A 113,521-nucleotide genomic window follows, 5' to 3' on the forward strand; every position below is an offset into this window, starting at 1 on the left:
ATTCCTGGGTTGCAAAGCTCCTCTGGAGGAGGGAATGGCAACCCACTCCAATATTCTTGCCTGGAGAATCCCATGGACAGAGGAGCCTGGTGGGCTACAGTCCATGGGGTCGCAAAGAGTCAGCCATGACTAAGCACAGTACAGCACGTGTTTTAGTATCCCGATCTCTGGGGATTTTATTGAGGTAAACATAGGCTATGTATTATACACCAGTGTATGTGAATTCCATACCTTCCCCAGCCAGTTCTGGGGCAGCCCCTCAGAATCAAGCACGTTAATATTTCCTCTGGGGACTTCCCTGGTGGTCCAGGGGCTAAGACTTCTCTCTCTCAATGCAGGGGGCCCAGGTTTGATCCCTTCAGGGAACTAGATCCCACATGCGGCAACTAAGAGTTTCTATGCCTCAACTGAAAAAAAAAAAAAAATAGATCCCACATGCCAAAACTAAAGATCACATTTGCCACAACTAAGACCTGGCACAGTCAAATTAATTCAGTTCAGTTCAGCTGCTCAGCTGTGTCCTCTTTGCGACTCCATGGACTGCAGCACGCCAGGCCTCCCTGTCCTTCACCGTCTCCCAGAGTTTGCTCAAACTCATGTCCATCGAGTCGGTGATGCCATCCAACCATCTCATCCTCTGTCATCCCCTTCTCCTCGTGGCTTCAATCTTTCTCAACATCAGGGTCTTTTTCCAATGAGTCAGTTCTTTGCATCAGGTGGCCAAGTATTGGAGTTTCAGCTTCAGTATCAGTCCTTTCAATAAATACCCAGGACTGATCTCCTTTAGTATGGACTGGTTGGATCTCCTTGCAGTCCAAGGGACTCTCAAAAGTCTTCTCCAACACCACAGCTCAAAAGCATCAAATTAATTAATTAATTAAAATACTTCTTCGGAAAAATATGAATATTTACTTCGAAACGAAGTCTATAAATAGTTTCACCTGTTCAGGGCAGGATGAATTTTGGCATTAGACTACCTAAAAACACTTTTGGTTTTCAAAATTTTGTGGATTTCAGGATTGCAAGTGAGAGACTCTGTGGCTATGCAGCCAAATCCCATAGTAAAATAAAGGTTTAGAAGTAACTAGAGAAAATGAATAATGGGGGAAATATTGGTTTCAGGATCAGGCTATGCCAGTGACAATGAAATTAAACTTTGTTGAAGGGATTCTCCAATCAGGAGGCTGATGTGATATCAAGCCCACACTCCATTGGCTCAGCCTTTTGGCCACCTTAGTAGCAGAGGAGGCTGGGAAATATAATTTAGCTGAATGACTCAGCGGGCTGGACTAAGGTTTGGTGAGAAGCTGAGATCTCTACAACAGTCCACCCTTCTGGTTACCATTGTGAGGTTGTACCAGAGATGATGAAATTAAACTCCATTGAAAGGATTTTCCAACCAAGAGATTGGTAGGGCTGTTTCAATCATCTAGTTTTCAGTTGTTCCCTTGTGAACTGTACTGCAGATCCGAGGGACCCACTCCTGGAGGGGGAAGATCCCCTGGAGAAGGGTATGGCAACCCACTCCAGTATTCTTGCCTGGAGAGTGCCATGGATAGAGGAGCCTGGTAGGCTACAGTCCATAAAGTTGCAGAGTCAGACACGAGTAAAGCGACTTAGCACAGCACAGCACTCAGTTGTGTCCTGGATGGGAGCGTCCTTCTGGCACACCCTGTCTTGTCTGGGCCATGCCTTCTCCATCTCAGATTTCTTTGGGTCCATCAGTTTCTGACCCAATCACTGATACCAGCTCCACAAATACCCTATCATTGTGAATATTCGTGATGTCTGATGTGCATAGAAAAGTCTATTACCAGTTACCTGGGGTTTAAATTAATGTTTAATTTATTAAAATTGTGAGTATAAAACACAGTTTTGCTCAAACCTTGAAATTCAACTTACAAATCTTGAAATTCTATTTCTAAATGTACTAATTTTTTTTAATTGCTTCCACTTGTTCTTTGATTGATGTTTAAATCAACTTGAACAGATTTACATTTCTTTAGCAATTAGTCTCATCCACAAAGTTAGTAAAATTTCCATAACTGTTTTACACCATATTCATATGCTTGATATATCTGATTTTTCCCCCTTGTGCACTTCAATTGCCTGACAAGGTAGACTTAAAAATACTCACAAAATCGTTCTTATAACATACGCAGCTCTTGTAAATCTAATTACTTACTTCACTATGTTCTGCTGTCTGATTTCTCTTAAATGTTCTAATACTTTGTTGATCTTTTTGTTTGTTTAAATTTATTTATTCATTTATTTGTTTGTAAACTTGAGCAGTGTCTTACACCTTTCAACTAAAACTCATAATTCTGAAATTAGTAGATATTTCAAGTTGGAAACACAAAGCTTACCTTAACATCAAAATATTACGATTACTTCACCGTCTCTATACTAAATTCTAGACCTCCTCAGGAGACCAGTTTGACCTTGTTGGCAAGGCTGAGGTTAGCAGGTCAAAAAATTAGTGCCGTAAACAGTTGGCTGTCAGATTGAAGAGCAGAGCCGGAGAGCTCGGGGGCTACAGGCAGTCACAGTAACCCCCTACCTCCACCACCGTGAACTTACTGAGACTTCTCCAGGTGGAGTTACCTCCACCGACCGCAGGGCGAGCTTTCAGCTGGACTAGCTCACAGTTCACAGCAGCAGGGCATCTTTATCCCACCTTGGGTAGATGCACGGCTACCACGCTCCCACCTAGAGGTCAGCGAATTTCCTTCACTTATTAAGTCCGCTGTATTTTTCTTTTGGGGGCTTTCCCGGTCACTCAGCGATAAAGAATCTGCCTGCAATGCAGGAGACATGGGTTCAATCTCCGGGTGGGGAAGATTCTTGCCTGGAAAATTCCATAGAAAGAGGAGCCTGGAAGGCTGAGGTCCATGGAGTTGCAAAGTCAGATGCAACTGAGCACCCTTTTTTTTTAACCTGATCCTGTCAATGGCCTCTTTTCTAAGCCTCTAATTAAGGGTCATCAGACCCACCCAAGTAAGCCTCCTATTCCTTTTCAAACCTGCCTGACCTCTAAGACCTCACACTCCTCCCATATGTGCCTAGCTTGTCTTTAAAAACCACAGACCTTTCTTCCAAAGAAATCGACATCTTCCTCCAGTTCAATCAGCCTTGCAATGCATTGGCCAAAGAGTTCATTCGAATTTTTTCTGTAACATCATACAAAAACTCTGAATGAACTTTTTGGCCAACCCAATATTTTCCCTTCAAAAGTTTCACCTTTCTTATTCCAGGAGAAAGGTCAAATCCTATATTGTTATTTTGTTGTTGTTGTTGTTTTTAAGCAGTTCTTTTTTGACTCCTTGAGCAAGCATGCTTCTTAGACTCAGAATATTCCAGACACTGCCCTCTTGAATTGCCTTCACAAGCCCTTGTATATAAGGGTAATAAGTTCAATTATTGTTCTGTCTTCACATGAAAATGGCATATCCTCTATTAAATAAGCAATCTTCACTCCTTTTGATATCTTCATTGGAAAAAAATATACCACCCTTGGTAGCTAAAACCACAGTCCAAAATTCAAATTCTTGGCCAAGGACTATATACCTGACCAAAGGATGATAAAGGTTACAATTCCAGAGCTACCTGGAGATAGTTGTGGGTATCTCTTGAGAGCTTGTGGATAAGCCTAATGACCTGAGATATTGAACTCTCCACATTTCATTCCCTTGTCCCTGACTGACACAGTTCACAGGGACAGGTATGGCCTACCTGGGCCTGCACAGGCTCACGGACACACAGTCAGGAGTGAAACATGAAACTCAGCTCCTTTTGCGGTCTGAGCTCAACCTAAAACTGACTGAAAACCACTACAGAAGAAAAAGCTATTCCATACCGGAATCTTACCTGGAAAGCATTTATAGCTAAGATCCTGCCTATTTTGAGGAAAGACCATCTATTGGTGAACTAACCTCTATTTTTGCCTTATCTATAGTACCATGTCACCTCTGACCATGAAGTCAGCACCTGAAAGCCAGTGAGCTCTTGCTTATAGAGACCTTAGCCACTCCTGTGGCCAAGATTCCCCCACCTATTAAAAAAAACAACCCTGTGCTTATTTAAATCAGCCTGAAAACTATGAAAATAGCCCCTCTCCTATGGGCATTGGCCACAGTAATCTTCTGTAAGCTGCCAAGTGAAGAAAAACCCAGGCATGTCTAGCTCCAAAGCATGTGTTCAAAACCACAAGCCCGGGGACTTCTCTGGCAGTCCAGTGATTAGGACTCTGTGCTTCGAATGCAGGGGTTGTGAGTTCCATCCATTGTCAGGGGAACTAAGATCTCACATGCCGCATAGCACAGTCAAAATAAATAAATACATACACATTAGAAATAAATGCAATCACCGTTTGTTTTTTTTTCTACAAGCCATACTGTCGGAGTCTGGGGTCGGTGGTGGAGGGGCAAGGAACTTCAGTGATCCTGCCATCCCCTAGAGGCCATGTTTTAAAGACCCCTTCATCACCTGCCCATCTCCCAATAATTAATGATAACGATAGCTCACGTATATTATGCCGATTCTGAGTTGCGTCAGAAAAAGTGATTTTTTTTAAACTAAATATTACAATTTATTCCATTTTCATGATTGCAGGCATTACAGGGCAGGGTGAATAAACAAGGCAAATTAAGCAACCTCTTTTCCATCCCACCCCACCCCCATTTAATCATAGGCAGCATTTTGGCATTTTTACGATATACAGGTTGACTTAATTCATTGAGCTAGGTTGGAAGCTGGCAGCAGCAAATCTTTGTAATTTAGGATCTTTCTCCATAGCCACTTCAAGAATTTTAATTCCTGAACTACACCATGAACTCTGAAATGCAGCATTCATGAAGCTTTTACATCTTAATATGAGCTCTGACACCTCTTATTAAGATAGGGAACTGTCTTAACAGGAAGACTGAAATTCATCTTCCTCTTGGCTAACCCAGTCTACCAGCAACCTTAACAGTTAAATTACTATATAAAAATAAAACTGTGCTCCCAAGCATTGACTGCAACTATTGTGCTGGGAACCCTTTCTAGAGCACTAGTTCTCTCAGAGAAAAGAGATCTTAACCAGTTACTTCCAAGAACAAATAACCCCAGCAGAGTGTCTGTAAAGTTCTTCAAAGAATGACTCAAGGTCAGGCAATCTTAGACATCCTGACAAGGTTACGAGTGTTTTCATACAAGACATATTTAAAACTGACCCCAGACCAAGTATTACAACCATAATCCCCCCAAATCCCATTATTTAGAACACCGATATTCCTGCTGAGATGCCAAAGCTGGAAATCTCAAAGCAAAGAGTGACAGTTCACCATCTTTTACAAGTGAGAGAAAAATATCAAGGAGGAAAGGAAACTCCTCCCTCCTAAATTAATCAAATCAATGCTATCTTCAGTTCTAACTGACAAGAACCAGAGTCCTCAATTTCCTGATTTGAGACATCCATTTTCAAGGTGACTGTCAAGGTCAAGAAGAGCTTTCAGGCTTTTCTTTGCCATGACCCATGAACTCCAGTCCTTCACCAGGAATCTCCTTCTCCTTTATTGCTTTCTGATCTGAACACACTGATGATAGTGCTTGAAAAGGTCGATGCATGGGACCCTGGAGCAGTGCCCCCTGAGGAATTTCTTGGCAAACCAGTGACTGAAGTACTCTGAAGCACTGGTGGATGCACGGGCTTCATGTCGGTGCAAGCCTCCCCTAGGCTGTTCATGGCGTGGGCCAGAAAAAGTGATCGTATTGAAGCCTCACTGAACCCTTGGAGTAAGCAGTTCTTCTGACAGCCAGTGAGCCATCACTTAGAGAAGCTGAAGACCAAGGCTGAACACTAAGTTGCTGAGATGTGAACATAGGGGTGGGGGGTGGGGGTCGGGGCTCCCCAGTCCCTCCTCCCTCCTCCTTTACCCCGCCTCCCCATACCATCCCTGGCAGGAGGTGCCCCCTGTGCTTTGAAATTTCCTCAAAACAGCAAGATGATGCAGGAAGAGCGGGCCCGAGGTGGAGGGTCATTGGCTGGGTGGTCTGTGGGGGGCTGCCGAACTTCCAGGGGGACTAGGCAGCTGAGTCGCCTGGGCCTGGTGCCCTGGGTCTTTGCCCTGCTGCCATCCGCAAGTGACATCACCGTCTCTCCACAGCTCCTGTGCCTTTTGGACTTCTCCCTGTCCGTGGCGCCCTGAGCCCAGGAAGACTCCTCTCCCTTCATTAGGCCGACTGAAACTCGGGGGTTTTCTCAACTTCTGCTTTTGCCCTTTAACAGCCTCTCCCCAAAGACCCAGCCACGCAGAAGCCCGTGGAGAAATGGCAGCATAACCCCAACTCAGCTGTTTAAGGGAAAAGATCACGTCTGGTGAGGAGGTGGGCGGGACTGCAGACTTGGGGTGAGAACTTCGGATATTTAGGGCAGGTCTTCGAGACTGGACATTACTTTCGGGCTCGACGTTCCCTTATCCTGTGGGTGAGAATCCTCAGGCAGGCATCACGGGCTTCCAATTCCTTCAATGACAAAGCCAGCCCCACCACATCCCAGAGTCTGCATTCTCCCACCCCCTCCCACCCACCGTTGCTAAATTTAAACCTCATCTGTCCTTTTCCTGTAGAACGAGGTTATTTTAGGGAGCGACAGCAGCGTGGTGCCGCGGAAGACGCAGCGATACCAGCGCGATGAAAATAAGCGTGCCAGTTCCTCCGTCTCTCAGATGCGCCTGCCTGCCGGCCGGGACTCACCCATCTCCCTCCGCACCGGCTCCCTTCCTGCCGCTCCTCGTCTTTCCAGGAGGGGGCGCCCCGGAGCGGGAGACCTCAGCAGGTCGCTGGGTGAAAAGAGGGCTTCCCGGGAGGCAGAGTGCAGGACGCCCAGAGCCCACAGTGCACCAAGGAGCACTGAGGATGCAAGCTCAGCTCATGCTACAGGCACCCTGGGAACGTCCTAGGGTGTAGGTGTGTGTGTGTTGGTCGTTCAGTCGTCTCCAACTCTTTGGAACCCCATGGACTGTAGCCCACCCGGCTCCTCTGTTCATGGGATTCTCCAAACAAGAATACCGGAGTGGGTTGCCATTCCCTCCTCCAGGGGGTCTTCCCAACCCAGATATCCAAACCAGGTCTCCTGCATTGCAGGCAGATTCTTTACCATCTGAGCCACCAGGAAAGGCCAGGATCTAGGTGACTGGTCCAGAGGAACCCTGAGGGGAACCAGAGGACATATTTTGGGGGCACAACATGGAGATTAAAATGTGAAGGTAATATGAACTCTTCCACGGATGCTAGGAGACTGGGAGCAGACATGTCATGCCTGACCTGTCCCAGCAAAGCCCCCAAGGCAGGGGCTGGCCGCTGCCGAAATGCAGGTTTTAGGATCGTGGAAAGGTTGCAGTGTGGTGGAATCCTGACGTGGTCAGAGCCCTGGAGTGTGTGTGTGCGTGCGTGTCCACTTCCCAGAAGACACAAAGGTGAGCGTTCAGGTCTCTGGTCTAGTAATAGGATGGAGACACTTGATTCTTGATCACTTGGTTACCGTCTCTGCCACTACAGCTTCTCTCAAAGATCTGGCTCTCCATCACGCACTTTCCAGGAAGCTCATCAATTTTCACTGCAGAGAATGGACTTAACAGGAAAACAGGCTTTCAGTGCGAAAGAGAAGATCTGAATGAGGCCAAAGGAGATGTTTGCTGTATCAAATTACATGAGGAGAGAAATGGGAAGCCCTGCCCAAATCCTGGTGTCCTGAGGCTTTGAGAGGTTCTGTGAGGGAGGTTGGGGAACTTTCCAGGAGATCTTGAGCAACAAAATAGAAACCCATTTGGACTCCTGCCTGCCGCCCCTTCTCTGCACAATGGGAGTCGGCATCTTGCCTCACTCCTGATTCCCATTTCCAGTGTGTGTGTGTGAGAGAGAGAGAAAGACTGACTGAGAGAGGAGAATGAGTCCACAAGCAAGAGTGGTCACTTGGGGCAATGTGGGGGCACATGGGCTTCAAAGTCTTCTCCAGGCACCCACCCAACCCATGGTGACATGACCAACTGCCCCGCTGTCATGTCAGGAGGTTCTGGCAGCCATGGGCTGGCATCTGGGGTGTCAGCACTAGGGATGAACAGGAGGGACAGGAAAGGCTGTACCTGTAAGACACAGTCAGTGGTCCATGACCCTGGAGAGTCCCCAAGAAACGAATGCAGAAAGGGTGCGTTTCAGAAGAAACCTCAGTTGGTCCCAGAGATGGATGATCCATGGAGGCCAGAACTGGGCAGACGCTAAGAGATGGACTCTGTGCTGCCGATGTGTGTACTTGCCCCACCTGCTCCCAAGAGCTGGGGCTTGAATTTGAATGAAGACCCCGGGTCCTGAGTCTTGGCCACACTGTGGGGGCTCCAGGGGCAAATGGGCTTCCCATTTGGTGGCGCTAATGGTAAAGAATCCACCTGCCAGTGCAGATAACCTAGAGATGTGGGTTTGATCCCTGGGTCGGGAAGACCCCCTGGAGTAGGAAATGGCAACCCACTCCAGTATTCTTGCCTGGAGAATTCCATGCACAGAGGATCCTGGCAGGCTACAGTCCATGGAGTCGCAGAGTCAGAAACAACTGAGTGACTGAGCAGGAGGGCAAACACTCGACTTCACTGCTCTGTGTAGGAAGCTGTGGACCCTGAGGCCAGGGATGCATGAGGACTAGGAGGGACAGTAAGAGGAGAGGGGGTGAGCTCTCTGAAGTTTAAGACCAACGACTAAAATCTCACTCTCACACCTTGTTAGCACTGAGGCTTCGATATCTGAAGGCTCTGCCCATTGAGCCATTGCTCTGAGCAGCTCCAGGGAGAACGGGCAGGCTGCCTCCCACGTGTTATTGCCACAGACCTGGAAACATTACCTTGGCATCCACAAGGGCCCCTCCAGGAGAGGGTTCTGCAGGCACTTGCTGGGTCACATCTGTCCTCTGTGCACTGACACCCCCAGGCCAGAGGGCCATCAGAGCAGGTCCCCCTCCCCTCCTATCAATTCATCTTTTCTCAAAGAATCAATCTGAGAGCCACAAGCATCTCATTCATCCTTCAGCGCCCCTACTGCGCGCCAGACCCTGTGTGAGTTCTGAGGACACAGAGAGTCTGGTGGTGGACACAGATGTGAACCACCATGTAGCGAAGAGGGCTGTGATAGAGGTGTGATCAAGAGGTGCCAGAGCACAGAAGACTTCCTGGAAGAGGCAACGCTATGTCTTGAATGATAAGGACAAGATGGCTAGGCACACAAAGGGGAAAGGGCACACTAGACAGAGTGAATGGTATGTGCTACAAGAAGCAGCAGGGCAGGTTTGGGGAAAGACTGGTGGTTTGTGTGATTGGTACTTAGATGTGCAGGGGTGGTGGCAGGGAGGGCCAGGGAGATGGGGGGTGGTGGGTTGAGGGGCCTCTCAAGGTGTCCAGACTTGACCCTGACAGTGATTTGGAAGTAGGGAAGGTTCCAGGAGGAGAACCTGCACATTAGAAAAGTCACTCCGACCCAGAGGCAGGTGGAGTGGAGCAAAACACTGGAGGCAAGAAGAGGTAGGAGGCAGGTAGGTGACATGTAAGAGGCTCTTGCAACAGACCAGGCATGTGCTGAAGACGATATAAACCAAGGCAGCACCAGCAATGGGGTGCCAGGGAGAAAAAGACACTGGAGAGATTTTAAGGGGTAAAAAGTAAAAACAAGAGAGTTAGTCACCATGTGGACATGAGGTTAAGGGAGAGGGAGAAACCCCAACCCACTCCCAGGTCTCTGGCTCAGGTAACTGGGAGAAAGGCGAAACGGACAGAGCAGAATCTGGGCCAAGGTTGCATCTGAAGTACAGGACGCCCTAGTGGAGATGCCACTAGGTAGCTGGGCAGGAGGTCTGGGTGGACATCAACACATGGCCGGTAGCTGAAGCCAGGGGCCAGGAATGGGTGCCTGGCAGAGGGAAGACCAGGCATGGGTGGCAGAGCGGTGGGCCAGTAAGCTCCACCCCAACCCCTTGAGTCCACGAGGACCACAGAGAAGTAGGGATAATGTGTGTGTGTGTGCGCAAACACGTGTGTGCTCAGTCATGTCCAACTCTTTGTGACTCCACAGACTATAGCCTGTCAGGTTCCTCTGTCCATGAGATTTCCCAGGCAAGAATACTGGAGTAGGTTGCCATTTCCTTCTCCAAGGGATCTTCCCAACCCAGGGATCAAACCCGAGAGCATTGGCAGGCGGATTCCTTACCAACTGTGCCACCTGGGGTAACATGACTGATACTCTAAGCCCCTCATCTCACACACAGTAATTAAGACCTGGGTCCCTGGTCTTCCCTGGGGCCAGGACACCATAGGAAGGATGCTCCATCTACAGTGTACTCTTCTGAAATAACCCCATCTGGTTCCTGCCCCTTCTACCTGGGGGACACCTCTCAGAGCCCGTTCTCTCTTACAAACAGCAGGACTGGGACTTCTCTGCTGGTCCCATGGTGAAGACTCTGTGCTTCCGCTGCAGGAGGCACAGGTTCAATCCCTGGTGGGGGAACTAAGAGCCCACAGGCCGCAAGGTGTGGCTGATAATTAATCAATTAATTAATTTTTAAAAGGGAAACCCCTTTTTAAAAAACAAATAGCAGGGTTGCCTGCCCTCTCCCCCTCGACTCCCCTGGGGCTGGGCACACAGGCACCCCAGGTGAAAATTTTCAAGAGATGGGGGTGATGACAATGTCCTCCACAAAGCCCTGGCGTATGCAGCATCCCCTCAACTGTTTGTACTCTTCCCGGGGTGCAGTGGGAGCCATCCGATCCTGGCCACAGCACCCAGAAAACCAGCCCTGCCCCTCACTTCAGCTCAGAGACCCCAGAGCGGCCACCCACAGAGCGCCCACCAGGCATCAAGCAGGCCAGAGGCAGCTGACCAGGCTTTTCTCCAGTTGTTTTATTTGAAAACCCTAGGGTGTGTCCCCTCCCTCACACACCCACCACCCAACCCCCACTCCCACCCCAGGACGTGACAATGCCACACGCACACAAGGTTGTGAGCTGCACACGGAACACAGGGGCTGCGCTCACGACAACATGAAAAAATATACATTATATATAATCCAGCCGGGGCCCCCACCGCACTCCCACCCCTACAACCCGGCCACAGCCAGGCCTCAGAGAGGCGGGGACAGGAGAGGAAGAGGAGGGAAGAGGGCCAGGAGAGGAGGGGATTCCCAGAGTGAAATGGAAAGGGGGGGGGCTCATTAAGAGAAGCAGAGAATGCCCGGCCAGGGGGCCCCATGGACAGGAGAGAAGGTAAGGGCAGGGGACAAGGTTTCCTTCAGTCCCTCCCCCCCCATATAGCACATGGCCGGTGGGGGAAGAGACAGACGTGGATCAGCAAAGGGGGTGGCTGCCTGGGGACAGAGAAGGCAGCCAGAATCTCCCACACCCGGGAGTAGGAGCCCAGAGGTACCGAGCGGGGGTGGGCTGGGAGCTGAGGGGGAGGGGGCGGGCTCTGGTGGGCCCCCGGATTCTGAGATTAGGAGAGGACTCCTAAGAGCTCTCTCCTCCACCCAACCTGGTCTCTCTCCTCTAAGAAGGTCCTTCTGTCTCTTGGGTGTGTGTCTCACCGGGACAGAATTCTCTGTCTGGGGAGGGGCAGAGTCCTCAGTAGCGGTGAGGGGGGGTCTCAATGATGCGTCTCTCATCGCTGCTGGGCGAGTCGGCTGCCTCCGAGTCGCTGCTGTCCTCGTCGTCCGGCTGGCCACCCGCAGCGCCCGCCACGCAGACCTGCCGGCTCTGATAGGACTGGGGAAGGGTGGAAGCGGGGTGCTCATTGGGAGTCTTCCTGCTGGGAGTGCACCCCAGCTGCACCCTGACTCTGCCAGGCCCCCCACTCACCTCCATGGGGTTCACGATAATGGTGAGAGCTGAGTCATCCCAGAACAGATCAGGGTCCTTGGGGTCGCTGGAGGCCCCGGGAGGCCCGCTGGCCCCCGAGACGCGGCGGTGCAATGAGTGGATGCGCACGAGACCCAGGACGACCATGAGCACCAGGAAGCCCACGCACACCACAATGATGAGGGTCGCTGCACTGGGGACCACTGCAGAGAGAGCCAGGCACACCTGAGCCAACTCTGCCGGCGGGGGAGGAGGGAGGGGATGGCAGGAGGGCGTCAGGGACCTGGGGAGAGGGCATCTCTGAGCAAAAGAGAGGGTCCATGATGGCCCAAAAGAGAGGTCTCCACTGTAGAAGCTGGAAGAGAAGCAGAATCCCACGGGTAGAGAATCTGCCTTCAATGCAGGAGACCAGGGTTCAGTCCCTGGGTCGGGAATATCCCCTGGAGGAGGAACTGGTAACCCACTCCAGTATTCTTACCTGGGAAATCCCATGGACAGAGGAGCCTGGCGGGCTACAGTCCAAGGGGTCACAAAGAATCAGACTCGACTAAGCAACTATCACTTTCTCTTTTCACTTTCACCCAGGGAAGGGCAGAGACGGGGAGGGAAGGGGGCGGCTGGAGGGACTGAGAGCCTGAGGGAGGGAGGAGGTCTGCACAGGAGGAAGGGCAAGGGGAGGAGAAGGGCCCTCAGCCCAATGTTGCCCTGAGTGGTTCTGGGCTCGGGAGACAGGGCAAGGCCTGGACCCTGCGCAGGTCTTCTGCCTGCGCCTTCCCTGGGGACCACTCAGTCCAGGAAGGAGGTCCCAGGAGCCCAGAGGGGAAAGGAGAGAGGTGGCCACACAGGATTGATGATACAAGAGGAGAGAATGTTCTCCTTCATTTGAAGAGGAGAAGTGGGCTCCAAGCGTGGCCTGACACCCAAGGCTGGGGACAGGACCAAGAGATAGAAAGCAGCCCCTTCAAGTACCCACCTGGACAGAGCTCACCCCTGCTCCGTGATGCCTCCCGTCTCCTTGTGGGCTCGAGCCTCCTGGACACCAGAGGCGTCCTGGACACTGGGGGCGTCCTGGACACTGGGGGCGTACTGGACACCAGGGGGCTCTGCTCCCCTCGGGATGCACCCCCCATCCCCTGGGCCCTGTCGTGCCTCTGGGCCTGCAGCCTCACTCTGAAGCCCAGGCTCAGCGGGGCGTGGACCCTAAAGGGCAGGGAGACCCAAAGCGGGGCGTGCACCCTCACTCGGACCTTGGAGCTGATGGCGGCAAAGTACACGTGCAGACACAGGTACACGCCCAGGAAGAGCGTGTGGGTGCACACCTGGACCAGGGTCGCCACGCCCCGCACCCGCGCCAGGCCTCTGCCGGCCAGCACGCCTGCCCGCACCAGCCACCTGACGGCCTGCTCACATGGCAGGCCAGAAAGGACATGCCTGAGAGTCTCCATCAAGGCACAGCAGAGCCACACGTGCAGCGCCACCCAGCTCCCCACCAGCTGGGCAGTCCAGGCGAGCCCCTGCAGGACAATGTACCCTCCACAGACCTGGATCCAGACAGCCACAGAGGCAGCAGCCATGAGCACAGTCTTGCCCAGCTCCTGCACACACATGGACAGCACACGGAGAAGCAGGAGGAGGCAAAACAGAGGAGCCCACAGCCCCACGGACAGCAGGTGGAGGTAGAGACCCCACAGGCGTGCCCCCAGGCCCAGTGCCCTCACGGGCAGCTGGGTGACTACACCCCACATGGGTGCCCACTCCTGCCAGCCACGTAGGAGCAGCGCCTCACTGACCAGAGAGGCTGTGTAGGACCCACACCTTGGGTGATCCCGTTGCTGAGGGGCTGTTAGTATATGCGTCTCACTCACACGCACGCGCACACACACACACGAGTTTACCCACAGCCTCCGAGACTCACGTGGCCAGAGACGGAGCAGAGCACAGGGAAGCACACAGCATGGGGCACACCCTGGTGCACACGCGTCCTCCAGCAGAGAGTGCACGCACACGCCGCCACATGCTCCAGAGCCAGCCCGGTGTGGAAACACAAGCAGGTGTGGGAGCAGCCGCACTGGCCTCACGCCTCCCCGAGGCCGCCCTGATGGTGCTCTGCCAAGTCGGTCCCCACTCTGACCCGACCCATAGCCCATTTGGGGCCGATGACAACTGACTCTGCAGAGCAAGGGAGGTAGGTTCCCTGGGCGCCGGCTCTGGGGAGAGATGAGCCTGGCTGAATGAGTGTTTCTCAACTGCCTGGGGGTGGAGGAGGAGGAGAGGGGAGGCCGAGCTGGCCTGTCGGCTCCTCTGCAGGAAAAAGCCCCTCTCGGGTCTCCAGGTCGGTGGGGCAGGATCCCAGAACAGTGACCCCCACCAGCAGAATGCCCCCGTAGCCAAGCCCAGGCTGTAGAAGTAGAAACGCCTCCTCGGGGTGGAGGCCACTGCGGGTGAACTGGCTCCACAGCCACAGTGACGAAGAGCCAGAGCTTCTGCTCTGGGCCCTAATCAAACGCATCTGTCCCTCCAAGCCCCTGGCCTGGTAAAGGAGGTGACAAGCTGACTGCCGGCCATCAGAAAGGACCACAGGAAAGACCAAGTGCAGACACTGCATGTGCAGGCAAACAAGCACAGTTAATTAGTTTAAACTGAGCCAGGAGGCCAGGGACATGGGAGGATTTTTAAGTTAGCTACGGATAGAAACCAAGAGTTCAAGAAACATCATCAACCTTTCTTACTGCATTAGCTCCAAGTAGTTGACTCTGGCCTCGAGTGACCTCCAAGGCCAACAGGAAGGAGTGTTTGAGTTCTAGCCAGTAGCCCATGTGAAACCCCTGGCTCTGTGTGAGTGTAAGGCACCGTGGATGCCCTGTCCACAGCCCTGCGTGGAGCCCCCTTTCTGCAGAGCCTGGGGAGAAACCTCCAACCGGAAACATTGGTGGGTCCCATCATATGACGTTCCTATCTGCTCAGATTTTCTCCTGTTTCAGCTCCAAGGAAGCTCAGGTCCAAATTCTGGCCACTCAAGCAATTGTTCAGTATCTCACAGCATGTGTTTTATGAACTGACTTATCCCCTGGCTTCATCTTCTTCCATCATTGTCCTTTCTGCCTCACGTCCAACTTCATTTTCTATTCTCATCCTAGTGCACTGTGGGTCTCTCCACAAAGTCTCAAATACTTGTAGGTAACAAAGCAAGGAAATAATTCCTAACTTGACTGCACATTGGAATCACCTGAGGACCTTTAAAAACCCACTGAAGCCTGGCTCCCCACCCCAGACCTTCTGATTGAACTGGTATGGGATGTGGCCGAGGCACTAAGTGTTTTTACTGCTCCCAGGTGATTCTGATGTGCATCAAAATTTGGCAGGACTGGATAAATCTTGTCCTCATCGCTCATCTTACCCTTCTCAGGCAGCATCGTTCTCTCCAAACACAACCCCCCAAGCCACCTCCCCCACCCCGCCCCCAGTTCTCACACTCTTGTTCTCTCTAATGTCCATCCAGACTCCCTTCTACCCTCCAGGTTCAAGGTCAAGCTCTGAATGTGCCAGCAGGCCTTCCTTGGCTGACTGTGCCAGTCCACACTGAGCTCTTTCCTGGTGCGCTTAGGCGCTTCAGAGAAATGAGCCTCCCATCCCATTGGAGAGAATTCTCTCTCTTCCTCTTTTGCATGGTCAGAGTAGTTTGAAATCGCTCAACCACAATTCTGTAACTCCACTCTCAGGGCTGGAGGGAAGGGAGAGAAAGGGGACACTTTGAAGAGTCAGGAAAGGTACATGGACAAAATGGATCTCCTGATAAGTTCAGGAGCTGTCAATCACCAAGGCCCTCGAGTGAACTATGAACTCTGTACCCTACTTAGGCCAAAGTCAGGGGAAAGGAAAAGCAGGCTGCCGCTCTCAAGTGGGATCTCAGAACACACAGCGAAAACAAGGATGAGAGTTACTGAGCCCAACAGCAATGCCAACCAGGACCCACTTTGAGCCTAATCTGAGTGGTAGACCCAGTATCCAACCCCAACAAGGTTGAGTGGGATGATTGCCAAGGAAAGAACTGGAAGAAGAGCTAGGGAGTCATGGCCCCAAAAGCCCATTTAACAAAAGCAGGTCGAGTTCCCTCACATGTCTCTCAAGATTGTGTGAAGCTTCCTAGAACCTTGCAGCTTGCTTATGCCTTACACTCCCTCCTCACCCCTACTTCCATCTGCTTTGCTGTAGGCATCACAGGAAAACAATTAAAAGGTGTCTGCCGTTGTTTTCAGGAAGAGCAAGGGTGAGGGGAGCCAGTCCCAGGGAGAAGCAAACACAAGAGACAGCACAGTGGGGGCCGCTGCCCGAGGAGAGGAAACCAGACTGAATTCTGAGGGGTGCCCAGGAGCCAGCCTCAGTCAGAGACATCCTGGGAAGCCCTCAAAGGCTCCCCCAAATTAGGTGCAACTATAAAGTGATGGGACTTTTTTTTTTAAACATCTAAGATGGAGAGGATATGAAGCGTGATGGCTAGGGCACAGGTTCTGGAATTCTGCTGGCTGGACTCGAATCCTGGCTCCACTATACTTTTGCTGTGTGATCTTGGATAAGGTACTTAACCTCTCTGGTCTCTGTTTCCTTGCCTTTAGTGGGGATCATTCTAGTGCCTATTTCATCTGTTGTCTGTAATGACTCACTGGGTTAATAGGTGTAAAATTCAAAGGCAAAGTGCTTGGCACACCAATGTGCTCACTAGTCTTAATAATTACACGGTTGACAAGAGAGCTGTCCTTTCAGGGTAGGGCTCAGTGAGTGACCATGACCTTGTTCCAAGAAAGTGTGTTTGGAACTCCTCAGGGAATTGCCTTCAGAGCCTGCAACTCGCCTTTTGACTTTTTGTTAATCTCTTTTATTTTGGCTATGCCTCTTAGTTCCCCGACCAGGGATCAAACCTGTGCCCCTTGCAGTGGAAGCACAGAGTCTTAACCACTGGACCGCCAGGGAAGTCCCTGACTTTTCCTAATACGTGACACATCTCTGCCTTTCCGGAGTGAGTTTTACATGTACAAACGCAAAATGCTATCCAGAGCCAACTCTGACAAAAGTGGATTCTGATGTTGGGTAACACTGAACTAGGCCAAAGGCAAGGTATGTCCTGAAAGTAACAAAAATAAATGCATCTCATGAACTGAGTTTGAAAGCAATGCTAAAAAAGGGATTCCAAAAATCACTTCCAGCAACATCAGAATCATTGCAGTTTTTAACAATGTGAAGACTCAATTTATAATATTAGGTGTAAATATTAGGTTACAAAATAGTTTGATCTCATGTTTGTTAAGAAAAGAAAACAGTCATATAGGCAAAAACTGGGTTGAGACCCTATTAACAATGGGTCAACTGTGGTGGAATTATGGATGACTTTTCTTCTTTACACTTATAGTTTCTAATTTTTCTATAATTAAGCATTTCAAATCATGAATTAAAAATTGCATCACTAGTAAGCAACCCTGGCCAAGGAACAAGATGGCTCTGAAGGGCATCAGTCCATTTGGATGTAACACTTCACATGTTTGCATATTTTGTTTCAGAAGTAGCCTTATGACTTTATGCTGCTGCTACTGCTGCTAAGTCACTTCAGTCATGTCCGACTGTGCGACCCCATAGACAGCAGCCCATCAGGCTCTGCCATCCCTGGGATTCTCCAGGCAAGAACACTGGAGTGGGTTGCCATTTCCTTCTCCAATGCATGAAAGTGAAAAGTGAAAGGGAAGTCGCTCAGTCGTGCCCGACTCTTAGCGACCCCATAGACTGCAGCCTACCAGGCTCCTTCGTCCATGGGATTTTCCAGGCAAGAGTACTGGAGTGGGTTGCCATATAGCACATAATTTGACAAGCAATAGCACCAACCTTATTTAGAATAGAAACTGTATCTACCTTATAATTGTATTCTTAATGGTATTGTCGACAGCATTAGTATACAGTAGGTGCTTAATACGTGATAGTGTCACTACTAAAGATCCCGAAGTCCGGGGCCGACTTGATATTGGCAGCACCAACAACAAAGACTACACCCGCACTGACCATCAGCCGGGATATGAGTGACCCTGTGATGACCCGGGGCTCGCGCTCTCCACTAGGGAAAGTGAATGAGCCAGGGGTGAAGGGATTGGATCGGAACCATCAACCACGCCAGGTTTCACAGAATCCATGGCTCCATCCCTTCCTCCTCACCCACCACCCCCAGAGGTGGGGGGAGGATGCTTGTGCCCACCTGCCCCCTGGCCCCACCCAGCCTTACGTACTGGAGTTGCGGTGGGAGCTGGCCAGGCTGTGTCCAGCCATCTCAGGCGGTGGCTGGTGACCGCGGTGCAGAAACTGCTGGGAGCTGAGCATGTGGCTGGGGTGGGCCACCCGGTTCACGCTGTGCAGGACGCTGACCTGGGGCGAGCACGGGCTCAGTGGGCACGCTTCCTTCTCCCCAGCCCTCGGAGGCCTGTCTCTTCACCCCTGTCCCCCCCACCCCCGCCCCGCTCCACCCCCACCCCCGCCCCAGCTTCCCCTCCTCTACCCACAGCCTGGGTCCAGGAGTCCCCTGCCCGAGCTGCAGTTTCCATTCCCAACCACCAGGGGGCTCAGTCCGCACCCCCATCCCGGCTCCTCGCCCGGGGAGGGAGCGGAGGGGGAGGGTTGGAAGGGAGGGGGCTCGGGTTACCTCCACGATGAATTCATTGCTGGAGTAACGCCCATTCATTTCTGAGCAGGAGAGCCGGAACTTCCTGGCGTAGAGGGCTGCTCCGTGTCGCAGGCGATAACGTGCCTGCCTCAGGATCTCTTCGTACACGGTGATGCTCTCCACCCCTGGGAACCGGAGGCAGCTCAGAGCAGGAGCCAGTGAGGAGGCCCGGGGTCTCTCTCCCAGGCTCCCACCTGTTGACACCCCTCAACTCAACAGGAGTCCTCAGAGGGAGAGAGGCTCCCCAGCACCCCGCCAGCTCTGCCTGACTGGGACAGAGAAACCGAGGCTCCATTTGCCCTCCTTTGCAAGCTGGAAGGAGGGATGGAGAGAAGAAAACAGGGACGCATGCAGGACAGAGGGAGGAGGCAGCAGCGGGGAGACGGTGAGGGGCAAACACAGAAGCCCTCCATGAGGCTCTGGAAGGGAATGGAAACAGGAAGGGACCAGCCACCCCATCTTCTATTCTCCCCAACAGAGGGTCCTTTGGAGAGGAGCAGGCTTCCCTGGAAAGCTGCCAAGTCATTACCACCAAACTTTAAGAGATGAGCACTTAGGAACTTCCCTGGGGGTCCAGTGGCTAAGGCTCCATGCTCCCAATGAAGGGGACCAGGTTCCATCCCTGGTCAGGGAACTAGGTCCCACATGCTGCAACTAAGAGTTCCCAGGCTGCAGCTAAAGAGTCTGCATGCCACAGCTAAAGACCCCGCATGCCACAACTAAAAAAGACCCGGCGTGCCACTAACCAAGACCCAGCACAGCCACATAAATAAATATTAGAAGAAAAGAAAAGCTATGCTGAATCCAAGAGATGAGTGAGATGGAAGACAAAGAAGATGGTGAGTAGCAAATGGCCAGAGAATAAGACAGCTCAGGCAGAGCCTGAGCCAGAGAAGAGTGGAGCCCAGAGCGGAGGTGAGCCGGGCTGGACAGAGACGCTGGGAAAAAACCATCAGGATTCCTAACCCCGGCCCCCACCTCTAGGGACAGTCTGGAAGCCAGAGGACCTCCAGGTGGGGAAGGTGCAAGGGGACACTTGGTCACATTCCTGGGCCTGGAAGGAGGACCCTCTGGGCTCCCCAGAGACTCGGTCATGGACGGGGGTGTCCCAAGAAAAGAGGACCGCCTCTCGGGCCCCACTGACCGGCAATGGTGAGGTAGGCGGATGTGTTGGTGAGCTCCAGGCCTCGCTGCTGCAAGGATGCCATGTCCAGGAGCAGACTTTCCCGCTCGGGATCCAGGTCATCCCCCACCAGGGAGATCTCACAGCCATCCAGGTTGTGCACGATCTCGTCTGACATGCGAGTGTCTGTCACTGGACGGGAAGGAGTCAGGGTCAGGTCAGAGCTGAAGGGCTCACCTCCTGGCCGCTCCTCCTCCCCTTCCCAGGTCATTCCCTGAGAGCTGCCAGCATCGCTGTCAAGAAGGTCACTACCTGACAACCTCCTTATACCTGGGGGCCTCCCACCAGCCCTCCTTCCCAGTAGCCAGGTGTTCTCGAAAAGCGAATGTGGGGCGACACTGTTCTCATGTCCAGCTCCAGATTTTCTCCTTCACGTTGGTTCCAGACACCGACCCCTCCCTGGGAGGCATGCTTACCTGTGCCTTGCCAACTCTCGTCCTTTTTGGCCTCCACCTGGTGTGAAATGGAGCAAGTGATCTGAAGGTCAGGGAACAAAGGAACCCCCTCCGGTCCCTCGAAGTCCACAGCTGGGCGGGCAAAGTGAGCAGTGCCGCTCAGCAGGATCTGGGGGGCATCCGGCTGTAGCACCACCACGTAGCCCTCCACTTCAGGGATGGAGACACAGGACTCCTCACTGAAGCACCTGCATCAGGAGAGGGGAGGGAGGCAGCCTGTGAGCCCAGCACCCACTCCCTGATAATCTGTAATCTGGCCATCACTTGGGACCCCCACCTCTGCAGAGAGCACCCCATGTCAGGGAGGGAAAGGGGAGGAAAGGGGGACAGTGTCTCTGCAGACCACCTACACACACATACAGCAAAGCTGGAGGGGGCAATTCCCTTTCCCAGGAGGAGGCCACTGCAGAGAAGGGGCAGGGGCAAAGGTCAGGCAACCCTGACCTATGACATCACCAATGCCCAATCCCAAGACCATAGAACTGTATTTTACAAACTGAACTTACAGAAATATAAATACATACACAGCTCTTCATCTAAGAGCTTTTTTGTTGCTTTGATTTTTAAAAAACGTATTCAGTACAATTCCCTTCCTGGGTACCTATCTAAAGAAAATGAAATCACTGTCTCACGGAGAAGGAAACAGCAACCCACTTCAATAGTCTTGCCTGGACAATCCCATGGACAGAGGATCCTGGTGGGCTATCAACCATGGGGTCACAAAGAGTCAGACGCGACGGAGTGATTGAGCACACATTCAGCGCAGTTCCCTTCCTGGGTGTGTGAGGGCTTCCCTCATAGCTCAGTTGGTAAAAAATCCTCCCGCCTCCCGCAATGCAAGACACCCCGGTTTGATTCCTAGTCAGGAAGATCCACTGGAGAAAGGATAGGTTACCCACTCCAGTATTCTTGGGCTTCCCTTGTGACTCAGCTGGTAAAGAATCCGCCTGCAATGCAGGAGACCTGGGTTCGATCACTGGGTTGGGAAGATCCCCTGGAGAAGAGAAAGGCTACCCACTTTAGTATTCTGACCTGGAGAATTCCATGGACTGTATAGTCCATGGGGTCACAAAGAGTCAGTTATATATCTAAAGAAAACAAGTATGAGTATATATGGGTATATATCTAAAGATGAAATCACTATCTCAGAGCACTAGCTCCACCCTCATGTTCACCCCAGCATTACTCACAGTTGCCAAGACACAGAGACCACCAGAGGGTCCGTCCATAGGTGAATGGACCAAGAAGATGTGACATGTAAACAGTGGAATACTATTCAGTCTGCCTTTCGTGATGATATGGAAGGGCCTTGAGGGTGTTATGCTAAGTGAAACAAACAAGATAAAGACAAATACCATACATATCACTTATATGGAGAACCTATCACCTTCTTTTTTATATTTTTGGCCACACCAAGTCATGCAGGGATCCTGGTTCCTCAATATCCACGACCCCTGCAGTGGAAGCTCGGAGTCTTAACTACTGGACTGGTAGATATGTGTCAGAAAATATTCAACAACAAAGGTGGGCTGGGAGTGGGAAGTGTGTCAAAGGATGTCCACAAAACTATAATTCAAAAGATACATACACCCCTGTGTTATGGCAGCACTATTCACAATAGCCAAGATGTGGAAACAATCTGAATGTCCACTGACAGATGAATGCATAAATTAGACGTGGTACATATATACAACGGAGTACTACTCAGTCATCAAAAACCAAAACGATGCCATTTGCAGCAACACAGATGCAGCTAGAGAGTATCACACTAAGTGAAGTCAGTCAGAAAGAAAGGCAAATACCATATGATGTCACTTATAAGTACGGGCTTCCCAGGTGGCACTAGTGGTAAAGAACCTGCCTGCCAATGCAGGAGAGCTAAGAGACCTGGGTTTGACTCCTGGGTCGGGAAGATCCCCTGGAGAAGGGAGTGGGAACCCACTCCAGTATTTTTGCCTGGAGAATCCCATGGACAGGGGAGCCTGGAGGCCTATAGGCCATAGGGTCGCGCAGAGTTGGACACAACTGAAGCGACTGAGCATGCACACAGGCACATCACTTATATGTGGAGTCTGAAATATGACCCAAATGAACCTATCTGTCAAACAGAAGCAGAATCACAGACATAGAGAATAGACCAATGGTTGCCAAGGGAGAGGGGGTTGGGGCAGGGATGGAGTGGGAGGCTGGGATTAGCAGATGTAAGCTTTTATATATACAATGGATAAACAACAAGGGCCTGCTGTATAGCACAGAGAACTAGGTTCAATATCCTATGATAAAGCATAATGGAAAGGAATATTAAAAAGGTATGTATATATACGTATAAATGAATTACACTGCTATACAGCAGAAACTAACACAACACTGTAAATCAACTACAATTAAAAAAAAAAAAAAAGGACATCCTCCTCCCAGGTGTATCTTCCACTCATTTGGTCCAGCACCAGAGAAACACTCTTCAGTAGGCAAGCTAATCTGACCATCTCAGACCGCATCCACCGTCCCATGAAGCGTCTCTGGCCTTGGTGCCAGACAAAGCCTCCCAAGAGCACTAAGTCCTGAGCAACCAACATCACAGCCGCTCCAGAACACACTCCCAGGATCTCCTCCAGCCAATCTGAGGGTTATCCCCAGAGCACTTGCTGCACTGTGAAGCATTTTGCCCATATGTTTTCACTTAACCTTCTTTCACTGCTCTTGGACGGAGCAGAAGCCAAAGCTCCTGGGTCAAGCATCTTGGCCACATAAGAAATATGCATCCCAGTCCAGGCTTGAACCCATTCTTCTCATTCCAAGTACACGCCTTTCCACTAACCCACAGCCACCATGTGGAACCTGGGTTTGCACAAATCAAATTTATTTATAAAGAAGTGTCTCCTTGGAATTCCCAGGCGATCCAGTGGTTAGGACTTGGCACTTTCACTGCCGTGGACCTGGGTTCAATCCCTGGTTGAGGAACTAAGATCCCACAAGCTGCATGGTGCAGCAAAAAAAAAAGGGGGGGGCACAGAGCAGGGCTTGCGGTCCACCTGCCTCAGCTAAGGGAAATTATTTTTCTAAAAGGATTGTCATTTGTGTTACTGAGTGAGTCCAGCTTGACTACTGGAGCCAAATGGGAGAAGGCATAACCTCAGCAGATATAATGAATGCAGAGCCCCTGAAGGGACCAAACCCACAACCTGCTGAGTTCCTAAGGAGCAGGGCCTAAGACAGTCCACACAGTCCCAGAGAGACCCGATCAAAGCCTCCTGGGAAATAAGTCCAGCTGACTCCGGAAGCACAGCCTCCAGCAGATATTCCCACTGTGATGGGTGATCCAAAAGGGGGCCAAAGGGGACCAGGGGGCTGGCCTCCAGCAGACTTTCCCACTGGGATGGGTGTTCCAAAGGAGACCCAAAGGGGACCAGGGGGCTGGCCCTGGCACTGATGATCTGGTCGAGAAATTAGAATTTCTACACAAACCTTCAAACAAGAGCCAACATGGTCACCATCACATAAATGGAGCACATGCAAAACCCAGAGCGTTCAAAGTGGGAGAGGTTATTCTGGCTGAGATGGGAGTGGGGTATTTGGTCAGGGAGCGTAAGAATACTGGGAAAACGTAGCAAGCGACCCAGCCTTTGAAGGAAGTAGAAAGTTGACCCTCGAGTGGATGGTGCAGAGCACACGGAGGGGAGTAAAGGAACACGAAGCAGGAAAGGCTGGGACAGATGGTTCAGGGCTCCGAGCGCAATTTTGTGAGCGGCAGGAGGGAACCACAGATGTCCTCTTCAGCAGGGAAGTGTGAGGATGGACATTTGGATTTCGGATCACTAACCTAGCCTTTGGGTGGAGGTGGAACTGAAGTTAGAATACTAGACAGTCACCAGTTTGGAGGCTATCTCAAGAGGCCAGAGGAGTGGGCATGACAGCCTGCTGGAGCCATAACACAGACATGGGGAAAGAGGAAGCAGATACCAGACACGGGTGCAGAGGGGTCTGGGTGACCAGATGACTGACGGGGGTGGCGCATAAACATAGGGAGGCTCCAAGGCAGGTCAGAGGCCGCAAGCCAGGGTGACCGCAAGGACAGAGACACCGCCACTGAGGCAGAGAATTCGGGGGCAGGGCTGGTTCAGGCACTGAAGTTCATTATTAAGCTTTAGCTCGTTTGTTTGAGGTGTGGGCAGAACTTCCCAGACAGAGATTACAGCAAGCACGTAGAAATTCAAGAGCTAGGGAGAGCGAACAGAGCTAGAAAAAAAGATGCGGTGGCCATCTGTTCAGTGGTCAATGCCGTGAGGAGACGGGCTTTCCAAGAATTCCAGAAAGATTAAAAAAAAAAAAAAAACTTAGGGAAAACCTACATTGACTGAACAGTTGCATGTGAAAGTGCTCAGTCGTGTCTGACTCTGTGGACCCATGGACTGTAGCCCACCAGGCTCCTCTGTCCATGGGATTCTCCAGGCAAGAATACTGGAGTGGGTTGCCATGTCCTCTTCCAGGGAATCTTCCCGACCCAGGGATCGAACCCAGGTCTCCCACATTGCAGGCAGAGTCTTTACCATCTGAGCCACAAGGGAAGCCCAAGAATACTGGATTGGGTAGCCTATCCCTTCTCCAGGGAATCTTCCCCACCCAGGATGGAGCTAGGGTCTCTTGCATTGCAAGAGGATTCTTTACCAGCTGAGCAACCAGGGAAGCCCCTCAATGAGCTGTTAGTGTAGCAATAACCACATGGAAACCCTGAAATGGAAAAATGAGACCTCCCTCCCTCTTAACCTCACAAAGGAAGAAGGCCCCACCCCTCTACTAAAGGAAGAGCTCAGGTTCCCAACCCTCAGATAAGCCTCTTCCCTGGTAATAGGTCAGAGTAATCCAGATTACCTGCCAGGGTAATGAATGAGTGAAGTCGCTCAGTCGTGTCCAACTCTTTGCGACCACATGGACTGTAGCTTACCAGGCTTCTCTGTCCATGGGATTCTCCAGGCAAGAATACTGGAGTGGGTTACCATTTCCTTCTCCAGGGGATCTTCCCGACCCAGGGATCGAACCTGGGTCTCCCACATTTGAGGCAGACGCTTTAAACCTCTGAGCCACCAGGGAAGCCCAATAGGTCAGAGTAATCCAGATGAGCCAGTCAACAGAGAGGGCATCAACTCCCGCCTTGTGGGGCTGCCCCTTGCAAAGCTCCATCCTAAGCCAGAAGACAGAGCCCTCCCTCTGACATGGCCCCTAAGCCTGTGAAAGAGATGAGATCAATTCTTCGTCCCTGAGGGATGAAGACCTTGGCACCTTCAGAGCTGGGTGAGAGCCCTTTAACAGTTAGAGTTCTCACTGGAACCTGGCGGGGCCCATCCTGAGCACTGATCGTTGTCCACGAGAACTCATCTGCCCATAGCCTTCAGCTCCACACCAGGACCGTACCCTATTCCCCAAACCCGGCCCCGTCTTCCACAGCTTCAACTGGGAGGCTTGACAACCATGCCCATCACTCTCCGGGGCTCAGAGCCTTCTCTCCAAACCCGTTCCTGCCAGGATAAGGGCAAGTCAGAGATGCTTCTCTTCAGACAGCTTTTGGACAAACTGAGGCAGAGCAGGGGAGAAGGGAACCCAGAAACCCTGAACTCTCCATTGTGTGATGCTCCCACTAGAGGGCAGTAGCTCTTAAAACTTCCCTACAAGCATAAAGGGTGAAAATGCCTTCAGGTAACACGTGTATACCCGTGGCGGATTCATGTTGATGTATGGCAAAACCAATACAATATTGTAAAGTAATTAGCCTCCAGTTAAAATAAATAAGTTTATATTAAAAAAATAAGTGGTGAAAATGCCTTCAGGTAATAATCTTCCCTGGTAGCTCAGACCGTAAAGCGTCTGCCTACAATGTGGGAGACCCGGGTTCAGTCCCTGGGTCGGGAAGATCTCCTGGAGAAGGAAATGGCAACCCACTCCAGTATTCTTGCCTGGAAAATCCCATGGACGGAGGAACTTGGTAGGCTACAGTCCATGGGGTCACAAAGAGTCAGACGTGACTGAGCAATTTCACTTTCACTTTCACTAAGTGTGCAGAACAGGCACTCTGCTGGCATTTGATCTGAACTCAGTATTGTTTGCTCTCACAACAATTCCATGAGTTAGATTCTATTGTATCTCTGTCTGATGGCACCTTCTCAGTACTAAAAAAGCTAGTAAGTAAAAACTCTGTATCCATAACTCTTGTGTTTTCATGACCCCTCAATCAATCTGTATTCTTAAATAACTAATATACTTAAGGGCTTCCAGGGTGGATCAGCGGTAAAGAATTGCCTGCCAGTGCAGGAGACATGGGTTCAATCCTTGGGTCGGGAAGATCCCTGGAGAAGGAAATGCAAGCCACTCCAGTATTCTTGCCTGGAAAATCCGATGGACAGAGGAGCCTGGCGGTTGAGTCCATGGTGTTGCAAAGGAGTCAGACACAACTGAGCAATCAAACCACCACTCCTGGCGCCCAGTCCAGGACCCTCCTCTGTCCCCTTTCACATGTCAGCACAGAGATACAGAGATTAAAACTCCTAAATGCTGGAAGTGTGCTTTGGTGGGAAGAGTATGTGTTAGCTGCTCAGTCATGTATGACTCTTTGTGACCCCATAGACTGTAGCCCGCCAGGATCCTCCGTCCATGGCATTTTCCAGGCAAGAATCCTGGAGTGAGTTGCCATTTCCTACTCCAGGTGATTTTCCCAACCCAGGGATTGAATCCAAGTCTCCTGCATTGCAGGCGGATTCTTCACCATCTGAGCTAACAAGTGGAAAGAGTAATGAACTCATAGTTGAAAAATCTGAGTCTAGTCCAGACTCGTCTTGCTGCATTGCTGTGGCAACTGGACAGGTCAGTTTTCCATCACTAAAACCAGAGGGGAGGGGATGCATTACGTGCCTAGCCGTCGATGGCATCTAAGGCCAAAGAGTTCTGACACTGTCTGGCTCTGTGACTTGCCCACCCACCAGACACTCACTTGACGGCAGTGGTGAGGCGCAGGGGCCTGACGCCAGGCGTGGCAAAGCGCAGAGTGTTCATGTAAGCCACATGCTGCAGGGCATGGTTGAAGGTCTCCACATCATCCCCCTCCAGGGTGAGCAGGGACTGCGAGGGGTTCACGTGGACCTGGGCCCCAGACACAGACAGGGCTGAGAGCAGGACGGAGAGGAAGGGAGCCAAGGGGGTGGGGTGGGGCGGGGTGGGGACAGGGAGCATGCCCAGAGGGAGGGGGCCAGAGGAAGGGGCGATACCTTCATGCCTTTGCCCAGGCTCTCGAAATCCCTATAGTCCAGCCCCTCCCGACATGCATAGAGGCACTCGATGACCTCACGGCTCTCCAGGCGGCCTGAGCGCACGCTGAAACCAGCCAGGTAGCCGTGGAAGTAGTGGTGGATCGGCAAGGGGTCTCCTAGGGCAGGAACACAGGGGTGGACGGGAGGTAAGAGGTGACAGAGGGGAGGGTGGAGGAGGCCCCAGGTAGAGAAGGCTGAGAACAAGACAGAGAAAGAGCAGCAAGCTGGAGAAAGAAGACAGAAAGGAGCCAGGTAGGGCTAAAAGAAGGATGGATGAGAGGCAAGGGAGGCTAAGGGGAGATGGGAGAGGGAGAAGACAGAATAAAAACCCGGGCAGAGGGGGACGGAAGGCGAAAAATAGAAGCCACAGAATGAGAAAGGCCTCTAGGATAAAGAGAAGAAGGAAAGCAGGACCAAAGGGAGGAAAGAGACCCAAGGAGGAAGAGGAGAGTAAGCGAAGGAGTCTCCGCGGTGCATGCGGGGGGGCGCCGGCAGGGATGCGTGGGAGCTTCAGGGATGCCCAGCTCTCCCGGCCGCATGGCCGTCTCCTGCCCCCTGTGCTCTGCCACGCGGAAAGCCAGCGCGGGAACCCTGGATGTCACTCTGTGGACAGAAGAGGACACCGGCTCCCAGCCAGCTCCATCCGGCTGCACTCTCTCCGCCTGGCCACGCTGCTCGGAGGCTGTAACCCCGGCGGCGCGCGAGGCGGCAAAGCGCAAGGCCGGGTTGGACCGCGCGGATGCGGAGCCCAGAGCGCCAGGCTGAGATGCGAGCTCTGCAGGCCTCCAGGTCTCACACAAGTACCTGCTGTGGCGTCCGTACTGTTGTCAGCTCCCTTTGCCTTCTCTTTGTTCTTCTCCTCTGGGGGAGAAAGAGCGCCAGTGAGCTCAGGGATGCGGGGCCAGACCGACAGAGAGGTTGGGGAGGTCTTCCGGGGGCTGCCCCCGGCCATGTGGACTTGAACCTCTAACTGAGTCCCAACCCTTCTTTCGTCTTGTCTGAGGTTATCTCAGGCCTCTGTTGTAGACAAAACCCAGATATGCTGCTGAGGAAACAGAAGGACCCTGGTACCCCCCCAACACACACACACCATACAAACCACATGCATTACTTACATACATACACCACACACACACAAACACACCACATACACACATACTAGATACATACACACTACATACACAAACATACGACAGACTATGCAGAGATACACCACACACACACAAACCACATGCACTACACACATACACACACCACGTGTACATATACACCACACACACAAGCATACCACATACACACAGTACATACACACCACTTAGACACATCACATACACAAACGTGCCACATACTACATACAGACACACCACACACACACACTACACACACAAACCACATGCACCTCACACATACACATACCACGTGTACACATACACCACACACACACAAGCACACCACATACACACATACGACATACACACACTATATACACCCCACTTAGACACACCACACATGCAAACGTACCACATACTACATACAGACACACCACACACACACTATACACACAAACCACACGCACTACACACATACACATACCACATGTACACATACACCACACGCACAAACACACCACATACACACACACCACATACACACCACTTAGACATACTACAAACATACAACATACGACACACACATCACATACATGTGCACATACACACACACACACACACACACCATCCCAGAAGGAAAAAATGAAAGAAACAGCTTAAAAGTTGGAAGGTTGCTGACTCTCTGCAGGGTTACTGTCCTCCAGCAGAGGAAAAGGCTGTGAAATCATGATGGGGACAGATCAAAGTATGAAGCGGCTGCAGGTACAGAAAGTGAGATGCTGGTGATGGCCGAGTCAGAGGGGATGACTAGTCCAGCCGGCAGGAGACCAGGGGGCGGTGGTCTCCTCCAGCGGACAGCTTTCCCAGCCTCCCTGCCCAACTTCAGGGAGACGAGGTCATAAGGTCAAGCTGCCCTTGCTCCTTCACCAACCACTCAGCACCTCTACCATGAGCGCCTCCGTGGAGAAGCTCAGTGTTGAGGCGGGGGTACTTACCAGCCCAGCAGGCCCCAATCATCAGCGAGGGCTCCCTTCGAGGCGGGTGGATGAGACCATTGTCGTGGATGAGGGCGGGGTCGAAGGAGATGCCGTCTGCATAGAGTGTGACCGTGGGGAACTCGAGATTCAAAGCATAGTGGTGCCACTCGTCATCACAGACCTGGGAACAGGGAACGGAAGGAAGCCCTCGAGTACTGCATCCCCAGGAAGGAGCCCCTGGCACTGCCCCACCCCCTGGGGGGCAGGAGACAGCCCTTCATGTTCCCTGGTCTATCAACAGGGCTTGCTAGTAAATTGCTGCCAACCCAGCTCAAGGAATCCTTGCCCAGAATGGATCAGGCTCAACCTCATACGTAAACTACCTAAAATTCCACTCTTTCCATAAACCTTTAACTCCATCAACATTCCTAAGAGGAGCACCATTGTGTCCTTTGGCAGGTGCTGTGCATCCTGAGTCCAGACAGAACTAACAGCTATAGGTTTCCATGCAGTCTTCTTCCGTCTCCATTTCCACACATCATTCCCATCCTCAGTCTTTCTTTTTTTTCCTTTTTAGACTATTTTTTATGTAGATCATTTTTAAACTCTTTATTGAATTTTACAGCATTGTTTCTGTTTTATGTTTTGGTTTTTTGGCCCCAAGGCATGCGGGATCTTAGCTTCTCCACCAGGGATGGAACTTGCACCCTCTGTGCTGGAAGGCAAAGTCTTAACTACTCGACCACCAGGGAAGTCCTCCCAACCTTTTTCGTGTGTACTGTTGCAACACCCTCGTCTGAGCACTTGCACTCAGTTCTCTCTGATATCCTCCTCCCATAGTTCCTAAAGGGATTGCCTTCCTTTTTCCAGTGTTTAAATCACTACCAAATTTAATGTTGTCAAACAGTATTCACTAACAAGTCATTATTCTTGAAAAGATTGGATTCTCCTCACTTCACAAATGTTCCCACATATAAATGACAATTATTGAAAAATCATAGCTAATTGCAAATTAAATACATTACTTGTAACTAATCTTTTCAGACGCATAATTAGAAAAATTATTAATATTTTTGCAACAGAAATTTATCTTTAATTGAGAAATACATCCTAAATTTGTGGAGCAACGCCTTCAAAATTTAGAACTCTTTTTTTCAATGTGGAGAATAGTTGGTTTACAATGTTGCATTAGTTTCAGGTGGTGATGTTGTTATTTAGTCCCTAAGTCCTGTCCAACTCTTTTGCAGACCCATGGACTGCAAAACTTCTCTGTCCATGGATTTTCCAGGCAATACTGGAGAGGGTTGCCATTTCCTTCTCCAGGGGTTCTTCCCTACCCAGGGATTGTACCCACGTCTCCTACACTGGCAGGCAGGTTCCTTATCACTGAGCCACCAGGGAAGCCCCAGTTTCAGGTGTACAGCAAAATAAAGTAATTATACATATACAAAAGGATCTTCTTAACATGTGAGTCTGATCAGGACACATCCCAGCTATAAACCTTTCAAAAGACTTCCCATCTCTCATAGCACAAAATCCAAATGACTTTAGCTAACAAAGTCCACTGTACACCTGATCACTGCCCAACTCGCCAGCCTCAAATCAAGTGTCTGCCCTTTTCACTGTGCCCTAACTGCCTGGCCCTCTTTCCATGCTTGGAACATACTGGACACTTTTCTGCCTCAGGACCTTTGCATCTGCTCTTCCGTCTGCCTGGATTCTTCAGGATGAGCTTACATTTCGCTTCCATCAGGCCTTCCCTGAACACCCAGTCTGAGATGACTTCCCCTCTCCTTGCCTCCTATTCTCTACCTCAGTTCCTTGCTTCTTCTTTCAGAGCGTTAGCACAACTTATCTTTTTTATTATGTCTGAAAAGTAGAAGCGTTAGTTGCTCAGTCATGTCTGACTCTTTACGACCCCATGGACTGTAGCCCACCAGGCTTCCCTGTCCATAGAGTTTTCCAGGCCAGAATACTGGAGTGGGTAGCCATTCCCTTCTCCAAGGGGTCTTCCCAACCTAGGGATCGAACCTGGGTCTCCTGCATTGCAGATAGATTCTTAACTGTCTAAGCCACCAGGGAAGCTCTTACTACATGTCTTCTTACTTTTAAAAATCTATCTCCCCAACTAAAATGTATACTCAATGAAGGCAGAGATTTCGTTCCATCTTAGATTGCACTGTATCCCCATAACCTAGCAGAAAGGCAGGGTACTTGTATTTACTAAATCTTTGTTGAATAAACAAGGATAAACAAAAATCGGAAGAGGAATGTTACCAATATTAGCAATGCGGGGGAAAGATCAAGAAGCAGATGGCAGACTATCTCTTTAAAAGAGTGCCTCAGAAAACAGAAACTTTTGTAGGTAGCCCTCAGTTATTGAGTTTGTGGGTTTTCATTCCCCTTTCTCTCTCTTCCATTTCCTGCCTTTTTTCAGCCATTTGCTTACTCAGCCAGTCCACCAGGGCTTACAAGAAAAACAGAAGGAGATGGAAACTCAATTAGTCCCTATGGTCCCTGTGGTCAGCTTGGAGATGAATAAAGAAGAGGCTGCAACTGTTAGCTCAGGAGATTTTTCTTTTTTCTTTTTTTGCTCATTTTATTTATCCTTCATAATCATGAATAATAGTGAGGATTTATATACATATAGGTGTTCAGCTGCTCAGTTGTGTCTGACTCTTTGTGGTCCCATGGACTGTAGCCTGCCAGGCTCCTCTGCCCATGGAATTTTCCAGGCAAGAATATTGGAATGGGTAGCTGTTCCCTTCTCCAGGGGATCTTCCCAAACCAGGGATCAAACCCAAGTATCCTGCATTGCAGGCAGATTCTTTACCATCTGAGCCACCAGGGAAGTCAAAACCCAATCTGTGTACCCTAGGTTACTTATTTCCTTGATTACAACACGCTAACTGCTTGAGAGTTCAGAATCCACACTGCTAAGTTTCCAGATAAGAAAGAGATGAAATAAAACAAGAGGAGATGGATGGTTGGTTGGTTGGGGGCTAGTAGTAATTTGTTCCCTACTTGCTTTTAACCCAGGAGTGCTTTCTGCAGGAGACAAGCCTTCGGAAAAGAGAACCAGAGAATGGAGCTGGGGCGGAAGGCAGGGGGATGTAAGAATAGTCAGGAACTGAAAGTGGAGATTGAAAAAAGGGACACAGGGCAACCCAGAAAATGCCCAGCCCTGCCCTAGGACCTCCTCCCCTGAAAGCAAGTTACACCCACCCAGCTTTCCCATGAGCCTGGCTCCAGCCTCACCTGCTCCAGCTTCCAGAGGAATTTGACTGGCCGGGCACTCTCAAGTAGAGGCCAGTAGAGGAAGGCAATTCTGCAGCCGTGGACAGTCAGTGAGTAGTGAGAGAAGCCGTCCTCTGGGGGCAGAGGATGGGTACAGGAGTCAAACACAGCACTGGAGGCAAGAACAGATTCAAAGCGCCAGAAGGGAGGGCTCCCTGGATTCTCTTTATTCCTTTATTCCTTCAGGAGTCTCTCTCTAATTCTTCAGGATCTGTCACTCTCTCTCCAGCTCTCTCTGAGACTCACACACATACACAGAGTCCAGAGTTGGGGTTTTCTCAGGCATTCTGATTGGCTGAGGGGAGACAGCGACCAGCCTGCTCCTACCCAGATCTTTACTGCTCCTTTGGTTAATACAAACTTCATGGGTAGTGATCCTTTTCAGATCAAGAGAAATGAGCTCCAAGAAGAGGCAGAAATGAAAGAGTAAGTCAAGGCTGAGCCCCTCGGAGAGGGACACCCTCCTGCCATAGAGGGAAGGGGGTCCTGGAGGCTGGAGCTCACGAGCCCTTACAGGAGGAGGCCAGGGTGGTGGTGGAAGGGAAAGAACGGGGCACAGCATTACTCAGCCTCTTCCATTCTGATCGGGGGCTTTACAGGGAGCAGACTGGGGGGGTAGTCTACTACACAGGGGATGCAAGGCGATCGGGCAGCTACAAATAAGAAGGGCAGTGAGCAGTCCCATCACGCAGAGAGCAGTAGGATCTCAGCTCGTCCTGCTTGGACTGTGAAACCCAGCACTGCTATCTTACATACGAAGGGAGAGAGAAATGACCCCCCCACGGCCACCGACTGGACAGTGACAGAGGCCGGACACGAAGCCAGTCCTCTCCACACTTAGACAGGTGCCCCGAGGAAGGCTCACCGTTCTGGACGGTGTTACACACGATGGTTTCCTCTTCCTTCTTGCCCTTGTTGGGAGTGACACCGTGCTTCATCCAGAAGGACAGGGTAAAGTGGTCACTGAGGCTGTCCGGGGGCCCGGAGCCCAGCCCCGCAGCGCCCCCCAGGGGCACCTGCACCGCCTGGGTGCCGTTGAACCAGTAGATGAGGCTGCTGTCCTGGCTGTAGTGCACCGAGAGGCCCGCCGTCCAGTTGGCATTGGGGCCGGGCATGGGCAGCAGGTCCACCTCCCCGGGGGCCGCGCCTGCAGGAGCCCCAGAGGCACAGGCGTTGGAGCCGAGAGGCGGCAGATGGGGGACGGGATGCAGGCAGGAAAAGACCCCCTACAGCTACTGTCACCACCTCCTCTGGCCTCTCAGAGACGAGAAAGGAAGGGCTAGGAATAGCTCTCCAGTGACCTCAGCTCCTCCAGCTCTTCATCGCTCCCTGCCATTGTTCCGTATTTTATCTGGTGATTTTCTTGGGCCATAATCATGCATCTTTGCCAACCACATGTTTATGTGCTCTTTGGGCCACAAGAGAAAACCACATGCCACAACCCCCATAGATATAGACGTCTCTGCGTGCTATGCTAAGTCGCTTCAGTCATATCCAACTCTTTGCAACCCCATGGACTGCAGCCCACCAGGCTCCTCTGTGTGTGGGATTCTCCAGGCAAGAATACTAGAGGTGGTTGCCATGCCCTCCTCCAGGGGATCTTCCCCACCCAGGGATCGAAACTGAGTCTCTTTTATGTCTCCTGCTTTGGCAGGTGGGCTCTTTACCACTAGCGCTCCCTGGGAAGCTCTGATATATATACATCTATGGATGGGCTTCCCTAATAGCTCAGTTGGTAAAGAATCCGCCTGCAGTGCAGGAGACCCCAGTTTGATTTCTGGGTCAGGAAGATCTACTGGAGAAGGGATAGGCTACCCACTCCAGTATGCTTGGGCTTCCCTTGTGGCTCAGCTGGTAAAGAATCCGCCTGCCATGCAGGAGACCTGGGTTCAATCCCTGGGTTGGGAAGATCCCCTGGAGAAGGGAAAGGTTACCCACTCCAGTATTCTGGCCTGGAGAATTCCATGGACTTTACAGTCCATGGGGTCGCACAGAGCTGGACACAATTGAGCGACTTTCACTCCACTTATGGATGGGCAAGGAAGATGTAAAGTAGGTTCTTTTTGTTTTTGGTGGCACGGCATGGCCTGCAAGATCTTAGTTCCCCAACCAGGGATTGAACCTGCTCCCTCTGCAATGAAAAGCATGTAGCCATAACCACGGCACTGCTAGGGAAGTCCCAAGACAGATTCCTAAGAGAGGTAGAGGAGGGTCAGGAAAAGGCTGGGGGAAAGGGTGATGGGCACAGGCAGGGAGGATGGGGGGAGGGCCACAAAGGGATCACACCCACCGCAGAGTTTCCGCAGTGCACGCTCTGAGTAGTTGTCACGGTCACAGCCCTTGGCCACATGGCTGGTCTGCAGTTCTATGGTGGCCTGAATGTTCCAGAGAGGTTCATCACAGGTCTCCAGGCGGATACCAGGGAACAGAGCCAAGCTCCCGGCGCCTGGTGCATATTCAATCCTTTTGTTCCAGCCTGCAGGGGTGAGAGGGAGCAGGCAGTGGAGCAGAGCCGGTTAAGGCAGCCCCTCCTACCCATTCTGCTGATGGCCTTGGGTTCCTAAGAAAATGGCCAGCCAGGGGAGACAGCTACAAGTCCGCCCCCCCCAAATGCTGTCGTTCAGTTGCTTAGTCGTGTCCACCCCCATGGACTATATAGCACACCAAGCTTCCCTGTCCCTCACCATCCCCTGGAGTTTGCCCAAGTTCATATCCATTGAATGAATGATGCCATCCAACTGTCTCATCCTCTGTCGTCCCCTCCTCCTCCTGCCCTCAATCTTTCCCAGCATCAGGGTCTTTTCCAATAAGTCAACTCTTCACATCAGGTGGCCCCCCAAATATCCCTCCCCAGCTCCTAGCCTGGCCCCTGTGGTTGTCAGAAGGGAGGAAGAGGGAGACCAAGGTGAAGGATGGATCATGGGCCCCAAAGCGTAGCTCCTCACCTTGCCAGCTGGGTTTACAGGTGGGCTTCACCTGGATCTCCACCTCAGCATCGTCCGCCGCCCGCTTCTTCCCGCAGTCATAAGCCGTCACCGTGAACTTGTAGAGCTTCTCACCACTGTACTGTAGCTTCTCTGTGTTCTCAATGTTCCCTGGGGTGGGGGACAGAGAAGGTCAAGGGCACTAGAGGAAGTCCGGGGGAGGACTCAGGAGCTAACTTTAGAGCAGGTGAATTAGGCAGCATGAAGCAGGCAGGAAGGAATCTGGGGAAAGAAGTTCCATACCTGGGAAGTAGGGTGAGGAATAAGGAGGTGAGGGGCAGAACAAGTGGAGGGCGCAGCCCCGGGGCATCACGAGGGATGTGGGCACCCAGGGCTGAGCAGCTGGGGTGGCAGGGGCTGGACTCACCGTCATTGTCGATGAGGAAGGGGGTGTTGGGCGTGAGGATCTCATAATAGCAGATCTGGCTGTACTGGGGAGAGCAGTCGCCGTCGATGGCCTCCACCCGAAGGATGCGGTCATACAGCTTCCCCTCGGTCACTGCCGCCCGATACAGCCGCTCCACAAACACCGGGGCAAACTCATTCACGTCGTTGACCCGCACATGTACAGTGGCCCTGGAGGCCCCAGAGCAGGAAGAGAAGGAAGAGTCAGCCCCCAATGGGAGTCCACACCGGAAGCCAAGGAGATGGAACCAGGGTGACCCAGAACCTGGTCACGTTCATCCGTCCCCCATTCAGGGGTACCAGGTACCACTAAGGGAGAGGAACCTCAGGAGAAAGGGTGACTGATGTACAGGGTAAGAATGACCCTGGGGGCCATCAGTGGCTGGTTTTGATGACTCCTGTACAGAATATTAAAGGATAGGATGGCAAGATGCATGAGACAGGATTCTGAATCCGGCAGGTTGTTTTTTCACAAAGTCAAGTCCAATCAAGGCAGATACAGAGTAAAAGCCAAAATAAAACCAACCATATTCAGGGAAGTGGCTTCCTCAGTGGCTAAGCAGTAAAGAATCTGCCTGCAATGCAGGAGAAGCAGGAGACACAGATTCAATCCCTAGGTCTGGAAGATCCCCTGGAGAAGGGCAACCCACTCCAATATTCTTGCCTGGAGAACCCCACAGACAGAGGAGCCTGGGGGGCTACAGTCCATGAGGTCGCAGAGTCGGACACAACTGAGCAACTGAACACACACACATATTCAGGGAAGTGGTTTTGTACCAGAGTCTCAAGTCATCTGATGTGTGCAGTGAGCTGTGGCCACTCCCCACTCCGGCCCCCATCGGGCAAGCAGAGAAGGTGGGGGTGGGGCTAAACCCTTCATGCTGAGCCTTGCCCCCAGCCCAGATCCAAGCACCCAAAGCCCAGAGGCAAAGGTCCTATCTTCAAATGGGAAATTGAGTCATCAAGCAAAGCAGTTTATATCCAGCACCTCATAGCGGCCCTGGTGTCCTGACCACCCACCTTCCCACCATTCTCAAGTGAGATGTGAGCTGGGGGCAGACAGAGGTAGGAGTCCTGGGTGCCAGCCTCCTTCCTGCCCACACTCACCCACTGCCGTGCACGTGCACAGCGCACGTTCTGTGTGTGAGTGTGGTGCACACAGCGCTGGGCAGTGGGAAGGAATCCGGGGCTGTACTGAGGTGCCATCCTCCTCCTCACTCTCTTAGCATCCTATCTCTGTGCATTGAATCCTTTCCCAACTGGCAGGCACCACGGTGCCTGCTTTTGACACAAACCATCTCCTTTCATCTTCACAGTGACCTGAAGAAGCAGGCATCATCATTGCTCCCTTTTACAGACAAGGAAAAGCAAATCCAGAAAGTCTGAGAAGTTGTCCATGGTCAAAAGAGACGGAGCCCAGACTGGTCCCACTGAGCGTCACCACATGCTCCTGTCCCCCTTGGCTGAAGGCTCCTAAACCCCATGAACAGAGAGGGGAGGGGATAGATCGTCAAGACGGTGAGGACAGAGGGAAGTGAGGGGCCTGGTGGTGGTGGGGGGACCTGCAGCAGAGGGCAAGGGCAGGGGCAGGGTGTCCTCACTTGTGGGACTTCTTGGTGTTGGCCCCGTCCGGGCCTTCGCCGCAGTCGTAGGCCTGGATGGTGAAGGTGTGCTCCTTCTGGGCCTCGCAGTCCACCGGCTCCTTGGCCCGAATCAGCCCTTCTCCTGTCGCCTTGTCCAGGATCACGGCCTCAAAGGGGACCCCAGACCCATGGAGCCGGAAGCCACAGATCTCACCTGGCCGGGGGGCAGGGGGGTGTGGGGGGCAAGGATGAGGTTCCTGCTCCACTTCCAGGGTCTCCTTCCATCTCTCGCCGACCTCCCCTCAGGCCCCCACTTCACCTCTCCTCCCAGACCCAGTCCTTTTTCTTGCACGTGGAAAAGCATTAATTATCGAACATTCACTCCAACCCCAGGTTCCCTGAGCAACAACCTCTGAGAGCTGGCAAAATCTGGATGTGTTAACCCCTGCCTGCCCACATCCTCCTCTGACTCCCTTCACTGTGCCACTGCTCTTCACCATCACCCGGTTCCCTCCTGGAGCCTCCTTCTTCCACTTTGCCCAAGGCCTCACTGCTCTCCCTCCCAGGACCTACCCCTCCTCCCTTGCCCCTGCCCTCCCACCCACTTCTCTCTGTCCCACCCGCCCTGCCCTGCCCCAGCCCCACTTACCTGCATAGCGCAAGGGAGCATCCTTGTCCAAGGCAAAGAGCGGTGGGTTCAGCAGAACCGTGTTGTCATTCTCCATGACGATGCCTTGGTATTCTGCCTCAATCCATGGCTTGTGCTTGTTGGCTGACCCCACCCCCAGGGAGAGCAGAGGAAGCACCTGTGAGCTGGCCCTCCACAGCCTCACAACCCTTGTTGACCTAGACAGCACACTCCAGGCTCACCACCCTCTTCAGCCCCTGCAGAAGCGCCCGCAGGGGGAAGGGCTGAGGGCAAGAAATCAGCCATGAAAGGAGTCAGAGGTCACTGGATAGACAGTTTCCATGGCAACAGCCTGCCCTGTGGGGAGGAAGAGGTCCTGCCATCTCCCCTGGGAAACCTGGTCAGAGGATGGAGACTTTTCTTGGGCATTTCAAGTACTGGAGTGTGGACGCTGGGCCTCCAGGGAGCAGCAATGGGCCATTAGAAGGCCCTGGGAAAGGGAAGGGATAGATTAAGGGCAGAGTGGAGATTAGGAAAAGAAGACTAGACGTTTCCTGAGGTCCTGGTTATTGGTCCTCTCCACCACGACCACCACCCCATTTTGGTCCTGTTCCCTTCTCTTCCTGGCTAAGCCCCATCCTAAGGACATTCTTCCAGAGGAGAGGAAAGAGGAGAGAAGGGAGAAGGGAGATATATAGGACAGAGGGAGGGGGACAGAGAGGGGCAGGGATGGAGCAGAGGAATCAATGCCAAACGACGGGGCCCAGCAGAGCTGGCATCCTCAGGGATTATCGAACTGGCCTAGAAACTCGACAAATCCCCTCCCTGCTCCTCGCCCTCACACCCAAAAGAACACACTCATAATCATAACCAGCTGACTCCTATGTTCCCCAGAAGGCCACCAAACCCCACATGCCCTGAACCCCCTTCTTATAGAGTCATGGCTGAGTCCTAATTCTCGCCTGTCCCACCCCTGTTCCCTTCAACCACCGGCCAATCCACGACAGGAGTGCAACCCACTCAGCCTCCATGTCTCCTCAACCACTACCAGACTCAACTCAGACCCGTCTCCTCCCAGGACCAAGTGCCCCCTGCGGGGCTCTGGGGAAGGCTCAGTGGGCTCCACCCCCTCTACATCACCCCCGACGGCAACTTCCACTGCCTGCTCTATCGAATCCCATCAAGCCAAAGCGCCAGGCTCCCAAAGCACACCCACAAGGGCCCATCATTGAGACCTGAAGACTTATCATCAGAGAGAAACTGAATCACCCAAAGGACACTCATCCCCAGCTTGTCATGGTGAGCGAGAAATCCCGAGTTCCATTCTTTCCTCCAGTGACACCCCCAAAGCCTTCTGGTATCTGGTATGCCTGCCCCTTCCTCTCTGAGGACCACCACAACCCCCTTCCCTAGGGGCAGAGGAGAAAGCCACAGATGGTGCCTAGAAGGCAGCACAGGATGTGTCGGGAGGCTAAGAAGCCCACTGAGGTCAGAGACTGAGCTGAAGGTGGAGAGGCTGCACACAGCTCACCACTGCCCCTCGCCCTGCCCTCTCTCCCTGGGTCTCCCCGCTTCCTTCCTCTTGGCCCGACTCTCTCCTTGTGTCCATCTCCTCTCACCGACTCCTGGACTCCCTGCCTCCTCCCTCCTGAGCTCTTCCCCTCACCCTCTCCTCACCTGTTCTTCCTGATTTCTCTCCCTCTCCTTTGCCTCCACCTTGACCCTGGTCCAGCCGCTGCTCATCCCCTCCCACACTTCACCTCCCTTCTCCTTCTCCCTTCCCCTCTCCCCACTCATTAGCACCCCGACACACACACACACACACCTCTGCCCTTTCCTGCTGTCTTCACCTACCTAAACCCTTGGCCCTCATCCGTTCCCTCTCTCCTGGCCCCTCTAACAGCCTCACCCAGCTAAATTTATCAGCCGTCTGCCAGAGAGGGCAGCTCTGGTAACCCCCAGCCCAGCCGTGTATGCAGGCGGAAGGGGATGGATGCAGAGGAACACGCCAACACATACGTGCTCCGAATTGCTGAACTATGGGAACAGTTCCTCCCCGGGATGAGATGGAGAGGGACCAGATGGATGTGGCCACACACCCTCAGCGCCGACACACCCCGTGAAACGGGGACCCGCCCAGAGAGGTCCATCACCCCCCTCAGGGACAGGTCCTTCTGAGACCCGAGATCGCTCCAGCAGGGAGCAATGGTGAGGGGGGGTGGGGTGGAGGGGAAGATACAGACCCCAGGATGGGAATGGGGACCAACCTGGAAGCAACAGAAGCACATGGGTAGAGACGGACCAGAGAGGAGGGACCAGAGAGAGGTTCTGGGGATGCCAGCGAGAAGAGAAGGGGACAGGTCTGAGAAAATGGATGGAAAGGGGGATGGTGCGAAGAACCACCTGTCGTGTTCCAGGGAGCCTTAAAGGGCTCCTGCCCGCCTGGACCCCCACATCTCGGGGCCTGAGACCCCCTCCCTCTGTGCCCCCACCCCCACACTCACCTTTGTTACAGGAGCTGGAGGGGAGCAGGGAGGCCACCAAGAGGGGAAACAGCAGCGGGGTCATGGCGTGGTGTAGGCAGGGCAGGGCCCCGATTGCTCGCCCCCAGAGCCTGGAGCCCTGCTTGTTCCACCTTGGGCAAGGGATGCAGGGGCTCTCCGAAGAGGGGAGGGGAGAGGGCAGAGAGCAGGGCAGAGACGGAAAGGAGCCTGCCGCCCACCCTAGTCCATACGGCAGACCCGGGCAGACCCCAACCTGGGCGGCTGAGCAGGGGGAACCGGCAGTGGCTGCTGCTTCTTCGTTCTGGAGCCGGGCGTCCTCACTCTCTCTCTCTCATTCCCACCCCATCCCCGCTACTGCAGGATGACGTCAGCACGGCCAGGCGCGGATTGATGGGGCCGCTGGCCAATCGGGTGGCTGGGGGGGCCAGGTGCTGCAGGGCGGGAGGGAGCCAATGGGACTGGGGAGCAGGGGCGGGAGGATGTGTTAAGGCTTTTTCCCCTGACTGCAATTTGGGGGAGCAAGGGAACTGCGGGGGCTGGGGAGGAAGCTGGAAAGCCGTAGAGGAGGTGGGGAAAAAGAGGGACAGGGAGAGGATCGCGCAGCTAGAAGCCCGGGGGTGGGAAGAGGAGACGTCAAACGGAGATGTGAGGGAGGCGAGGAGGGACAAGTATCCACGTCACCCCACCACCACCACCACCCCACCAACAACTCTGCGTTAACCTCTTTTCACAGCCCATTCCGTCAGCAGGACCCTGCTGGGTGCCTCCCGGGAACCGCCAAGTAAAACCCACAACCTGAGCCCCAGAGATGCTAGCCTTTCAGGTCCCAGCCCCGAGTTTCTGAGAAAGCCAAGGGGTGGTCAGCAAGTCGGTGGACCGAGCTCTGGGACCCGAGGAAAAGCGAGATGTCTGTGCCCCACCCACCCCCACGCACCTGTCGGGACAGTTCACCACCAGGTGGAATTTTTTCCTGCTGTCTACCCTGCCTGCCTCCCTCTCCCCAAATTTCTCATCTTAAGCCATGTTGACCCAAACCAGCCTAGTTGGTTCAGAAGCCAGAAAAGTTGGTAGGTCTGAGAGACAGAGAAGAGTGAGGTGTAGTGTGGTGGGGAGGGGGGAGGGGAGGGCTAGAGCACACCACCTCCACCTCCAAGGGAATACATCTGGGAAGCATGGACTGTGCAGGGGCTGGGGATGAGGGTAGCTGATGGTGCCATCCACGACTCCAGAGGGAGAGGGGAAATCCCTGGGTCCCAAGCCAAAGAGTGTAGAATTCTCCAGAACAGCCAGCCAAACTCCTCCCTCACCTTCTGCTCCAGACTTTGAACTCAGCAACTCAGACAGCCCCCTCTGCAGTTTTTCTGCTTCCCTCCTCACGGTCCTGCAGGACAGGGTCCTGAACTCCAGCGTCGTGGCCCCAGCTCAGCAGAGCTGTGTGACGAAGCTGTGGGGGCCAGCGCTGGAGGATTTTCTTCACTGGGACTCCTGGCCAGCTGGCTGTCTTCACTTCTTTCCCCACCCCTTCCTCCCCTTCATACCTTTTGGGATCCCTGAGCCAGCCCCAGGATCTCAGGTGAGATATTGTTAGAACTCATCCTTGGGTGAGTCCAAAAGGTCCCTCCCTGTCATCCAGTAAGGTCGCCTCCCTCCCCAGGGAGTCTGCCCCCGGGGCCTCGGATAGTTTCCAAGCCTTCCACACTTGGGCTGGAAGCCAGAACTGACCTTCAAGTGTTGTCTGACTGACAGCCCCCAGTCCTGGTCCAGGTTCCTTCCTCAGGAAAAGCCGAGGTCAGGCACAGCCTTGCCAAGTCCCCTGCCCCTCTCTGGGGCTGCGGACACCAGCCTCACGCTCATCGTGGGGGAAGCGGGGAGAAAGTCTGACAGGAACTCTTATTGCAGCAGGGCCCCCAGCGCTATAAAAACCCTGGCAGCTAGGACCTTACACAGGCAGCCTCAGCGTGTGCAGAGCCTGGCTGGGAGACTCCCAGCCCCACCTGTCAGACGACACTCCCTTCATCCTCCCCCAGTCTCTTACATTCTCCTGAAATCTTGACTTCCACCTTGGCCAGCCTGGACCATGCCTCCCAACCTCACCGGCTACTACCAGTTTGTCTCCCAGAAGAACCTGGAGGACTACCTGCAAGCTCTGAGTAATGGCCTCACCCCTCTCAACCCTTTCACTCCCCTCTTCCCCTCCCTCTTCCTCTCCCTCTTCCTGCCTCCAGTCCATTGAGGAAGGGGTGATGCTGGGGTCTGGACATCATAGACAGGCTGGGGGTAGGGGGCATTGCTAGGAGAGAGTAAATCCACAGTCCCAGACCCGGGCAAGAGGATGCTCCCAGTCCTGGGCTGCTGATGCAGGTAAGGAAGCCCCCGGTCCGCTAAAAGGACGCTCGCTCAGACCCTTGCTCAGAGATGGTCCCCACAGATATCAACATGGCTCTGCGGAAGATCGCCCTGCTGCTCAAGCCTGACAAGGAGATTGACCAGCAGGGCAACCACATGACGGTGAAGACCCTCAGCACCTTCCGGAACTACATTCTGAAATTCGAGGTGGGAGTGGAGTTTGAGGAGGACCTGAGGATCGTGGATGGACGCAAATGCCAGGTGTCTTTTCTCAGGCCTGTAGGAAGGGGCTGTGGATGGGCATGGGGGCTCTTAACAACTGGGGATGAAATAAAATGACCTGTGGCAGCAAGAAGAAACGATGACCACAGCAGCCTGCCCTGGGATAACAGACTGCTGATGTCACCCACCCACCCCCGACTCTCCAGCGTCTCCTCTGCCCACTCTGAGCACCAGCCAAAAGGGCAACAGGAACAGGTGACCCTCAGGCCAATGAGCAAGCCTGTGCTCACCCTCTAGCCTGTGGCCCTGTGGACACCACAGTCCCTTCTCTCAACGTCTGTAACTCCGCTCCTGTGCAGTCCTTTCTGCTTCTTTCGTGTTCCTTTTGACCTCCTCTGCAGACCCTAGTTCCCCTATTAATCCCTTAAACTGAGATTTTCCCCTAGTATCTTTTTTTTTAATTAGAGGATAATTACTTTACAATATTGTGATGGTTTTTGCCATACATCAACATGAATCGACATTAGGTAAACATATGTCTCCTCCCTCCTGAGCCCCTCTCCCACCTCCCTCACCATCCCGCCCCTTTAGATTGTCACAGAGCACTTGCTTTGGGTTCCCTTCATCACACACCAAACTCCCACTGGCTGTCTGTTTTACTTATGGCAATATATATATTTCAATGCTAGTCTCTCAAATCATCCTACCGTCTCCTTCCCCCACTGTGTCCAAAATGTCTGTGTCTCCTTTGCTGCCTTGCAAGCAGGATCATCAGTACTATCTTTCTAGGTTCTCTATATATGCACGAATATGCAATATTGTCTTTCTCTTTCTGACTTACTCGACTCTGTGTAACAAGTTCTAGGTTCATCCACCTCATTAGAAGTGACTCAGATGTGTTCCTTTTTATAGTGGAGTAATATCCCACTGTGTATATGTACCATAGCTTCCTTATCCATTCATCTGTTGATGGCCATCTAGGTTTCTTCTGTTTTCTAGCTATTGCAAATAGTGCTGCAATCCCCTAGCATCTTGTCTTGACTTTCTCCCTCTTGTCTAGGTACTATCCATGGGCTAAAGCATATACACCCGTGTGTTCAATGAAATCTACAAACTGCTCTAGACACAAACTCTCACTCTCACTCAGAGGTGCCACCTGAGCTCCAGGGCCAAGTTTCAACTGCCTGCAAAATGTTTCCATCTGCATGCCCCAAGGTCAAACCCAAAGTCATTATCTTCCTACACAGACCTCTTCCTGCCTTTATATTTACTGTCTCCATCAATGGCAACAACCAGCGGGAACAAAGCCTGGGAGTCACAGTTATTGCCTTATGTTCCCTTACCTCTGGGTTCCCAACACATGTGTGTATACACACACACACACACACACACACACACACACACGTATGCACATGTGCACCACATGTGATTAGTCAAGAAGCCTTTATAACTGCTCTGCGCTGTCCAATATGGCAGCTACTAACCATATATAGGTATTTGAAATGTAACTGGTCCAAATTTGACATGTGCTATCGGTATGAAATACACACTGGATTTTTAAGGCAATACCAAACAAGAGTGTAAGACACCTCAGAAATTGTATATTGATTACATGCTGAAATATTATAATATTTTAGGTTGAAATATATATAATATAATATTACATATGATAAATTATAATATTTTAGGTTGAATAAAATATAATACTAAAATTAATTTCACCTGTTTCTTTTTGCTTTTCTAATGTGGCTACTAGAAATTTTTAAAATTATATATGTGGCTAGCGTTTAGGACTCACTACATTTCTATTGAGCATCAGTTGTTTACACGGCTTTCATCTGTTTCTTCCTAGCTTTTCTAACACCACCTTATTTCAGGCCCTCGTTTCTCATCTGGTGCCCCAAATTGGTTCCCATTCTTGACTCTCCTCTAATCCACTCTGCCTACCATAACCACAGTACTTTTAAAATGTTAAAGTGACCATGTCACTCCCTGACTTAAACCCTTTCAGACAACCTGGTATGTTCCAGGTAAGGTCCACACGTTCCACACAGCATCCAAGGGCCTCCCCACACAAAAAACGCTAGGTTAGAGCCCCCTCACAACTATCTACTCTTCTTCCTTACCTCTGTTTCTTTTCTTGCTAGAAAGTTCCCATCTCCAATCTAATTAACTCCCTTCCTTGAAGACTCAGCTCTTCCCTCTCTGCTCCCATCACCAACAGTCTTGTTGGTATCACAGATATAATACCTACTGACCTCTTCTCTAACCGATCAAGACCCTGAGCTCCTTGGAAATTCCCTGGTGGTCCAGTGGTTAGGACTCAGAGCTTTCACTGCTGAGGGCCTGGGTTCCATCCATCCCTTGTTGGGGAACTAAGATCCTACAAACCATGTGGTATGGCCAAAAAAGAAAAACAAAAAACAAAAAAAAAGATGCATAAGATTCTGAACTCCTGGTTTGGGTAGGGTCTCTCCTATTGGGGTTTCCCAAGTGGCACTAGTGATAAAGAATCCACCTGCCAAAGCAGGAGACACAAGAGATGGGGGTTCGATCCCTGGGTTGGGAAGATCCCCCAGAGTAGGAAATGGCAACCCACTCCAGTAGTCATGCCTGAAAAGTCCCATGGACAGCTAAGCACACACATAGACTATTGGGGTCCAAATAATGCTGCTTGGAATGCCTAGCTCTGGTCCACTCAGCTCTGATTTGGGGAGTTGACCCTTCATTCTCAAGGACATTGCAGCTGCCCTTGAGACTGAGAAAGAGGAGAAAAGAGATTCCCTGGTTGTCTCCCAACCAATCTCACTTCTTTCCCAAAGTCTCCTCCAGGTCAGCCAGAAGTATCACAGGACAAATTCTCCATTCTTCATCACCCAACCTCCAATTTCATCTCCCCCAACCGCAGGATTATCCTGCTTCATCCCCGCTCTACCCAAATGGTCACTGTCACACAGTGTGGGGCCCCTTCCAGTGGCCTTTAGGAGTGGGAGGGGAAGGGAGTTTTGCTGAGTCACTCAGAAGGAAGGGGCTGGAGCAAGACAGCATCTGCTGTGATGCAGGGGGTGGGGCAGCCCAGCAGAGTAAGGCGATGCATTTGGGGTGCCCTGCAACACCCCCCAGTCTTCCTTTATTCCTGCTTTCTCCGTAGACCATAGTCACCTGGGAAGAGGAGCAGCTGGTTTGCGTGCAGAAAGGAGAGGTCCCTAACCGGGGCTGGCGACTCTGGCTGGAGGGACAGATGTTACATCAGGTGAGCGGGGTGCGGACTGGGAGAAGAGATGCATGAGGGTGTGTCTGGGAGGGGGGGCCTCCAGCTAGGACCCATTCCCTTGCCCATATCAACTAAGTCTACTACTCCAGCCCGACCCCCACCAAAGAAGGCAAGTAAGGAAGGAACATGGGAGCCCTGGGAAGAGTGGAGAGGGGAAGAAGTCAAGTGGCCACGGTGGGCCCTGGCTGCAGGTCAGATGCATGTCCATAAATCATGACCGGAGACGTGGAGACTTAGCCGCTTCAGCTCCCTGACCAGCTCCCTTCCTTCTTCTGGGGTGGAAAGTTGAGGGTTTGGAAAAAGGATACAGTTCCCCATATATCAAACACTCCAGCTGACGTATCCTGAAGGATTCAGTGGAGGTCAAGAAACTTGAGAAAGGGGAGTGAGAAGAAGTAAGAATCTTCTCTGTCCTGATTATTCCTACTCTGCCCCCAGGAAGTGACAGCACGGGATGCAGTGTGCCAGTGTGTCTTCAGGAAGGTCAAATAGCCGGAGAGCAGCTGAGGGCCGCCCTCCCCTCCTGGACCACATGAGTCCCAGATTCCTCTTGCCTGTGTCCCCTTCAAGCCCCAGATGGTCCCAGGTCAGCAGTCCCTGTCCCAGGCCACTTACCCTGCCTCTGTGTCCCCCCTCCCCCACCCCATGTTAATCTATAACTTGCAGCCCCCGGGCCAAAGTCCTTTCCTTCTCACATTCCACTGCCCAATAGTGACCTCATATCCAGCTCAAGGTCTGGCCTCTTGGATGAGAGAAACACACAAAGGGAAAGGGCCTTTGAGAATAACGGACTTCCACTCTCTTTCATTCATTTGGCCTCTTATTTTCCGTCTAAGAAAGCACTCAGCTTCATGCACTGGAGCATTAGTGGAAACTCCATCCTGGTGGAGCTTTTGAGAAAGTGACTGGACTCTCAAGAATCTAAGCAGGAGCTACTGGAGCTCTTGTCCAGTTCCTTGTCCTTCTTCTTGAGAAATTCCCTGGGCTCAATAGAACCAGGCCCAAGGCATGGCCCCAGCCACACAGAGTTCAACAGACATGTTGACTGACACCTAATGAGCCTTGCCAATCGTATGCTTGCATCCTACATGTTGGGGAAGAGGAATGGGTCAGGGTGAGACCTTTATCTGGTGCCAGGGGAGGCGGAAAGTTTCTAAATAGTGAGGTGGTCTCCATGTCTGCTTTGGGAAGGACAGGCAACAAGAGGGTCAAAAAGGACTGAAAAGGGAAACAGATGAAGGTGTCCACTTAAAAACAGTCACAACCTGAAAGTTCAGAGTTATGTTTTATTTGGTGAGAATTCTTAAGACTTCAGACCCAAAAGACAGCATCTCAAGTGACCCTGAGAGAACTGTTGGGGTGTGGGCGTTGTCAGTCAGATTGTGAAGAAGTTTTGCAACAAGGGGCAGGTAGTCTGAACATCAAAAGATTATTGTTAATTAAGGAAAACCAAATATCTCAAGTTAAGGAATTTAGTGCTTTTCTATGTATGGAGAGCCAATCAGTCCATCCTAAAGGAGATCAGTCCTGAGTGTTCATTGGAAGGACTGATGCTAAAGCTGAAACTCCAATACTTTGGCCACCTCATGCGAAGAGCTGACTCATTGGAAAAGACTCTGATGCTGGGAGGGATGGGGGGCAGGAGGAGAAGGGGACAACAGAGAATGAGATGGCTGGATGGCATCACCGACTCAATGGACGTGAGTCTGAGTGAACTCCGGGAGATGGTGATGGACAGGGAGGCCTGGCGTGCTGCGATTCATGGGGTTGCAAAGAATCGGACACGACTGAGCGACTGAACTGAACTGAACTGACTGATGTATGGGAAGATGCAAGAGCCTGGGCTTACTGAAAGCATTCCTTTCATATGCGCCTCAGCTATCTAGGGGCAGCATCCTGCAATTCGATTTGATTTGATTTTCACATCCTTAGTTCCTCAAGTGATGGACGGTAGGGAGTGGCTGCAGCCTGACAGCTGCTGGATTGCAGGCATTGTTCTTCCTGGGTGCCCTCTGGGCTCAGAAATTCACATTTGGAGGGCCGGACACGATGTTGGCCGTGATATCCTTGTTTAATAATATGGCTGGGCTTCCCAAGTGGCACAGTAGTAAAGAATCCACCTGCCAAAGCAGGAGCTGCAGGAGACCCAGGTTCAATCCCTGGGTCAGGAAGACCCCCTGGAGATAAGAAAGGCAACCACCCCAGTATTATTCCTGGAGAAACCCCATGGACAGAGGAGCCTGGTGGGCTGCAGTCCATGGGATGGCAAAGAGTCGGACACAACTGAGCAGGCTCCATTTCCACTACGACTCCATTTCTCGGAGGGTTCAAGGCCAAGGACCTGAAAGATGAAGGACATGAGGGTGTGAAGGCAATAGTAGGTGTGAAGGCAGCAGGCCTCAAAGACCCTCTGCCTACAGTCCAGCAAGGCTGGGCACAGAAGGTAAGAAAGACAACTGAAGGCAGCATGGCTCCTCCCAAAGGGGCCCAGAATCGCTGCCCTGGAAAACAGCCCAGAAGGGTAGGGCCTGTCCAGAGGCCAGGCCAGCTGCAGCCTCTGGTCACCTCCCTACCTACAGAGGCCTTGGCTCTTTCAGAGTAAAAGTCCCATGGGGCAAGAGCACAGAGAGAGGGCTCAGGTGGGGTGGGGACAGTGCCTGGCTGGGGGAGGGGAGGGGATTGCTGGGAAGTCCCTGGCCGGTGCTCACTGGATGCACACCCCTGCCTCCTCTTCCTGCAATGACTGGGCCCCGGAACATTTGAGATGGTCTCTGGGGCTCCGGCCACAAACTAGGATTGCAGCACTCAACCCCCGCACCAGCCTGGAACAAATTTGGAAAAGACAAGGACAAACTCAGAGCGGACCTGAGCCGTTACTTCCCTGCACAGCCTCTTTGCAGGGCCCTAGCAGAGGGGGGAGGGGAGAGCCTTCCGAGAACTGGGGACCCTACCTGTTCCTTCTGGGTGCAGGGAAGCCATGGGAAAAATGCTCTGGGTGTGTGTATTCACTAGGTCCTGGCCACTGGGAGCTCACAGCGCATGTCCAGGCCTCTATGCACAGGACTGCCCGCTGTGCTCTGCATGTCGGTCCCTGGCTGGGGTCTCTCCAGAGGGCCTGACCCGGGAGCACGTTGGCCTCCCCTGTGACCACTGGAGCCCAGCAGAAGCAGCCTCATCCCCCGGGACTCCTATGATGCGAGCACCCACACCCTCCCCACCGCGGATCGGCAGCCTCCCCTGGACCCCTTCCCTCCAGGAGCCAGAATCCAACAAGAGGCCTCCAGACCCCAAAGGAACACAGAGTCGGACACAACAGAGTCCGACTGAGTATGGACTGAGCTGCCTGCCTGGGGTCCCTCCAAATGGAAGTGGACCCACCCAGACTAGGGCTGCTATTTCCCCTGTGGGCAGCAGGGGGCGCTGCTTGCTGCAGTGGGAGCCAGTTACCCACCAAATTCAATCCCTCCTCCAACACCCTGTTGGATAGACACTCCATCCCTACTGTGGCCAGACAGACAGACAGACACACACACACAGTCCAGTTCTCAGCCCACATGGGCTCACTATGCCAAGCCCCTACCCCTCATTCAAATCAGGCTGAACCACTCACTCTCAGATGGAAGAGTTAGTCACCAGGGGCGCTGATGGGTGAGTGATGAAAAGGCAAGGGTTGGGGTGCGGGCAAAACAGCTATGGACAAGTTGTCCCATCCCAGCCTTTCCAGGATCACAAAGTCGTGGCTCCCAGGATCAGCTTTAATTTTGTTGACCAGAGTCTTAGCCCCTAGGGAGATGATCAGGAATCAAGGATGTTTATCTCCATGTGACACAGAGTGACTGCACCCTTCCAACCCAGCCCCATGCCAGGCCCCTGACCCCTCCGCATCCACCAGGCCTGAACACAAGCAACCTTCCAGGCCTGAACCCCAAATGATTCTCTGTGCTGTGCTTAGTCATTCAGTTGTGTCTGACTCTTTGCAACCCCATGGACTATAGCCTTCCAGGCTCCTCTGTCCGTGGGAATTCTCCCGGCAAGAATACTGGAGTGGGTTGCCTTGCCATCGTCCAAGGGATCTTCCTAACCCAGGGATTGAACCCAGGAAGTGGGTAGCCTATCCCTTCTCCGGGGGATCTTCCTGACCCAGGAATCGAACCAGGGTCTCCTGCATTGCAAGTAGATTCTTTACCAGCTGAGTTACCCTAGGTCAGTCCAGATCCCTCTGCTCAGAAGAAACTGACCAACTTGGACAAGAGGTCAGGAGTGGGCATGTGCCCTGAAGCAGACAATGCCATGTTGCCCAAGAAATCAGACTCTACCTTCTGGTTGGGGCTCCACAGGGGGCAGGAATGACAAAGTCTAAGCTGTGTATCCCTCAAGCTGCCCCCTCACCTTAGCCACCATCCCCATGCAGCTACCCCATGCGCCCAGACTTGCAGGTTGAAAGAGCAGCAGGAAAGTCCTCACCTGCAGAACACAAAGGCATCCCAACCAGGAGCTGATCCTGTAACTCAGCGGGACCCTACTACGTCAGGGGACTCTTAGAGGCCACTGCAGACCCTGGAGTCCCAAAAGAGAGAGCAGAGTCCTAGCCCGATTCCCTCCCCTCAAATGTTATCCTCTGCAGGAAGGAGGCTCCAGCCATCCCTCCATTTGTGCTGGGCCTACCCAGTCCTTCCAGCCTGGCAGATAAGCCACGAATATGTGTATTCCATCTCGGGGGCAGAGGCAGGGGTGGGGGGATGGCTGTGAGGCTCTTCATTGTGGCAGGGGCTTTTCTGTATCTTCAGCATGTTTCCCTGAGGCATGTAGGATCTTAGTTCCATGACCGGGGATCAAAACCACATCTCCTGCATTGGAAGACAGATTCTCAACAGCTGGATCACCAGGGAACTCCCATCTGTGCAGCCTGTCATCCACATTCTAGAGGATTGCTGGAAGCCAGCCCTTCTCTCTTCCATGTTCTGCGCAAGACAAACCTAAAAACACAGCTCTCCAAGGTGCTGTCACTGCCTCACTGTGTGACCTTGGGCAAACTATTTCACTGCTGAGCCTTGGTCTCTTCACAGGACCTGTCCACTCAACCTCCATGCTGGGTAACATCTACCATCCTGCCTTCCACACCCACCTCTCCCCTCGGCCTCCTCTCTCCTCCCAGCGGTTTGCAGACAAACATTGCCCACTGCTGTCTTTGACCCACCTGTGAGGAACCTGTTGTCATTCTTAATGTGTGAGGTCCCAGATGGAGAGAGAACCCCGACAAGGGGAGGGCAGCTAGGTCACAGAGCACTCCCCCAGTCCTCTGCGGAGGGCTCCCCTGCCTCTGCTGCCACTCCCTTCCTTTCTTTGTGAGCAGCATAGATGTGACAAGGGGCACTGTTTCAAATAAGGGTTTGTTAAAGTCTTGGAGAAAACAAAAGGAGCTAGAACAGAGAGTATGACGGAAGTGGATCATCTGAGGTCCAAGTGCAGCCTTGCCCACAAACTCCTTATTGTCAAAGGAAGGGATGGTGCTGGCTGCAGCAGAACCGCCTGCGCATTAGCAACCCAGGCACATACACACTATGTTTAAAGAGTCCTTCACTAAAGGACTTTATTTCAGGCTTGAGAGTCAGCACAAAGCCCCCGAGGGGGTAAGAGCTTTGGAACTGAAACCTCCAGCGTCTGATCGCTTTGGACGATCTGCTGGCGGGGAACCGCAGTCCTAGATTCTCACTATGTTTACCCTCCCAAGGTTGGAAAGGGCGTCCTGTCTGGGGCTCCTCTTTCCTTACCCATCCCTCTCCTTTTCTTGGTGCTTTTTAACCCTTGGCTGTCTTCCCAAATCCCTACCTCTTCTCATGTTTGGTCCCCTGTAGGCCGTACTTTGATCTCTGCAATCCTTGATGGGGTAGATGAAGGAGTGTTTTGGTTGTTAGGGTTGAGGAGGAGAGGGTCAGAGCCTGAAAGGCACTCAGACTTCAGGTTGCTGCTGCTGCTGCTGCTGCTAAGTCGCTTTAGTCGCGTCCAACTCTGTGCGACCCCATAGACAGCAGCCCACCAGGCTCCCCTGTCCCTGGGATTCTCCAGGCAAGAACACTGGAGTGGGTTGCTATTTCCTTCTCCAATGCATGAAAGTGAAAAATGAAGGTGAAGTCGCTGAGTCGTGTCCGACGTCAGGTTACTGCATCTAAAATACAACCATATCTAGCAAAAATGACATCCTGCTAGGTGATCCTCTGTATTTATTGTACTAAAATAAGCTGTCTACTTCTGGACTTCCCTGGTGGTCCAGTGGTTAAGAATCTGCCTGCCAATGCAGGGGACACAGGTTCAATCCCTGGGCGGGGACTATTCCACTTGCCACAGGGCAACTAAGCCCATGCTCCCCAACTACTAACACCCACATGTCGTAGAGCCCGTTCTCTGCAACAAGAGAAGCCACCGCAAGCAGAAGCCCAAACACTGCAAAGAAGGGTAGACCTCTGGCACCATAACTAGAGCCCCCATGCAGCGATGAGACCAGCACAGCCATAATTAATTAATTAATTAATTCTTAAAAAAGAAACACCATAAAAGAAAATAATCTGTCTGCTTGTGTGATAGCCAGCCCCCAATCTGGCCCCCAAGGATCCCTGCTTCTCAGAATTCCCTTCCTGGAGTTGTCTCTTCCCACATTGTATCAGAGTTGGTCTGTGGGCCCAATATAACATGGCAACAGGGATACTCTGTTACTTCCAAGGCCAGATTATAAAAGACAGTTCAGATTTTCTGTAAGACATTGTGCCTATAGCTAACCGTTGTACACTTAAAATTTTGTTAAGCGAGTACATCTAAGGTCAAGAGCTCTTCCATAATTTTTTTTTTTTATTTAATTTAAGCCATTTGGGCCCTGCTTTGCTCTTTCTCAGGCTTCCCTGGTGGCTCAGTGGTAAAGAATTTGCCTGCAATGTAGGAGACTCATGTTCGATCCCTAGGTTAAGACAATCCCCTGGAGGAGGGAATGGCTACCCACCCCAGTATTCTTGCCTGAAGAATCCCATGACAGAGGAGCCTGATGTGCTGCAATCCATGGGGTCACAAAGAGTCAGACACAACTTAGCAACTGAACAACAATGCATGTGACTTTGTTCTGTATTTTCCAAGTCTCCTATGAATGTGCTATCATATTTTCATAATTTAAAAAAATAAAATAAAAATTTTAAAGAATTGGGGGAAGATGATTTAGGGCAATAAAAACCTGTCCATCCACAAGAAGCTATGGTTCCATATCCAGTGTCATAGGCCCTTCCATCCTAGCCCTAAGCTCAGACACCTGAGCACCCAGAACCAGGGCCCACACCTCAGTGTCCAGTCCTCAGAAGTCTAAAAAAAGTGGGGGTAGGTGGCCTGCCTGTCTAAAAAGACAGGCAGGTGGCCTCTGTTCTTCCTCTTAGAGGCCCACCTGCTGGACCACTATCTGAGAACCCACCTCTTCCTGAGGTGATTGTTACAAAAAACATCCAGCGTCTTCAGGTGATACCCCGCCCCTCTGACAGGTGTGTGGCCTTACTTACTCTGTGGTTTCAATAGTGCAGCACAGTCCACCTTAGTAAGTCTCATGTCATTAGAAAGCGTGCCCATCCAGAGGCAGGGAGGGAGTCTCAGCTAGAGTCACATCTGTGCTGGTGGGGAGCTGATTGACAAATTCTGCAGAGGACAGAGTGGCAGGGACCCGAAGACCAGCAGCAATGTGGGTGGAGGTGGGGTGGTATCCACACAGACAAGCCTGGGAAGAGCCGTACCTGCACCTGGACTCCCGGGATACCTTGCCGAGTAGGGAATCTCTGGGATCCTCCCAGCCCTCAGGGGCCAACACAGTGATCCTAGAGCCAGATGCTTCTTTGCTGAAAAGAGGGAGGGTGAGATGGAGAAACATGGGCGGAAGAAGACTCAAAGCAGATGCCAGCGGGTTTAACCAAATCTGATGACGGGAAAGAGGAGGCCATGAGGGAAGGTGTCTTAATGGCTCCGTGTCCCTGTATTCTCTCCAAAGGTCGGAGACTACAGGCAGCCCCCTGGCCAGCCTCACTGCAACTTCTGAACACTCACCAGGCCAGATCCACCACAGTGCCAGAGCCCTGCCACCAAATAAAGACCAGAGTGGATATTAGCCAGGCCACCAGGTGAGGACCTGCCGAGCCATCTCAAGGACACCATCCATCCGCAATACTGCTCTCTCTAACAAAGGGCAAGGTACCCAGCAGTGGAAGGGAAAAAGTGGAAGCTGTGACAGATTTTATTTTCTTGGGCTCCAAAATCACCATGGACCATCACTGCAGCCATGAAATTAAAGATGCTTTCTCCTTGGAAGAAAAGCTATGACAAACCTAGACAGCATATTAAAAAGCTAAGACATCACTTTGCTGACAAAGGTCCATATAGTCAAAGCTATGGTTTTTCCAGTAGTCATGTATGGATATGAGAGTTGGACCATAAAGAAAGCTGAGCACAGAAAAATTGATGCTTTTGTACTGGAATGTTGGAGAAGACTGTTGAGAGTCCCTTGGACTGACTGCAAGGAGATCAAAGCAGTCAATCCTAAAGGAAATCAGTCCTGAATATTCATTGGAAGGACTGATGCTGAAGCTGAAGCTCCAGTTCTTTGGCTACCTGTTGCAAAGAGCCAACTCACTAGAAAAGACGCTGATACTGGGAAAGGTTGAAGGCAGGAGGAGAAGCAGGCAACAGAGGATGAGATGGTTAGATAGCATCACTGATGCAATGGACATGAATTTGAGCAAACTCTGAGAGACAGCAGAGGACAGAGGAACCTGGAGTGCTGCAGTCAATGAGGTTGCAAAGAGTTAGACACAACAACAACACAGCATCAAGGGGTGGGGTCACATGACAAAGGCTGGAACTCACTTCGGAGCACTGAAGGGCACAGGGTTACACTGGAGGTGAGCCTCCCTCCCTCCCTCGCTGGATCAGAGCAGAAAGGATGCTCAGGCACCTTTTCCCTGACCATCTGCCCCCACTGCCAAGCCCAGCTCCTGGACGCCCCTGTCTACCATGGGCCCCCTTCCTCCCTGGACACCTGCCTTGAAAACTCCAACACCTACCTGGCGCCTGCTCTCCCGCTCTGCCCCCCAGCAGGAGCTCACCCACATATATAGATGGTACCTCTGCAGGCCTGTAATGAAGAAGGTGCCCTGATAATGAAAGAGCTTGGTCTCCATCTTGAGGATCAGAGAGAAAAGTCATTGAAAAGTTTTAAACTGGGGAGGAGTGTGATCAGTGGATACTCTAGACAGACAGCTGACAGAATAGGGAAGGTGGACAAGAGGGGCAAGGCTAGTGGCAGACCTGCCTTTCAGATTGTTTCATGAGTGTGTGTGTGTGTGTGTGTGCACGCACGCGCGCGTGCTAAATCACTTCAGTCATGTCCAAGTCCTTGCAACCCTATAGGCTATAGCCCTGGAGAAGGCTATGGCACCCCACTCCAGTACTCTTGCCTGGAAAATCCCATGGACAGAGGAGCCTGGTAGGCTGCAGTCCATGGGGTCGCTAAGAGTCAGACACAACTGAAGGACTTCACTTTCACTTTTCACTTTCATGCATTGGAGAAGGAAATGGCAACCCACTCCAGTATTTTTGCCTGGAGAATCCCAGGGATGATGGGCTGCCATCTATGGGGTCGCACACAGTCGGATACGACTGAAGCGACTTAGCAGCAGCAGCAGCAGACTATAGCCCACCAGGCTCCTCTGTCCATGGGATTCTCCAGGCAAGAAACCTGGAGTAGGTTGTCATGACCTCCTCCAGGGGATCTTTCTGACCCAGGGTTCAAACCCTCATCTCTTTAAGTCTTCTGCATTGGCAGGTTGGTTCTTTACCACTAGCACCACCTGGGAAGCTCTCAGAGTGACTCAATCCCGCCCAAATACCCTGAGGCTATGGAAGTTAGCTTGAAACCAGAGATGACTCGGGGTAGGGGAGCAAGAAGGACAGACCCAACTCCAACAGAGTCACTCTTTTTTAAAATGTTGTTTTTTAATTGAAGGATAATTTCTTTACAATGTTGGTTCCATTTCTGCCAATGGTTTCATTTCTGCTAATCAACATGAATTAGTACATATGTCTTTCTGCTTTATTGACTATGCCAAAGCCTTTGACTGTGTGGATCACAATAAACTGTGGAAAATTCTGAAAGAGATGGGAATACCCATCTCTGAGAATACCACATGACCTGCCTCTTGAGAAATCTCTATGCAGGTCAGGAAGCAACAGTTAGAACTGGACAAGGAACAACAGACTGGTTCCAAACAGGGAAAGGAATACATCAAGGCTGATATTGTCACCTTGCTTATTTAACGTATATGCAGAGTACATCATGAGAAATGCTGGACAGGATGAACACAAGCTGGAATCAAGATTGCCAGGAGAAATATCAATAACCTCAGATATGCAGATGACACCACCCTTATGGCAGAAAGTGAAGAAGAACTAAAGAGCCTCTTGATGAAAGTGAAAGAAGAGAGTGAAAAAGTTGGCTTAAAGCTCAACATTCAGAAAACTAAGATCGTGGCACCTGGTCCCATCACTTCATGGGAAATAGATGGGGAAACAGTGGAAACAGTGTCAGACTTTATTTGCGGGGGGGGGTGCTCTAAAATCACTGCAGATGGTGACTGCACCCATGAAATTAAAAGATGCTTGCTCCTTGGCAAGAAAGCTATGACCAGCCTAGACAGCATATTTAAAAGCAAAGACATTACTTTGTCAACCAAGGTCCATCTAGTCAAGGTTATGGCTTTTTCAGTAGTCTTGTATGGATGTGAAAGTTGGACTATAAAGAAAGCTGAGCACAGAGGAATTGATGCTTTTGAACTGTGGTGTTGGAGAAGACTCTTGAGAGTCCCTTGAACTTCAAGGAAATCCAACCAGTCCATCATAAAGGAGATTAGTCCTAAGTGTTCATTGGAAGGACTGATGGTGAAGCTGAAACTCCATTACTTTGGCCACCTGATGCAAAGAGCTGACTCATTTGAAAAGACTCTGATGTTGGGAAAGATTGAGGGCAGGAGGAGAAGGGGATGATAGAGGATAGATGGTTGGATGGCACCACCAACTCAATAGACATGAGTTTGGGTAAACTCCAGGAGTTGGTGATGGACAGGGAGCCCTCTTGTGCTACAGTCCATGGGGTTGCAAAGAGTTGGACACAGCTGAGCAACTGAACTGAACTGTACATATGTCCCCTCCCTTTGGGACCTACCTCTCACCTTCCACCTCCCACCCTATCCCATCCCTCTGGATTATTACAGAGCTTGGTTTAAGTTCCCTGAGTCATACAGCAAATTCCCATTGGCTATCTATGTTATACACAGTAGAGTATATGCTTCCGCACTGCTCTCTCCATTCATCTCATCCTCTCCTTCTTCCTCCCAACTCTTGTCCATAAGTTGGTTCGCCACCTCCAGCAGAGTCACTCTTACCTCTAAATCCCTGGTCTGCCCACATCTATACTGACCATTAAGGACAGAAGCCCAGGATCCCTGACTCAGGCCTCCTTAGCCCCATCTGCTCTCCACCTCACTCCTGTACCTCTCCTCACCAGACTCTGGGCAGGGAACCTGTCCTGACCCAGGGCGAGCTGTCTAAAGACAGGAAACTGCCCCACCCTTTCAGCCCAGGGTCTTCTGAGGTTGTCTGGAGTCCAAGAGACAGCAAACTCCTCTTTAAATTCTGAGGTCTAATGAAGGCTGCAGAAAAACCTTCCTGATCTGGAAAACCCAGCACCCCGCCTCCACCCGCCACCCTGCCATCCCTGCCCCCATGGGCGCTTCCCCACACAGGACAGCAGGTGGCAGCACCAATGGGAACTGCCAAAATAAAACCAAAGGACTTCCCTGGTGGTCTAGTGGTTAGGAATCCACCTGCCAATGCAGCAGACACAGGTTCAATCCCTGATCCAGGAAGATCCCACACGCCTCGGAGCAATTAGGCCCCTGCGCCACAACTACTAGAGCCCGTGCTCGGCAACAAGAGAAGCTACTGCAAGGAGAAGCCCGGGCACTGTTACAAAGAACCAGCACAGCCAAAAAGGAGTAAATTTATTTATTTACTAAAAAAAAATAAAAGCAAAAATAAAAATCCAAACTGAAAATGAGTCTCTGTACTTAGTGCCCTGGTCGCCATGTTCTCCCTCGCTCTGTCTCCATCCCCCACCACAGCTTCAAAGACTGCCCCCCTCCCTACCTCAGCCCCCTGCCTTCTTCAGTTAATGAGAAACACAACTCAGTAGACCCAGAAGTTGGCTCAGAAGGTGTAAGTGAGAACTGGAGATAAGGGCAGAGTAAAGACAGCAGGATACGGATTTGCCTTAAGATATAAACTCCCAGGAGCTTCCCCGGTGGTCTCAGCAATAAAGAATCTGCCTGCAATGTGGGAAACCCAGGTTCTACCCCTGGGTCTGGAAGAACTCCTGGAGGAGGGCATGGCAATCCCCTCCAGGGTTCTTGCCTGGAGAAACCTAGAAGAGCCTGACAGACTACAGTCCAGGGGGTCGCATAGAGTAGGACACGACTGAAGCAGCTGAGCACACCGCATAAGCTCCCAGGACTGAAAGGATCTGTGTGGCCTGAGCTGGTAGCCAAGGACCAAAAGTTCTTCTCCATTAATCCTATGGATTCAAGATGCCCCCAGAGCCAAGGTCTATCATTGTCTTCATCTGGCTTAGAAAGGGCTGGCTGGTCACAATGATCATTTTTGCTGTCTAGTCATTCAGTCGTGTTGGAATCTTTGCAACCCCATGGACTACCACACTGCAGGCTTCCCTGTCCATCACCAACTCCCGCAGCTTGCTCAAACTCATGTCCATTGAGTCAGTGATGCCATCCAGCCATCTCATCTTCTGTCACTCCCTTCTTCTCCTGCCCTCAGTCTTTCCCAGCATCAGGGTCTTTTCCAGTGAGTCAGCTCTTCGCATCAGGTGGCCAAAGTATTGGAGCTTCAGCTTCAGCATCAGTCCTTCCATAATTACCAAGCCCTTTTGTGATTATCAAAGTCATTTAGTAACATTACAAGAATTTCACTAAACAGAGTAACATTTTTTAGACCATCCGTAGCCCTATTCTCTAATACACTGTTCCTGTATATTAGAGGGTATTCATTTTAGACTGCTTCTGTGTTTTCTATTTTTGTGGACATAGTGTCCTTAGAGTTTCATTGTTTATTTTCTTTATTCAGTTCTCCTGCTGAGGGTGGGGGCCTCCACAGAGCAAATGTACTTCTACTCTTTAGGGGCTCACATTTGACTAAGGGAAGGGAGACAGAATAGATGATTGAAAGACAAGAAGTTACCAGTCTGCCTGGGACTAAATCTGTTTTAGGATTGAAAGCCCCGTGTCCCAGACAAACCAGGATGATTTCTAATAGGTCACCCTACTAGAAGCAAGTCCTCCCAAATTAAATGGAGTTAGAGTTCAGAATTTCATTTCAATCCATAGATTGGCCTCAGCTCTACCTCTTTGCCTTCTTTTTTTTTCTTTTTTCTTATTTTTAAATTTTCTTTTAGTGGTTGCTCTAGGCAACTTTTCTCAAGCTCTGTACCCTTGAAAAGTACTGAGATCATTTCGTCTTTCTTCTGCATTATTCATTCTGCTATTCAGGGCCTTTAACTCAGCTTCTAGAAGAGCCTGGCAGACTACAGTCCATGGGGTCGCAAAGAGTAGGACACGACTGAAGCAGCTGAGCACACCGCATAAGCTCCCAGGACTGAAAGGATCTATGTGGCCTGAGCTGGTAGCCAAGGACCAAAAGTTGGTCCTTGGCAAATGTATTTTCTAATTTTTCTTTACTCCTCCTTATAGTTTCTAGTTTCTTTTTGCAGCATTAGCATTCCTTGTCATTAGCCTTTCTTAATTTCTTCAAAGATTGGCACAACACTATAAATCAACTATGCGCCAGCTTGCTTCAGTTGTGTCCAACTCTTTGCAACCCCATGGACTGTAGCCCGCCAGGCTCCTCTGTCCATGGAATTCTCTGGGCAAGAATACTGAAGTGAGTTGCCATGCCCTCCTCCAAGGGACCCTCCCAACCCAGGGATCAAACCCAGGTCTCCCAAGTTGCAGGCTGATTCTTTACCCTCTGAGCCATCAGGGTACCGCCTCTCCTGATCTGTCCTCCAGTAGCTCATTCACCTTGATTCCTGCCCATAACCCTACAAACCCTAGGAGCATCTCTCTTACAGCAGCTCTGCTCACAACAAAGTCTTGAAGTTTTCTTTTATCTGAAAATGCTTTCATTTCATCTTCAATCTTGAAGAACATTTTCACTGGCAAAGTAACTCGGAGCTGAGGACTTTTTTTCTTTTGGTGTTCTAAAGATGCTGCAACACTGCTTGCTTCTATATGGTTTTTGATGAGAAAGCAGTGACATTGAGAATGTTGTTCTCTGTTTTCAGCATGTCCTTTATCTCTATCCAGCCTCTTTCAAGATTCCCTTCTTATCTTTGGTTTTTAGCAGTTTGACTCTGATGTGCCTCTTTGTTTATTTTCAATTCTGCTTGGAGTTTATGAAGTTTCTTGAACCTGAAGATATACGCCTTTCACAAAAGCTGGAAAGTTCCAACCATTATTTCTTTGAATATTTTTGCTGCCTCACTCTCTCTCTCTCTCCTCTCCTTCTGGGACTCCAAGAATACATATCTTAGAGAGTTTTTTTTAATATCATGCTCCTGAGTTTCTGCTCATTTTAAAAGTTTTTTTCCCTCTCTGTCCTTCAGATCGATTAATTTCTATTTATCTATCTTCAAGGTTACTGACTCTTCTACCATCTCCATCCTTCTATTAAGCCAGTGATTTTTTAAAAATTTCATATCCTGCCTCTCTGTGGCTCTATATTTTAAGTTTCTGTTTCTCTGCTTGTGTTCCTGTCTTTTTTCTTTCAAAGGAGCATAGCTTGCTACCTGATGGACTGTAGCTTTGCATCTCTGTGTGCTGAAGTCCTTGGGCTCTGACTCCACCATCTGGGTCATCTCAGGGTTTGGTCTGTTGTCTTTCTCTAGAGTGTGGTTTGTGTTTTCCTGTTTCTTCTTATTTGGAGTAATTGTGGATTATACCCTGGACATTATAAAGTCTGTGGGTTCAGTGATGTTTCTCCGAAAATTATTGATTTTTTTTTTCAATTAGGCGGTTAACTTGGTTCACTCAACCTGTAGACTGTCTTGAGATGAGCAGTAGCCCAAATTTAAGTCATCTTCTTTTAGTCCTAGCTGGTTTACCTGGAGCCTGCCCCCAAGCAGCCATTGTTGAGGGGAATGATGAAGAAATATCTGAGACACTCAAGTAGCTTACAGCCGGATTATGAGCCAGGAATCACACAGTGAGAGAATGATACACTTGAGCTTGGAGCTCAGGAAGGTGGGTCAGGCTCAATGCTATGGCCCCCACCTCTTATCCTCACACGGCCTGTGCCCACATGCAGGTCGAGGTGAGCAAAAGCACCTGGTGGTGCAGAAATTAAGAAAGGCATGCTTGCTCTCCCTAAGACCTGCTCCCTTTCCCAAGGCTCCCCTACCTCCCCACTCCCAGCCCTGAGGACCCTCCATGCCTAAATCTCTGCCATAATCGATGGGGCAGCTACTTCTGCTTCTTCTGCCCAGCTTACAAACTGCAGAGCAACAGCTGCTTCTATCTCCCTGCCAGCTGGAGAGGAGGCCCCAAAGAGGGGAGGTTATCCTGAAAGCAGGATTGGGGAACTGCTGACCCCCAACAGCCCACATGGGCCTGCCTCACTAGCCCCCCTAGTTCCACAAGGGCCTGCAGTCACCAGCTGAGGCTCCTTCTCAGTCCCCAGTCCCTGGTGGCTTTCTCCCCTGACCCCAACACACACTACCGCTGCACCATCCAGGTGGGCCCTGATCAGGTTCTCCTGTGCAAAGGGTCAGATTCACCAAAATGGGGACTATGTCCAGGCCCTGGGCCTCTCCAGACTCCAGCTGCAGGAGGGGTCACTCCCCTTCACCCTCTTGGTCCCCTGCCCTCTTTCCCACCCAGTCTCCACCCAGCATTTTACCCCCTGTCCATTTAGAGTGACCAGTTGTCCTGGTTCATCCAGAATTTCCCCAGTTTTAAAACTGAGAGCCCTACATCCCAAGAAGGCTTTTAGTCCCATGCAAATTGGCGTCCTGCCTGCTGTGGGGTTTTCTTTCAAGGGCCTCCCCCTCCTCTCCTCCAGAATGTCTCCAGGAACGATGGGCTAACCAAGATACTCCACTAAATCCTGCTCTTAGGAAGGGAGCACAAGCTTAGGAGCAGAGTACAACCCAGCCCACACAGACTGTCCAAGGGAACAGGGACTGATGCCCCAAAGGAAAACTAGAGGCGGATCCCCAGCCCCCATGGGAGCCTCAGCTGGTTTCTTCCCACCAGGTGGGTCATGGACAGTACTGTTGTTCACACCTGTGGATGTCTCTGGCTTCCCAGGTGCTTCTTGTGACCCTAAGAGTTATATATCAGTAAAAGGGCAGGTTTCAGGACTTCCCTGGTGCTCCAGCGGTTAAGACTCTGAGCTTCCAACCCAGGAAGGCCGGGATTCGATCCTTGGTTGGGGAACTAAAATCTTGCATGCTACAGGGTGAAAAAATAGAATAAAAATAAACCATCTCCAATATTTACCCCTGAGTCAGACAGCAGTAGTATCTACTCTAGAGACTTTTTTAAGGTCATGCTGACAATCACTATATTTCCAGGAACTTTCCACTGTACCTGTTCCTTGAGCCTTCCCCAGACACAGTCCCACGGCCTCGCTTGTGCCAAGTCCTCACACTCTGCTTGGAGGGAAAGGACCGTTCTCCCACCTGAAGATGGAAAACACAATGTGTCCGATATCCATTTAACTTTCTCTTTTCCTTTGAACATGTTAAGCTGCCTTTTTTCCTTCTCTAAATACTCTATAATGAAATGCTGGTACTTGGTTTTAGAAAGCAAGCCCACAAATGCTCATGAAATAAATCTCAGGAAGATGAGAGTATAATCCTTCTTATCCTGGAGTTGCAGAAAATCAGACATGATTCTTCTTCACAGAGTTGATCCTGATAAAGGGGTGAATCGAGAACATTCAGTGAAGATAGGTAATCCTGTTCTCTGTTATACTTCTGTCATCTTTGGGAGTGTAACTTGTATGGAGGAATCTTTTTAAGATATTCAGACTTCAGAGATGGTTGCTATAGGAGCAGTACAATGGCATCTATAAACTTTAAAAGGCGGCAACTCAGGAATTCTCTAGAAATCCAATGGTTAGGATGCCAAGCTTCCACTGCCTGGGGTACAGGTTCAAGCCTTGGTTGGGGGACTAAGACCCTGTCTGCTGTGTAGCACAGCCCCAAAACAAACAAACAAAAGGCTGCAACTCTGGTCAGCCATTAATAACTTATTCTTCTGAAAACGATATTTAAATTAACTTCTTCAGGAATTTCCCTGGCGGTTCAGAGGTTAAGACTTCACCTTCCAATGCAGGGGGTGCACGTTCAACCCGTGATCCAGAAGCTAAGGTCCCACATACTTTGCAGCCAAAAAACCAAAACGTAAAACAGAAAAGTGAAAGTGGACGTCGCTCAGTTGTGTCCAATTCTTTGTGACCCCATGGATTATACAGTCCGTGGAATTCTCTAGGCCAGAATCCCAGAGTGGGCAGCCTTCCCCTTCTCCTGGGGATCTTCACAACTCAGGGATCAAACCCAGGTCTCCCACACTGCAGGAAGATTCTTTACTAGTTGAGTCATAAACAGAAGCAATATTGTAACAAATTCAATAAAGACTTTATAAATGGTCCATAAAATAATAGTAAATTAACTAATTAACCTCTTCCCTTTCCAGAAAGCATAAGTACTTGTGAGACTGTGGTTTATTTGTTAGACCAGACAGATACCTTTGGGACTCTCTTCTCCTTTCTAGCATAAAGGTAAAATTCTCTGCTTGACTTTTTTTTTTTTCCCCAAAAGTTTTTAAGAGCTTTGGAGCCTGCAAGTACTTGAATTAACAGGAGGAATCCCTGTGCTCTGACCTACCAGGAGAGAGAGGAATCAGCTTTATGGCACGCACTGGGCGTTCAGACAGGGCAGCCCTTTGTCCACAGACCCGCCCCACCCCCAACACCTGCCTACAGAAACTTTGGCCTGAAGCTGACCCTGCCCTGCGTCAGCCTGAGCCTGCTGGACAAGCAGCATCAGGGGCCTGTGGGCAGGATTCAAGGACTGCCTCAGTGCGGGCCCCGAGCCATGTTTGGGGAGGCGGGAGGTAGGGTGGTCACAAAGTTCCATGTGTACAAGAGGCAGGCTGGTTACAGAATGAGCAGGAGGTCAGGGAGGGAGAAGTTTTGCTGATTAAAGGCGAAAGGCTAACTCAGAAGGAGCCATCCTACCGAGTGTGAGACACGGAGATGGTAAAAATTAAACAGTGCGGAAAAGACAACAGTGAGTGCACTCACCCACCCCTGATGGCCTCTCCTGGCCAGGGCGGTTGTGGAGCTTTTTCCTCTGCTTTAGGGTAGGTGAGCTCTTCTTGAATCAGACAGAAGGTGGCGCTCAACCCAGAGAATTAGAGAAAAGGGAACTGAGGCGAATTACTCAACTCATTTCCAGTAACTTCTCCCTCCTCCCCAACAGGGCCTTCTCCAGCCCCACTTCCTGTTCCCAGACTCGGGCCAAGTCCTCTCAGGGCTAACATGTCGGGTTCCAGATGCCTGGTCTCAGAACTGCGGGAACTGTCTCTGGGGAAGCCTCACTCCACCCGCTGCCCAGGCAACATGTGAGTGTGCCTGGAGGGGCTGGAGAGGCTGGGGAGGCTGAGGAGGCTGGAGAGGCTGAGGAGGCAGGAGAGGCTGAGGAAGCGGGAGAGGCTGGAGAGGCTGAGGAGGCTGAGGAGGCTGGAGAGGCTGAGGACGCTGGAGAAGCTGAGGAGGCTGGAGAGGCTGGTGAGGCTGGAGAGGCTGAGGAGGCTGGAGAGGCTGAGGAGGCTGGAGAGGCTGGAGAGGCTGAGGAGGCTGGAGAGGTTGAGGAGGCTGGAGAGGCTGGAGAGGCTGAGGAGGCTGGAGAGGCTGGGGAGGGAGAGGCGGGAGAGGCTGAGGAGGCTGGAGAGGCTGAGGAGGGAGAGGCTGGAGAAGGCTGAGGAGGCTGGAGAGGCTGAGGAGGCTGGAGAGGCTGGAGAGGCTGAGGAGGGAGAGGCTGGAGAGGCAGAGGAGGCTGGAGAGTCTGAGGAGGCTGGAGAGGCTGGAGAGGCTGAGGAGTTTGGAGGCCGAAGAGGCTGAGAGAAGTTTGGAGACATGGGAAAGGCACCCCGGGACATGTGCACGCTCACACACACACACACATACACACACACACACACACACACACACATATAGCCTCCAGCAACCTTCCCTGGGGTGTGCTGGCTCAAGCTCCAGCCAGGACACTATCATATTTAAATGTCTCTCACTTGTAACCTCCAGGCTCATCAGACACCAGGGTGGGCTGGGGTTGACTGAAGCAGACAGAAAGCAGCCCCTGCTTGGATGAGCCTCTCCAGGGAGGTGGGCAGTGGTGGAAAACCCACAGTCCAAGCACAGGCTGACCAGGAGGATGAAGGAATTGGGAGAGGAGGAGCCATAAGAGTGTGGACAGAGGTGCCCAGGCCTCTCAATCTTAGCAACGCCTGCCCCCTCATGTCTCCTCAGGCCACAGGCCACAGGCACGCAGCCCCCTCTGCCCTGGCCCACTCCCAGGTGGTGGTTCCTCCTCTGGGGAGTCCTCCAGGCTTTCCCCACGCAGGGCTCCGTGGTGCTCCTGGCCCAGTGGCTGCCCCAGAACCTGACGTCCCCTGGGTACCCGGAGCCATACGTCAAAGGCCAGGAGAGCTCCACGGACATCGAGGCTCCAGAGAGCTATGCTGTGAGGCTCCTGTTCCAGGACTTTGACCTGGAGCCGTCACCGGACTGTGAGCAGGACTCCGTCACAGTGAGCTGGGTGGGGTTCTGGAGGGACTCCACGTGGGGAGGGCCCCTGCTGGAGGCCCAGGGCCGCGGGAGGGGCCCAGGGCCTGAAACTCGAGGCTTTCCCAGGAGGCCGGGTCTCCCAGCTGAGGCACCATGCTTACCTGTGCACCCAGCCATCTGGGCCCCACCAATGAGAGAGAAGGCCACAGGTCAGGGAGCCTCACCAAGGGACACACACACACTGCAAATCCCTAGAGTCGAAAGCAAGAACTAACACGTCAGTCATTAAAACTGCATCATCAAGCAAGTTGTGTGCCTGCACTGTTGGGCTCAGGAGCTGGATGTTCAGTTCAGTTAAATTGCTCAGTCGCATCGGACTCTGCGACCCCATGGACTGCAGCATGCCAGGCCTCCCTGACCATCACCAACTCCCTCAGCTTGCTCAAGCTCATGTCCATTGAGTCAGTGATCCCATCCAACCATCTCATCCTCTATTGTCCCCTTCTCCTCCTGCCTTCAATCTTTCCCAGCATCAGCATCTTATCCAATGAGTCAGTTCTTCACATCAGGGGGCCAGTGTTGGAGCTTCATCATCAGTCCTTCCAATGAATATTCAGTTTGATTTCATTTAGGATTGACTGGTTTGATCTCCTTTCAGTCCAAGGGACTCTCAAGAGTCTTCTCCAACATCACAGTTCAAAAGCATCAATTCTTCGGTGCTCAGCCTTTCTTTACTGTCCAACTCTCACATCCATACATGACTACTGGAAAAAATCATAGCTTTGACTAGACAGATCTTTGTTGGCAAGATAATGTCTCAGCTTTTTAATATGCTGTCTAGGTTGGTCATAGCTTTTCTTCCAAGGAGCAAGCGCCTCTTAATTTCACGGCTGCAGTCACCATCTGCAGCCCAAGAAAATAAAATCTGTCACTGTTTCCATTGTTTCCCCATCTATTTGCCATGAAATGGTGGGACCAGATGCCATGATCTTAGTTTTTTGAATGTTGAGTTTTAAGACAGATTTTTCACTCTCCTCTTTCACCTTCATCAAGAGGTTCTTTGTTCCTCTTCACTTCTGCCATAAGGGTGGTGTCATCTGCATATCTGAGGTTATTGATATTTCTCCTGGCAATCTTGATTCCAGCTTGTGCTTCATCCAGCCCGGCATTTCACATGATGTACTCTGAGAAGTTAAATAAGCAGGGTGGCAATATACAGCCTTGACTTACTCCTTTCCCAGTTTGGAACCAGTCCGTTGTTCTATGTCCAGTTCTAATTGTTCCTTCTGGACCTCCGTACAGGTTTCTCAGGAGGCAGGTAAGGTGGTCTGGTATTCCCATTGGTTTAAGAATGTTCCACAGTTTGTTGTGATCACAGAGTCAAAGACTTTGGTGTAGTCAATAAAGCAGAAGTAGATGGTTTTCTGGAATTCTCTTACTTTTTCTATGATCCAACAGATGTTGGCAATTTGATCTCTGGTTCCTCTGCCTTTTCTAACTCTACCTTGAACATCTAGAGGTTCTCAGTTCACATACTGTTGATGCCTCAGTTCAGTTTAGTCACTCAGTTGTGTCCAACTCTTTATGACCCCATGAATCGCAGCACACCAGGCCTCCCTGTCCATCACCAACTCCCGGAGTTCACTCAAACTCATGTCCATCAAGTCGGTGATGCCATCCAGCCATCTCATCCTCTGTCATCCCCTTCTCCTCCTGCCCTCAATCCCTCCCAGCATCAGGTTCTTTTCCAGTGAGTCAACTCTTTCCATCAGGTGGCCAAAGTACTGGAGTTTCAGCTTTAGCATCAGTCCTTCCAATGAACACCCAGGACTGATCTCCTTTATGATGGACTGGTTGGATCTCCTTGCAGTCCAAGGGACTCTCAAGTGTCTTCTCCAACACCACAGTTCAAAAGCATCAATTCTTCAGCGCTCAGTTTTCTTCACAGTCCACCTCTCACATCCATACATGAGTACTGGAAAAACCATAGCCTTGACTAGACGGACCTTTGTTGGCAAGGTAATATCTCTGCTTTTGAATATGCTATCTAGGTTGGTCATAACTTTTCTTCCAAGAAGTAAGCGTCTTTTAATTTCACAGCTGCAATCACTATCGGCAGTTTTTGGAGCCCCCAAAAATAAAGTCTGCCACTGTTTCCACATCTGTTTGCCATGAAGTGATGGGACCAGATACCATGATCTTCATTTTCTGAATGTTGAGCTTTAATCCAACTTTTTCACTCTCCTCTTTTTCATCAAGAGGCTTTTTAGTTCCTCTTCACTTTCTGCCATAAGGGTGGTGTCATCTGCATATCTGAGGTTATTGATATTTCTCCCGGCAATCTTGATTCCAGCTTGTGTTTCTTCCAGTCCAGCGTTTCTCATGATGTACTCTGCATATAAGTTAAATAAGCAGGGTGACAATATACAGCCTTGATGTACTCCTTTCCCGATTTGGAACCAATCTGTTGTTCCATGTCCAGTTCTAACTGTTGCTTCTTGACTCGCATATAAGTTTCCCAAGAGGCAGATCAGGTGGTCTGGTATTCCCATCTCTTTCAGAATTTTCCACAGTTTATTGTGATCCACACAGTCAAAGGCTTTGGCATAGTCAATAAAGCAGAAGTAGATGTTTCTTTGGAACTCTCTTGCTTTTTCCATGATCCAGCGGATGTTGGCAATTTGATCTCTGGTTCCTCTGCCTTTTCTAAAACCAGCTTGAACATCAGGAAGTTCACCGTTCACGTACTGCTAAAGCCTGGCTTGTAGAATTTTGATCATTACTTTACTAGCGCGTGAGATGAGTGCAATTGTGCAGTAGTTTGAGCATTCTTTGGCATTGCCTTTCTTTGGGATTGGAATGAAAACTGACCTTTTCCAGTCCTGTGGCCACTGCTGAGTTTTCCAAATTTGCTAGCATATTGAGCACAGCACAGGATTTGAAATAGCTCAACTGGAATTCCATCACTTCCACTAGCTTTGTTCGTAGTGATGCTTTCTAAGGCCCACTTGACTTCACATTCCAGGATGTCTTGGTCTAGGTGAGCAGTCACACCATCATGGTTATCTAGGTCATGAAGATCTTTTTTGTATATTTCTTCTTTGCATTCTTTCCACCTCTTCTTAATATCTTCTGCTTCTGTTAGGTCCATACCATTTCTGTCCTTTATCGAGTCCATCTTTGCATGAACTGTTCCCTTGGTAAGGTGTCGTCACTCAGTCATGTCTGACTCTTTGTGACCCCATGGACTGTAGCCTACCAGGCTCCTCCGTCCATGGGATTTTCCAGGCAAGAGTACTGGAGTGGGGTGCCATTTCCTTCTCCAGGGGATCTTCCCGACCCAGGGATCGAACCCAGGTCTCCTGCATTGCAAGCAGATGCTTTACCCTCTAAGCCACCAGGGAAGCCCCCTTGGTATCTCTAATTTTCTTGAAGAAATCTCTAGTCTTTCCCATTCTATTATTTTCCTCTATTTCTTTGCATTCTTCACTTAGGAAGGCTGTCTTATCTCTCCTTGCTGTTCTTTGAAACTCTGCACTCAGATGGGTATATCTTTCCTTTTCTCCTTTGCCTTTCACTTCTCTTCTTTTCTCAGCTATTTGTAAGGCCTCCTCAGACAACCATTTTGCCTTTTTGCATTTCTTTTTCTTGGGAATGATTTTGATCACAGCCTCTGGTACAATGTTATGAACTTCCATCCATAGCATTGTACAATCCAGTTATTGAGTTTCCATTTCAATTCTTGAAATAAGGTGGGCTGTATGATGTAACTATGGCAGGCTAAAGAAATCAGCTAGGTATCTGGTCATGGATTGAAGAAACTTGGGAATCAGAAATGGAACAGGAACTGAGTTAAGGAAGTTTCCAGGAGGTGACACAGCTTCCAAACCCCAACAGTGTGCAGAACCTTCAAGGCGGGGCTGGGGTCCACACTCTGACATGACCCTATGACCACGGGTGGTCAGGTTCTCCTCACACCTGCCTACCCCGTCCCCTTGCAGATCACAGCCAATGGGATGGATCTCGGCAAGTTCTGCGGGCAGCAGGGCTCCCTGCTGGGCAGGCCGCCTGGTCAGAGGGAGTTTGTGTCCTCGGGGAACAGTTTGCGCCTGACCTTCAGTGCACGGGCCTCTGAAGACAAGACCCCAGGCCTCCACAAGGGCTTCCTGGCCCTCTACCAAGCCGTGGGTGAGGGTGCCCCCGGGGTGCGGGGAGGGAAGTCCCTGCCCACAGCCCTGGCCCCGGTATCTTTTTTTTCTTTTTTGGCTGTGCTGGGTCTTCACTGATGCATGCCAGCTTTCTCTAGCTGCAGTGAGGGGGGCTACTCTCTAGTTGCGGTGCTCGGACCTCTTGCTGCAGTGGCTTCTCTTATTGAGGAACATGGGCTCAAGAGTTGTGGTGCACGGACTTAGTTACTCCGTGGTATGTGGGATCTTCCTCGACCAGGGATCAAACTCATGTTGCCTGCATTGTAAGGCAGATTCTTAACCACTGGAACACTAGGGAAGCCCTCCCTGGTATCTTGAAGTGACCAGTGGAAGCTGAGACTGGGGGTTTGGGACACTGGGGCTTAGCCCCTTGCTGCCCAGCCTGCCCTCTGTTGAGTAGCCTGGTGCCTGGGGCACCAGCTCAGCTCCATTGTTTCCGTGCAGATTGACAGGCCCAGTGCTGGCAGATCATCTCATATTTTAACAGAAGCTGAATATTCAGATTTTTAAGTGAAATTCTAGATTTACAAATGGTAACCCCAGGCTTTTTGAAAGATAAGACATGCTCGTGAGTAAAATGTTCAATAAAAGTAATCTTCCTCTGATCTCTGGCCCTTGGTCCCTGGCTCCCTTGCCCAAAAATAACCCTGTTCTGTTTCCTGGGTATTCTTCCAAAGGAATTCTAGGCTGCTCGAATACAAATACTGTGGTGTGTGTGTGTGTGTGTTGCATACTAGTCACGATGTTTTAAATTTGCCCTTTTTCATTCAATTAAATATATATATATATATATATATATATATATATATATATATATATATATATGCCATACCTTGTAGCTTATGGGATCTTAGCTCCCTGACCAGAGATCAAACTCAGGCCATGGCAGTGAAAGTGCTGAGTCCGAGCCACTGCACCGCCAGGGTTTAGGCAATTAGCATTGCCTGACTGTTTTTAAAGACCATACAATATTCCTTTATTGATACATCATAGTATATTTAATCAGTCTTTCACTGATAGATCCTACAAACAGTACTGCTCTAAATACCTTCGTATATACATCATTGAACACATGCATGAGGATAAATTCCTAGAAATAAAAAATTGAAAAATGTGTGCAATTTTAATTTTTATATTGCTAAATTTCCCTACAAAAGTTTTACTAATTTACACTCCCACTAACCACATATGAAAAATGTCTGTTTCCCCTTCCTTAATTTCACAGTTATTTTCAAACTTTTTTAGCATTAACAATCTGATTGGTGAAAAACAATTCAAATAATTCAAATGTTTAAAAAAAGAAAAGACTGTGCTGGGAATTCCCTGTGATCCAGTGGTTAGGACTTGATGCCTTCACCGTCCAGGACCTGGGTTTAATCCCTGGTCGGGGAACTAAGATCCTCCAAGCTGTGATGCAATGCCAAATAAATTAAAAAATAAAAATTTCCAAAAGACTGTGCAGGTCAAACTGAATATAGCCACAGATCAGCTTCAATCCCTGGGTTGCCAGTTTGCAATTCTGTTCTCCGTACTAATGACCACTGTTTTCCTATAGCTGTGAATTATACTCAGCCCATCAACCAAGCCACTGGGGGCCCCAAGGCCATCCACAAACCTGGAGACAACCCCGCTGAGATCCAGAGCTGTTGCCAGGAGCCCTATTACAAGGCCAAGACCTCAGGTGAGTCCCCAGCTGCTGAGGATTCAGCTCCTACCTGTCTTACGCCCTCCCACCCCAGAGAGACCTGAGGCCTCTTCCAGGCCCTACTTCCCTGCTCTGAGCCTATTCTCTGCCTCCCTCGTTTCACTCCTCAGGAACACTCACCTGCACTGCCCAGGTGCCCTGGAAGCAGACCCAGGAAAGGGAGGAGGCTCCCCACTGTATGCCTGGTGAGTGGGCACCTGTGGTGCCGTGAAGACAGCCACTTCCCAGAAGGGCCTCAGCTGTGTTTGGGCCTGTGGGTGCCAGACGGCCTTAGAATAGAAGGGGGGAAGGAAAGGCAGAAAGTGAGGAAGGAAAGGGGAACCAAGAAGGCCCAGAAAAGGAGAAGCAAGAAGCTCACCCCTTCTTCTTGAGGGTCAAGGGATAACCCAGAAAGGAAAAGCCATAAATAAGCTAATCAGATGGAAAATGAAAGAGGAAGAGAAACAGATGAGCTGAAATAAGAGAAAACCCTCTATTGACATGGTCTGCTTTAAGGATACACAGACAGGCTCTCTTCCCCCAAATATCTCCCTACCTTGATGCTGTAGTGCCTGAAAGCCTAGCATTGTTTTAAAGCATTTTTGTGTGTGTGTGTAATGTAAAGTTCATATAACATAAAAATCACTAAAGTGCACGATTCAGTCATTTTTAGCATGTTCATGATTTGTGCAACCATTAGCACTTATTCTAGAACATTTCCATCATCCCCAAAAGAGACTCCAGCTCTACCTTCTCCCAGTCCTCTGGCCACCACTAACCACTTTCTGTCTCTGTGGACTTGCCTGTTCTGGACATGGCATCTCAAGGGAATCCTATAATGGCTTTCGTGCCTGGCTTCTCTCAGTTAGTGTGGTGCCTTCCAGGTTCACCCACGCTATAGCGTGTGTCAGGACCCCTTCCTCCTCATGGCTGAATAGAATTCCACCGTGCAGACAAATCACTTTGTTGATCCATTCAGCGGTGGGTTGACATTTGCGTCATTTACACTTTTCTGCCTTTTATGGGTATTCCACAGCGAGAACACCTTTAGTTCTCTTGGGTATAGGCCTGGGAGTGGCATTGCTGGCTCACACACTAACTCTGTGTTTACCTTTTTGAGGAATTGCCACACAGTCTTCCACAGCAGTTGAACCATTTTACATTCCTACCAGCAACAGAGGACAGTTCAAATCTAGCATTGCTGGCTGGTCGTCTGTTTTGTTTTGTTCTTAATTTTTTGACTCGTTCAGCTTGTGGGCTCTTAGTTCAATGAACAGGGACTGAATGGAATTACCATGGCAGCGAAAGTACAGAGGCCTAACCAGTGGACCACCAGGAAATTCCCTCAGACCCACCATTTTTGAAACTCAGTCAAACATTGCCTTTCTAACCCAATCTTAGTACCTTTGTCAGGTTTTACTCCAGAGCCACAGAAAGCTCCAGGGGCAGCCTGACCTCGTGCTCCGGGAGGGGGAGATGTCAAAAACACAGAAATGACACACAACCACAGACAAACGGTGCTTGCTGCACGATACTGTTCAAAGAAGGCGGCAGGAAGTCTAAAAAGTGGCCTAGGAAAAAAAGGGTGCAACTGGTTAAGAATCTGCACTTCGACTACAGAGAGCATGGGTTCGATCCCTGGTCAGGGAACTAAGATCCTACATGCCTGCATGGTGCAGCCAAATAAGTAAATAAATACAGATGAAAATTAAAAAGCAGCTTTAAAAATGGCTGAGGAGGAAGAGGAGGTTGCAGAAGCAGGTTTTCAATAAGCGTCTCTTGATACAATGTTGACTTTACCCCTCCTCTCTCTCAGTCTGTGGACGGCCGGTGGTCCCCATCTCGCAGACCCAGGAGTCCCTTGGCGCCTCCAGAGCTGAGCTGGGCAGCTTCCCCTGGCAGGCCCTCACCAGCATCTATGGCAGGGGCGGCGGGGCCCTGCTGGGCGACCGCTGGGTTCTCACCGCAGCCCACACCATCCACCCCAAGGACAGCATCTTGCTTGGGAGGAACCGGAGCGCCCAGGTATTCCTGGGCTACACAGACACAGACCAGATGCTGGAGCTGGGCGGCCACCCCGTGCGCCGCGTGGTCGTGCACCCGGACTACCATCGGGACGACCCCCACAACTTCCACGGAGACATTGCGCTCCTGGAGCTGGAGCACAGCGTCCCCCTGGGCCGCCACCTCCTCCCAGTCTGCCTGCCGGACCGGGAGGCCCTGTACCGGCCTGGCCGGTGGGGCTACGTCAGTGGCTTCGGCGTGGAGATGGGCTGGCTGAGCACCAAGCTCAAGTACTCGCGGCTGCCCGTGGCCGCGAGGGCGGCCTGCGAGGCCTGGCTCCGGGAGAGGCAGAGGCCTGAGGCATTCACCAACGGCATGTTCTGCGCCGGGGACCAGACGCGGCCGCAGAGTGTCTGCCAGGGGGACAGCGGCGGCGCCTTCGTGGTGTGGGACGATCGCGCCCGGCGCTGGGTGGCCACGGGCATCGTGTCCTGGGGCGTCGGGTGTGGCGAGGGGTACGGCTTCTACACCAAAGTGCTCGACTACGTGGACTGGATCCGGCGAGTGATGGGTGAGAAGGACTGACCCCGAGGGGCTGGGCTGGGCGCCCACTGTGGAGCCCAGACGGGAGAGGGCTGGGTTCAGGACTGAGCCTTGGGCGTGGGCGGGTGGAGGCAGGGAGACCTAATTAGGCCACAGAGCCAGAGAAATCCTTGCCTCCCACAGCCCCTCCTCCTCACCCTCCATCTTCCCAGGGCACTTGTGCCACACCCGGGAAGCCCGATTAACCTCTGCTCTGAACACCATCTCCTGCAGACGCAGCTGCTTCTGTACTCTCTTAGGGGACAGTCGCCTTCTCACCCCCTGTTGAAGTGCTGTGAAGGAGTAGTCTCAATTCATTTCATTTCTGGAACATTCCAAAGCCCCTGTAGTCCACCTTCAAATACTCAACTCTTGGCTTCACCAAGCACAACCCATGGCTGCCTTTGGAGTCCTAGCTCTTTTTGTTGTTTTAAATCAGAGAAAAAAAACGACGACGACAACCAGGCGCTTCCTGTGTTACTTCACTGACTCCTCCCACCAACTTTGCAAAGGTTGAGTTGTTATCTGCTGCTTCACCAAGAAGGAAACTGAAGCTCAGGGAGATAAGGGACTTTTGCAAACCCCACAGCTGATACAGGAGAGCGAAGACATATGCTTTTCAGCACACCTCAACACCTCTAGGTGTCCTGAAGACCTGCTGTATCGCCCATTCCCCAGTCCCCACATCCTTTCAGGCACTCCCTTGGGGAAGATCACAACAGGCGCTCACACCTTCCTGCTGGCCCCGCAACTGCAGACGCCTCTGTGAGCCCAGCCTGGGGTGGACGTTCCTGTAGGTGTTCCCAGCTCTGCTGGACTACCTCAGCCCTGTCCCCACCATCAAGCACTGCTCCACCTGAAAAGACCAACTCTTTAATTTTAATAAGGACTTGAGCTGATGCTTTTTTTCATCTTAAAGAGATAAGAATACCAGACAACTTGACCTGCCTCCTGAGAAATCTGTATTCAGGCCAGGAAACAACAGTTAGAACTGGACATGGAACAACAGACTGGTTCCAAATAGGAAAAGGAGGACATCAAGGCTGTATATTGTCACCCTGCTTATTTAACTTATATGCAGAGTACATCATGAGAAATGCTGGACTGGATAAAGCACAAGCTGGAATCAAGATTGCCGGGAGAAATATCAATAACCTCAGATATGCAGATGACACCACCCTTATGGTAGAAAGCGAAGAACTAAAAAGCCTCTTGATGAAAGTGAAAGAGGAGAGTGGAAAAAGTTGGCTTAAAGCTCAACGTTCAGAAAACTAAGACCATGGCATCTGGTCCCATCACTTCATGGCAAATAGATAGGGATACAGTGAGAGACTTTATTTTGGGGGGCTTCAAAATCACTGCAGATGGTGACTGCAGCCATGAAATTAACAGATGCTTTCTCCTTGGAAGAAAAGTTATGACCAACCTAAATAGCATATTAAAAAGCAGAGACATTACTTTGCCAACAAAGGTCCATCTAGTCAAAGCTATGGTTTTTCCAGTAGTCCTGTATGGACGTGAGAGTTGGACTATAAAGAAAGCTGAGTGCCAAAGAATCGATGCTTTTAAACTGTGGTGTTGGAGAAGACTCTTGAGAGTCTCTTGGACTACAAGGAGATCCAACCAGTCCATCCTAAAGGGAATCAATCCTGAATATTCATTGGAAGGACTGATGCTGAAACTCCAATACTTTGATCAGCTAATGTGAAGAACCGACTCATTGGAAAATACCCTGATGCTGGGAGAGATCGAAGGTGGGAAGAGTAGGGGACAACAGAGGATGAGATGGTCGGATGGCATCACCAACTCAATGGACATGAGTTTGACTAAACTCCGGGAGTTGGTGATGGACAGCAAGGCCTGGCATGCTGCAGTCCAGAGGGTCGCAAAGAGTCGGACACGACTGAGCGACTGAACTAAACTGAACTGAGCTGATGCACAGTAAAAGAACCAAATAAAATGCAGCTTTTCACATGGAAATAGAAAATTAATACTGTAAAACAAAAGAAAGCAAATTTGCTAGCCTTCAAGGTCAAGTTAGCTGTGTGGTTAAAGGTTGAATTTATCTTTGAAAAATATCAGAATTCAGAGTTATACATACATGTGGTTAGTTCCATTTTTAAACCTATGGATAGTATAAAACATTCAAAATATTAAACTGAGTTACTTTTAGTGATTGTGGCAGTTTTGTTTTCCCTTATTCTCCACTATTTGCTAAGTTTTATTTAATGAGTACATGTTACTTTTATTTATCTTACTTGTTTTCATTATTGGAAACATGATATGAGTTTTTCCCCCTCGCGAGTCAATGTTAGAATATGTAGGAATATATCTTTTGCCTTGGTAGGGAGAAACTCATACCACATTTTCAATAATAAAAACAAGTAAGGTAAATAAAAGTAACATGTACTCATTAAATAAAATTTAGGAAATAGTATAGTCTATACTTCTGTATCTATATATCTATATCTAGACATATCTAGATATGTCTCGAGGTAGATATAGGTACAGGTATATAGATATATAGATATAAATATACCCCCAGAGGGATAACGTCTATTACCTTAAGAGAGAAATGTTTTTCTCCCCAGAATCAAATCTTAAAAGGCATGATCAGTATAACAATGTCTTAAGTACTGGTTTCAAAACAGGTGCCTGAGCAATGTTCATTCTTTCTGTCCAGCGTGTAAGTCAAGGGTATACCACAGTATATGAAGGAAGTGAATGTTAGTTGTTCAGTCCTATCTGACTCTTGGCTACACTATGAACTGCAGCCTGCCAGGCTCCTCTGTCCATGGAATTCTCTGGGCAAGGATACTGGAGTGTGTTGCCATTTCCTTCTCCAGGGGATCTTCTCGACCCTGGAATAGAACCCTGGTCTCCTGCACTGTGGGCAGATTCTTTACCATTTGATCCACCAGGAAACCCCAACACTATGTATAAGTCAAGGTTGTTGTGTGTGGTTGGGCAGAGTGGGGGTCAGGCTGGGGCTGAGCTAATGAGGTCCAGTCATGTTACATGCTATCAGGACAGAACTCAGAACCCCTAGGACAGATGGGAGAGCTCCTGCCGAGACTTACCTTCTTGGACCACCTCTTCTGCCAGTACGTCTTCCATCCTACCATCACGGTAAACACACAACACACACACAGACACACACACACACTGCCGTCCAGATACTAATGTGAAATTTACTAGACCAGATGCACCTTCTTTCTTTTTCAAGATCTATTTTTATTTAGACCATTTTTAAAGTCTATTGAATTGGTTACAATATTGCTTCTGTTTTATATTTTGATTTTTTTTTTAACCACAAGGCTCCCCAACCAGGGATCAAACCCTCGCCCCCTGCAATGCAAGGCTAATTCTTAACCACTAGACCCCCAGGGAAGTCCCGAGATGCCCCTTCTGTCTTGCCCCTGGATCTGGCCCTCACCCTCTCCCCTGTCTTCTGTCCCTCCTCAGCTGACAAGGGCACAGATCATGCCGTGGGTCATGTCGTGGGTCAGCCCTGCCAGCAGATTCACTCCTTGGCTCTGACATACAAGCCTGCTGGGGAAACCCTCCAGCCTGGATCCACCTGGCCCCTTCAGCGCTCCTGCTCTCAGACTACACTCAGTGATGACCTGCTCACTGCCTCACAGGGAGCTGCCCAGGGCCTGGGAATGCGCCTGGCACGTTAAATAGGTAGCTTCCAAATGGATAAGTGAGCGGGCAGGTGGAGAGATGGAGGAACTCATCCAATAGGGGAAACAAGCAGGGTAGACGACAGAGGTCTGAGAACTCAGAGGCTGTTCTGGATCTGAGCCACCCGGGGGAACACACTGTCGTGGGGTTTCTGAGCCCTGGAGAGAAGGCTTTCCTAAAGAGCAGATGTTCAATACAGAACATGATGGCCTGAAGGATGGAAGATACAAGAGCCCTTTCTCCTTCTGGGGGCCTGACTTCTGCTGGGAAAATATGAAGTCACTGGTGGTCCACAGCCACCCTGTTTGCAGTAACCCTCGAGCTCACATTCTGGACCAGATGCTGAGGATAAGAAGAAGTCTCCATCCTGTCCTCAACTGCCCTTGTTCCTCTAAGGAACAAGTTCATTGGCAGGCCTGAATCCACTGAGGAGGGAGGAAGGGTTGTTTTGTTTTGTTGCTCCACTGCGTGTGGGATCTTAGTTCTCCAACCAGGGATCAAACCTATGCTGCTTGTATGGGAAGCTGGGGGTTCTAACCCCTGGACCACCAGGGAAGTCCTGGGAGGGTCTTAAAACAGACCCTAGTGGTGCTTTGCAGTCGCAGCAACCCCCCACTCGACTTTTTAAAATTTCTTTATTAGCAGCACCACATGGCATGTGGTATCATAGTTCCCTGACCAGATGTCATACCCACACACCATGCATTGGATACATGATGTTTTAACCACTAGACCATCAGGTAAGTTCCCTCTGTGTGTCACTGATGAGGGAAGCAGGGTGGGTCCCCAGGGCAACCAAGCTTCTCTCTCCTCTGCGGTCCTCCTACACTTCCCATCTCTAATCTTGATCCTGTTCCATTATTCCGGGCATTCCTGGACCAGAGCTGCTGGCTGACTAAGGACAGGGAGAACAGGTTAATGGAGAGAGAAGGCCAGGAAATAAAAACCCTTAACTGTGATTTCTAGTGCCCTTTGGGTAGGAACCCTGAACACACAGCTGCAATCCCCAGGAAGGGCCCTGAGGAAGGGGGCATTCCTGACAGATTTAGAAAGTGGCATCTGGGCCTCAAACCCAAGGCTTTTCTGTTCCTAAAAATGCAGAATCTGTCTGCAATGTAGGAGAGCCCGCTTCTATTCCTGGGACGGGAAAATCCACTGGAGAAGGGATAGGCTACCCACTCCAGTATTCTTGGGCTTCCCTTGTGGCTCAGCTGGTAAAGAATCCGCCTGCAATGCAGGAGTCCTGGGTTTGATCCCTGGGTTGTGAAGATCCCCTGGAGAAGGGAAAGGCTGCCGACTCCAGTATTCAGGCCTGGAGAATTCCATGTACTCTTTAGTCCATGCGATCCCAAAGAGGCGGACACGCCTGAGTGACTTTCACGGCTGCTACTAAAATGCAGAACCATCTCTAGCCCTTATCCATGTGGGCCAGCAGGTGGGAGCACCATCAGATATTTCACAACCAAAACTAAATTAAACTGGAAACAGAATTTTTTTTTCTTCTGGTTTTGCTTATGCAAATAGCTCATTCTCTACAACCTTCCTCCCGGGAATGGTTTCCCGGAATGGTCCCCACTTCCCCTCCACAGTCCCTCCCAACCCCTTCCCTCCTCTGCATGACCCTGCTCTCCCTGGTCACAGAGTGGATGAAGACCTTGTCATGAGAGTTAGAGATCCAACAACAGGCCTTAAGAAATGTAAGCCTGATGGGGACCAAGGAGGGAGGGAAACACAAAAGGGGATGATCCTGGACACAGGGGGGCCCCTGTGCCCAGACTTACTCAGAGAGGTGGGAGCACCCTCCCCCTCCCCATATATCATATCCCTCCAGTGTGCACACGCAGGAACACACTCAAACACATGCCCCATCCCTCCTCCTGGGGAGAAAGGAGACTCAGACCCAGGAGGTGAAGCCACACTGCCTTCCTCCTCCAGCTCATAGGGAGCAGCGACGTGGAGAGTCCCTCAGCCTGGAGGGTCGGTCTCCATGCCTTAGACCCTCTTCCATAGGCAGTCTCTCCCAGAGGCCTTGCTGAGCATGTGGGAGCCATTTTAGAGACCATGACTGGAAACCCTCACCCTCAGTTAACTGGTCCCAAGCCATGCGATTCCTGGAAGGGGAGCAGAGTGATGCAACAGGGCAGGGAGGAGGCTGGGGAGAGAGGTGGGGGGAGCGTGATGACCTCTGGACTGGACACTGGCCCCAGGGAGGAGCACCCAGTGCAGCAGCTGCAGAGACCAGCCTGCCCCCTGCAGCCTCCCCACCCACCCTAGGACATCTCCCTGAGATCTAGAATGGACCAAGAGGAAAATGCCCAGCGGTACGGCAATCCCGTCCCCTACCAGACAGCAAGGGTCTGCACCCCTCCCACCCTACAGACACCTTTTCCCTTTTGGCAGGTGGCTCTTATACCTCCTGCTGCCGGTCCTGTTCTTCGGGGTTGGAGGTGCCATCCCCACCCCTCAGAGGCTCTATGGGGAAGTGACATCCCCTCTGTTCCCCAAGCTTTGAGAGGACCACTGTGGTCACAGTACACACAGGGTACAGAGTGAAGCTTGTCTTCTGGCAGTTTGACCTGGAGCCTTCAGAAGGTTGTTTCTATCACTATGTCAAGGTAGGGAGCAGATGAGGGGGTGGGCAGAGGGAGAACTGAGTGTCTCTGGAACCTGGGGACCCGGGGTCTGACCAGCCTGGATAGGACACCCTGCCTGGGGACACAGCCCCAAGCTGGTGAAAGCTGATGGCCAGGTGGGGCTCTGGAAGTCCAGGGGTATTGAGGATGGGAGGCCACTGGTCTGAGAGACCATCGTGGAGCAAAGAGGGGAGAAACAGAGAGGGAGGGGACAGGCCCTGTTCTTGGGGAATGCACTGTCCACAGGAGTCAGAAAACCTTCCCTGTCTGCTTACTTGCCCGGAGGATTTTGGAAACATCCTTGCCTCAGTTTCCCTGTTGCCATGGAGAGTGTCACCACTCCATGGCTGCCTCCTCACCAGGAACACAGGGACGTGGGGAAGCGGCTTGTGTGTGGTGGTGGCTCAAGGGTGGTCTGCAGCCAGGACAGTGGGCTCAGTCCCCTCTCCTCTGTCATGACCAAGGCCCCATCCTAGTCCCTCTTTCTACATCCAATAAATTGAGATTCCTGGAGACTTCCCCAGTGGTCCAGTGGCTAAGACTCTGTGCTCCCAAGGCAGGGGGCCCAGGTTTGATTCCTGGAGAACTTAGGTGGGGAACTAGGATTCCACATGCACAGCCTAAAAATAAAATAAAAAATTTTTAATGAGATTCTTGATTCAGGATCCAGATAGATCCCCTGGAGGGTATAAAAGAATACCATGAAAATGCCATATCTTCCCAGCCCAGAGGACTTGAGATGTCAGCAGTGCTCATAGGGAGGGTCCTGGTAGCAGGCAAAGTGGGGATGAGATAGGAGGAGGGACGTCTTCTGCTTTGCAGGAGTCAAGGAATCTGTGAAGGAAGAGGTAAGGAGAGCTCAGTGATGCTTGCTAAGCTGGCAGGTCCCGGATGCTCACACTCAGCTGAATATCAGGAGTCATGGCTGGACAGGAATGGGTTGACCAAAACAAGGTGGAAGGACAGGACAGAGGGTAAAGCAGACCCTCCAGGCTCTAGGGATGAAGGAATGATAGAAACCGGGAAGAGGTAACCAGGATTCCAGTGGGAGATGGACACAGGAGGAGGTGGGGGGTGAAGAAAGGTCTGACACACGTTGTTGTTCAGTCACTAAGTCCTATCTGACTCCTTGCAAACCCATGGAATGTGGCACGCCAGGCTTCCCTGTCCTTCACTGTCTCCCAGAGTTTGCTCAAACTCATGTCCATTCAGTCGGTGATGCTATTCAAACATCATTCATCTGTCGTCCCCTTCTCCTCCTGCCCTCACTCTTTCCCAGCATCAGGGTCTTTTCCAATGAGTCAGCTCTTCGCATCAGGTGGCCAAAGTATTGGAGATTCAGCTTCAACCTCAGTCTTTCCAATGAATATTCAGGGTTGATTTCCTTTAGGATTGACTGGTTTGATCTATCTGTTGTCCAGGGGATTCTCAAGAGTCCTCCAGCATCATGATTTGAAGGCATCAATTTTTCAGCACTCAGCCTTTGTTATGCTCTCACATCCATACATGAATACTGGAAACACCATATCTCTGACTACTTTGTCGGCAAACTGATGTCTTGGCTTTTTAATATGCTGCCTAGGTTTGTCACAGATGGGGCACATAAAAGGGAGGGCCAATGTCCCAGGCACGGGATAATGTGCAAGGTCAGCTAATAGGGATGCAGGACAGAGGAAAGGCCCCTGGGGAAGTTGCAACAGCCAGAGCCCAGCAGGTAGAGAGCAGTTGGAGGCTGTCCAGAAGGGGGCGGGATCACTTCTGTGGTTCAAAAGAAGGATGACCCTCACCGACATTCATGATGTTCCATGTAGGGCGTGTCCCTTCAACAGCTTGTCCCCCTGTCCCTCCTCCACAGATCTCTGCTGATAAGAAGACCCTAGGGGTGTTCTGTAGGCAGCTGGGCTCTCCTCTGAGCAACACCCCCGGAAGGATGGAATTCCTGTCCCAAGGAAACAAGATACTGCTGACCTTCCACACAGACTTCTCCAACGAGGAGAACGGCACCGACATATTCGACAAGGGCTTCCAGGCCCACCACCAAGCCATGGGTGAGTGGTGCCTATACTGGGCTCCTGGCCTCGTGCTGAATGAAAGATAGAATTTGGGATTCTTGAACCCAAAGAAGCGGGAAGCCTGGCCTGCGGGTTCCCACCCCTCCCACTGAAGTTCCAGTACAGTCCTTCTCAGTTCTCACACGGCCCTGTGCTCTCTCCAAGTCAAGGACTGCAGGCAGCCCTGAAGCCTGCTCAACGGGGCCTTCAATTACACCACCAGAGAGAGGGTGAACACCTACGAGGCCCGTATCCAGTACTGCTGCCACGAGCCCTTCTACAAGATGCACGCCAAAGATGGCACAAGCGAGTCTGAGCGAGGTAGGGACACGTACAAACAGCTGTCTTCTCCCTCTCATTGGGAATCTTCTGCAATTTCTTCCAACAGAATCTCCAAGGAGGGAATATTAAGATATTTATCCCGGGCACTGGTTTCAGGGGTGCCAAGAGGCTTCTAATAAGGTTGAAGATGGAGACACTTGAGCTGATAGAAAGACAGACCTGAATCTCATAAACAGCTCTCTCTCATCACCACCATCACCATCACCATCAAAACCACGACCATCACTACCTGCTGGGGTCCAGCCCCGGTGGATCCAGGGAATTCGAAGGGGAGACAGAGTCAGCATCCTAAGAAAGAACTATTTAATTAGAAATATAAAGAGAGATTAGGAAAGAATAGTGTAGTAGGAAAATAAGTGTAGAAAAGAGGCTGAATAACTTGGTTTACGTGGAATACCAATAAAACCTCGAGACAAGAGGTTTGTGCCACCTACGTAGGCTGCAGGCGTCCTCCCGTGCTCCCGAAGGAGAGGAGACACTAAGGCCTCCCCAGTCGGATCTTAGAAGCCCAGGCAAAATTAGTAGGCTTGGCGAGCATCCATGCTCCTGATGGGAATTCAGCCAGAAAGTGAAAGAAAGAACGACATGAGGAGACCAGTCTTTCCAGAAATTGGTCCGTTTTCTTTATTTTCCAGGTTTGCTTATATACTTTTTGTTACACATAGAGATAGAATACAGAGTCACACGGGGTCAGCAGATCTGACCCTTGTCAAAATCAGGTGCTTCATACAAATGTATACAAAGGTCTTAGGGGCTTTACATCATCTTCTGGCCATGAGGCCTGCTGACATTTTATGGCCCTTTCTTCTGATAATGGTCAGCCAACCAGAAAACTTATTCTTTCAGGGGTGATTTTTCTTAAAACAGGCTCCATCTTCCGAAGGCACCAGATAAAGTTGCATTCCTACAGGGTGAGGGTGTAGTGGGTTACAATTAAGAAAGGAATTTACTTAGCCTAAAGTTTAACATGATTAATATCAAAGGTTAATACCTATTTCTCCTATATGCTAGTTATATTCATTTATGTGTATAAGGGCAGGGAATATGGAGACTTGGCAGCAAATATTGGCCCAACAAATGAAAACCCTTCACCACTAATACTATACTAATAATTTTCTAACTTCTCAAAAGAGTCTGTATTTAGAAAGTTTAAAGCATCTAGTGCCTCTCACGGTTGGGAGGCTGTGAACAATCACATGTGGCCGGATGAACCTGTCAGGCAAGCTACAGAACTTTCAGAGGAGTTTGTAAGTTGAAACACTCTTGTCATGCCCAGGAATTTTTATTAACTGGAGCTGCACGTTAACTCCTTCTCCGAGAGAGGTGGTGGGGGACAGCCCCCTGTAAAGTCAGAGGTGTAGGTGAGAGCATGAAGCAGTAAAGTAGGCAGACTCTGGTTTTGGGGGTAGATGCTCGGAAACAGGGGGTCTCCTGAGGCTTGATCCCACCTTTGCATATGCCAAGCCTCCTTCCTCATGACCTTTGCCACGGCCAGAGTTCCTCACGCTGGCTCTTGGCAACTACCACTGCCATCAGCATTACCACCACCACTGGCACCATCATTACACCACTATCACAATCACCATCATGACCCCCACCCCCACCCCCACCCGCACTACAGGTTTAGCAGTGGGGTTTCCTCAGCATTCTCCCCACATCCCCTCTCAGGTTGCTGTGTTGTGACTTTTTGCATTTCTAGACTACTCTCAAACTCATCTATGGTTATCTTAAAAACTTTTTTAAAATAAAAGAAATCACATGCCTTGTAGGTTTGAAATGTGCAAAACAGAAAAACAATCTTATTTATATGCTGTATAGGGTATTATTTAAGAACTCAGCTTTGAAGTCTGACAATCCTCCCTTTGCATCTTGGTTCTGGCACTTAGAAGTTATATGACCTTGTGCAAAAAAATTTAAACCCAGTTTCTTTGTCTCTAGTGTTAATCATTCAGTTGTGTCAGACTCTTTTCAACCCCATGGATTATAGCCCACCAGGCTCCTCTGTCCATGGAATTCTCCAGGCAAGAATACTGGAATGGGTTGCCATTTCTCCCTCCAGGGGGTCTTCCCAACCCAGAGATTGAACCTGTGTCTATCACGTCTTTTGCATTGGCAGGGTTCTTTTCCACTATCTCTGCCTGGAAAGCTGAAAAGCATCACCGTGGTGCTTCAGTGACATAACACAGATAAAGTGTTGAGCATCAAGCAGGATTTGTTGTCCACAATCAGAAGACATAACTACGGGGAATTCCCTGACAGTCCAGCAGGTAGGACTCAACATTTTCACTGCTGAGAACTCAAGTTCAATCCGTAGTTGGGGAACTAATATCTGCACTGCTCAGCCAAACAAATTCCCCCCTACAAACAAACAAACAAAAAATAGCTCCTAATATCATTCACAACTCAGCACCAAGATGCAATCATTGGTGAGATCTTCCTGATAAGTTCCTTCCAGTTTTTGCGTCAACTTTCACACATAGGGATCACACTGAATATGAGTTAAGTATTCTGATTTTTCCATTTAGCATCAAAACAAAAACATACACACGGTGCCCCTTAGACTTCCAATATCCTATCTGCAGATATTTGAACATTTCCCTTTGTTCCTCGTCTGTTGTGTTCTTTCTTTGGTGCTCTTGGCCCCTGCCCATGACCCTCAAGCCTGAGCTCAGGCCCCTCTCCCCTGTGCAGGCCTGTACACCTGCACGGCTCAGGTAGCATTTGAAAGAACGAGCTGGTAAGAGAGAAGATGCCTTGGTATTTGCCAGGTGAGTGGAAGCCCTCCACTGTCTTCTGTGGCCTTGGCAGCCATGCAGTGCCTCAGAGGAGGGGTGGCATAGACAAGAGAGAGACAGTCCAGCCTGAAGCTGAAGACAGACATGGGGCATCTGAAAAAAGGAGAGGAGATGCCCCAGGAGAAGGGCGGAGGGACCCGGAGAGCTGGCCCTGTCCTGATAATCCTGGGCTTTTCACTGAGCAGATGGGAGATCAAGATTAAATAAAAAGGGTAAGAAAAGCCCTGGGGAAGAATAAACAAGAACAAGGAGAGGTGGCTGACAATATGCCAAAGATGGTGGGTTGGGGAGGATGAAGAGAGAGGAAAGGGCCCTGAGCCAAAAGAGGGACAAAGCGGAGGGAAAGGCCATGGAGGGAGGCGGGCGGACGGGCACTGACGTTTCTCTCCCTGAACCCATCTTCTCCTCTCCAGTGTGCGGGAAGCCAGTCCACCTGGTCGAGCAGAGGCAGCACATCATTGGAGGCCAGAAGGCCAAGCTGGGCAACTTCCCCTGGCAGGCCTACACCAACATCCATGGGCCCGGGGGTGGTGCACTTCTGGGGGACTGCTGGATCCTCAAGGCCGCACATACCATCAACCCCAAGGACCTCCAGAAGTAGGGCAACGTCAGCGTGGATGTATTCCTGGGCCACACAACATGGAAGAGATCATCAAGCTGTCCAACTACCCGGTCCGTAGGGTCATAATCCACCTGGACTACCGCCAGAAAGAGTCCCACAGTTTTGAGAGGGACATCACCCTCCTGGAGCTGGAAAATAGCATCACCCTGGGCCCCAATCTCCTTCCCATCTGCCTCCCAGACAACGAGATCCTCTATGACCTGGGTCTCATGGGCTATGTTAGTGGATTTGGGATCATAGAGGAGAGAATTTCTCACGACCTCAGGTTTGTCCGTCTGCCGGCAGCTAGGCGAGAGCTTTGCGAGTGCTGGCTCCGGCAAAAAACAGGAATGATGTGTTTTCTGAAAACATGTTCTGTGCTAGGAGCCCAACCTTAAAGCATGACGTCTGCCATGGGGATGCCGGAGGGGTCTTTGCAGTGAGGGATAAGAAAAATGACCACTGGGTGGCCATGGACATCATGTCCTGGGGCATCGGGTATGGTGAAGGGTATGGGTTCTACACCAATCTCCTCAACTACGTGGACTGGATCAAGAAAGAGATGGAAGTGGAAGACTGAGCTCAGGATTGCCTAGGTCAGAATCCAGAGAGCAGTGACCAGTTGTTGATAACTGCTAAGAATCCGTATTAAAATCACTAATGCAGAAAGATACCATGTGAAAGATACCATTTCTCTTCTCTATAATCCCACCCACGTTCTTCACCTGAAACAACTTAAAGGGCACCTTTATTTCACCCAAGGACTACAGAAGATACCATAATCTCTAGTTATCACTGTCCTCTTCCTTGTTTATACCATGGGGTAACTGAATATAGAACACCTTCCAGATAAAGTTTTATGAGAAAGCCCATGGTGTAAAATAAATTAAAAGCAGTGTTTAATAAATATAAATCTATTTAGTGAGTTTAGGACTTCCCTGATGGCTCAGCTTCCTGACCTGCATACAGATTTCCCAAGAGGCAGGTGAGATGGTCTGGTATTCCCATCTCTTAAGGAATTTTCCACAGTTTATTGTGATCCACACAGTCAAAGGCTTTGGCATAGTCAATAAAGCAGAAGCAGATGTTTTTCTGGAACTCTCTTGCTTTTTCCATGATCCAGCAGATGTTGGCAGTTTGATCTCGGGTTCCTCTGCCTTTTCTAAAACCAGCTTGAACATCAGGAAGTTCATGGTTCACGTATTGCTGAAGCCTGGCTTGTAGAATTTTGAGCATTACTTTACTAGCATGTGAGATGAGTGCAATTGTGCGGTAGTTTCAGCATTCTTTGGCATTGCCTTTCTTTGGAATTGGAATGAAAACTGACCTTTTCCAGTCCTGTGGCCACTGCTGAGTTTTCCAAATTTGCTGGCAAATTGAGTGCAGCACTTTCACAGCATCATCTTTCAGGATTTGAAATAGCTCAACTGGAATTCCATCACCTCCACTAGCTTTGTTCATAGTGATGCTTCCTAAGGCCCACTTGACTTCACATTCCAGGATGTCTGGCTCTAGATGAGTGATCACACCATCGTGATTATCCAGGTTGTGAAGATCTTTTTTGTACAGTTCTTCTCCGCTGGATCATGGAAAAATCAAGAGAATTCCAGGAAAACATCTATTTCTGCTTTACTGACCATGCCAAAGCCTTTGACTGGGTAGATCACAATAAACTGGAAAATTGTGAGAGAGATGGGAATACCAGACCACCTGACCTGCCTCTTGAGAAATCTGTATGTGGGTCAGGAAGCAACAGTTAGAACTGGACATGGAACAACAGACTGGTTCCAAATAGGAAAAGGAGGACGTCAAGGCTGAATATTGTCACCCTGCTTACTTAACTTATACGCAGAGTACATCATGAGAAACACTGGACTGGAAGAAACACAAGCTGGAATCAAGATTGCCAGGAGAAATATCAATAACCTCAGATATACAGATGACACCACCCTTATGGCAGAAAGTGAAGAGGAACTAAAAAGCCTCTTGATGAAAGTGAAAGAGGAAAGTGAAAAAGTTGGCTTAAAGCTCAACATTCAGAAAAAGAAGATCGTGGCATTCGGTCCCATCACTTCACGGGAAATAAACGGGGAAACAGTGGAAACAGTGTCAGAGTTTATTTGGGGGGGGGCTCCAAAATCACTGCAGATGGTGATTGCAGCCATGAAGTTAAAAGACGCTTACTCCTTGGAAGAAAAGTTATGAGCAACCTAGACAGCATATTCAAAAGCAGAGACATTACTTTGCCGACTAAAGTCCGTCTAGTCAAGGCTATGGTTTTTCCAGTAGTCATGTATGGATGTGAGGGTTGGACTGTGAAGAAAGGTGAGCACCGAAGAATTGATGCTTTTGAATCGTGGTGTTGGAGAAGACTCTTGAGAGTTCCTTAGACTTCAAGGAGATCCAACCAGTCCATTCTGAAGGAGATCAACCTTGGGATTTCTTTGGAAGGAATGATGCTAAAGCTGAAGCTCCAGTACTTTGGCTACCTCATGCAAAGAGTTGACTCATTGGAAAAGACTTTGATGCTGGGAGGGATGGGGGGCAGGAGGAGAAGGGGACAACAGAGAATGAGATGGCTGGATGGCATCACTGACTCAATGGACGTGAGTCTGAGTGAACTCCGGGAGTTGGTGATGGACAGGGAGGCCTGGTATGCTGCGATTCATGGGGTCGCAAAGAGTCAGACACGACTGAGCGACTGAACTGAACTGAACTGAAGTGATGGCTCAGCCATAAAGAATCCACCTGCCAATGCAGGGTTTGATCCCTGATCCAGGAAGATCCCACGTGTGGCTCAGCAACTAAGCCCGCACACCTGCACTCTACAGCCTTCCAGCCGCAACTACTGAAGCTGCGTCCCCTAGAGCCTGTGCTGGGCAATAAGAGGAGCCACCTCAATGAGAAGCCCAGGCAGCAACAAAGACCCAGCATAGCCAAAAATGAATGAATTAATTTTAAAAAATATTTAGTGAGAGTATCTCTGAAATATTTACTTAGGAAGGCAATGAGAACAATTGAGTTGCTGCCCACATTTATCATTAGAGTTGTAGATAATTTATCTCTGTATTTTGTTTTGATTATACACTACAAAGAAAATCCTCATTTTCCCGCATACATAGTTGCAGATATAAGAGCTTTTTTAACATCTCACTTTCCAACCTCTAAATATACCTTAAGAGAAGAATGCTATGAAATTTTTTTTTCCCAAACTGAGTCACTAATAGGACTTTTATCTTTTTTAATCGTTTATTTACATATGTATGTATTTATTTTTTGGCCACCCCTAGCAGCATTTGGGATCTTAGTTCCCTAACCCGTAATGGAACCTGCACCCCCTGGAGTGGAAGTACAGAGTCTTAACCACTAGACAGCTGGGGAAGTGCATTAACAATATTTTCAAATAATTCATATTCTTTCAGATATATTTAAAGGCCAGAGAAGGGCCCAAAGCTTGGGATAAGCGTTATACATATTTATGCCAGAATATTATCATGATATTATTGCACAACCAAGTCTGCTGTACTTGTCTGAACAACTTTACTCCAGTTGACTCACAGAGGCCTGAAATTAAGAATATCAAGGCAGAGTTAAAACATTCCCGAAAAGTGATGGGTTTGTAAGTCCACAGGCAGGTCCACAATCCCTTATCTGACACCCTCAAGTCCACGTGCCTTTCAGTGTCCATCATCTTACAGGTTTCAGAAATGCAGTGTGCTGTCTGTGTAAGGTAGTATCAGTGCACTGCAGCAGCACCCAGGGCAGCACCCTGCAAGGACACAGGTAAGTGAAGTAAGGCAGAAAGAGAAAAACAGGTATCATATATTACCACACACATGTGGAATCTAGAAAAATGGTACAGGGCAGGAATGGAGTCACAGACCTAGAGAATGAAACAGCCCATGTCTTTTGAGTCAAACATTGCCTTTCTAACCCAGCCTGACTGGTGTCTCAGGTTTTACTCCAAAGCCACAGATAGCTTCAAGCTACACATCGTATCAAACACTCAAAATATTAAACGGAGTTACTTTTAGTGGTAGTTTGGCTGTTTGTTTTCCTCTATTCTGCATTATTTGCTAAATTTTATTTAATGAGAATATATTAGTTTTATTTATCTTTATTTTTATGTCTAGACACACATCTAGATATATATTTTTTGCCTTGGCAGGGAGAAACATATCTTGTTTTCAATAATAAAAATAAATAAGATAAATAAAAGTAAGAGATACTCATTAAATAAAATTTAGCAAATAGGGGAATCTATATGTCTGTATTTATATATCTAGGTATAGATAGAGGTAAAAACAGATTTAGGTGCAGGTATATAGATATATAGATATAAATATACCCACAGAAGGAAAATTTCCATTGCCTTAAGAGAGATACTTTTTTCTCCCCAGAGTCAAATCTTAAAAGTCGTGATCAATATAACAATATCTTTAATACTAGTTTCAAAACAAGTGTCTGAGAATTCATCACAGCCATTTCTTCTTTCTGCCCAGGATATAAGTCAAGGGTATAACACAAAGTATAAAGGAAGTGAAAGTGTTAGTCACTCAGTGATGTCCAGCTCTTTGCAATCCTATGAACTGTGGCCCTCCAGGCTCCTCTGCCCATGGAATTCTCCAGGCAAGAATACTGGAGTGGGTTGCCATTTCCTTCTCCAGGGGATCTTCCCAACCCTGGAATAGAACCTGGGTCTTCTGCACTGCAGGCAGATTCTTTATCCACCAGGGAAGCCCAACACTATGTATTAGTCAAGGTTGTTGTGTGTGGCTGGGCAGAGTGAGGGTCAGGCTGGGGCTGAGCTAATGAGGTCCAGTCATGCTACATGCTATCAGAACAGAACTCAGAACCCCTAGGACAGATGGGAGAGCTCCTGCCAAGACTTACCTTCTTGGAACAACTCTTCTGCCAGTACATCTTCCATCCTACCATCATGGTAAACACACACACACACACACAGACACACACATATACACACACTGCCGTCCAGATACTAATGTGCAATTCACTAGAGCAGATGCACCTTCTTTCTTTTAAGATTTTTTTTTTGTAGACCATTTTTAAAGTCTATTGAACTTGCTGCAGTATTGCTTCTGTTTTATGTTTCAGATTTTTGACAGCAAGGAATATGAGATCCTAGCTCCACACACAGGGATCAAACCCTCGCCCCCTGCATTGGAAGGTGAAGTCTTAACCACTGGACCCCCAGAGAAGACCCGAGATGCCCCTTCTGTCTTGCCCCTGGATCTGGCCCTCACCCTCTCCCCTGTCTTCTGTCCCTCCTCAGCTGACAAGGGCACAGATCATGCCGTGGGTCATGTCGTGGGTCAGCCCTGCCAGCAGATTCACTCCTTGGCTCTGACATACAAGCCTGCTGGGGAAACCCTCCAGCCTGGATCCACCTGGCCCCTTCAGCGCTCCTGCTCTCAGACTACACTCAGTGATGACCTGCTCACTGCCTCACAGGGAGCTGCCCAGGGCCTGGGAATGCGCCTGGCACGTTAAATAGGTAGCTTCCAAATGGATAAGTGAGCGGGCAGGTGGAGAGATGGAGGAACTCATCCAGTAGGGGAAACAAGCAGGGTAGACGACAGAGGCCTGAGAACTCAGAGGCTGTTCTGGATCTGAGCCACCCGGGGGAACACATTGTCATGGGGTTTCTGAGCCCTGGAGAGAAGGCTTTCCTAAAGAGCAGATGTTTAATACAGAACACGATGGCCTGGAGGAAGGAAGACAGGAGCCCTTTTTCCTCCAGGGCCCTGGCTTCTGCTCGGAAAAGATGAAGTCACTGGTGGTCCACAACCACCCTGTTTGCCCAGCTCCTGACGCTCTGACCCTCAAGGGCTCACACTCTGGACCAGATGCTGAGGATAAGAGGATGTCTCCAACCCATCCTCAGCTGCCCTTGTTCCCCTAAGGGACAAGTTCATCAGCAGGCCTGAGTCCATTGAGGGGGGAGAAAGGGTTTTTTTTTTATTTTTTGCTGGGATCCTAGTTCCCCGACCAGGGATCAAACCCATGTCCCCTACATTGGAAGCTGGGAGTCCTAACCCCTGGACCACCAGGGAAGTCCTGGGAGGGTCTTGAAACAGACCCTAGTGGTGCTTTGCAGTCACAGTAGCCTCTGTTCTATGTGTCATTTTTGTAAATTTCTTTATTAGCAGCACCACACGGCATGTGGGATTTTAGTTCCCTGGCCAGAGATCGAACCCACACCCCCTGCATTGGATGCATGGTGTTTCAACCACTGGACCTTCAGGTTAGCTTCCTCTACGTGTCATTGCTGAAGGAGGCAGGGCGGGGCCCCAGGGCAACCAAGCTTGTCTCTCCTCTGCGTCCTCCTACACTTCCCATCTCTAATCCTTGCTCCTGTTCCATTATTCTGGGCATTGAACCCTGGTTGTTCCTGGGACAGAGCTGCTGGCTGACTAAGGGCAGGAAGAACTGGGTTAACGGGGAAGAGAAGGCCAGGAAACAACCCGCCTCATCTGCAATTTCCAGTGTCCTTTGGGTAGAAACCCTGAACACACAGCCACAGTCCCCAGGAAGGCCCTGAGGAAGGGGGGATTCCCATGAGATTTAGAAAGGGACACCTGGGCCTCCAACCCCAGGTTTTTCTGTCCCCAAAAGCCCATCTCTAGCCCTTCCTGGACTACCAGGGTGGCTCAGAGGGTAAAGAAGCCACATGCAATGCGGTAGACCGGGGTTCTATCCCGGGTTTGGGAATATCTCCTGGAGGAGGGCATGGCAACCCACTCAAGTATTCTTGCCTGCAGAATCCCCATGGACCGAGGAGCCATGGGGTTACAAAGACACGAGTGACTAAGCACAGCACAGCAGTTCCCCATCCAGGCCAGCAGATGGCAGCACCATCAGGGATTTCAAAACTAAATTAAACTGGAAACAATTTTTTTTCGTGGGTTTTCTTTATGAAAATATTTCATTCCCTACAATCATCCTCGCAGAATGGTTTGCCCATTTCCCCTCCACAGCGCCTCCCTCCTCCTCCCCTCCTCTGCACGACCCTGATCTCCCTGGACAGAGTAGATGAAGACACTGTCATGAGAGAGACCCAACAACAGGCCTTGAAAACCATGCGTAAGCCTGGTGGGGACCCAGGAAGGAGGGAGACACCAGAGGGGACAACCCTGGACACGGGCTTCCCCCTGTGCTCAGAGTCATACAGAGAGGTGGGCGCACCCTGCCCCTCCCCCTACGCCTGATCCCTCCTGCGTGCACACGCATGCACACTCATACACACAAGCCCCATCCCTCCTCCTGGGGAGAAAGGAGACTCAGACCTCAGGTGAGGCCACACTGCCTTCCTCCTCCAGCTCATCCGGAGCAGCAAGGTGGGGGGTAGTCCCTCGGCCTGGAGGGTCGGCCTCTGCGCCTGAGACCCTCTTCCATAGGTGGTCTCTCCCAGAGGCCTGGATAGTTGAAGGAAGGCTTCCCCAAAGAGCAGACATTTAATACAGGACGCGATGGCCTGGAGGAAGGGAGACAGGAGCCCGTTCTCCTCCCAAGGCCTGGTTTCCGCTCGGCAAAGACCAAGTCACTGGTGGCCCACAGTCACAGTGTTTGCACAGCCCCAGGTGCCGTGACCCTCAGGGGCTCACACTCTGGACCAGACGCTGAGGATAAGAGGATGTCTCCAACCCGTCCTCAGCTGCCCTTGTTTCCCTAATGGACAAGTTCGTTGGCAGGACTGAGTCCATCGTGAGGAGGAGGAAAGTTTTCTTTTTTTTTTTTTCGGTTCCACTGCATGTGGGATTTTATTTCCCCGACAAGGGATCAAACCCACACCCCTTGCATTGGAACCTCAGAGTCTTAACCGTTGATTTTTGTTCAGCCACTCAGTCGTGTCTGACTCTTCACGACCCCAGGGACTGCAGCAAGCCAGGCTTCCCTGTGCTTCACCATCTCACCATCTTGCTAAAACTCATGTACATTGAGTCGCTGATGCTATCCAATCATCTCGTCCTCTGTTGTCCCCTTTTCTCCTGCCTTTAATCTTTGCCAGCATGAGGGTCTTTCCTGATGAGTCGGGTCTTCCTCAGGTGGCCAAAGTATTGGAGCTTCAGCTTCAGCATCAGTCTTTCCAATGAATTTTCAGGACTGATTTCCTTTAGGATGGACGGGTTTCATTTAGGTCCGCACCATTTCTGTCCTTTATTGTGTCCATCTTTGCATGGAATTCTCCCATGGTATCTCTAATTTTCTTGAAGAGATCTCTAGTCTTTCCCATTCTATTCTTTTCCTCTATTTCTTTGCATTGATCATTGAGAAAGGCTTTCTTATCTCCCCTTGCTGTTCTTTGGAATTTTGCATTCAGATGGGTATATCTTTCCTTTTCTTCTTTGCCTTTCACTTCTCTTCTTTTCTCAGCTATTTGTAAAGCCTCCTCAGACAACCAATTTGCCTTTTCACATTTCTTTTTCTTGGGGATGGATTTGATGTACAATGTCATGAACCTCCATCCATAGTTCTTCCGGTACTCTATCGGGTCTCATCCCTTGAATCTATTTATCACTTCCACTGTATAATCAATCATAAGAGATTTCATTTTGGTCATACCTGAAAGGCCTAGTGGTTTTCCCTACTCTCAATTTAAGTCTGAATTTTGCAATAAGGCGTTCCTGATCTTTAGCCACACTCAGCTCCTGGTCTTGATTTGCTGACTGTATAGAGCTTCTCCATCTTCGGCTGCAAAGAATATAGTCAATCTGATTTCACTATTGACCATCTGGTGATGTCCAAGAGTCGTCTGTTGTGCTGTTGGAAGAAGGTGTTTACTAAGACCAGTGCTTTCTCTTGGCAAAACTCTGTTAACTTTTGCCCTGCTTCATTTTGTACTCCAAGGCCAAACTTGCATCTTACTCCAGATATCTCTGAGTAAGAGATATCCTACTTTTCTTCCTACTTTTGCATTCCAGTACCCTACGATGAGATGACTCATTTGAAAAGACCCTGATGCTGGGAAAGATTGAGGGCAGGAGGAGAAGGGGACGACAGAGGATGAGATGGTTGGATGGCATCACCTACTCAATGGACATGAGTTTGGGTGGGCTCTGGGAGTTGGTAATGGGCAGGGAGGCCTGGCGTGCTGTGATTCATGGGGTCGCAAAGAGTCAGACATGACTGAGCAACTGAACTGAACTGAATTGACCTTGATTCATGGAACTAACATTCCAGGTTCCTGTGCAATATTGTTCTTTACACCATTGAACTTCACTTTCACCACCAGTCACATCCACAACTGGACATTGTTTCCACTTTGGCTCTTCCTCTTATTCCTTCTGGAGCTGTTCATTAGCTCTTCTCCAGTAGCATACTGGGCACTTACCGACCTGGGAAGTTCATCTTTCAGTGTCATGTCTTTTTGCCTTTTCATACTGGACCACCAGGGAAGTCCTGTTTTAAGACAGACTCTAGTGGTGCTTTGGGGTCATGGTAGTCGCAGTTCTACATTTCATTTTTTAAAAGTTCTTTATTAGAAGCACCACATGACGTGTGGGATGTTAGTTCCCTGACCAGGGATCAAACCTGTTCCCTCTGCCTCGGAAACGTGGATTTTTAGCCACTATACCGCCAAGTAAGTTTCCTCAACTTGTCATTGTTGACGGAAGCAGAGCAGGGCCCCAGGTCAACCAAGCTTCTCTCTCCTCTGCGCCCTCCTGTACTCCCCGCACTCCCCATCTCTAGCCCTTGTTCCTGTCCCATTATCCTGGGCATTGAACCCTGGTCATTCCTGGACCAGAGCAGCTGGCGGACTAAGGACAGGGAGAATGGGGTTAAGGGATAAGAGACTGCCATCTCCACTGCTCTTTGGGTAGGAACCCTGAACATAGCCTGAACCCTGAACACAGAGGCAGTCATCAGAAAGGGCCTTGAGGAAGGTGGGGATTCCCATCAGATTTAGAAAGGGACATCCGGGCCTCCAACCCAAGGCTTTTCTGTCCCTAGAAATGCAGAAGCATCTCTAGCGCTTCCCTCTGTGGGCCAGCCGGTGGCAGCACAATCAGGGATTTCAAAACTAAATTAAACGGGGAAATTTTTTTGTTGTTTTTTGTTTTCTGTGTGCAAATAGTTCATCTCCTACAATCTCCCTTCCATAATGGTTCCCCCCTTCCTTCTCCAAAGTCCGTCCCTCCCCCTTCCCTCCTCTGCATGACCCTGCTCTCCCTGGATGCAGAGTGGATGAAGACCTTGTCACGAGAGTCAGGGATCCAACAACAGGCCTTGAGAAATGTGAGTAAGCCTGATGGGGACCAAGGAGGGAGTGAGACACCAGAGGGGACGATCCTGGGCACGGGAGGACCACTGTGCCCATGATTACTCAGGGAGGTGGGAGCACCCTGCCCCTCCCCATACACCTTACTCCTCCAGTGTGCACACGCATGCACACTCACAAACACTTGCCCCATCCTTTTTCTCAGGGAGGAAGGAGACTCAGACCCAGGAAGTGAAGCCACACTGCCTTCCTCCTCCAGCTCATAGGGAGAAGCAAGGTGCGGGCAGGGGGTCCCTCAGCCTGGAGGGTCAGCCTCTGTGCCTGAGACCCTCTTCCATAGGCGGTCTCTCCCAGAGGCCTTGCTGAGCATGTGGGAGCCCTTTCAGAGACCATGACTGGAGACCCTCACCCTCAGTTAACTGGTCCAAGCCAACCCAATCCCAGAAGGGGACAGAGTGAGGGGACAGACTAGGGAGGAGGCTGGGGAGAGAGGTGGGCGGAGTGTGATGACCTCTGGAATGGACCCTGGCCCCGGGAGGAGCAGAGAGAACAGCAGCTGCATGGAGCAGCCGTCCCTTCCACCCACCGCGCCCACCCTGGAACATCTGCCTGGGATCTCGATCCCAGTTCAGGGCGTCCGGGTTCCATACCTGGTCAGAGAACTAGATCTCACATGCCACAATTAAGAGTTCGCATGCCACAACTGAAATATCCTGCATGCCTCAACGAAGATGGAAGACCCTGCCTGCCACAGTCAAGACCCTGAGCAGCCAAGTAAATAAATAATATACAAATAAAATAAATAGTTCTCACAAAAAAGAAAAATACACAGAATTATAAGTACAAAAAGAAAGAAATGCAGGCCATCTCCACCTTTAAAGCAAATGTAGCGGTTGGATACTGACTTACACTGAGATCCAGACTGTGAAATGATGCTTTTTCCTCTTCCTGAAATCCCCTCCACATCACTACCCATCTAAATTATATCCACCCACCAAGGCGAGATTCAGATACAATCCAGTGTCCTTTACCCATAACCCTTGGGTCCAGATATGCTTCAGAACTCAAGATTTTGTGGCTTTTGGAAAAACCAGTGCAGGGAATTCCTTGGCAGTTAGTTCATTGTAGGGACCCCAGGTCTCATTGCTGAGAACTCAGGTTCAATCCCTGGTTGGGGAACTAAGATTCCCCAAGCCTCAAAACATGCCCCCTCCCAAGAAAAGACTCCCCCTGGCATAGAAACCCAATAGCTAACATCTTCTCCTGTGCCTCATCCCAAGGGGCTGGAATAATGCTCCATCATCACACATTAATATCTCTGCAGCTAAACAGATTGATCTTCACAATAAGTAGAATTAAGTTACCAATTAGTTATCATTAATTAAGTCAGTTTAGGTTAGGTTTTGGTGCCAAACGTGGGAAAACAAAAACAAAAACAAAAACAAAACACTTTGATTCCAGAGCCTTTTGGAATTTAGAGCTTCAGATAAGGGAACAAGGGGTGGTGGACCTGTACACCTCCTCATCAGAGCCTTCCCTGACTCCCCCAGCTCTCCTCTGTCCTTTGTCGCTTTCTACCCCTGTCTTAGGGACTGCATTCCAATGAATCTACAACTTCATCAAGTGAAAATGCCCCTTTGTTTGACATACCCCTAGGAATTTTTTAAGTTGCCGAAGAAACGGTCCCATATCATTGACTCCAAGATGCATTCAAATTCAGAAGTGTTCTAACAAACGATGCTGGATATTGTGGGGCCTGGCCTTCTTCAGAGCAATTTATCACATTAACATCTATTCCAGAGTTATTAATATGGCAGTGAGCTGGGGGTTTTTTTGTTTGTTTTGTTTTTTTGTTTTTTTGTTCATTTGGTTTTTTTGTTTGTTTTGCTGTGGACCACTTTGTAAGTCTTTATTGAATTTGTTACAATATTGCTTCTGATTTATGTTTTGGTTTTTTTAGCCACAAGGCATCTGGGATCTTAGCTCCTCAACCAGGGATTGAAACTACACTCCTGCCCTGGAAGGCAAAGTCTTAACCACTGGACTGCCTGGGAAGTCCCTGGGAGAGAGTTTTTAAATACAAATGTCAGTACTTGGTGGACTGTTTGAGCTATTAAAAACAGTTTTACATTAAAATAATGGCAAGTGTAAATCTGAAAAATAGTCATGAAAATTATTCCATTCCAAACCATACCAGTGGAATGATCATGAAGGTAGGTAGGCATTTCTGTTGAGCAGCTGTGGTGCTGAGACTTACTTGCTCACCAACTCCGAAATTATTCAATTTTTAATAATGACACAATTCTTGGTAGTTAAAAAATAATTTGTAATTAGCATCTAAACTGAGACTTTCTTGGTGTTTTTGTTGTGCTATTTCACACTGGCATGAAATGGTGCCAAACCGTATCTAGTGTCTTGGTGAGGTGATGAAAGAGAAGCAATATGTGATGTGTGTAATCATTAAGTTTAGAGTCCCACTTTTTAGGGAATTCTATTTGCTTTAAAACACTGGGGACGTACATGGGACTTTCTCAGTGGTCTAGTGGTTAAGACTCATTGTTTCCACTTCAGGGGGCATGAATTCAATCCCTGGTCAAGGACATTCTGGAAAATTAAATTAAATTAAAATACTGGGGATGAAGGTGGGGTGAGTGGGGATTATCAATGAAACAAATTTGGCCATAGGTTATGAGAGTGTTACTAGCCTTTGTAGGGAGGCCAGAGGTCTCCAACAGCAGGAGGAAATAGCCCCGGATCAAATTGCTCTTCTCCAGAGGCCAAGAATCCTGGCTTTGTTCACGGCTTATAGCAGCAACCTTTCATCTTGGGGTCTCGTCTGGTTTCAGGACAAGGTAAAGACATTCAGAGCTCTAGTTCTTTGTTCTCCTAGTAAACACGTTTTCTGCTTTACTTCGCTAACTGTACAGTGTGCCTGTGTGTGTGACTGAAAGAAATGCACAGACAAATGTGAAGCAAGAGTTGTGTCCTAATCTGCGGTTCTGTGGCAACCTCATATGGTTTATAGCATAAATCACTGGGGGATTATACTGACCTGCTAATGTCAAGAGGCACCAATGACTCCTCTGGGGGAGCAGCCAGAGATGAATGAAGCGTGTGGATGGAACCCTCCTTTCTTGGTCAAACTTTCTGGTCTCTTTGACCATTTCATAACTGCCTGGGAATTAGAAGTACTAACCTAATCTGTCAGGTTATAGACTTTCAAGGGACTTGTGATCCACTCTTACTAGGTACTTTTACTTAGATCCCAAGTTTGCAAGCACCTAGCTTTGCTAGGAACCATAAGTTACAAGAACATATCAAAGAACGAGGCGGAATTCTAGCTCCAGGAACGTCTCTCAAGCTAGAGGTCACTCTTTTGGCTGCCTGCCCCAGGGGCCAGTGACCTAAAAGTGAATCTTTGCCGTGGCTGTCCCTCCGATCTATGTGGATAGAATCGCTGCTGGTGATCATGAGGCTTTGAGGACACAGATCGGGAATTCCAGGGTCTGGTCAGGTTGGAAGTGCAATGGGCTTCTTCCTTGGATAGCGCTAGCTCTTAGTGGACCAGAGGAGGCTCTCAGGTGGCTTCTGTCTCAACTCCTTAAGCGTTCTTTCTGTGGAATCTGTGGAATGAACTGGAAGGATGGGCCTTAATAGCTCGAGGACAAAAATCACTTTTTTCTCGCTGGCTGGCCCATCACCACCTCTTCTGCTATCACATATGCTGATGTGGTGACACTCAGATGGGACATCCTGGTTGTTGTTCACCCCCTTATGACTCAGCAGTTCTACTGCAGTCAGGACTGAGCTCAGGAATTTGCACTGGCACACAGAGGACAGATGTTTCCCCTAGAAGTCCTAGCTTGGGAGGCATTCTGGAAGGCCACTCTGGAGAGGGAAATGGCAACCCACTCCAGTATTCTTGCCTGGAGAATCTCACGGACAGAGGAGCCTGGTAGGCTACAGTCCACGGGGTCGCAGGGTCGGACCCGACTGAGCGACTGCACTTTCACTTTCACTCTGTTGCTGCCAGGTGGCACCAGAGAAAGAAAAAAGAATCAGGCAAAGGTTTTAATGGTGAGGAACTGGACTTCAGTCTTGGATGCCATCAGGTCTACCCCTGTGTGTCTCCAGCCCACCTTGGTGGTAGAACCAGGAGGGACGAGGAAGGAGCCTGCGTCAGTAAGGGACAGACCAAATCTGACCAAGAAGGAAAGCTTCAGTGTAAAGTCTGTCTCCATTCCCATCTAGAGCAGGGAGGGACACCTCCAATAAAAAAAAAAAATGCCAAGGTTGTGGACGCCACTTTTTTCTCTCTTACAGATGGGAGCTAGCAGTTCCAGAACCACCCCCTTTAAAATGTATTTTTAAAAAACTGGAACAAATTAGATCTCCAGAGTTTAAAAAGACATGCCTTATGTTCTGTGATACTGAATGGTCACAGTATCCTTTGGAAGATGGGGGATGCTGGCCAGTTGAAGGGTCTCTTAATTATAATGACTGTTTTACAGTTAGACTGGCTCTGTAAAAAATGAGAAAGAAGTAGTGACAGAGCTCTCACTGCTGGAAAATAGTAGAATTCCGCCTCATCCCTTAATATGTTCCTGTAACTTATGGTTCCTAGCAAGGCTAGGTGCTTCCAAACTTGGGATCTAAGTAAAAGTACCTAGTAAGAGTGGATCACAAGTCCCTTGAAAGTCTATAACCTGACAGATTAGGTTAGTACTTCAAGTGCCATATGTATTGCTCTTTCTCTCTGCAAGACATGCCAGACTTGTGTCTTAAGGGTGCAGATATGGGTGTGAAATCTTCAGCTCCCTCCTATCCTCTTACTTTGCCCATTTCTGGGGCTCCTAACTAAGCAAGTTGAGAGTCAGGACACCCTTCCAGGAGAGGTTGCCTCAGTCTCAGTAGAAATTCAAACAGTTCCAATTGCAGTTGAGACTGTTTAGAGGATCCAAAAAGTATATAGAAGCCTTTATGGGACTAACTTTACTTTATGACCTTACTTGGAGAGACATAATATGTGTCTTGGTACAGACACTAACTCCCAACTCCAATACTTGAGTTCTGGGGAAAAGCTGTTGCCTATGGCGATAAATGGCTTGGTAATCAATCAGCAGAAAAAGGAGAGGGCAAGACAGCCACCTTCTCTACTGGGAACCAGATGGTCCCCACAAGAGAACAGAGTCAGACTGGGATTATAACGTGGCTAAAGAAAGATGTGGACCAGAGTCCCTTTGTCAGATGTGTTCTTGTCAGGACTCAAGTGGGTGCACGCTAAGACTTTTTGCCAAATTGACTAACACAGAACAGGGAGAGAAGGAAGCTCCGGGTAAATTCCTAGATAGACTGCAGGAAGCCCTTCACAGATTCACTGAGATTGACCCCTAAATTGCAGAGGGAGGACTGATATTAAAAGGGAGGCTTCTCACTCAGCTGGCTCCAGATATCCACTAAGCTCCTAAAACAGGCGTATGAACCAAATCAGTCTTTGATAACCTGTTGCAAGTGGCTCAGACAGTTTGTTATGGCAGGTAGGAGGAGGAAAAGAGGCAGAAAAAGACCAGGAAAGACTGAAGCCTGAGCAATGGCTCTCAGATCTTCTCTAGAACAGCCAGAGGAAAATGCCCAGAGGGACCCAGGAGAAGAGGGATAGACTTGCTATTACTGGGGAAAGGAGGGGCTTCTCAAGTGAGGTTGCTCTCAGATGTCTAAGTCCCCCCCAGCTCCATGTCAGGTCTTCAAAGGACCACACTGGAGAGGAGACTGCCCTCTGAGGCATGGGCCCCAGGGGTCGGACTCTCAAGACAATCAAGACTGAAGGTGCCCGGGGGTCCCCACACAAGCTCCTATTCTAATTACACCTGAGGAACCACAGGTATTAATAACGGGGGGGGGGGGGGGGAGGAGGGGAGGGCACAAATCAGTTGATTTCCTTTTAGACACTGGGGCAACTTACTCCATGCTTACTGAAGCCCCTGGCCCACTTTCTCCCTGATCCACTACTGTAACGGGGCTGTCTGGAAGAGCCAAACATTATTATTTCAGTTGTCCTCTAAGCTGCAACTGGAACTCTGCTATTTCCACACAAATTTTTGATTGTGCCAGAGTGTCCCTCACCCCTTTGGAGAAGGATATACTGAGCAAGATCCATGCCTCTGTTTTCATGAATATGGAGCCCTCTCTTTCTCTCCCATTAATTGGACAAAATGCAAATCCTAGAGTATGGGCTGATGGAAAATCTGTGGGTCAAGCACAAACTGCTGTTCTTGTCATTGTCAAGCCCAAAGATCCTCACCTATTTCCACATCAAAAGCAGTAGTCACTGAAACCCAAGATTATGAAAGGGTTAAAACCCACCGTTAAGAATTTAGAGGAGCAGGGGCAATTAATTACCTGTAACAGTCCATGCCACACTTTTATCCTGGGTGTAAAAATGTCAAATGATAAATGGAGATTAGTTTAAGATTCACAATAACAAATGAGGCTGTGGTTCCTTTACACCCCGAGGTGCCTAATCTTTATACTGCATTGTCTGAAATTCCTAAATGAGCCAGATATTCTTCAGTCATTGATTTGAAAGATGCTTTCTTTTCTAGAAGGGACGAGGGCCATAGGCCCCAAGAGAATTAAGCCTATATTAATCATCAACTACCTATGACTTTAAGACAATTTAGAGTATTTGGGGCATCACAGGCTGTTGCCACATTTGGATTCTGGGTTATGAGGAACTTGTCCGCCCTTTATATAAACTTATAACTGAAACTCAGCAGGCCCAAACCAACAAGCTGGTTTGATCTCCAGAGACTCAAAAGGCTTTTAAGGCTCTTCAAGCTGTTCTGCGGGCTCCGGCTTTGAGCTTGCCCACAGGATCAGAGTTAAGTTTGTTACTGGGAAAAAAAAAAAAAAAAAAAGCTATGGCTACATTGCTTAAGGGTAATTGCTACTATTGTTTTGCTAATACCTAAAGCTCTTAAGTTTATTAATGGGCAAAATCTCACTGTACTGACTTCTGATGTGAGTGAAATCTCAAACTCTAAAGTTAATGTTTGGATGACTGTTACTTTGTTTGGGATGCGAAATGGAAAACAGGTTATGCCATGGTGATAGCTGAACAGGTTTTAGAAGCAAAGTCTCTCCCCTCTCAGGGATGAATGTTCAGTTAGCGGAGCTCTAGAGTTAAGCAAAAGTTAGCGAGTAAATATCTACACTGATTCCGTTTGCTTATTTGACTACAGGCCCCTGCTGCAATATGGAAAAAAAGCAACAGGAAAACCTATTAAACATTTCACAGAGATTGAAAGACTTTTGATGGCCTAAGAAAGTAGCTGTTTTGCATTGCAAAGGGAACAAATGGGATGGAAGTAAAGCAGCCCAGGGTAATCAGCTGGCTAACTGCTGAATCCCTTTTTGAACTCCTTTACGAAGGAACCCCTTTCACTACAGATACCCTTGTTCTGGACAGGTCTGGTTGAACAGGAAGAATCTCAATACATAGGAGAAGAATTAAAAAGATAAAGAAAAGAGGAGCAAAGATGACTGAAAAAGGATGGATACAGTCTGAGGATGGAAGATTAATAATTCCTGAAAATGCTCAATGAAAAATTCTTAAAGGCTTACACCCAGAGTTTTCCTAAAGCCTTGGAATTAACTATGTAACTCAACTTTTAGCATTTCTACAGACATTACAGGAACTCTGGGAGGTAACTCCTGACCCAGCCTCTGAGTCAAACAATGCTGTTTGAGCCAGGAACCAAGATTCTGATAATAAAGACATTGGGACCTGGGGAGCAATCTCTCAAGCCCCTCTGGGAAGGCCCTTACCAGATGTGTTGGGGAAGCACACTGATTGAAACCGCCCACCCTGGCCAGGCACCGTAGTAACTATTTGCATGAGTTGTTTTATGACAGGAGATCCTGATAAGGAATACAGAACTAATAAGCCACCACCAACCGGAAGAGTTCGGGAAAGGTCCAAAGGAAACACCGCATGTCTGTCCACTTCCCAGAATCCCTCTCGCTAGCATCCATCTTGGCTGAGCGATGCGTGTGCCACCAGGAAAGACTCTGAATTAGAATGATTGGCCAAAGACCACCCGGAAACTAATCCCACCACCATAAAACCCGAGACTGCAAGCCACGCGGCAGAGCAGTTCTCCTGGGCTCCCTTACCCTACTGCTCTCCACCCGGGTGCCCGTTCCCATTAAAATCTCTTGCTTCGTCAGCACATGTGTCTCCTTGGAGCATTCATTTCCAGGTGTTAGACAAGAACCCAGTTTCAGGCCCTGGAAGGGGTCCCCCTTCCTGCAACATGTGGGCCTCGTAATCTATGTGGGCCTGCTTTTGCTGATTCCAAAAATCCTGAGTTTGCCTGTTTGACCCTCAAGACAACACCTTCCTGTCCTAGGCTCATTCCTATACCTCATTCCACAATCTGTCCAATTGCTGGGTCTGCAGAGTGCTCCCCTCCTCATCAATGGAAGGTTTCCCATGGTAGACATCCCCACTTCAGGGAAAGGACTTTTTCCAAGTCCACGACTACCTTTGCCAACAACAATCATATGTGATACCTCGTCTTAATCTAATGACATCTAACAGTCCTAAAATGGACTGATGTAACCCTTTGTACCTTTATGGACATAACGTGACTTTTAACTTTGCTGATCGTTCTGTTTTTGCTGTTTGCTCCCTACACCTGTAACTGTGTAGCTGGATTTGTTTTTAGCTGCATGAAGATATGGTTAATCAGTCTCCTACGAGTGCCGCAGCCTCCTCCAACTATTACTTTGGGTCCCTGAATCAGAGACCCTTAATAGAAGGCTTAGGAGTATCTCTGTAGTTGCTAAGTCGTGTCTGACTCTTGCAACTCCATGGACTGTATAGCCTGCCAGGTTCCTCTGTCCATGGGATTCTCCAGACAACAATATTGGAGTGGGTTACCATTTCCTTCTCCAGGGGATCTTCCCGACCCAGGAATCGAACCCAGGTCTGCTGCATTGCAGGCAGATTCTTTACCAACTGTGCTATGAGGGAAGCCCCATAAAAGAATATGTTGCCTCAATAATTTAGGGACAACAACCCTTACCAGCTCAGAAGCAGTTATGGAATGAGAATACCGCCCCTTTCCCTTGGCAACATAATTCTCCTAAGAGAAAATGAGAGCATTAATATCCTTGGTAGGGAGGCCAGAGGTCTCCAAGTGGCAGGCGGAAATAAAACTCCAAGTGGCAGACATTTTTTTTTCTTTTTTCTTCTAATCTTGTGTTGTCATGGTGACACCTGGTTCCTCTGGAACTTTATTTTAAACCTTGAGCTAAGTGAAAGTGAAAGTGAAGTCGCTCAGTCCTGTCTGACTCTGCGACCCCATGGACTGTAGCTTATCAGGCTCCTCTGTCCATGGGATTTTCCAGGCAAAAGTGCTGGAGTGGATTGCCATTTCCTTCTCCAGGGGATCTTCCCAATCCAGGAATCAAACCCGGGTATCCCGCATTGCAGGCAGACGCTTTACCATCTGAGCCACCTGCGTTTTTCTTATGAAAATGATTTCTTAAGCTGTTAGTGAACTATGTATTTGCTTGGAAATCTACCTGTCTTCAAGATTCATGTCAAATGTTTTATAGCCCAGGGATGACTCACCTTGTGCCAATGCTATCTCAAAATGCATGTTGTGGGTGAGGGACCTGGTGCGACCTTCTCAGCTTTGAGGCATTTCCTTTCTCTAATTAGCAGCTTGCTAATAGGTATATAACTCCTTGCTAAAAACAAGCAAGGGGGCACTCTTTCTGTCCCCTTCTGATGCCTATGTCAGAAGCTTTCTCTATCTCTTTTATACTTTAATAAAACTTTATTACACAAAAAGTTCTGAGTGATCAATCCTTATCACTAGCCCCAGATTGAATTCCTCCTGTCCGGAGGCCAAGAATTCCAGCATCATTCATGTCTCGTAGCAGCAACCTTTCAGTTATAATTATTGAAATAGTGGGTAGTGTGAGTTTATTATATTATTTTCTTCAGTGTATGTTTGAAAATGTGTGTGATGAAAAGTTAAAAATAAATAAAGAAGGCTGGTTCTGTTCACATTTTTAAAAAAAAATGCAGGGGGAAAGCCACATGCCCAGAAACCAATGAAGCACGATATTTGTGATCATGTCTAGCTTCCAGCTGACACTGGGCCTGGAATCAGAGGACAGGCCAAGTCTCCACTCAGCCACTCACCAGCAGAGGGACCTTGGGCTCATCATCTAACTTCTTAGCATCTTCAAGGATGAAACAGAGAGAATGTCAGCTCTGTCTACCTTACACGGCCTGTCTGTCAGAACGACCTAAGGAAACAAAGAGAGTGGAAGGGCTCAAACAACCACAAGTTGAAAGGAAGGGAATTCTGAGTCTATGAGGTGTCTGCAGGCAGGTTCTAGGTGTGACTCACCTTTGCGTGCTCCCTGTCTAGCTGCTTCATTCATGCAGTTGATATAAAAAGGACCTTTAGGTGTTCCTCTGGCTGCCCAGAGTCGAAACATCTTTACCACATTTGGGGAGCTCCTCACTGTGAGACTTGGGAACAGAGCCCATCTCCCAGGAGAGAAGGTGCACATGCAGGAAGCAGGTCCCTCAGCAGTCTGTCAGCTCTGGTGGAAGCCGTACCCTCATGCTCTGTTCATCAGAGGCCCTGTCTAGACTTTGAATCCAGAAGCAGTAATGCCAAGAAGCAGGCCCTACAGAACCTCTGGGGACAGTGGTAGCCACCCTAAGATGTAAATCAATTATACATCAATAAAATAATATTTTTTAGATAAAAGAAGTAAGTTCTGTGAGTATCTGAGGAATGAATGACTACATGAGTGCACCAGTGAATTCAGACCGTTTACTAGCTCCTTCTAGCTGTGTGACTTTTGGAAAGTTATTTAACCTCTCTGAGGGTCTCACATCCTTCCCTGTTCTCTATTTCCTGGGTATTCTTCCTAAGACATTCAAGGCCACGAGAATATAAATGCTGTGGGGGGGGGGGGTGTTGCATAATAGTCACAATGTTTTAAATTTGACATTTTTCATTCAATTAAAGATATATAAATTATGTATATATATATATATATATATATTGGCCACAGCATGTAGCTTGTGGGATCTTAGTTTCCTGATCAGAAGGGCCTCAGCTGCAAATGGGCCTGTGGTTGCCAGGTGGCCTCAGAATAGAAAGAGGGAAGGAGAGGAAGAAAGTGAGGAAGGAAAGGGGAACCAAGAAGGCCCAGAAAAGGAGAAGCAAGAAGCTCACCCCCTCTTCTTGAGGGTCAAGGGATAACCCAGAAAGGAAAAGCCAGAGGGAAGTTAACCAGATGGAAAATGAAGAAAGAAAAGGAACAGATGATCTGAAATAAGAGAAAACCCTCTATTGACATGGTCTGCTTTAAGGATACACAGACAGGCTCTCTTCCCCCAAATATCTCCCTACCTTGATGCTGTAGTGCCTGAAAGCCTAGCATTGTTTTAAAGCATTTGTGTGTGTGTGTGTGTAATGTAAAGTTCATATAACATAAAAATCACTAAAGTGCACGATTCAGTCATTTTTAGCATGTTCACGATTTGTGCAACCTTTAGCACTTATTCTAGAACATTTCCATCATCCCCAAAAGAGACTCCAGCTCTACCTTCTCCCAGTCCTCTGGCCACCACTGACCACTTTCTGTCTCTGTGGACTTGCCTGTTCTGGACATGGCATCTCAAGGGAATCCTATAATGGCTTTTGTATCTGGCTTCTCTCAGTTAGTGTGATCTTTTCCAGGTTCACCCACGCTGTAATGCCTGTCAGTACTCCACTTCTTTTCACGTCTGAACAGAATTCCACTGTGTGGGTAAAACACATTTTGTTTACGCATTCAGCGATGGGTTGATATTTGGGTTATTTTCACTATTTGCTTTTTATGGATATTGCTGCAGTGAGCATTCCTGTACAAATTTCTGTTTTAAGAGTCTTCAGTTCTCTACTGGGATTGCTGGTTCACATCCAGTAGTTCAGCAGTAAAGAATCCATCTGCAGTGCCAGAGACACAGGAAAAAAGGATGCGTCTATGAGACGGGGAGATCCCCTGAAGGAGGAAATGGCAACTCACTCCAGTATTCTTGCCTGGAGAACTGCATGGACAGAGGAGCCTGGGGCACTACAGACCATGGGGCTGCCAAGGGTCGGACATGACTGAGCGCATGCGTGCGTGTGCACACACACACACACACACACGTCCTAACTCTGTGTGACTCTTTGAGGCACTGCCATGCTGTTTCCCACGGAGACTGCAGTGTTTTACACCCCCACCAGCAACAGATGAGGGTTCAGGTCCACCATTTGGGATCTTTGGTTGTTTTGCCTTTTCAGTTTTTTGGCTGAGTCACAAAGTTTGGGGTCTTAGCTCCCCAACCAAGGACTGAACTCAGGTCCATGGCATTGAAGGCCCAGAGTCCTAACCACTGGACCACCAGGGAATTCCCTCGGGTCCATCATTTTTGAAACCCAGTTTTTTTAGTCAAACATGGCCTTTCTAACCTAGTCTTAGTCATTTCTCAGGTTTTACTCCAGAGCCACAGAGAGCTGAAACCTATACATAGTACCAAATGCTCAAAATAGTAAACTGAGTTACCTTTAGTGTTATTTTGTCTCTTTTGTTTCCCCCTATTCTCCACTATTTGCTAAAATGTATTTAATGAGCATATATTAATTTTATTTATCTTATTTATTTTTATATCTAGCTATATATATTTTTGCTTTGGCAGGGAGAAACTTGTATCATTTTTTTCAATCATCAAAATAGATAAATAAAACTAATACATACTCTTAATAAAATTTAGCAAACAGCGGAATCTATATGCCTGTGTCGACGTATTTTGATCTAGACATATCTAGATATAGATAGAGGTAGATACAGACATAGGTACAGGTACATAGTTAAATCTAAACAGCATATTAAAAGATTAAAAAGCAGAGATACTAAAACCAAAGCATATTAAAAAGCAGAGATACTACTTTGCCGACAAAGGTCCATCTAGTCAAAGCTGTGATTTTTCCAGTAGTCATGTATGGATGTGAGAATTGGACTATAAAGAAAGCTGAGTGCCAAAGAATTGAAGCTTTTGAACTGTTGTGTTGGAGAAGACTTTTTGAGAGTCCCTTGGACTTCAAGGAGATCCAACCAGTCAATCCTAAAGGAAATCAGTCCTGAATATTCATTGGAAGGACTGATGCTGAGGCTGAAACTCCAATACTTTGACCACCTGATGTGAAGAACTGACTCATTGGAAAAGACCCTGATGCTGGGAAAGATTGAAGACAGGAGGAGAAGGGGACGACAGAGGAAGGGATGATTGGATGGCATCACCAGTTCGATGGGCATGAGTTTGAGCAAGCTCCAGGAGTTGGTGATGGACAGGGAAGGCTGGCATGCTGCAGTCCATGGGGTTGCAAAGAGTCAGACATGACTGAGCGACTGAACTGAACTGATATAGTTATATGGATATAAATATATCCTCAGAGGAAAAACTTACATTACCTTAAGAAACTTTTTTCTCCCCAGAATCAAATCATAAAAGGCATGATCAATATAACAATGTCTTCAATACTGGTTTCAAAACAAGTTCATGAGCAATTGTCACATGGCCATCTCTTCTTTCTGCCCAGGGTATAAGTCAAGGGTATAACACAACATATGAAGAAACTAAAAGTGTTAAGTCATTCAGTCACGTCCAGCTGTTTGCGACACTATGACTGCAGCCCGCCGGGCTCCTCTGTCCATGTAATTCTCCAGGCAGGAAAATTGGAGTGGGTTGCCATTGCGTCCTCCAAACCAAACCAGGTATTGAACTCGGGTCTCCTACAAGGGGCAGATTCTTTACAGCTGATCCACCAGGAAATCCTAACACTAGGTATAAGTCAAGGTTGTTGTGTGTGGTTGGGCAGAATGAGGGTCAGGCTGGGGCTGAGCTAATGAGGTCCAGTCATGCTACATGCTATCAGGACAGAACTCAGAACCACGAGGACAGATGGGAGAGCTCCTGCCAAGACTTACCTTCTTGGACCACCTCTTCTGCCCACACATCTGCCATCCTATCCTCTCGGTGAACACACAGCACACACAGACACTGCCATCCAGATATTAATTTGCATTTGCTAGACAAGATGCCAATTCTTTCTTTTTAAAGATTTTTGTGTGTGGACCATTTTTAAAGTTTTTGTTGACTTTGTTACAATAGTGCTTCTGTTTTATGTTTTGGGGTTTTTTTTTTACCACAAGGCATGTGAGATCCTAGGCTCCCCAACCACGGTTCAAACCTTCGCCCCCTGTGTTGGAAGGTGAAGTCTTAACCACTGGACTGCCAGGTAAGTCCCTAGATGCCCCCTCTTTCTCCCCCCTGATCTGGCCCTCACCCTCTCCCCTATCTTTTGTCCTTCGTCACCTGACAGGGCACAGACCCTGTGTGGCTCATGTCATGGGTCAGCCCTGCCAGCACATCCACTCCTCAGCTCCAACAAACATGCCTGCTGGAGAAACCCTCCAACCAGGATCCACCTGGCTTCTTCTGTGTGCCTGCTCTCAGATGACATTTAGTGATGACCTTCAGTTCAGTTCACTAGTTGAGTCACGTCTGACTCTTTGTGACTCTAAGCTACCCCATGGACTACATGGACAACTCTCACATCCATACATGACTACTAGAAAAACCATAGCATTGACTGGATGGGCTTCCACGCTAGCTCAGTTGGTAAAGAATCGGCCTGCAATTTGGAAGACCTGGGTTCGATCCCTGAGTTGGGAAGATCCCCTGGAGAAGGGAAAGGCTACCCACTCCAGTATTCTGGCCTGGAGAATTTCATGAAGTCGCAAAGAGTAGAAAACGACTGAGCGACTTTCACTTGACAAGATGGACCTTTGTTGGCAAAGTAACGTCTTTGCTTTTTACTGTGCTATCTAGGTTGGCCATAGCTTTTCTCCAAAGGAGCTAGTGTCTTTTAATTTCATGGCTGCAGTCACCATCTGCAGTGATTTTGCAGCCCAAGAAAATAAAGTCTGTCACTGTTTCCATTGTTTCTCCATCTATTTGCCAGGAAGTGATGGGACCAGATGCCATGATTTTAGTTGAGTTTTAAGCCAGCTTTTTCACTCTCCTCTTTCACTTTCATCAAGAGGCTCTTCAGTTCTTCTTCACTTTCTGCCATAAGGGTGTCATTTGCATATCTGAGGTTACTGATATTTCTCCCAGCAATCTTGATTCCACCTTGTGCTTCATCCAGCCAGAAATGAAATGTACTTCATTTCACATGATGTACTCTGCATATAAGTTAAATAAGTAAGCAGGGTGACAATATACAGCCTTGACATACTCCTTTCCCAATTTGGAACCAGTTTGTTTCATGTCCAGTTCTAACTGTTACTTCTTGACCTGCATACAGATTTCTCAGGAGGCAGGTAAGGTGGTCTGGTATTCCCATCTCTTTCAGAATTTTCCACGGTTTGTGGTGACCCACACAGTTCAAGGCTTTGGCATAGTCAATAAAGCACATTTGGATGTTTTTCTGGAACTCTCTTGCTTTTTCTATGATCCAACAGATGTTGGCAATATGATCTCTGGTTCTTCTGTCTTTTCTAAATCCAGCTTGAACATCTAGAAGTTTTCGGTTCACATACTGTTGCAGTGAGTGTGGAATTTTCAAAATTACTTCGCTAGCGTGTGAGATGAGTGCAATTGTGCGGTAGTTTGAGCATTCTTTGGTATTGCCTTTCTTTGGGATTGGAATGAAAACTAACTTTTTCCAGTCCTGTGGCCACTGTTGAGTTTTCCAAATTTGCTGGCATATTGAGTGCAGCACTTTCACAGCATCATCTTTTAGGATTTGAAAGAGCTCAGCTGGAATTCCATCACCTCCACTAGCTTTGTTTATAGTAATGCTTCCT

At 49.5% G+C, this 113,521-nt stretch overlaps 3 protein-coding genes, 1 long non-coding RNA gene and 2 pseudogenes across 22 annotated transcripts; 3 read left to right on the forward strand and 3 right to left on the reverse strand.

The window, feature by feature from the left end:
* Positions 1-5,478: 5,478 nt before the first annotated feature.
* LOC138931522 (TP53-regulated inhibitor of apoptosis 1 pseudogene) lies at positions 5,479-5,725 on the reverse strand (annotated as a pseudogene).
* A 5,157-nt stretch (positions 5,726-10,882) lies between these two features.
* CLSTN3 (calsyntenin 3) lies at positions 10,883-42,944 on the reverse strand. Of its 11 annotated transcripts, none has more exons than XM_069581396.1 (20): positions 42,704-42,847; positions 42,289-42,362; positions 41,235-41,412; positions 38,499-38,621; positions 37,868-38,063; positions 36,229-36,437; positions 35,823-35,972; positions 35,168-35,353; positions 33,743-34,024; positions 32,839-32,951; positions 29,599-29,761; positions 28,299-28,355; positions 27,453-27,610; positions 27,179-27,327; positions 20,161-20,387; positions 19,706-19,876; positions 18,541-18,686; positions 18,131-18,266; positions 11,865-12,067; positions 10,883-11,771 (listed from the first exon to the last, which is right to left on the reverse strand). In XM_069581396.1, the coding sequence occupies exons 4-20, from the start codon at positions 38,572-38,574 to the stop codon at positions 11,631-11,633; spliced, it is 2,763 nt and encodes a 920-aa protein (XP_069437497.1). In that variant the 5' UTR covers positions 38,575-38,621; positions 41,235-41,412; positions 42,289-42,362; positions 42,704-42,847; the 3' UTR covers positions 10,883-11,630. The 11 variants fall into 11 exon arrangements, with proteins under 11 accessions (XP_069437497.1, XP_069437491.1, XP_069437493.1 ...); XM_069581390.1 differs by having other exon boundaries at positions 40,982-41,412; positions 42,704-42,812; XM_069581392.1 differs by having other exon boundaries at positions 42,289-42,425; positions 42,704-42,806.
* RBP5 (retinol binding protein 5) lies at positions 41,715-47,630 on the forward strand. 2 transcript variants are annotated; one of them, XM_069581411.1, is made up of 5 exons: positions 41,715-42,554; positions 43,051-43,131; positions 43,410-43,588; positions 46,701-46,802; positions 47,262-47,630. In XM_069581411.1, the coding sequence occupies exons 2-5, from the start codon at positions 43,059-43,061 to the stop codon at positions 47,313-47,315; spliced, it is 408 nt and encodes a 135-aa protein (XP_069437512.1). In that variant the 5' UTR covers positions 41,715-42,554; positions 43,051-43,058; the 3' UTR covers positions 47,316-47,630. The 2 variants fall into 2 exon arrangements, with proteins under 2 accessions (XP_069437512.1, XP_069437511.1); XM_069581410.1 differs by lacking the exon at positions 41,715-42,554 and having other exon boundaries at positions 42,643-43,131.
* Positions 47,631-48,089: 459 nt separating this feature from the next.
* On the reverse strand, positions 48,090-65,461 carry LOC138436007 (uncharacterized). Its single transcript, XR_011255314.1, has 3 exons — positions 65,274-65,461; positions 63,554-63,645; positions 48,090-49,164 (listed from the first exon to the last, which is right to left on the reverse strand). It is a non-coding gene; the product is annotated as an uncharacterized lncRNA (long non-coding RNA).
* C1RL (complement C1r subcomponent like) lies at positions 65,394-80,413 on the forward strand. 8 transcript variants are annotated; one of them, XM_069581401.1, is made up of 7 exons: positions 65,394-65,593; positions 66,501-66,780; positions 70,760-70,946; positions 72,522-72,647; positions 72,782-72,856; positions 74,467-75,225; positions 78,702-80,413. In XM_069581401.1, exons 1-7 carry the CDS (start codon positions 65,511-65,513, stop codon positions 78,917-78,919), a joined length of 1,728 nt encoding a protein of 575 aa, XP_069437502.1. In that variant the 5' UTR covers positions 65,394-65,510; the 3' UTR covers positions 78,920-80,413. The 8 variants fall into 8 exon arrangements, with proteins under 8 accessions (XP_069437502.1, XP_069437503.1, XP_069437506.1 ...); XM_069581402.1 differs by lacking the exon at positions 78,702-80,413 and adding an exon at positions 75,381-77,408; XM_069581405.1 differs by lacking the exon at positions 78,702-80,413 and adding an exon at positions 75,471-77,408.
* Positions 80,414-81,135: 722 nt separating this feature from the next.
* LOC138436431 (complement C1r subcomponent-like) lies at positions 81,136-88,016 on the forward strand (annotated as a pseudogene).
* Positions 88,017-113,521: the final 25,505 nt, after the last annotated feature.

Source organism: Ovis canadensis, chromosome 3 (assembly GCF_042477335.2).
Source record: "Ovis canadensis isolate MfBH-ARS-UI-01 breed Bighorn chromosome 3, ARS-UI_OviCan_v2, whole genome shotgun sequence".
In the NCBI taxonomy this organism is placed as follows: Eukaryota; Metazoa; Chordata; class Mammalia; order Artiodactyla; family Bovidae; genus Ovis; species Ovis canadensis.

What these genes read in the sequence shown, in the direction of transcription:
- CLSTN3 (XM_069581389.1), bottom strand. Translation starts at nt 41,045, where the DNA reads ATGACCCCGCTGCTGTTTCCCCTCTTGGTGGCCTCCCTGCTCCCCTCC. An exon ending in GTGTAACACCGTCCAGAACG is followed by an intron (nt 32,952 to 33,742) that starts GTGAGCCTTCCT and finishes CTCTGCCCCCAG; the next exon opens with AGGACGGCTTCTCTCACTAC. An exon ending in CGAGAGTTGGCAAGGCACAG is followed by an intron (nt 19,877 to 20,160) that starts GTAAGCATGCCT and finishes CTTCCCGTCCAG; the next exon opens with TGACAGACACTCGCATGTCA.
- RBP5 (XM_069581411.1), top strand. Translation starts at nt 43,059, where the DNA reads ATGCCTCCCAACCTCACCGGCTACTACCAGTTTGTCTCCCAGAAGAAC. An exon ending in GGACTACCTGCAAGCTCTGA is followed by an intron (nt 43,132 to 43,409) that starts GTAATGGCCTCA and finishes TGGTCCCCACAG; the next exon opens with ATATCAACATGGCTCTGCGG. An exon ending in AGGGACAGATGTTACATCAG is followed by an intron (nt 46,803 to 47,261) that starts GTGAGCGGGGTG and finishes CTCTGCCCCCAG; the next exon opens with GAAGTGACAGCACGGGATGC.
- C1RL (XM_069581401.1), top strand. Translation starts at nt 65,511, where the DNA reads ATGTCGGGTTCCAGATGCCTGGTCTCAGAACTGCGGGAACTGTCTCTG. An exon ending in GTGAGCAGGACTCCGTCACA is followed by an intron (nt 66,781 to 70,759) that starts GTGAGCTGGGTG and finishes GTCCCCTTGCAG; the next exon opens with ATCACAGCCAATGGGATGGA. An exon ending in TTACAAGGCCAAGACCTCAG is followed by an intron (nt 72,648 to 72,781) that starts GTGAGTCCCCAG and finishes TTCACTCCTCAG; the next exon opens with GAACACTCACCTGCACTGCC.